We start from the raw sequence: 131,769 nt of genomic DNA on the forward strand, positions 1-131,769 counted from the left end.
AGAATGTTCACTTATACATCTGAGAGAAGAAGCTCATGAGGGAGTGTTTATAACTTGAGTGTTGTCCTTTTAGAAGCGTCCAAGAGCTTGAGTTTTTAGTATGTATACAAATGGCACATTTGGATGCTAAGCGTTTGAAAGACTGCAGTCAAAGTGCAAACAGTGCTTTCAAGGCCGAGAATCTAATTTCAGACAGAAAAAATGCTAGAAGTAGGGAGGTCTCACACTATGAAAACACACTTTTCAGTTAGTATAAAATATCTGGAAATGTGTCTGCATCCTAGGAAACGCTGAAAAATGGGTAAAAGACAGGAATGAAAGCTGGTTAGTAACAAAGCACCCGGTGCCCATGGGGCACAGTACTTCCAGGAACCAGAGCTCAGTGCTCCACGCCGAGATCCTCACCTGTGTGCACAGCTGAGACCAATCCACTCTTCATCTTCTTTGCTGTCACCTTCCTGACTTTAGCCCCCATGAGGTAGACGTAAATAGAGTGGTAAGATTCCGTCCATTCACCCTCCAGATTTTCAAATCAGAAGGTGAAGAGCCGTGCACTTCCATCTTTTCTTGTCCTTATCACACGTGAGAGCTTTGCTGCAGCTCCATCCCTTACCTGCAGTGTGATGGCACATGGCCAGCTTCAGCTCCACGTGGTGCCACTGCCAGGACCTGGCCCCACTCACATGAAAGAGCTGGAAAGATTCCCACTAACTTCTGGAAGAGTTGGACTCTGCTCCTCAAAGAGACATCAGGAATCAATCTTTTTTTTTCCTTTACCCCCTTCTCTGCCTCTACATTTTCCCAGCTCATATTCTCTGTAGCACAGTATAATCCTCAGCTTCTCAGTATGCAGGGTTTCCCCTCCCCCTCAATAATGGTTGTTCTGGAGCATCTCTTCAGGATTTGTCAGGGGGCAAAAAAAAAAAAAGCACCCATTAAAATGAACATTATGCACCAATTCTCTGATCTCAGTGCTTCACTAAAGCAGCTCCACAACAGAAGCCAAGGAACCCATTGAAAGAAAGTAAAGAGAAGAAGTGTTTCTCTCCACCATGGTGTCCCAGATTGCTTCCTATGCACAGTACTACTTGAGAGTGAAAGCACCACAAAGAGACGACTGAAGCTGCTTTTAGGCCACCTATCACAGATCTGTGACAGCAGGGACTGGTTGGTGGCACACCTGTGTCACTGCATCTCTGCAGCAGGAGAAGCGCTGTGCATGGATGTCTGCAGCTGACGTGGGATGGCTTTTGGCAGCTTCAGCTGGTGAAGTTCTGCTTTCTGCTGCAGCCTGCCTACATCAAGGGTCTGCTCTGTGCTTGTGGTTGTGCTTCTGTTTCTCTTAACACACACAGAGCCTGATCTGAACTGGAAAATTCTGAGCTGCTTATTTCCATTCTTACTGCTCTGGAGAGAAGTCAGGGAACGGGAGCTGAGCCCAGCAGGAGCCTGCCAAAGAGCTCTTCCAATGTTCTGGATGTAACGTGAAGAAACAAGCTAAGATTCAACATTTTCAACTATAAAGCAGTTGGCAAAGAATGGATGTTCTATTGATAGCTCAGTTCATTGGTACAGAGCGTTAGAGAAACGACACCGGTAACAGAAATCTCAGCATATTTGGGACTAATTAGTGGAAACAGAAAATGGAAATACATTTCTTTAACAATGTCTTCATTAATTCTCCTTAATGAGAGAAATGGAGGAAAGAGTGAAGGCCACAACTACACCATAATATTGCCAGTAGTTAACTCATGTTGTTAGTAAGATCACCTTCATCCTAAAGAGATGTTTAGAATATTATAGTGGGCAGAGGCAGAACAAGACAAAATCAGATGCATTTAAAGAAAAATGAAAGAGAAATAAAAAGATGTTTTTAACACAGGAGAAGCCTGAATGAAAGAGGGAAGTTGTAAATGGGAAAAAGCAGGCACAGAGAAAGATGGGTCTGTATTGTGCACAGACAGAAGATAGCAGACAGTGCTTTAATGAATGAGCAGAGTCCTCTCATGAGGACAAGTATCTTGGCAGCTCTGCCAGCGATGGGACTCCAAAATCAGATCATCACAGAAAAGTTCCCAGCAGTGTCTTTGGTATTCGGCCAAGAAACCAAACCTTGAGACTCCTTGTTGAACATCTGCATCACAAATTGGGCACTGAAACCCCACAGCAAGTGAGCGGGGCACAAAGTGCTTAGGAAATGTCCCTGTGAATGAGACAGCAGCCCTGGCACAGTGAGGGCAGCTCTTCTGGTACAGCTGCAGCTCATGCCCAGCCTGTCAGCAGCACTAACATTCAAGCCTTACGCTGCACGTTACGTTTCATCAGGTATAAACTGGCGTGGAGTAACACGAATCTGTGTGTGGGGGGGGAGTGAGATGCTTTAAAAACACTTCCTCTTTGAAAAGAGGTTTTCACTTTTTTTGTGACTCAGTAGTAGAAATACTACAACTGCAGATCTGGATATCAAATGTAAGGAGTACAGCTTCTCCAAAATAATCATAACAACGCTGATTTCCATTAGCTCTGTGGCCTCACTGTTTAAATTGCGAAGAACACATAATGGCCAGTGGAAAGAATGCACTGTTGAGGTTACAGTCGTAAAGCCAAGCGAGACAATGCAAGCCCACGTCAGGGCTCCCTTACATCGTGCTACATCCAAGCGCTGAGCCTCTCTGCTTCTTTTGGAGAACTGTTTTGTGGCGCCAGCGGGGCTGCTGCCATTAAAAGACAACTGATTTTCCACTGTAAACCCCAATTTTTGTCATTCAATATCTCTGCCGATTCAAAGTGCATCACGTCTAACTTTCTGTTTGCTTTATTTACAGCAGCAATTGGCATTTCAGTTGGCAGGTAGCAGATGAAGGAATCACAGCCTGAACCACAGGGACAACCTGCACTTCATGCCTTCCAGCTACCGACACGGGTAAGCACCTGTGTGTAACTGATATTTCCTGGGACAGAAAGGAAAACAGCAATCCTTACTCAAGATTTCTCTGTGATTGTTTTCTAAACTTGAACGTTCTTTTTATGACAGTTGTGGCATTTAATGCGGTTCAGTATTTTCCAGGAACTCAGTTGCTGCTGGTCTGAGTTCCAAGTTCATTCAGAACTTGAAAAGCAACATTTAACACGAGGAATGGAATTCTGTAATGACCCAGCAACTGGCAAAACCAAACTCTTGGTTCCCAGGGGAATGAAAGAGCCAAACCCAGAAATTTCTGCTAATTAGAGGTGAAAACATTACTAAATACCTTAAAAATTGAAAGCATATGCAACTGCTATAAGGTGGTTTTTTACTGGAAAATAACTGGTGGCCGTGCCAAATTTCACTGTGTTCTCATGTAAGAATTCAGTAGGAGATTAAGAACACATTTTTCTAGGAGACATGCAGAAATGTTAACGTTCACATGGGCTGTAAATAAGCCTCTGCAGGTAGGGTCAGAAGAAAGCTCAGAAGAAAGCTGCCAAATCGGCAGCCCTCAGAAAAAGGACTTTTGAAATTACAAAATGATTTTCACTCTTATGAAAAAATGTTCATGTGTTCTCTCATCTCTTCTGCTCACTTCTACACACATACTGTAAGTGGATCTGCTGACATGTGGAAACGACAGTTTGAGCTGAGTTTTGAAAAGATCTCTGAACTTGAAAGAAGCCTCACTGAGGATTAGATTCAATTATTTTACTGCTGTCTTTGTTTCTCCACCCTGAATAGGATCCCACCTGCAGGCTCAGAACGGAGCCTATATTGGACATTTCTATTGCTATGCACAGATAGAAGCTAATTTCAGTGCGATGTCATGGCATCGCATTGCCCAAAGTGCATCTCAGTGGCTCACATAAGCAGTTTTCTCTTTCACCTGGTATTTAGCATGGTATGTTTAGCAGTCCACCAAGAAAGAAAGATGGCAGTCACTTACAGATACTCAACTTCTAAAAAGCAAGGCTTGTCACGTGCTGCAGGGACTTAGCATCAGTAAAACTGTGGGGTATTTCTCACTCAGAAGAGTTTTGGCAGAACTAATCTGGCTCAGTCTGCTTAGGCCTCGTGACGCATCCAGAAAGATCATATACATAAATCATTTCTGTGCTGCTAATACAGCAGTGTGGCACCATTTGGCTTCCTTCCTACATTAGTCACAGTAGTTTGGTGCAGCACAAAGCTTTCACGACCAGACCAAAGAAGTGCAAGTTTCACGTGTCACCATGCACACCAGGGAGGAATTTGATCTGTTCAAGCCATTTATTAGCTTGGATCAACTGGATAAATTCCTGGTCACAAAATGATTTCTTCACTTCATTGCAACATTCAGTTATCTAAAAATTAGTAAAATGCAAATAGAAATGAACAGAAAAATACTTCTTAAAAAGCAAAATAAATAAACTTAAAACTAACAGGCTTGCTTAGTGTTAATCCTTTGTTGTTATTATCCCAGAATTCAACCAACTCAGTTCTCCCATATCTGCCAAGAGTATTCAAGGGAGGAAATCACACTAGAATGGCATCTGGCAAATCTTCTTATTCAGATTCTGATCTGGAAATGTATTAAAGGAGACTTAAATTACAATGACAAACCCCATTTCATTCACTTCAGTGGGTAGCGTGCATTGCTAGAAGCAACCTGCAATTCACTTCTGGAGACAAGTTTGACTGTCGTGTGCCATTGTGCCAATAAATGGATGTCAGAACAAGCCTGTGTGCCAGCAGCCCTTGTTGTCCTGCCAGAACCGACAGACCCAAGGCCGGTTGTCTCTCTTCTGAGAGAAGCAAGGGAGGCAATTTGGACTGAAGCAATGGTCCTTGGACAAGTGCATTAATGTGTAGACAGTCTGGTAATCCCACAGAAGCCAGCCTGAGGATAAAATACAGAAATATAGAATTTGAATGCTTATTTCTCTGGAACCACTAAAGCTATAAGCCTATGATTCAGAGCCTGGAACATTTGGAGACTCGCACACCATGTACACAAACAACCAAGGAACAAAAAAACTGCACAGTTCAGATTAAATGCCCTTTCTAATATCCAGAATCCCCGGTAAGTATATAAGTACAGAATGTGTCTTGTAGTAATTCCCATTTTATAATACAGATGAGTCATCTAAACGGGGATTTTTCCAGGAATTTCTGTTCTTTTCTGAGATTAATTGAGTACCTCGGGCCTATATGGCTAGAAATCACTAAGGTAAGCATGGCAGAATGTTCTAAACTCACCCCTATGCTACTTCCATTTTTCTCCTGTCTTACTGACTAGGAGATACGGAAGCCTGCCAACATAATTCACATGTGTCAAGTGGACAAAGATATACCCGTTTTATACAATGATATCACTGCACTTGAATCAAATCAACGAGTTCTACCTCAGCCACGGCAGCTGAGGCAGCATCTCTGTATTGAGAAACAAGAAATGTTTCCCAGAAGGTGTGTTGTTCTTGGAGATAATAGGGTTTCATAAAACACAGTTACCTTCACTACAATGTCATGCAGTTCGGAAGTTGGTTTACAGGTCGACTGCCCAGGCAACCTCACCCAAGATTTTAAGCATGTTTCACTCTGCAGTTTCAGTTTATACCTAATCAGTATTAGATACAGTGGTATCTTCTCATGCTTCCTAGAGAAGTACAGAAGATCCAAAAAAAGTACTCACAGAACCAACATTGAAATCAGCCGTGACTGTCTTCTTTCCAGATATTGAACAGTCTGGATGGAGGGGATTCCTATGAGAGAGAAAACAGGGAATTTAAGGCTCTTGGACATGAGGCTTTTGGGTAGCTAGTCAATAAAAATGAACATGTGCAACTGCACTTTCTATCAAACTGTTTTGAGTTTTACTAGGAATCAACCTGGCCAGCAGCTGTGAGAGTGAAAATTGTCCCTTTATCTGCTACTTTCCTGGAGGCAAGGCAAGAGTTCTAGTGGTCAAATTCAGTTATCAAGTGCCAAAGCAAAATTTGTTGTAAATGATTCAGTCTACTGTGCCTTAAAGTGCAAATGAATGGCACAAATATTTTTTTCAGACTTGTTTTATTTTTTAAACAAGAATTCAGAGCATAGAATTAAGTTTGTGTCAAGAAAGTGCAATAGAATACCTACAGAAGTTCAGAAAAGAGTCCAAAAGGAAAAGCTAGGGAATAAAATAATTTATGTCATAGACAGTAAATGAACTGCCTCCTGTTCAGTACAAAATGTTTTAACTTGTAGCTTAAGCCCCAGGACCATTACCGTGTGCACATACTTGCCAGTGCCCAGGTTAGTGCAGGAGCATGGACACTGTCAGGCTGAATTCTGAATTTCCTTCTTTCTGTGGTTTTAAATTAGACTAGATTCTTTCTAAAAGGCAGGAAGCAGCACCAGTGCACATTTCCTATTCCAGGTTCTCAAATACCACATGTCTTTTGGGGGAGAAATGAAGTAGCTCTGTTAAACTCCATAAAGCAAGTGAGCTGAGCGATCGGCCCCACTGCTGCCTGCAGCCACTCCGTGCTCAGAGCTCTGATCAGGAGCGGCTCTGCATCCCCTGCCCAGGCGTTGTCCCACAGCCCCAATTGTAATGCTGGCAAATCCAGAATGTGCCCAGCAATCCCAGAGATCACAGCTCCTGTCCCGTGGTGGATTTGTTGACAAAGATCTCTGCAGAGGTGAAAGTGGTTTTTCCTGCTGACACAAAATCAACTTCAGAGCTCTATACAGTAAAGTACGTGTGTTCTTCATCCACTAGGAAATGAGTGGAGCATTTTCAGTAGTTGGACATTGAAACTTCTCTGTTACAGTTCTTTTTTTCAGGGAGTGAGGCAGTAAAGCACTAACGTTTATAGGACCTGCACAAAAACTGTGTTCTTGCACTCCCTCTACTGTTCCTATCACAGTGGCAAACTGGGAATGCTTCAAAAGCTGAGTGTATTCCTTTGTTTAAGATACATGGATGCCTAAATAAAAAGGGGAGTAATGTTTCCTAGCAAAAGGACTTTCAAAACTAAAGCAGCATGGTGAAAAACCTAAGGATAAACAGCTGTATCTACTTGGAAAACAAGATATTATGCATGATTCATGGGCATAGCTGGGCAGTCTTTAAATTAACACAGAGCTCTGCTTTGTTATAAAATTCCACAGGAGTTTTACATATTACTGTAATAGAAACTATAGTGTTGTTACTTCTTATCATAATTGTTCAAACAATCTTTTAACCAAGATTGCAGGGTTAATATCCAAAATTTGGTCTTCATAAAATAGAAGCTGTGAGAAATACAGTACAAGTTTTAAAATGCTCTTTTTTTCTCTACATACTAACAATATCAGGAAAAAAAACAAGCCATCACATACAAGAACATTCAAAGTTGGTTCTAATATCTCATGTAACAACCTCTCTGGAGAGGACTTACCAAACCAGGTGATGACTGAAATTCTTAGCTCAGCAGCAGCAAGGGGAACCCCTCGATCCAAGCTCTCTCAGAGTGAGATTCCCCTGTAACACATGCTGTACTTTTCATTGTAACAGCATGACTGGTCTCTTTTTAGCCTTAATTTAACACTGCCATTTTTCAGTCACTAGACTAACACAGTTTGCATTATTTTAAGGGGATTTTCTCGTATTACAGCAAAATAATTTGCAAGTAACTATCTTCAGTTCTTCAGTGCAAGCAATTATAAGTTCATAACTGAAACATTGCAGCTATACTGAAGGTCATATTGACTGTTTTTCAGCATGATAAATTCAGTTTGTTTAGTTACAAAATGTGAAGTTTCTGCCTATTGAATATGAACTGTAGGTTTCCAAAATGGCTTCTTTCTGCTGCAGGGAGTGGGAGCTGTTTGTCTGAAATACACTGCAGTGTTTCAATGCATTGTTAAGATAAATGGACTAGAACAATCTGTAATTTCTTAACTTAGTAAACCTTCAGCATTGTTTAATTTAAACATCTGTTACTCTGTCCAAATGTTGAATGAAAAATGTTAAGTGCCTGGATACAACCAAAGGTTAAAAAAAAGCAAGATTCTGTCATCTGCAGGTCTAAGAAACTGAAAATTAAAGCTTTAGCAAAATTATTTAATAAGCCATTTTATTTTTCCTTCTGTAGTGTGTGTGCTGAAGGCAGGGTTGTTTTTACAAGACTTTGGATTTCAGTGTTCTGAGGCATTTTTGCTACTGGCAAAAGACAGTCTTTTCCATGTTATTTTTACAATCATTCCTTTTCAGTTCATCTGACTTCAAATGTCTTTGAAGTCTTCTGCATTATTCTCCCATCCAAGCTCAAAAAACATACTTTGAAAATTATCAGGTAATAAAAAAATGGCTATGAAATACAAGCCAAGAGTTTTTTCCAAGGTAATAATCATGACAGTTAAGTTCTAGAATTACTAAACCACTGAGGATTTCTTAAATGAGATGTGATCTGTGTTTTTAATTTAAAAATTCTCCACGTAGATCAACAGCCACTGATGATGAGATCTTCAACAAAATCTTCCATTCTGTTTAAAAACTCCTGACAAAATGTACATGCTGTATTTGAAGGCCACCATTCAATCCAAGTGCTGGAGTCCAAAGGATACTGGAATCTAAAAAATAAAAAAAAATTTAAAAAAGGATCAACAATGCTCATATTTTAAAGTAAGATTTGGGGAGAAAACCATCAGATAGAAAAAGAAATACAATAAGAAATAGCTTGCTTTCTGTTCATAGCCCTATTTTAAATTTACACGGCTGAAAACACATTGGTTGACTGACTGATGGTTGAACTGATGCTTAAAAAAAACACATCAGACACTATGTGAGATTTATGGCATACAGGAACTTGCCACCTGGCAGCACAGCACATTCTGATGGAAGATTCTTACCTGAAACTGTAACCGACGTTTATCTTTAAGGCTTCTTTTCCCATGATCAAATATTGCATTCCAGGGCTCAGCTCAACATCAGTACAGGTCTTCTTTTTAACAAAGGTGATTTCGTTATTTTTTTGAGCAAAAGCCTGTCCTGAAGTAGAATTGAAAAATTGAGAAGTACATAAGAAGAATTTCTCATCACATTTGTATTAGGAAACACTAACGTGTCCGATGGTGTGGGACAGTGAGCTATTTGCCACTTACTGCATAACAGGAAAATTGGCTGATGTAAACATGTTTCCTGCAAATTATTGCTAAATGAAATAGAATGGTAAATAAACCTTGTACAGATTAAATAATTTTCTATTAATTAAAACCATTTACCAGTTGATTAAACTCAAACAAAAAATGGGTGAAAAACAGCAGGAATATGTCCATCTTGTTTTATCTCTTAAGAGATGATGAACTGATTACGGTTTAGGACTGTTAACAGCTATAATACAGAAAAACTTTCTAAAAACATCGTGCAAACACTGCCCTTCTTTGGACAAGAATGTTCAAAGTCTGTATTTGAGACTAGGGTTTTTTACTCTCCTGAAATGAGTAGGTTTGACTCTTGATTTTTGTCATCTGCTTCAGCAGAATCAACCAAACAGCACTTGCTCTAAGCAAAGTAGTTACATGCAGTAGAAATGGGACACTCACCTCTTTTATACAAATCCAGAATAGTTGCAGAATACTTTACAAAGTAACCTTCCTCACTGCGAGATAAGATGTTCACTTTGTAAACTGCGAAACAACACAAAACAAAGGTTTTTTATTCCTTTTTCCTGCAGTACGTTCCAAATGTCATACAGATGCTCAGGCAGAAAATACAGCATCCCTTTGCGTTAAATTCTGATAAAATTATGACTGCAGCTGTACACTGCTTGGCTCTTATCTGATGATCCACAACTGCTCCTAACCCCTAAGTCACACAGAATCATCTAGATTGGAAAAGACCTTCAAGATCATTAATTCCAACCATCAACCTCACCCACCGAGTCCTATCACTAACCCGTGTCTCTCAGAGTCATGTCCATGTCTCTTAAATATCTTAAATTTTAGCAAAAGCATGAGAAATAAGTAATACAATTCAAATATTACCATATGCAATATCATTCTGGCATGCAGCTTCTCTCCTGGTATCAGCAGTTATTGACTGATCTAGTCTTTCTTGTACTTTGCTACACTCAGCTACATGGAGAGAGAAAATACAAACAAACGGTTAAGGCAGTGTCATCAAGCATCCTCCCAAAAAACATCATGAGCTTCTACCTGATCCAGATAATCTACTGTAACCAAGCAACACCATAATGATGGCAGTGCATGGTGTAACAATAATATTTTGCTGTTGTTTATTTGTTTGGTTGGTTTTTTTAATGCAATTAAGGTGTATCTTTACAGGACAGAGGATTTTCCTTTGTGGTTTAAAATGATTTTGTCCAAAGCATTAAACTGCACTTTCACACCAAATGAAATAGAAGAACATCTTTTAAAAAGTTTACCTTCCATGCATCTGCATTCATCTCCTTCGCACAACCTCACAAGTTTTTCATTTCCATATGGGTTATAAAATACAGTGCATCTTTTATCTACAAAATCCAAAAGGATACAATAAATAAATATAGAGAAACCAGGAAAATAGCACTGAAATTCTGTGAGTCGGAAATTACCTGTGCTTAAAATAACAAGGATGAGAAAGCTGTGGAAGAAGGGAAAAATGTAGCCTTCAAAAAAGGTATAAAGAGCTAAAAAGCACAAGGTTGGAGACATGGAATACATACCAGGTGCATGATACTCATATACAGTGAATGTGCCAGGATTTAGCATTCCAACATGGAAAAGCTGACTTATTCGGAACCCAACACAGAGGAACTGATCAGCTGGCACCTATTTGAAAGACACATGAATGAAGAAGCTGTGAAAAGGAAATATAGAAGGAGTTAAAGTTGTTCTTGCAGTTATGATAGAGGTAACATACAGAGTCTATCTGCAGAATAACATGCCCATCTTTTATCTCATAATCAGCTACCAACTGGTCGACTCCACTTGCAAGCTGTAGGGAAGAAAAACAGAAAAAAAATTGATAAAGTTTTCTAGATGACCTTGAAAATTTTTCAGTCAGTAGCTTTGATACAATTTTGAGACCTAAAAAGCTATTTTCCAATTGCTCTTATGATGTTTATACTCTCACTTTTTTGCTTTTTTTTTTTTTTTTTAAAGGAAACTTTCCTTTTACACATTGCATGAAGACAATGAAGAGTTACAATGCTAACTGTCTTTAAAGGGATACTTGTGTCCATTTCTAGCACCCCATTTAAATCCCATAACTCGGAGTGCCTTCATCTTGCAGTAAAGGTGGACTGATGCTGCAGTGGAGATTCATCTCACAGATTTCAGGCACCTAACAGGTGTGAACACTAAGAGAATCCTCTCTACACTTAGCAGATAAAACCCCTCCAGAGGTGGATTAACATCATCCTAACACAAATGGCAGCCAGTCTCTATTCACTTCCCTCTTTCCACTGATCACAGAGGGAGCCTGTATTACAAGCTTTAGTTAGATGTCTGGCTTCTGATCAGTTAAAGGAAGGTGATCTGAATCTACAGATTCTACACTTAGGTAGACTATTCTCATCAGCATTAGAAGTACTTTGCAGCAACGAAAATAGAATGAATATAATAGAATCTGCACTACTAGTTTAACAGAGAGAGATGAAGAACAGTAAGTATCACAGTTGTCAGAAAAATCTCCAGCAGAAGGAAGATGTTCTTTGATACTTACAGTAGATAAGTCTTCTCTATTTGCTTCCAATCCACTAACCAAACTTATGTCCATCACTGCATGAGCAGATCCTGACTGTGGCTCCCTTGTGCTGGGCCTGTACCTAAAATATATTAAAAGTAAAATTATTTAAACACAACTGAAACTAAAAATAATCTTCAGCGTGCCACCTCAGAAATCTCAAGGAAAATTCTATCAACATTCATAACACCATCACAAAGAAATATATTCAGGATGAATCATTTCAGATTTATGAAAGGTCTCATACTTAAAGGAGTTTTTCTTAATACTTATTTTCCTGGAGCACTCAGATATGAATCAATGAAAACTATTTCCCAAAAGAATAATGACCTTTGTCTTGATTATTGCTTACACAAATGCATAGAGAAAAATGAAGAAAACAAGATCAGAAGACCAGATGTTATTATTAACAAGGGAGGATTAGCAGACAAATCATTTTAATCTCTCTTGGAAAAAAAAAAAAAAAAAAGATTTGAATATAAATGTCACTTAATGCAATATGAAAACAATAACTAAGAAATAATATAAGAGCAGAAAGTCCTTATAACATTCTTAGAGAAATTTCATTATGTATACGTACAGCCACAATATATTTCCTTGCACAACTCAAATCCCCTAAGAGATGGGAATTACTCCTTTGCAAATAGGAGTGCTGAATGTTCAGCAATCCAGGATGTTTGGAACCAGCACTGAGTTTAAATGACACGTTCAAAAACAAAGCTTTGGCTCAATCACTGCAGAAATAATAGCAAACTACCCAACTAACCCCCACCAGCTGTACTTACTTTGCACAAGCCTCCAAGCGCCCAAGTGGCTCACCATCTTCCCCTCTGTAACCTTTTAAATCAAGAAGAGTCAAAGAAGTGATTTGAAAACACTTCAGAAATAGCAACCCCAAATTCTTGTCAACTGTTCTCATAATTGAAAGAGAGTTTTAAAAACTGCTTTGGTAGCTACTTCTCATGTGAACCCATTGTCCAGTCACAAACAAACAACACCAAAGTATTTTATACTGTGGGAAAAATGTCAGCTTTAATGCTTAATATGATTTATCATGTACTACGGTTGTTAAAAGTGCTTCATAGCAAAAGCTCAGAATGCATTTGTACACCCTGCTGTACAAGTCTCAGTACCTCGCAGAATTTACCACAAACCACTCTCCTATTATATTTCAGTCTTCTGCTAGAATTTTATATTTCTCAGTGCCTCAGTTGTAATAGCACTTCTACAAATGAGTAAAAATGCAACAACATAAACACACTAAAAATATTTCCATTCACAAAAAGACAATAGATTCAAAAAGGGCAAAAAAAGCTTCTAGCAATTTGTTTTCCAGTGGAAGAATTCATTAATATCATTCCTAATAAAAAGCACACTGACAAACAAAACAAGCTTCCCCCACCTAAGCACTGACCCGATCAGCAATATTCAAAACCACATTAACTCTTTACCATCATCTCTCCTTGGAACAATCTTCAATTCAAAGTCACATGACTCTTCAGAAGTGCCCATTACATTATACACTGTCCTCACCTACAAACAAACAGCACAGTACAGGAACAGCAAACAATGCTCAAATATGGCATACAAATGCTAACATTGACACGACAGAGTTGGAGACAACTCTGAAACAACTCTGGCTTGGTGGTGTTTAGAAGACTAAAAGTACTGCATGAACAAGTCCTGATTGTTTTGTGAATGTAAATACTAGCCCACATACTGTCCTACATCAGCTCAGTACAAAACGGCCAAAATGACATCCATCCCTTCAGTGTAAAAGTAAGGGCAACAAGAGGAATAGCTTATGAAAAGCTGCATGTTCTTTCTCAGCAGTCATGTTAACAAACAGGAGATACCAATAAGAAACTGGTTGCATGCTTACATTTATTGTAGCTATGCCAGTGCTGCTGCCTGTGCTTATGTATATGTCATCATCCAAAGGTACCTAAGGGATTGGTGTTAAACATAAATAGTTTTAATAGTAAAGAAGATAACTGAAGCCAGATGAACTGCTTGTCTTTTCTATATTCAGATACAAATTAAGGCCACAAACAGCTTCTACAAAAAAAAAAAAAACAAAAAAAACAAACAAAACCACCACCAAAAAACACAACAACACAACTTGAGAGGAACAAGCAGAGATGAGTTATACAGTAAAAAAACCACACTAAATGATTAAATGTAGCAGATAAGCAAATTCCTTGAACACTTTCTATGTCATATTAATGCCAGTTTACCAATAGATTAAGCTAATTTGGTAGTGCTCTTAAAGTTCATAGAACTACTTAAATTAAACAGAATTCTGCTTTGGCTTTTCAGAAGAGATGCCATTCACTCACTGTCATGGTTCTTCCCACAAAATTATCTTCTGTCAGTTTAAATAGATGCAGGTCTCCATGATTTTTGTATGCAACCTTAACGCCCATGTCCAGATGAAGCCGTTTGACAAGAAGGGAATATTCAGTCAAGGCCTCAAGAGCATTAACAGTATCCTGTCAGCAAATGATTTTAAAGATTTACTTACAAAAATATAAAACTAAAAAAAAATTGTTACAAAGCAATTCATTTTCTGCAACTTAAACAGGATGACACTTGCTGGTAACCATTACCTGCTGCAGAGCTCATGCAGCGTGGCAGCACACTCCAGACAGAGCTAAGCTATCTCACAGCTATTCTCACAGGCATAATCGTGCAACTTAAAGAAACAAATGCAAGCACTAAAGAAAAGACAAGCAAACAGTAAATAGCAAACACCTGTCATTTTCTCTCTGCAATTTGTTCTTTCTCCCTTATAATTTGAAAAGATCAGGAGCCTTGTATGAACTGGAATGTTCCACATAGTATGATCACTACAGGCTTCCTGGAGAGGTGGTTGATGGCCCGTATCTGTCAGTGTTCAAGAGGCATTCAGCACCTGAAGTTCTCTGGCAGCTGGACTCAAAGGTCTGTATGAGTCCTTTCCAACTGAACTATTCCACTCTATTCTAATACAGTTTTTGCATAGAAAACAGAACCGCAAACCCTCCTACATTGCATACCTCATTTTGGGGGGAAAAAAGAACAAACATGTCACAAAATGAAATATTCTGTTTTATAACTGGCTCTGATTTATAACAGCCTTCTGGTATGACTCCTTTCGTTCAGCTTATCTCAAGTCAGTGGAATCAGCTTGCAAATTTCTGTTTATAATGAACTTCACAAAAATATGTATTTCCAAGAGACAAAGAAAACCATGGCATGAGAGCTGATCAATGCTTGTGCCATGTACAGGACCTTGTCAAGCTGGGTCATCTAATGATAGCATCCTCTTAAGGTTTCTCAGATTTTGGCACTTGAGGAATGGGAACAACGTATTTACAAGCTCACCTGAGTTGAGTAAAATCCTCCACCGTATCTTTGTTCTTCAGACAACCACTTGATGATGGGATTAGCATAGCTCTTGTCTCCTCTTAACAAAGCAGTAAGCAATGCATACGCTGTAGTTTCAACCATTTGTGCAGTAACAGAACTGGGAGCATGTAGGTCTGGTGTTTTAAAACCATCTTTCCAAAAGCGATAGATAGGAGGGTCACCTACACAAGTACAGAAAAAGGTTTCAAGTTGTCTATGCAGCTCAAGAAGAAAAGGAGGCACCCTCCCTGCATATGTAAGAGATGATGATAAATGACATTTATTCTAGAAGCTGATGATCAGAACAATCTACTTGGGGATCAAGCCTGATACACAGTTTGAGAGAATTTAATAAGCAATACCTATGACAGATGCTTCCCTCTTCAGAGCAGAAAACAATGATCTTGCAGCCTGATGATTCAAATCCACAAGAGCTAAAGCATATGAAATTATTGCCATCGTAAAGGGGCTTTGAGCAGCCTGTGTGTTTTTCAACAAATAATCTCCTGCCTTGTTTTTAGCATCATGGATTTTCTGAAAAAATAAACAGACTGCAGCTTACACGTATAAGACATTTATGTATGTGTGTGTATATGTGTATACTTTACATATACAATGCATATTTAGATACACCTATTACACACATCTATCAAGACAATATAGGATTGCATAGTATCTTCTACAATTTACCATAAAGTGATCTAGAATTTCATTGTTGTTCTTTAACCAATTTTGAAAGCAATTAAATCTTAACCTCTGTCACTGTAAAAAATCCTGCTGATTTCTTTGAACAAATGTTAAAGAAAATAGAGAAATCAGAATCCCAGAACGTGACTGCAGGCAGAAATAAAAATGTTATTTACCTGAGTAGGGCACATTTTAATTGATTTTTCAATTCCAATAACAGAAAATGCTGTGAGATACAAAGATTTTTCTTTAGCTTCTCTGGGTAACGTACCCTAGAAAATAAAATATCTAAATATAATTAAATAGAAGTATCAGTTAATTTCAATAATCACAACTTTTTATGTTTTAAGAAAGGAAAGAAATAGGAATTCCTGTAGGAAATATCAATTTGATTTTACCTGAAAATATGTGGAGTCTTTTGTAGGTAAGAGCACATTAGTAAAAGAGACAAAAACATATTTATCCTCAAGCCAGGTCTATAATTTTGTAAAATCAAGCTACACATTTATTTTTTCTAAACATTAAGAATTGTCACACAGCTACTTTTAGTGGGAGGACAGGAAAACTTGTAATGTTGTGCTGTTCTTTAAATTAGTTACAAAGAGGTAAAATTGGCAAAATTCTCCCAGCTAGATTCCTGGTGAAATGCAGCCTGGAAAATCTTGCACTTTCTGTAACTTCAGTTCTTGCTCTGCACACACAGTAAACATGCAGTTTTCATACCTGTAGTTTCACTGGTTGATAATCTGAAAATTCACTGAATGAACCATCTGGCATTTGGCAGTTGTCAATGAACCACAGAAGTGTATTACAAACAGAAATTTGATCAAGATTTACATATTGATTCACTTGTCCAAGAATCCTTAAAGCAAAAGCTGTCAACCTGACAAAGAAATCAAATACATTATTTTTGTTTTCATTTGCAGATGCTCTCAAATTGCTGGAGATTAGACAGATTTGCACTGTTTATGATTTAGGTATGTAATGCACTCCCACAGTTCAAAGAGATATTGGAGATTAATTTTAAATTTGATAAGTGGGCCATAATTAGTGGTAAATAATGTTATAATAGGGATCAAATACCATGCTTCAGGATACAAACTCACTATAATGCTACATATCCTACTTGTAAATATCACCCTTTAAAAAATGAGCTATAGTATGAAAGCAAAGGACTGACTCAAACCTCTTCCATTCATGCAAATCCAAAGACTTCCAACTCACCATGTGCTAGCTTGCCCATTCTTCCACATGCTGTATGAGAAGTCAGAATTTCTGAATGATAAGATGCTTACAATTCCTAAGGGATGTATTAGGCAGAAAGAAAGTTACAAAAAGAGACATTAAGGTTACATCTGCTCACTCAGATACATTACCTTTCTTATTCAGCAAAGTCCATGAAGATCTACAAATCTGAAGCAAGAGAAGTTACATTTTTCTACCTTCTTTCATCTTCCTCCTCATTTGAGTTCTTGAAGTTAAGGTTTCAGGACCCAGTACATGCCAGTTGTCTGATGCTTCCAAGTAGTGAAACACATAAAATATTGGGGCAATACTCATGAGCTCTGCCTCTGCACTGCCCTTCGGCAGAGTCGTAAGAATACTGAGACCTTCAGGACTGAGGACTGTGGCAATTACTTCACCCAAAAGATGTCCTGTGGAAAGAATAATAACAAAACTGACTTAAATGAATGATCAGGAAAGTGAATCCAAGGACAGAATCTGACTGACTTATAAGCAATCGTTTTTTATTGAGAGATCTGCAAAGCCTTTTCTAGAAAGGTAAAAAAAGCAAAAAACTAAAAATAAATGCAGGCAAATTTAAAGGGAGATTAAGTTTATGGAGTATTAGTACAACAAAAGCTTCAATACAATTTACCTTTTACACTGACACTTCTATCAATTTTTGTTTTAGGGACCAGGTTTAGTGGAATTTTATAACGAAATTCTTGTCGTCTCTTGATTGAGCCTACAAAGGAAGATGCACATATAGCACAGCAAAATCTAAATCAGTAGAGAATTAAGATAAAACAGTTGGATTTAAATGTTTCAACTGTCTAAGATGGCAGCAAAAATAAACAACATGAAAAGTAGAAATATGCATGCATACAATATCATCTGTTGAAAAAGAACAGATGCAAACACTGTAATTGTACTTTTGTCTTTACTGTTAAGAGGAAATACCTATGAGTTCATAAGTCAGCTGTGATCAAACGAGTACTTTCCATCTTCAGTACTAACATACCTGTTGATCAGCTTTCAAGCACACAAAGAAAAAAGTATCATTACATCATATTTTTAAAAATACATAATGGTTTATTTCTAAAGAATGTATTTTTTCAAAGGCTAGATATTTAGAGCTGGATTTGTTAGCCAATGGGAGGACAAGACATCCTTGGACTCGTCCCACAAAGAATATGTCAGAACAGAGAAGTGCCAATCTTTTCATATCACAAAAAACTTGAGCACCGTGTGCATGAATCCAGAAAATGAAAAAGTCAAGAAAATATGTACAGATGCATAGAATCAATTTTCATACCATAAACACCTTGTGGATCCAAAGTGACACCCGCATGAAGTTCTTTTTTAATGCCTTCTGGCTGTAAGCATTAGGAGGAAAGAAGCAGAGAACAGTAACACTGTTACACACAAATACATTAATTGCCTTCTGCATCCTTCTGTAGAGCTGAGTTCTACTTGACTGTTCCACAATGTATTTAAGTTAGTCATCTGTTTCCCAAAAGTATTTGAGAAGGTTTAACAAAAGATTTAAATGAAAGCTCAGGAAAGTGTAAGATCCCCCTCCAAAAAATATCTTTCAGTGAAATAGGATTAAGCATTTGAAAACCTGAACCAAGTAGCTTAGAATTTCACACTCTCCTGGCTTATGCAATTGGATACACATGTATATTTCTGACAGTCTTCATGTGCAAGGTATAAAATGCACACACTCAAATACCCTGCTACGCATTTTTCCACTGCGTACCCCTCAATTAATTCTATGATATCACATGATATTTGGGAGTAAAATAACATCAACATAAAGCAATATTCATATATTGATTTCATATATTTTGTTCTTTTTGTAATCGAATCAATATGAAAATCAGAAATAATCATTTTTCCTTCACCTTTACACGCAATGTTTTAACCACAGTTTCACTGCTCCCAGTTGTCAGCAGTGTGAAGTTGATGGTGTGAAGCCCTAATTCCAAAGGAAGAATCCTGAACATAATTGGTGATGAGGAACCAGCACCCAGATTCTTCAAATCACAATTGTGCATCCTTGTTCCAGTAGTTGCAGAATCTCCAGAAGAACAGATTCCATCTCCAGCTGCTATTTTAACACAGAACTGAAACATTGAAAGATTTTAAATGTTCATCTTCACAACAGGAAACTACCAGAGAAATACTGAAGTCACTGAACTACCATACTGAGCATTCTATTACTGTAATACTCTATTTCTGTCTACAATGAACAAATATTACTGGTATTAATTGCAGAATTGCTGCTTTTTGCACTAGAGACACATTAACAAATGTTCCTTAGCAATGTCTGGGGATCACAGACATCTTTACATACTTTTCAATAATCTTGCATCTCACTTCAAATGCACTTCATTAAAAGAAGCTCTTTTGCATCAAGTCCCTGGACAAAACAACCTGCTAGCTCTGGAGCACATTATTCCAAAAATCCCATCACTGACTTGATATCTTATCCCAACATTTGGAGTAGAAAGACTGTATTTTAACTTTTATGGGACAAATTTGCTACACAAATCCATGACAACATCATAGTCAGTGGAATGGCTGGAAATGAACTGATTAACTTATGTTACTGTTACATAGTATAGCAGAGCATACTTAACTCTTCCTGAAGGACTACAGAAACCTGATCAAGAGATCTGTTTATAATAGGTACTCATAGAGGAAGTGCTTTTTTTTCAGTTTATTTGTTAATATTTCAATAAAATTCAGGAAGACAAATTACCTTAATTTCAGAAGCTCTGTGATTATAAACAGATCCTTTTAATTCAATTTGTTCTCCTCGCACCACAGAATAAGGAACATGAATGCTAAGGAAGATGTCTTTCACAACTTGCACTTCCAGTGGTGCAGCAACACATATACCTGACAAAATGAAACACATAAAATCACGCTACTTGTCTTCCCTTCTGATAAACCATTCTTGCCACCTTTACTGATGATTTATCATTTTTAAAAATACACTTTGAAATAGCCCTTTTTTTTTTTTTTTCCAAAGCTGTTGCTTCCTGTTCTTCACATATACTTTCTTTTACATACTCACTTTCAAGTGCATTTCTTTCATATGCTTGCTGACATCGTAGTCCTTTTGCTCCTTCTATTCATTCCCAAAACTAAAAGAAACTCTTCTGTTTAATCTACCATATCTAATGGAAAATCCGCCTCTTTCTCTCCTCAGGTTCCCAAGATATTGATAGCAGGTCACAGCACAGGTGTGCTATGGAGGAGTCACTCATTTTTTGTGATGTTTTACTATTCTTTCTTAATTCTTTATTATGGGCCTCCATCAAATACAAGTCATTAGGCTGGACCACCTTTCTCTTGCACTGCCATTTTTACCCTCATAGCAGGAAATGAAGTAATTTCCTTTCCCTAAAATATGTACTTTTATGTTGTCTTTTCCTCTTTTATAACCAGAAAATGAACGTTTGAGAATATGCATGGGAACTAAAGTGAGAGGTTTTACAAAATCCAGACTGAAAAATCACCTAATTCTTTGGCTACAACTGAATTGGGTTGCAATACCTACCTTTATCAGAAATGCCAACACCTTGCACCTCCCAGGTAGTCAGCGAATCAGGCAGAGTGACAGACAAAGTCTTTGACCTGTGTTTGGAAGTGTTTTTCTTTTACAGTCAGCACATTCATACATTAACTATTCGCTAACACCAACAGCTGATCAACATAAAAACAGCAGGTGCACAGAAGAACTGCAGTAAGGCAAGATGAGAGCACTGGGAACTGAAAGTCTGGGTTTTGTTTGAATAAGCTTGTTTTTAGCTGACTTCATGGAAGCTGGTGTTTAGCAAGGTAAAAAGTGAACAGAAAAGGGACTCAATCTGGGTGCCAGACAGCACCTCCTGCATGTAGAACATGACAGGAAGAGTGTGCCTACACAATACTGCATCCTAGCACACATTGTGACTGTGTGTAAAGTTACACAGGTTATCTCAAGTTAGCATTTACTTTATAGAAAGTAACCTGATGGTGTTAGTAATTTCCTTGAGAAAAGAAGTACCGTGGAGAAACTTGATGAACTTCCCATAACCAGCTTTCAGGAAAATAGCTTCGAACTTCTGTCTCATCTAGTTCCAAGAGAGCTTCAAATTCTGTAGAAGATGAGTAAATCAAGTGAAAAGTAAACAACCAAAAAATGCTTGACAAAGGCCTTCCACTAAAGGCATGAAAATCATTATATCTTCCTTTTGTGATACTGTATTCTATAAGCCTATTTGCCTCAGGTTAGTCCTGATACAAAAAAAAAGTACCTGAATACCCAAATCAAGAGCCTGTTTATTCCAGTTCATCTATTTATACATATGGACAGCCATTCAGTATCTGGACAGATTAACCTGTTAACAAGCAATTATAGGGAGAGAACAGGAGACAAGACATTTCACATTCCCACTGATCATTCCTGAGATGTTATCCACTGGCTGTTTTAGGCCTAGGCAAAGGATTCCAAGTTCAGCATTCAAACTAACATTCTCTTCACATGATCAACACATTTTTGCTTGTTCTAAACATGGATGAATAGAATATAGCTCTCCAGCAGTCCTATCAGAACAAAGAACTGCTCTCTCACCCCTCTTTAGGGGTAACAAATCAAAGTCTATGGAGACTGGCACAATTCCTTCTGAAAAAAGGAGGTAATCAGAGAGGGTGAACAGGTTAACTAAGTTGTCACCTCTACATTTATTCACACTCTGGTAGAGTCTAGAGTGTCTCTACATGTCCACACAAGAGTCAAAGCTCTTCTACTTACGTTTTCTTGCTAATATTAGGAGTTTATTAGGCTCTTCTTCCCGCAGTCTGTTTGCAAATTCACAGCAATTTATGAATGCTGAAATGCACTTTGGATGACTCTGAATTCGCCGGGCTCTGTCACTGCAAGTCTCACTTACTGGATATACTTTTACTCCATGCATACAGCATTTTCGAATTTCTAGATGTTTATATTTGGATGCTGAAATAGCAATAAAACAATTCCCTTCCTTAATATAAAGTTTTAATTTTCACATGCATTTTAATTAGCCACGCAACTCTTATTTCTAAAATTTGCTGAGTCTCTCTGGAGGTACAGATCTGAGGAGGAACACGAACATGTATTTTTTAAAATGCACTTAGTCACAATTCTGAATTAGAGGAGTTTTAGTACAGTAAGATTTAAAAGACAAAAGCTGTTCTATCGGCCTTGGTCACTGGCAGGAGGTGGCTGCTGTGTGGTACAACTGTGTGTTTCCAAGATCTGCCTTTCCAGAAAATAAAAAAATCCAACCCTACACATATGCTACATTCTCAGTGTGTACCAAATTCTGCTGATTTCAAACCGAGCAGATGTTTAAGAGGCTTTATAAATGGGGTCCTATTAAATGCCATCTTCCACCTTTGTCAGTCTCTCCATTACATTACACAAATAGCAGTAATTTAAACTATTACACAAACACTCATTTTCTTGATGTGTAATGGGCATGGCCCTTTTGTCAAAAAATATCTTTTAAAGAACTTTGTGAACACCTTCTTTAAGTACTCGCTCCTCAAAGTCAGACCGTTTGGTTCTTACAACTTCATTGCACTTTTCACCTGTTAAAAAAAAAAAAAAAATCAAGTAAGTACAAAACACAGGACCTCTTTGATAATAACACAGACCACTTAGAAAGATACCCATAAAGTCACATTCCAGATTTGGGAGACATTTTAAATTTATTGCATTTTCTTAAAAATAAGCCAATTGCAATAACCAACCCACAAACCACAGTGCTTTTCTGCCTGAAAACTCCATTTTTTATTACATACATTCCTATGAAGTATTTTTTAAGTTCCAGTGTACTCTGAGTCTCAAGAGAATATTTCAGGAAAGAAAATCCATAATTTCACATTTAAAACCAGGGAATATACCTGCTTCATTCGAATCATCAGCATTTGCATTAGTTAAAAATGTAAGGCCAGCCATTCGGAATACATCAACATTGTTTTGTCCTCCTCCAGCACCACATCCAAGGTCACTCTTTTCCAATTTCAGCATTATCTGAGGAATAAATACATTAGCATCTAACTAAAATGTGGAACAGATTATATATTTCAAATGATAAATGAGAGAATTAGACATGCAGAAAGGCAACCTTAGTCTGGAAAATGTCTTCACAACACCCTGAAGCTTACCATTTAAAAAGGTTGAACTAATTCAACCACCAGAACCAACAGTCATGCTTCTGTGGCACACATCTGAGCTAATAAGTCATTAGAATCAAGGCAGAAGTGCGTCTGTAACAGTTCTGATACTCAATCTAGCTTGTTTAAAACTTTTAGAAATATTCTCCTATTAAACTCCCTTGTATTTTGTATCTGACTGTTCCAAGGTGTCAAAGAACTGCTATATTGTACAACAGGAATGGAATTTTTTTCAGTGATATGTATGTTTTCTTAACATATACAAGTATTGAAAACTCTACTAGGACTGAAAACCTCTATAATCCAATGAACATGATAGCAACTGCCATGACATTTTAAAAGTATGCCATAAAAAAATTAACCTGAAAAGATTATAGGAAGAAATAAAAAAGCAAATATAGACTTTGTGCCTCTTTGAGCACAGGGCTCTCAGACACCACAGCCTATTTTTGACCAAGTCCGAAGGTTTCTGATGAGACCTTTCAGATCTGGTTTCAAAATCACAATTGACTTTTACTGGAAATCAAGACATTGTAAACTAATTATTTTTATAATTCGGAACCATCAGAATTTAACCCACAGATTTTATTCTGGATTTCTCTTCTATTTTTAGGCTTATAGAAGGCATAAAATGTAACAGTGATTTGAATAGGAACCTAAAACAAACAGCATTTTATCTTTCTTTTTTTGGCTGCTACTTAACTTTTTCCATTGCTCTCTTTCCTCTTCCTGTTACTCCATATATTGCCTTGTCAACAGATGACAAAGCAACATAGGAATGGAGTTGTGTTTTCATGCTAAGTGATACAACTTCTGCTGGCTTATGTGTCTCTTTGCTCGATAGCAACTTAATCTATAAACAAGAAACAAATGTCAGTAATCTTCAAAATACATTGTTCAAAATCAATGCATCCACAAGTTGACATTTCAACACATCAAGGAAGTGTTAAAGAAGTTGTGTAACACCAAGTTAAAATCTGATCATAAAATGAATGCAAACCCACAAATTTCAGTGCCTATTTTACTACTCACGTCAAGACTACTCCCACACTTCTGTTCCACATTTAGCCAAACAGAATCAGCTACTAACTCAGCAGGTTCTTCTCCCACAATATAGTAAACAATAAGACGTGCTGAAGGAACCATTTCTTGAGTTATCTGTAAAGACAGATGCTCGTATTCCAAATCTTTAATTCTCTTCTGAGTTCCGAAGCTGACTATCTTCCCTTTTGATGTGATCTGTAATAGAAAGATGATGGAGAACAAAAAAAGACAAATTTGAAGTTGAATGTCTCTCATGCATAATAGTTATTTTCATTTAGGTATAATCCAGCACACACAAAAATGCACTTAGCACTAGTGTGTCTAGTTGAAGGGAAGGCAGCTCTCCCTCGTTCCATAACAACAGCTGCTGTCTCTATGCATCTTTGTCTTCCTTTCCTTAGGTGATTCAGCTCATGAAATAGCTCTTGAGATTAGCACTACTACTTCTTAATTCCAGCCTACGTCAGACAAGAATTCATAATAATATAGCTTTAACATATAATTTAAACACAAATCTGGTAACAAGTTATTACCACAGGTCTGGCATTTTTACAGAAGGCAGTATGCATAATCTGAACAGCTGTGTGAGCAGCATGCATCCTCTGGTGATGGTAGATCCTGACTGCTAAAGTCCTTCACTTAGGATGATACATCCAGTCACAATTCAATATTTCATGTGGAAACACCACTGACTTACCAAATAGCTGTAGTGATGTATGTTATGAATGTATCGACTTCGTGGGTATATGTTAATACTTATGAAATCCCCTACATTCAGTATTTTGTGGTTTGAAGCCCAGTCGATATAAAGATAACTTTGACTTAATGATGAATAAACTCTTGCTTCATAGGTTTTGGTTGCTTGGTTTTCGTCTGAAAGGTGTGGATCAGCAGTTCTTACCTGAAAAGATAATTAAAAGTCCACAAAATTTTGTAGCAGAGAAGGAAATAAGACCTGCTTGTCCTGACTTTTGAATAGTTTAAGTAGCAAGCTACGCTTCAGAAAATAAGCACAATATTAAAAGCATTTTGTAATATACTGTTCAGAGAGACTAATAAAATAAGCCATCTAAAGGCTTTCATATCTTAATAAAAATATTTATAAACACAAAATCAAATAGAAATTGCAGTATAGAAGCACATACATAAGTAGAGCAGAAAATGTCAATAATACACCTCTCCATAACAAAAGCAGCACTCAGAGATTAGTTCGCATAATTCAGTTATTAAATAAAACATCTGAGTACTATGAAATAACTACGTGATTAACTGGGATGTTTTGCTTCAGAATTATTTCAAACACAATTAAATATAGAAGTAATGGTTTATTATGGCATTTAGGTTTCATAACTGACTATTGGGAACAATGTCTAAGTTTGTAAACTACCTGTTGAGAGCAAAATCTTACCACGTGCTGAACACTGGAAAAAACACAATTTTACAGTCTAAGAAACAAATTAATGAAAGAACTTAACTCACTTGAAACTCCAGTAGGTTACTATCTGGTGGGATGTTAACAACAAACAGAGCAGTTCCATCATTTATGCTTGTTTCTCTTCTCCCATCTGAACCCTCTGAAATCAACTCTGTCTCATCCATCTGTTGACTAAAGGATTTTGCAGTGATAATTAGAGGGATGTTTCCAACAAAGTGATCCACTGTATCCTTCACCTGCACCTGTTTATCAGAAAATATTTCTTTCAAGAATGACATTTTTCAAGCAGAAAACAAGGGGTTAACCTTCTACAACAGCAAATTTAAAAAGTGTCAACAGGCAATGGAAATCAGAAGCGTGTTAAGATCTACAGTAATATTCACAAAAAATAGTAAGACTGTAACACGATGGGTTTTATGTTGTAATGAGCAGTAATACTTCCTTTAACCAACCTTAATGAAGAATGGAAGTCCAGGCTTTATGAAGAGTGGAGTAGCAATCAAACTCAGTGTGTAAGGAGACACAGCATATTTGACTCCAGAAAATTCCACTTCACCGCTGAGGCCACCTAACAAAATGTTATGCCTGTCTTAATAATTGCATCCTAGGGCCACTAATTTCAATTGAAACCAGTCAGAAAGCAACTCACCCATAGACTCTGCTACTGATGCTGCAATGTATAAATATGACCCATCCAATTCTTCCAGGCTTTGAAATCCTAAAGAACTCACTGCTTTCTTACTGTTAAAATTGATCTCGGCAACTCCATTTCTAATCTTGAAATAAAATGAAAATTATTCATTTACAGTGAATAACTTAAAATAATAGATAGGAAAATTATACCTAAATTCTATTTTCAGCATGTTTCTGTTCACTATTTTCAAAGAAAATCAAAGGTGGACATTTTTAAAGAAGAAATCAACAAGAAAGAATTCTTTCTTCCTTACAATTATAAATGATTAAAGAATCAATAGCAAATGTTCCAAAATCTGCATGCAAGCCAAACACAGATTTCTCTCTCCTCATTTAGAAAAGACAATGTCATTTCTTCAATGACTAAATCAAAAAGACCAAACTAATTGAGAAAGGGAGAAACAGTCTCTGATTGTGAATTGCTATTACTGCATTGGTCCTATGTTTGATTTCTTTTGTTCTGTAGTAGACAGCAAAAAATGTACTTCACAGCAATTGCAACTCAAGTGAACAAATGAACCAGACTGCAGCTACACTGTTTGAGATGCTGCTTCTGACTTCTATTGCAAAGTATGTTTCTAAGTAGCTGCTGAAGGATTAGAAAGGAAAATTTGACACTGAATAGCTGTCAGTGCAAACTAAGAGTTGGGACACGTTCTTCCCAGCCTCAGTAGAATTGGATCAGTACTGAATTAAGCAGGTGAAGTCTACACAATTTAGGCTTCCTTTTTCTTACCTTAGTTACAAGCATTGCACGAGGCATCATTCTTTTTTCAGTTCCTTCAATTATTCCAAAACGTAGAAAAACATCAGCCTTTGCAAGTCTTTTATTATAAAAGTAGCTGAGAATAAAAACCAATACATACATGTTTTTAAGACTTCCATCCCAATGACTGCAATAAAGCATGATTTTTAAGAAGAACGATTTTTTAAGCAAGGAATGGAAAAGAAATGTCTACACTGAAAAATAATCACTTCCTAAGAATTTTTAAATGGTTCACTTAATTCTGTAGCAGAGCTCAAAGGATTGTAATGATATGATTTCTAGGGAAAGAGGAAGCTTCTCAACACAAGAAAATTGTTCTTGAAGTAAAGAAGAAAAACACACCTTTTAGAAATCAAAGGCAAATTTCCTTACCTAGCTTTCACAGCAATCCTGAAGTTCTCAAACTTATCAGAACTAATGAAGTTATTTTCTGGCTCTATGACAATGGAAAAGCTTGGCATAGCTGAAAAAAGGAGTAGAAAATAAAGGCACTTTGAGCGTTTTTAAACAATGACCAGAAGGTACTCAGAAAGATACCACTACACACACTGACAGCTGTCAGCTTCTCCACAGTGCAATGCAAGTTATAAAGCCTAAAGTTATTGGTTTCTGCCCTCTCCACATTTCGTATCAATGCAACCATGCCAAAACTACCAGCACACAGAAGAATAACTATTAATAGGGAAGTTGTATTCATACAATCTTGAGCTGATATTGCCACTTGGCACTATATTGCATCCTATAGCTGTTCAAGTAGGCTGTGCTACCTTAAGCATTTGTGAGTTTTGTTACTCTATACTGCATGGCTGCCATATTTAAATGTCATGGAGAAGGCACATAAAAATGAAGATTCACATTTCAGGCATTCCTTACCATATTCTTTTACTTCAAACTTTGCAACAGCTGAAGTTATGAAATTCTTCTTGTACTTTGCTTCAATCTTCCAAATTCCATACCTACAAAAAAATCAACAATCAGGCTGTATTTTTAAAATTAAAAAATAGATACTGAAAATGAAAGAATTGCTACTTAACAAGAACTCATGTTAACAACCACGTAGAAGAACTTGGCACTGACTTTTTGCATGTGTACAATGCTTTTTTGAGAAGATTCTACTATTTATTTGAAACACAGTAATTGAGAAATATGCTCCAAAGGGTCACGCAGGCTTCTGCTAGGGTCCTTCTCTCTCCAACTACAGCACTGAAGCACAAATATAATTTACATTAAATAACTTATAGGAAACCAGTTCCTGTAATCTTCTGGGTTAATAACAGCAAAATAAGAACTATTCCATCTACTGTTAGCAGATACTCAGTTTCAAAGGGGATTCAAAATTATTTTGTATATGGGTTCAGATTATTGCTGACTTCCCAATGAATAATAAATTGGTCAGAAAACATTCTTTCCAAGCTAGCATGCCTCTGCCAACTCAGTGTGTCTTCAGCACCCTCTCAAGACCAAAGGCAGAACTGTAAAGGCATGTATTTTGTGTGCTGCTCTTACTGGAAAAATGCTGGTTATTTGAATGTATGAAATGGCAGACAAAAATTCATGTGAAAGTCAACTAAAAAGGAGAATGCTTTGTCATAAGTTCTCTGTCTACACCATTATAACACATGCTGTGAAATGTCACAAGTTACCCAGTTGCAAGTTACACACACTCTGTGTATCAGCAGAGAACACTCTGACAGCCTCTAAGAAAAGGAATAATTATGCTAAAGGTTCTCAAAGAACATTAAATATATTTACTTGGGATTAGGAGGAATCTTGAAGTCAGGAAAAGAAACTATTCCAGTAAAGTCATTTTCTTCTATGATATCCACTTTTACACCATCTGGATCCTTGAAATCACAACAGAAGAGAATGAGCAGAAATCATTCTGAGCAAAAGGAAAAATCTTAATTCAGTGACCTCAGAGAAAACCTGTGCATGACATCATGTTCTAGAAAGTTACTATCAGAACAATACCTATTTAGCTAAAAAATACAGTACAGGAGCTGCTGATAAGTTTTCTATCTTAAATGAAATAAACAATTGTGTAAAAATCATGTTATCAAAATTCTCTCACAAACTGTCTCCCCAGATATTAAGGATAATTTGTGCTTTTTCTTTCCTCTGTTCTGTAACAGTTTTACATCACAAAACTGAAAAAAATCTAAGAGTGCAAAGTCCTCTTTAGATCTTCTAAAAGATACCTGCAAAAACATTTATCTAACAGTTTTCTTGTATGCCCATAGCACCAATTTCCTATGTAACTAGGATTCTTATTCTTGTGAGCTATGACATATTGAAATTAAATGCAGTTACAACATACCACAACAGTCAGGACAGTCTCTCGCCGAGCTGGCTGCAGTTCTTCATTCAGAGAGTAAACCCTGACTTTCACTGTAAGATTCGTTATAACAGATCTCAAAGTCATACCACTGTTGATATTAAAACAAAATAAAACAACAACAACAACCCAACAAAACAAGCCCATCCAAACCTAAAACTTTTAACTTATTTCTTCATTAGAGTTGTTTATTAATAGAGTTATTTATAGAGTTTATCTTTATTAGAGGTTATTAGAGTTTTGTCTTTAGTACTTATGGAATGCACTTGATCTTTGGTCAGCACGCTGCCCAGACAATATTTGTTCGTGCTAGCAATGAAAGATCCTGCACCAATACTTTTCCATATTGAATCATCACAGTCAAAATAATTTTTACCATTGAAATCCTAGCATATCATTTCTGCAATAAAACCAAGGATTCATGCATCACTATTTCTACATAAACGTGTGTATTTTCAGTATGTTCTCAGGACAATTGAGAGGTGAGGACCCAGAGGAGAGGATATGGTGAGAAATTATTAATTTTTACCATATGATCAAATATTTCAAAGTATTATTCCGCTGATTAAAAAATTAAACAGTAGCTGATGGCAATACAACAACTCTTGATCACATGAGATCATATGAGCCAAGAGTTTAAGGACATTTATATCTGAATTCCTTGGCAATCTGTAAATGGCTTATAAAATACAAATAATAATAGCAGCCAGGAGAAATGAGCATTATTTACCTGACTGATCTGGAGTATAAATTGGTTTATCTGTGTGAATAAAAAGGAATCCATTCTCATAGGAAACAGGGATTTTTTTTAAACCGGTAAAATGCGGAGAAACAGCTTCCAAATACACATACTTGACTGAGTCCTCTGGGCCTGCTAGATCTGTTGGCTGAAGCTGGGAGAGAACAGTTAAAGAATATTATTATATTCTTCAGGTAGATTTTCTGCACTATTTCTTGTCAAGAAGTGGGATGAATTTGGATGAACAGGGAAGCAGAGTGAGAAGCAGCTCCTGGGAGGCGTCACCTCGAGTTACACCTCCCTGGTGATCACAGTTCAGCAAAAATCTCTTGTCAGCTTTCAGTAAAACCTGCTGAGCTTCCTGCTCCCTTGGCCTCAGGTCATCAAGGTTTATGGTTACATCTCAGTTTCTTTAGAGCTTATCAGTGCCAAACAAGATGAAACTTTGTTATATTTTGGTTTACTCTGAATGCTCAGATGAGGCATCTTGTCCGTACCAAACACGTCTCCATTCCTTCCTCTTTATATTTTTAATGTTATTGAATCTGATAATGTTTCTGAAATAATTTGATTAAATTATTTAACTTTGATTTCATTCCTCTGCACTAACTTTATCCAATATAATTTCAATTTCAGACAAACTAAAATAAAAGAAAGCACACAAAGCAATTTGAGGAATGAGGGCCGTAGGCTTCCCCTCTCATTTTAAGCAACCGTAAACTCAGTACAGTCTTTTCTTAAGACTTCCAACTAAATGCAACAATAAAAACATGCCAAGAAAAGTCAGAATTCCTTACTGTTACAGTTACAGAATTTTGGAAGTTGTTGTCTGGGTTTAAATAAATGTGGCCAGAAGAATAAGCAACAAGCTTATCTGGAAAGCTTCTTAAGGCAAGATTGACTGCAAATTCATTTTCATAGCCAAAAGCTTGAACTACAACTTTCTCAGATGTCCCAACTCGAAAGACTCTTGGTGCTGTAAGGACGTATCTGTATATGAAATGTAAAAAAAAAATAAAAGGGTAATGGAGCTATACTTTCATGTTTCTTATTTTCATTTGCAATTCACTTACACAGACACTGCCAAAACCAACCCAAATGAACCCTTAAAATGTTAATGCTCCAAACAGTACACTTGTATAGTTTTCCCACCAGCACAGCTCTTACTGGAATAAATGGGGCAATTTACAGTAAAGGCAAATGTGAGCAAACTTCTGTAGGATTACTCTAATTTCTTCAGTGCTTTATAAATTGAAGTATGCATTACTCCACAAACCAGGCTTTAATACATGAATACACAGTCTATCTCAAATATATATGAAGTGCTGCTGAACAATAAACATTCATCTTTTTCTGAAACACCGAGAGCACTATGATTGATTCCCTTCTTACACACCACTGTTAACAGAAGAACCAAAAGCACTGCTGAATACAACCACAAAACAGACATTTAAATAAGAGCTTTCCTCCAACCTGCAGCATAATATCTGTCTTCAGGCACTACAGAGAATCCAGTGAGCACAGGCTTCACTTTTTTCCATATTTATCTTGTCATCATGTTAAGAATTCATTGCAGGTAAGGAGTTGACTCTACGTCTTTTGCTGACAGCAAATAGAGCAATTAGAGATGCATCAGCCCTTTTTCTAGTGTTAGCATAAATCAGTGAGCTTTGCTGTGAGAACATGTTTATTTGGATAGCCTCTGTTGTAGTGCCTCTACTGAAGTTCTGCACCTATTCACCTAATACAGCTGACAGCAAACAAGTAACATTTCCAGTAAACACTGCATTTGTTTTACTTACGTTTTTTCTTGGCTAAAAGCTGTTCCAGAAAATACTAAAAGAAAAAAATATATTAAAATAGCCATAGTGCCTCAATCAGCACACCTACAGTGACAACAAGTCGGGATTAAACTGTGCTTCACTGCTGCTGCAGATGAACACAAATACCACTGACAGTGGTGATACATGCCACTCACCATTAATAATTAACTGCAGGTCTTGCTTTTACTGAAATGTCATTGCCCTTCCAAATTCATTAACTCTCACAGAATTCTGACCAGCTAACGTCAGGATTTTCATTTTTTTTTAGTTTAGGATTTAAAATATTTAATATATACAGAGCAATTCTGTATCAACCCTAACATTCTCCCACTAGATAAGTGCCTAGAAATTCCTTTTCAGAGGTAGCAAAAAACAGTCTGATTCTGTTTGCTGTTCAGAAAAGCAATCTCTATTTAAACACAACCAATACGATTTTAAACTTTCTTCTGAAGAAAAATCATTTGAATTATATTGACCACACTACCCTGATATTTCTCAATCAGAAGCTTTCCTTTTTTTTTTTTTTTTTATATACTTTTTTTCTTTCTTTCTTTCTTTTTTTTTTTAATAACTTTTCACTTGCAAATGTCTCTTAGCTACTGGTATTCCTGTAGCTGGCATTCCTTTTAGCTACTGGTATTCCTGACTGACAACTTTCTGAGTACATACATTGCAATGTGAAAAAATTAGGGGGTGGTATATCTACAACACCTACAGCCATAAAATGTATCTGCAAAAAAAAAGAAGGAAAACAAAAAAAAAAACCACCAAAATTCAAACCTTTGGTGTAAAGCCTTTCCACACTTCATATGTAAACATAGGACCTAAGGAAAAAAAAAAAATAACCTGAAACATTAAGTTGAAGTTGTGCAACACAGCCCAAGCTTAAACAAACACTGGGTGAGCTCTTACGGGAAAGATTGGCACAAAGCTATTTCTGGTCAATATGAAAACAAAGCAGGAGGCAGCCAACGTGGGCTTCACAACTACCCAAAGTTATCAACAAGAAGGAGGACATCATGGTATGGAATATAAGCTTATGAAATGTTAAGGTGGTGATTTCATTAAATCAATGGCTTTAGTACCTATTGCTAATTAATGAACTAGGAGAATGCTTGTGAGAGTGAAAAGTAAAAAAATAATAATAATAATAATAATAAATAATGCTGTAAGACTTTAAGTTCCAAAAACATTTTAAAATAGCATTTTTAAACCTGTGTTAGTTACTAACTCCGTGGTAGATTTTCCCACACTCCTCTTCAGGTTCGTTTCACAGTTCTGTTTCACAGCTGCACACACACCCTCAGCTCACACACAGGCCAGGACCGTCAGGAGACCTTTATTTCAGCACTTGCGTGAAAACGATGTGTTTTTAGCTGTTTCCCATTCATCGTGACCAGAGTATTGTAGATTCTACTCACGAGGCTCCTCACCGAAGTCCACCTAAAGCAATTTTAGAGGCTAAAACGCGATACGCGCATATCGCACATATAAAACAAAAGCAGTATTAATAGCAAATACTTCGTTCTGTATGCAGTAAGCCAGGCTCTAATGAAAACAAAACACCTAAAGGTGAGCAGCGTGCAAGCGCTCAGATTCCCTCAGCGCGCGCTGACGCGGACATGCCGGCGGGAAAGCGCTGAGGGGCGTGGCCTCACGAAGCCCCGCCCCCGATCCCGTTCACCCATCGCCGGCCAACAACCAAACAAAATGGCGGCTGCTGGGCTCCTCACGCCGGGCTCTTAAAGGAGCCGCGTCGCCTCGGGCCTGGCGGTCGGCGAAGGCGCCAGCTGTTCGAAGGAGGAAGGGAGGCGGTAGAGGTGGTAGAGGTGGGCCGCTGAGAGCCGGAGTCTTCGCACGGGGGTCACTAGGAGGCCACCTCGTCCTCCGACGCCGAGCGGGAAGCGGCAAAGCGGCGTTGCCATGTCAACCCAGGTAATCAGCACGAGGCCTGAGAGCGGCCGCTCTCGGCGGGAACCGCCATCCCCTCAGCGAGCGCCACCGCGTCACCGTGGGCTGAGGGAGCGGTCCTGCCGCAAACGGGGCTGGGGGTAGCACCGCGGTCGCTCTCCCGTCAGTTGTGGGCGGGCTGTGGGCTGTGGGGCCCTTGGGCTGCCTGCGAGGTGCGCCCCGGGGTCGCGGCCACGGCCCGGTTGTACCCGTGCATGACTGCCGTCCTTTAACGGGGAGTTCTGCTGGCCTTTGCATCACTGGAGTGCAGTACTTTCTGAGAAATCCCATTAAAATACCTGACTGCTTTTCCTTAAAACACGAAGGCATTTCCCGTAGGTGCTTTTCACTTGGTCTTACCATCTTCCATCTCCTCTGGCCCGGATGAGCAGTGTCCCCGCACAGTAAGACTGAACAGAGTGGCTTTTACTTCCGTTCTTTTCTTATTTATAAAGGTTCAGTGAAACAATTCATTTAAATGACAGAAAATCTTATCAGCTTTCTGTAGTATGAGTGCTTATACATTGTGTCGAAGTTCCCACAATAGCATATGCTTCTGAAAGGATGTTTGAGAGTGTGCTTTCTGCTTGTCCTGGTGAAACTCCGTCCCTGGGAGATGGTCGCTATGAGGAAGGACTCAGAGCAGAGCGTGGCTCTTTCTGTGCTTGTCCCTGGGGAAACCACATTCTTCTTTGGTGGAAGCTTCTACTGACAGTTCTCTGGAACTCCCACACAGTCACAGGACAGCTTGTTGGTAGGAAAGGAAACACTGGGTCAGTGCTAGACTTCTTTTTAATTTTATTTTTTTCTCTTTTACTTGTAGCTGCTTTTTTTAGCTGCAGTTTGGTGATTTCTAGCCTTAGTAAAAGCAGTTGGGATCCTAATTGTCTCCTGTTCTCTACCAGTTATGTTACTCTGAGCTGAGTGTCTCCAGGCGCTGTAAGCCATAAATTGCAATACAGTTACCCAGATGAAGGTTGTGCTTTGGGATAGCAGAAGTAAACAGCTATAGCATTCCTCTAGATACATGTTAGCCCCTGAAGAATGGAAGCTGTCACCCACTGGAGAACTAGTTTGAATGTGTTTTTTGGCAGCCTATTATTGCTAGAAATATTTCTTATCCTAAAAAGACAACTTTTCAAATATCACCTCTGCGTTGTCTCAAACTGTCAACAAGCACCTAAAATTCTTAAACAACGTACTTCTGTTGGCAAGCAAACACTAAGAGTTCAGCTGATGCAGGTAATTATGTTTATTTCTTTCCTTACAGATACTGATCCGATGATATTCTGTATTTTTGGCAATGAAGAAAAGCTACTTAAAAAAAGAACTATGTGGAAAATCACAGATGTCAGCTTTTCGGACACCTACTCCGATGTCTTCTGTTGGTTCAGGCACCAGATCATCATCTCCCCTAAGCCAACAGGCTTCTCCACCTGCTCACAAAAGTAGGGCATGGCAGAATCAACAGCTTGATACTACAGCAAATGTAGAAGCTGCTTTTGAATCTAAGTTTTATGAAGGTAAAAGTATGCACTAAAACCACAAAAAGCCCATGTTCTGTGAACTTTGTGATAATGGTTTAAAGATAAATGATTTGTTGGAAAGAAACATGAGAATTTGCTTTGCTGTTTTAATGCGCAAATGTGTAAACAAAAATAATAGTGGATCTGTATAGGAAAACAAGATTTTCACTCCTTGAAGTCTGCTCCAGGGGGAGAAGAACACTGAAGATGGGCAATATGTACTGCGTCATTTTCGGAAGAATACACCCGCATACTCTAACATGTCATTTCCTGTAAAAGCTTCAGGTGTGCTGTTTCTTCTCATGTGGGGGAGAATAATTTTCAGTGCTTTTCCTGTATTCAGTGTGAGGTACAAGATGAATATAACAGTCACCAGTTCTTTTACCGCTGAAGGTAGTTTCTCTGTTTAATTTCAGATGAAAATGGTGTCAGTCCAGGTGTTCGGTACATTACAGAACCCCTTATAAAAAGTCTGTCAAAACAGGAAAATTTGGCATATATAAGCTCACTGAATCTTTCTTCTCCAAAGGATGGGGACAAGAAATTCAAGGTAAGTTACTGAACGTAACTGGTAATAAAACAAAGTGTGTATATATGTGTGTGTATATAGCATATTCAAATAAAGATGTGTTTGTAAGTGGATATAAATAGTTATGCTCTGTTGGCCTCCTTCTATAATCAGCTTCTGTCAAAATAAAAATGATAGAATGTCAGTGGAGACTTCTGTGCAAAAGAAGGTACCATGAATCAATTACAATGAAGTTTACAGCATTAATTTTTTAGGGTTTGAATTGTGGTGGTTTTTGTTTTTTTTTTTTAATAGCAAATTCCCTTTAATATAAGTGAAACTGATTCAGTGCAAACTTAAAATCTAGTTTTCTTTCTCCAGTATTACAGAACATTGAATTTAAGACTTTTTGAATTCAACAATGAAACTGATTAATGTTAGAATAATGCACTTTTTTAATGAATGTGTTTGTTAAAAATATAAATCTGCCTCATTTAAAGAAAAAGCTAAAGCTGCAGTTCTAAGGGGTGAATCTTCTGTTCTTCAGTACATAGAAAATTTGGAAAGATGCTCTAAACTAGAGAGACTGAATCTAAGTAACAATCAAATAGAGAAGATTGAAAAGCTGGATAAGCTGTTGAAGTTGCGTGAACTCAATTTGTCTTACAACAAGATCAGGTAAGCAGAGATGCTGCTTAAAGCTTTGAAAACTCCAGATATGACAGAGCTGACACTGTTATTGTTTGAGTGGGAGCTGAGAAGTATGGACAGCTAAATAGCATTTCCCATCAGTTACATGTCAAGACTATAAAGCTTCAGTGAACTCTTCATTTCATAGAAGCTTGTGGCTTTTAATATCTTCAAAACGTATCTGAAGGAGAAGGAGTTTTGAGAAGTGCTGTATTTTCTGTTATCGAAAGTTGAAGAGAAATGGTTGAAGCAATAGTAAAATTTTGTTTCCTTTACTATCTTTAGTTACTAAGTTTGATCTTTACATGGGATCAACTTTGTAGAGAAGTTGCAGTGTTGGTTGAGAAATTAACAGTAGGAAGTAAACAAGCATTTCTACACATTTACATTCATACAACTTCCTCATTTAACAGGAATTGAAAAGGTCAGAGTAGTGTTTAGCTATTGCTGCATGTTTTCAGACTTTCATTGTAGACAACTGGTTTTTACTTCAAGAAGAGTAAGGCAATGAGCATTTTCTACCCCATTTTATGATACTCATCTCTTTAGATTAGTGCCCAGGGAAACTTCAACCCAGCATTTTCCTCACTAAGCAGTTCAGTATTTTAATGAATATACTTAAAAAGCAGTTCTTTACAGCATCAGTTTAAGTTGATTCTTGCTTTTATATGGAAAAAATGTTTATTTTGGTTCAGCTGTGTCACGTAAATGTGCAACTACATTTGGAGGATAAGAAGAGCAAAATGGGTATATTAAAATGGCATAATCACTTATGTAAATAAGTTTTTAGTGGAGAGGTGTAAAAAAGAGACTTTGGTCACTGTAATAGAACATTGCTGTAAAATTGTTGGGTTTATTTGTTCATAGCCTTACCATAATATGTGAAAGCAAGATATTCTAATTTCATTTGAACTGTGAATCCATTGTTCATTACAATGTTTGTTGCAGTGCTGTTGTTTGCTGTTTCTTGAATGGTAATTAGTTGAAATAGATTTTCCATATCTTAACCATAATGCCTCAATTGCACTGTGAATTTTTATATGCTTCACAATGAGTTTTGTGTTCTTATTTTCAGTAAGATTGAGGGCATGGAACATTTACGTAACCTACAAAAGATGAACCTTGCAGGGAACGAGATTGAGCACATTCCTGTGTGGGTAGGGAAGAAACTGAGATCCCTGCGCATCCTTAACTTGAAACAGAATAAAGTATCATCAGTAAGTGATCACACTTAAGGAAGAGTCTTTTGATGAACTGGTAAATTTATGTTGTTTGACCTACTCTGAATCACTCAGTGTCTCTTAGTACAGTTGTTGTGAGCCTACCAAAGCTGGTTCTTAAGGATAAACTCTCCTGTTTTTCTAGTTATTTCAAGTGTAAACATGCTTTGTTTTTCAAAATCTTACAGCTTCCTGAAGAAGTGGGAAAAGTTTGCAGATGTGATGCCTTTTTCATGTGGTGGTGTCCCTTAATAAGTTGATTTCAAGTTTTGGGAGACCTGCAGATAATATACTTGTTTTTGTATTTAGGGCATGACTAAATTTACTTCTGTGGTCCAGGTTAATTTCCATGTTCTATATAAACAGAATGTCTATGAAATTAAGTCAGTAGTACAGTTTCTGAAATAGCCATCGTATTTAAGAAGAAAGATAAACCAGCTTTGAGTACTTTCTTCAGTTAATAAAATCTCCTTTCTCATGAACTAGTCTGGAGGAATGGAAGGAATGGAAGTTGGGTGTATCCACAGGCTCTGTGATCTTGGATTTCCCAAAGTCAATCTTGATGAAATTTGCTCTTTTTGCTTTTTTTTTTTTTTTTTTTTTAATGGTAGAAACAGGTTGATTTTTAGGCAGTTATTTTAGTCTTGCTATGGCTCTACCTTGTAATATCTTATACAATCAAATTCAGTGATGTGTGGGTTAGTTGTTGTTGAAGGATGTCTAATCACTGTACCATTTGCCTTTCATTTAGCTTCATGAAGTAGCTAAACTGAAGCCTCTACAAGATCTGACTTCTCTGTTCCTTGCTGGTAATCCAGTTGCCAGCCTGCCTCACTACCGCCTGTACGTCATATTCCACTTGCGAGCACTGGAAAACTTGGATGGGCAGCCAGTGACAAACCGTGACAGACAGGAAGCTCTACAGAGGTTTGATTTAGGTAATAATGTTGTATTAGAACTACAGTAAGTGACACCAAATGAATTTAGCTGGAAAAGAGTTCTGTTTGAATGGGTTTTTTTACTTTGTTTTTCAGAAGAGATAGAAAAATTAGAGAGGGAGTTAGAGAATGCAATACAAGAGATGGAGAACCTTAAACTTAACCAGTCTAAAGTACTTGAGCAGCTTCACCATCAAGATGAGGTCAACAAATCGTTAAAAGAAAAAACCTTGCAGCAGAAACAAAGCTGTGAAGATCTACAAAGGGATGTGGATACCAAAAATGAACTGGTAAGATAATCATTTATTTGGAACAGTTTTGTTATCAGAAACAGATGCCAGTGGGAGAACTCAAATGGCTGTAGGATTATGCTAAGAATTAAGACGAGTATTTTGGAAGACGTAAGTTAAGGCACTAAAGAGTGTTCTCAATATTCCTTCTGTGGAAAAAGTAAGTATACTGAACCAGCAATCAGTACCAGTCTCACAATTTATAGTTTATAGAAACTTTCTGTCTGTAGTAATAGGCTTTTTTACTTGATAAAAGATTAAGCTGCTCTAAATTATCTGTGTACTGAATCTCCTTTGTTCAGAGCTTTAAATGCTGCTGTATTGAGGGGGGGAAAAGGTTCACTATTTTTATAGTAACAAGCTATGCATACAAGTTCTACTCTAGTAATGCTTCTTTTTCCAGGCCAAGTGTATTCGTTTTCTTGTATTTTCTTTACATCATCCTAAAACTTGCATCTGACAGTTGTCTTTCATTGGTAGCTCTAAAAACTCCTGTTGACTGGAGAACACTCAGTTGCGAATGACTTTCTGGGAGTGCAGCGTTTGGCTTTTAATCTTTCTTGTTAGCCTTGTCGTTTATCCTTCAGATTCTCTACTGCTAATATTTATGTAGCTCTTTCTTGTGTTGAACATACTTGCTAACCAGCGGCCTATTCCTAAAAGGCAGTTTTCAGTATAGTGAGATTTGGCAGCAGATATTTTGCAGCGTAGCCCCCTCTTATCCTCTGGATGACAAACTCTGCTTGCTTCTCTCTCCCTGTAGCTGTGCACTGGTTTGTCACAGTCCCTTTCCGCAGAGCCTTTATTCCTCACTGAAGGTAGCCCGCTGTGCTCCTGGGCTGCATGCTTATTTTGATTTCAAGGCTTTCTTTGCATGTTTAATAAAGTAGAAATGTTGTATAGAGGTCTGGTGAGACTGTATTCACTGTGTGGTTTTTTGGTTGTTGTTTTGTTTTTGCATGACATGTTTCTTTAAAATCTTTCTTTAAGCCTTCTCTCCTTTATTCCAGTCTTACCTATTTCTTTTTCTCCAGTAGTTTTGCTTTCCACTGTCTATTGGAGTATTACTGCATGTTCTCCCTCAGGTATTCAGCACAGAAAGTTGATTTAAAAGGGAATCACATGATAGACCTCTTTAAAAAAAAATAATAATAATAAAAAATTCCTAACTAGCCCAAAGTTAAACTAAAATGAAATGCTTAGGCTTTATACACGTGACAATGGAGATAATACTTCTTTTTTTTTATACAGCTTAAGACTGTTAGAAATAAGATCTCATTTCTCATTAATAACAGTAAATATATTCAGTATAGATTTTGCTAAAGGTCTGTACCCAAATTACTCCTTGGAGTTAGAGACATTTTCTTTCAAACCTCTCATGCTTGTAAACTTAAGAGACCTTTCATGTGATCATTTGTGTTGTACTGTGGAATTTGTCTGCTCTTAGTTGTCATGTTGCACCTTGTAATGAAGTGGCACTTTGTGATATCCTCGACCCAAAATACACCATCTTTCTTCTAATGTGAACTTTGTTTTGAAATCAGTGTTCTGAATTGAATGGTGTGTGATAACAATGAGAATTCAGTGAATGCATCTTCCTTTGCTTACTGATTCATTAGCTAAAGCAGAAAACAATGGAGCTGACACGAGCTTGCCAGAAGCAATATGAGTTGGAGCAGGAACTGGCATTTTATAAGATTGATGCAAAATTTGAGCCATTAAACTATTTTCCATCAGAGGTAATAATTTTAAAATTATGGATCTTTTTGATTTCTTTTTCTCTTTCTTTTCAGTTGCTTGGAAAATACCAAACTTCCATAGTTTTTCTTTTGTTCTAATAGACAGAGGTCTACAAGGAGTTCTAAAACACAAAAATCTCATTCTAAAATCATGGGTTACATGATTTGATCTAAAGTGAATCCTGAGTGACCTTTAACTTGCTGAAAATTAGTACATGTACATTTTAGCTGAACAGAGTCAGTGAACAATAATTTCATTCTTATTAATGGTTAAGTAAATGATTGCTTTCATTTCTGCCTTAATTTTGGAGGCCCTCTCAGTCTGAAAAACTGTACAAGCCAGAATGATCTTCAGTTAAACAACATCTTAGAATTTCTCCCTTTTTCCCCCCTTTTTCCCACCCAATTAATGAAGCTAACCTCTGTGATACTTGCAAAATTAAAATGATTGGTGAGAGAGTCTGCACAAGAAACAAAGCCCACTGAAACATAGCTAAAAAAAATTCATCATTCACGATTAGCGAAGTTGAAATATTTAAGTGTAACAGTGTAATGGACTGAGTATGGTCTATGTTACTTCTACATCTAAAACATTAAGTTCTCCAAAAGTGAAATACCCTCTTGCATTATTGACCACTGGCAACAAACTGAGCACATCCCAAATACAAATGTATCTGCTAATAGTCTGTTCATTTCTAATGGCACTGTAAGAGTGTTTAAATGCATTTTGTGAGCTGACAGCAACCCTGTTTCTGAGGCAGATGTGTAGCTGACATAACAGCTGTATTGCTTTAACACTGCAGGATGTTGAGCTTGACAGCGTACCTGGTGAAAGCCCATACATTGGTAAGGCCAGGTACAAAAGAAACATGTTTATAACAGAAGGCTACATTGCTAGTAAAGCTCAGCAAATGGGAACTGGAAAAATGCAGTCAGACAAAAATGATCTGTGTATGAAATCACAGCTGGAACCTCAGTTTCAAACTCTAGATGAGCAATTGGAGAGTAAAGAAAAAAAGATTCATTCAGGTAAGCCTTTTTTTTTTTTTTTAAATATTAAAAAAAGTACATATAGCAGTACTTATTCTACTGTTGGAACTGTTGACATGTATTTGACAAGAGAATGGCAACAGTGTGTCAAAGGCTGTAACTGCTGTTGCTTCTCAACCCTGTAATTGATGATATCGTGGGGTCAAAAGTGTTTCATACTGAATTATCTTAAAATAATAGCAAAAAATCTTGTAATAATTACAGTTGATGATATAAAAGAATGCCAGGGGAGTCTCCCATCTGATCTGTCAGTTGGTGTCATTCACATTAAAAACTGGGTCTACTCTGTGAGTAATGGGGATTAGCTTTGATTATCACCACTTAAAGAAAACGCATTCTGATTTTGCTGATTAGTGAAAAATGAGTCAATGTTGTATGGCACATTAAAACATACGTGTGGCTTTTTTTTTTTCTGCAGCACAGAGGAGATTAGAAGAGCTGCAAAGTGCAATAGGAAAAGCAGAGCAACAAGTTTTGGAAGTAACAGGGGAACTGCAACAACTGGAGGGTGCTCTGGCTCAGAAAAAAGTACGCAAAGGAGTTACTATGTGGATAGGAGGGAAAAGTGTCTGAAACAGTTTTTCTCTCCCCATCCTTTTTTAAGGGGCCATTGTACATATGTGCAATGAAGAACCAAATAATTGGATCATATTCAGACAACCTGTTGGGCTAAGCTGGTTTAATAGCTTCTTGATCAGCTTCTTGTTTCCAGTATAACTGTTTCAGCCAACCTCCTGCTGCCATCCCCAGGTCTCACAGGCCAACAGGGAGGATTTGGAGCAGCAGCTAAGTAAGAAGATACAAATACTGCATCAGCTACGAGAGGAAGCCTTAGCACTGGAGAAACAAATGGAGAATCAGAAAAGAGAAATAGGGAAGAAGCAGAAAGAGCTTGAAGACTTGAAGAGTTCTCTTGCTGCTGTAAATTCTAAAGATCCAAGACATGTGAGTAAAACCAAAATCTTCAGTTTTCATTTGCTATCTGTATTCACAGACTGAGAAATGTAGTTAAGTGGATTATACATTATTTAGCTACTTAGCAATGTCTGTGGCAGTTAGGAGAACTTGCTTCAGCTGTTACTCAGAATACATACAACTCCTCAAACCTAAAACCAAGTAATTGTACAACAACTGAGCAACGTGCAATTTCAGTGCATGTCACACATGGAAGCTGCTCACGCTTTAAGAACTGGGTCTTTATGATTTGTACAGACGTGCTGTGAGCCTTGGAAGCAGAAGTTTTCTGCTTTCAGTAAAATCTTTTCTAATTCTGAAAAGATCTCTAATAGCACTTTGGTAGGGACTAATAACCTCCTGTGCTGCCCGTGTCCTCCTGCTGTTCCTGGAAGGCTGCTCGGTGTCTTGGAGGCCACTTGTTGCAGTTAGGGAGCAAAGCTGGCACCAGGCATTGCCATAGCTTTACAGCCACCTTCTTTTGTGCTGCACAGAAGCAAAACTAATGATATCTGAGCTACTTACTGTGTTCAGCAACGGCAAATGTTTACACAACTACGAAATTGAAATTTTTTCTTTATAAATACTGTGTTTTTCGTTTTTTAAAACAACACACTTTTTAAAACAGGGAGTTTTTCAGGCCGGCTTCACACCCTGACGCACACAAAGTCAAAACGACTTTCAGCTCCGTTCCCGTTTCGAGCCGAGCCGCGCAGCCACTTTCAAAAAATGCGTTAAGGCCGGCAGGGCTGGGCGCGCTCGGCACGGAGCCCAGGCCCGGCCCGGCCCCTCTCGCCCCCGCCGCCGCGCTCCGAATCACGGCGCAGGAAGCCCGGCCCGGCCAATCGCCGCGCTGGTGCCGGAGGGCCGCTCCCGGCTCCCGGCTCCCGGCTCCCCGCTCCCTCCCGGTTCCCCTCGGCCCCCCGCTACCTCCTGCTGTTGGGGCGGCCGAGGAGCGGGAGGCGATGCCGGGTATCGTGCTGGAGGCGGCGGGGCGATCGGACTGACTTTAGAGCGGGGGTGGGGCGGCCCTGCACGTGATCCCGAAGGAAGAGGAGACAAAGGCAAAGCTGTAAGTGTTTGTTGTTTTTAAACAGGGCTCCTGTGACATCCAGCAGCTGCGGCAAAATGACTCAGCAGCAGCAGCACCTCGGCTTGCTTTCTGCTTGTTGAAATTTCACTTCTGAGAGCTGAAGGGTAGTTTGTTATTAACAGGTGGCAAGTTGAATTGTGCTGATGGAAGGGTTAAAAGTAGCTTTCAGTGCATTAAAATAGAGAAATCTACTTTTTTTCCCTTGAACAATTGCTTTGTTATAGGAGGAACTTTACAAGCAAACATTTTGAGAATGCACGCTTCTGTTAGCTTGATTTCTTTTTCAAGAAGAAAGAAGAAAAGTGCTGTTTTTTATGACAGTATAAATGTACTTTCCTGAATTCTGTGGTATTTAAACTGCTTGTAATTTTGTCTGATGGGAAGCATGTAGCACCATATTGCATTGATAACATGGTTTTGTACACAGTTGAAATGATGGGTTAAGTTCATACAAAATACATGTGCTGTCCTGATGAAATCAGTGTGAACTATGGAATCGCTGTGGAACAGGGGCATTTCTCAGAAATACAGAAGTGGTTCAGCTTGAAGTAGAACTTGGCTGTTAAGTTAGACTGACTTGCTGCATGTTCATGGTATTTTCCTTTGGGTGGTGACCTGACACGTTGTGCTGGGAAGGCAATGCACGATGATAGGATAAGGCTTCTGGGGGAAATCATGTTTGTTCTTGACTGAAAGAGGAAATAGTACAGCAGGAAGAAAGGTAGTAGTTACAAATCCTGATTTATAAGCTCACACCTTATACAACGTGTCTTAGCAAGGGGGCAGGACTGCCTAATGCTGCTGCTTTCCTATCTGGGATTCTTTTTGAAGTAGCAAAGAGGAAAACAATCAGAACCAAGTGCCACAAGATGGGTTGCACTGGTCACTTCTATGAGTATCAGTGAGATACTGCAGAACTGAGCTAAAATGTGAGCTGACTTTTTCAAATCTGTGCTGACATAGTTCTGCTTGGCCTTTCCAACTGTCATTTACAGGCTCACATGAGAGCTCAAAAAGCAAGTAAAGAACAGCAGATTGAGGTGATGAACAAACAGTATAAACAGCTCGAGATTCGCCTGGATGAAATGCTTTCTAGGATTGCTAAGGAAACTGAGGAAATCAAGGACTTGGAGCAGCAGCTCACTGATGGTAATTTTTTGTTCATGTCTTACAGTGTTTTTGTATCTAGAATAATGTAATTGAGCTGATAAAAATGCTGAGGTACCAAGGCCCTTGATCAAGTGTGAGCTGAGTGGTTGTTTTCTGAACACATTCTTGTCATCTGCAATTTAGTTGTTACATCAGGAAGAATTATTCTGCTTTTAATTGAACAAGTGAAGTACTGATATTTCAATACCCTTAGGGAGCTGCTTTTTCATTTAGACTTGAGATAATGTCAAAATATGCTAATTTCAGAAACATTAAAGCAGTTTCTTATCTAGTTCTTGAGCTAGCTGAGATTCACTTGGATCATTGTAGCCTTCACGGAAGTGTCTTTTCTGTGAGTCACTTTCTTCCTCTGTATTTTAAACTGATTTAAGTGAGGTACTTCATTAATGTTAATATGTATTTATTCACTATGCACCTCGTCTGTGTGAGAGTTGATGCCCCAGAAAAGCATATGATTTTTAAAGATGATTTAGGCAGAAAAGTAGCAAGTGCCATCATGGAAGTATGTGTGTATGGAGGGAGGTATTTAAAGAACTGCAGGTTCTGCTCAACTTTTCCAGTAGTCAGGAATAGCGATGTTGAAAATCCTAGCCTTTAAAACACAGCACAAGCACTTCCTGCTTGAGTTCAAGTTGCTTGTTTTCATTGTGTGTTCACCTACTTAGTTGAAGATTAGTAGTGGCAGTTCTGTATGTTTTGTAAGTAAACATGGTTTCTTCAGTACCTTCAATTCACTTTGCATTTCTGCAGGTCAAATAGCAACAAATGAAGCACTGAAAAGGGATTTAGAAAGCATTATAATTGGATTACAGGAATACCTGGAAGGCGTTAAGCATCAAGCAAAACAGGCCAATGATGAATGTAAGGAGTTGCAGAAGGATAAAGAATCTTTGCTTCAGAGATTGGCAGATCTAGAGGATGAAAGAAATAGCTTGAAAATAGTTACGATGGATGCCGAAAATATGAGAAAGGTAAGATTTAATGCTGTGTTTCTTCCCAAATTGAGATACCTAAGGATTAACTTAAAATTAAGTGAACAGTCAAACTTGGGAATGGCAAAACACAGCTCTCTGGACAAAATTACTTTCTGACATGGTAACATCTACCAGATGTGTTCATGCGCAGTAGCAGAGGCATCGGGCCTTCAAAATGTATCATCCAGTTCCTTAAGAGGCTGTCTTAGTATCCTCGAGTCTTCTGTAAATGTTACTACCTTAGACTAATGCATATTGCTTTAGGCTGCACCTTTGGAACTTGTGCAGACTTCAGGTGAGGTCTGAACACAGCACCAGTGACTTGGCCTGCATTTGTAATAATGCTACCTGTCTTGTTTGAAATATTTGGAGGTTAGGTTTAGCATCTCTGTTTTGATATACCAGCTTTCAAGTTAATAGTGAACTGAAGACTAGGGGAAGAGTGGCAACGTAATCTAAGAAATCCTGTTTCTCCTGTGTACGTATTTCTGAACGAATGTAAAACTCCAGGAAATAGCAGTGCTTGAAGGCCTGCTTCAAGAGCAGCAAGAAATAAATGAATCGCTCAGAGGAGGCCAAGGGCAGCTCAGTGCCTACGAGGCTGAACTGGAAGCCCAGCTGAGAGACAGAGACACCGAAACCAATCGGCAAAAGGAAGAATTGGAAAGACTGAAACAACTCAGCCAGGTGAGAACACAGCTGTAATGTTACCAAAGTGGCAATCAGCCTGGGCTGGCAGCATACCTTACCATCTGCCTGTGCAGTGATTTGCAAGGAATTGTTCTTCTAGGGATGTCCCAGAACAGAGGGAAGTATCAGTTCATTAGGATGTGTAACCTTGCACTGCAGCAAGACAGAAGAATTTGTGGCCTCTTTGTAGAGGCCTTTGTATGTTTGTGAGTATAGCAGATGAAAACAAGGTTGGCCTTTGCTGTTGTTTCAAGTAGAAATCTGGCTTCCTAGCTTTTTTGTTTGTTTTTCTATATTCTAGCTTTTTGCTGGGTAAGAACAATGTGTGCTTTAAGTTACACATTCCTATTTTACCTTAACCTGCTGTTGGGGATCCTCTCTTGGATTCAGATGCAGTGATATGCAGTGACTGGCATCTTGGCTCAGTTTCCATTAATCAGAAATGAACGTGGTGTTGGTGGGGTGGTTTTTTTGGCTTTGTTTTTTTTGTTGTTGTTGTTGCTGATTTTTCAGTTTTCTTTGAATGACTTATTCCACCATCAGGAATATATAATAATGCATAACAAAGTGCTTTTGTCCCCAGCCCCTCCAGGTCTTTTGGGTGTAGTGTTTCAGGCAAAACTTGGAAATTCTCTGTAGAACTCTGATAAAATGTAAATCTGTTGGTTTCCCAGTGAGAAAGACATGTTTGTGCCAGGTCTAGATTGAACATCATCATCGTGACTGGTGCTGCAAATGCTAAAGAAATACTAGCTGTTGTATGTTGATGGGCTACCTTGGGATGCTTGTTTTCTTAGGGGGTGTTGTTGTTATTCTCTAAAGAAATACAGCTGTTGCACATTTGGGTGATGAGGTGGGATTATTAATCTGAAGGTTGTTTGTGTTTATAGATGGAACTGTCAGCCCTGCAAGCTGAACTTGAGAAGGAAAGGCAAGCATTAGAAAATGCTCTGAGCAAAGCACAATTAGCAGAAGAGAAGGAGCAAGAAAATTATAAGCTGCTTTCTCAGTTCAAACAACTGCAGGTGAAGTACTTGTTGCCATAGCAAGTTCCTGATAAGCTGTGTGCTTTTTCATTGCCAGTGGGGGAAAGTTGGAAGAATTTTTGTTCTGAAGTTCAGTGGTGCCTGGCAAATTTCTCGTCTGGAAACCCTGCACCACAGATTTTTATCTGACTCTTTTGGATGTTTAGATTGACCTTTGAAATAATGTCAGGGCTGCTCTCCTATATTGCAGTGGGATTGATAAATTGTGTAAATCTTAATTTCCCACAAGCCTCATTCAGTACAGTGTCAGTAAGAGAACAATTTGTGTGCAACTGGGGGTGGGGGGGGAAGCCTGACTTGATTGCATCTGTTTTTCTCATTGTGGCAAGTCTGGGTTCAGTCCTTTGCCTTCACCAAATCCCTTTGTCCCATCTCATGCACCTCAGAGGGTAAAATGGCCACCAGCTTATGAAAGATCCTCACCAGATATTAGAACTATAATTTTTGCCTCAGCTTGCCAATGTGCAGAGCAGACTTCAAGTCTTGGTCCTGTTGGCCAAGCGTGGATTCTTGGTCTGGTGTCTGTGACAGAGGTGGCACAACTGCAAACGCTGTAGCATATGGATATTGTGATTTCACTGTGCTTTGCTTGTATAAACACAATAGTTTCATTAAGGAAAATGTAAGATCATTCTGAATTGTTGTTGGAATATTTTTCGACGTGTAAATGTATTTATCTATTAGGGAGACAACAATCTCCTGAAACAACAGCTTAAAGATCTTCAGAATCAGCTCAGCCATGCAGTGGGTAACTTGATGCACCCTGAGGAAGTCCTGGCTCGTATAAATGAGCTCAAGCAAAAGCTTCGGACAGGAGCAGGAGAGATTAAGTGAGTAAAATAGAAACAGTTTTAGATTTATGCACATGTTCTTGCTCCATAGATGAGAGCAACGAGGTACATCTGCTGCATCCTGTGTATTGTGATGTGGGGCAGTTCAAACGTGACCTTTAGCACCTTCCTTGTGTTTGAGAGAACATTGCCTGAGCTCAGGCACCTCTATTACTGAGGGTTGTATTACACATTCCTCTTGGGTTTCACTACTAGAAATAAAGAATTTTTCTTTTCTTCCTCTGTCCCCAGCTACAAAAAATGGAAATAAAGACAGAGCAGAGTAACACTGGCACTGTAACCTATTCAGCACTGCACCTGAATTCATTTCCATTGAATGTTTTAAACTAGCACTTCTGAACTGGGCTGTGTTGCCTTTATGCCTAGTATTGTGATTTAAAGTTACTGTGTTCCATAATGGAGCTTTCTCTTTCAGATGTCACAATTCAGCTGATGTTTTGGGGAAAAGCCTTGCAAATCTGCAGAAAGAGTTCAATAGCATCCTTGCTGATACACAGAGGGAAAAAGAGAAAGCATGGGAAAGACAGAGGCAATTGCAAGAGGAAATGGTATCTCAGCAGGAAAAGCTGGAAGATATACAGGAGAAATATAGACAGGCATGTATCAAAGCTGTGAAAGCAAGACTGAGACAGTTTCAGCTTTGTCTAAAATATGCATGTTGCAGCTGAAGGATCAAGGTTTATGACAAATGTAGATTTGTTTCCCTCCATCTTTCAAATAAGTGTAATTTTACTAAGAGCAGATAAATTGCTCATGGTTGCTTGCCAGGAGCAAGTTCAACAACTCAAGTTGGTGTAGGGCACTGTTGATTGTGATTAGAATAGCTTTGCTATTCTTTAGGTATAAGATATACTACTAGTGGTTCTTTCAAAAAGTTGGTCTGAAAATCATTAAAATAGGGTGGGTTTTAATTGAAACTTTGTTTTGGTTGCTCATTCTTGCATACTTCATGTACAGGTGAAATCTGAAAACAGGCAGAATAAGAACAAGGTCCATCAGTTAGAGAATGAAATTCAACTTTTACGTGAAAAAATAAGGAGTATGGAAGAAATCCAGGGCCTGGCTGATCAACAGCTCCAAGAGGCAGATGAAGAAAAAGAGGCTATTCTTGCTCAACTAGAAGACCTGGAGAAAAGGGTAGGAATAGACATGAGTGTGTGCTCTGTGTTGGGCTGCTCAGGAAAAGAGTATCTAAAGAACTTGTGAATTATTTTGCTTCTTAAGATGAAGCTCAAAGCAAGAAGGAACACAAAGGTGAAATACAGCCCTTTTCTTAAGTGCAACTGGACACCTTGATTCTTGTACTATTGTGATAGTTCTGTGTATACAGTACCACGTGGGATGTGTGGAAAGGCCTTTATTCTGTGCTGCTTTTCTTTTAAAATTACTGTGAAACCTGTTGCTTTCCTGGTTTCAGAAAAAAATAGAAGATGCCAGGGCACAAATGCAATTTGCTGATCTGGATAAAGAGCTGAAGGAGTTGAAGAGAGCAATCATCACTTCAGATAAACTGGCGGCTGCTGAGCTGTGCATTGCTAAAAACCAGCTGCAGGCTCTTCATGGGACTGTTCTCAAAATTAATCAGGAACGAGCTGAGGTAAATCAACGTTGGTAATTAATTGTTAGTTATAATTAAGCAGTGCTTTCTAATGCCATAATAATCAAGACCGTCTTTGTTGCTTTCAAATTCAGCTTCAAGTCTTTGTTTTTAATTATCCTGCCAGATGAGCTGTTGCTTTAGTCAGCCTCATCTTGAAATATTGTAAATCAGTGTCTGACCTAACTTGGATTAACAGGCTGCCTTGCTGCAAGTTAGAAGGTGGGAGAGAGGTAGGTTTTATCTTCTGTAGCAATTGAAAGTTGATCAATTAACAATATATTGTTATGTAAGACTAAAAAGCAAAAGAAAATACAGAATTTAGTTCATAAATTTAAACCTTTAAAAATTGATTTTTTTTTTTTTTTGGCTTCATATGAACACGTGTTGAAATTTACTCTGCAGAAAGGCTGTAAGGTTAAAGGAGAAATAGTTTATGCAGACTGCTGTTTTTGTCATTTTCTTGAATTCCAACACAGACAAGCAGTGATGTCTCCTGTTACTCTGCAATTCATAAAGCTTTGTGAGACACCTGCAAGCCTGTGAGATGTTCTTGTAAACTAAACTTAAGGTAAAATGTCAATTTCAGGAATTTGAGGAAGCTGAAGAGTTCTGTGTTGAGGCAGCTCGTGCAACTCGGGATCTTGCCCGAGCAGAAGCAGAAATAGAATTGTTACAACAGCTTCTGAAACAGAAGGAAGAACAAGTGAGTTGAAGCAATGTTTCCTCTGTTATACGAGGAGGGTGAACTATGTGGAGAGCAGTTCATTGGTGTTCTGAAATGGCCGTGTTTACTTGCCTGCTGTGGCCTTTTTCTTCAAGTTTTCCCAAGTCACTGTTCTTCCCTGCCCTACACCTCCCTCCGTGGTTTGAATTTGAAGAAAGCCTGTTTGTTTGCATGTCTTCATGTGGCTGCACATGTAAGCCTCAGTCATATGAGGAGATGGAAGAACAGTTCTGTTGCATCAAAGTGGTGCAAGTGTTTTGCTGAGTGAGCATTTCTGTAGGAAAATGTACGATTGTTTGAAAATGTTCTACTGTAATTTATATTGAAATGCTTTGATTTAAACTTAAAACAGCTTCAACACGAAACGGGGAAAGCTGGTGAGAAGACTGCACTGAGCTCTCAGAAGTTAGAAATTGATGAACTGAATGACACAGTGGAGCAACAGAAAGCAGAAATTGAGCGTTTAAGATGGTTGCTGGATGACACTGGGGCAGGTAATCTCTTATCTCTGTCTCCTGCAGGTAGGGAAGCAAGCTGTTCTGCAGCAGTGCATATTCCTCACTAACGTGAGAAGCTTTTAGAGCTCTGGGATTTTGTTCTAGGAGAACAAGCAGGAAACCATTCTGTGCAGTTCTTAGACTAGGATATGTTCAGTATCATTAGTTATTTGTCTTATATGCTTATAAAACTGTGTGATTGATTATCAGGTAACAAGGATGAAATTGACAACTTACAAGATGAAATTGCAGCACTCAGAAATGCACTCTCATGCCAGAAGGGTTACGTCACCAGTATAGCAGATCCAGTAAAAAGAAGAGGATACTGGTATTATGTGCCACCATCACAGGTCAGAAATTCAAATCCTGTTATGTAGAGAGGCATTTCTTATGGGGAAATTCCTTATGTATGAATTTGAGTAATACTGTTATATTTGGTTCTCTCTTTAAAGCAGCAAAATGCTTAAAAATGAGAGAAGGCAGGATGTGTAGAGCCTGGAAAAAATCAATGCTTTAGAAAGTCTACAATTATTAAATTATTAAATTCCTTTATTTGTTATTTCTAAAATAAAGTATCTTATAGGAACAAATCCTTTTTCTTTTTTTCCTTAGGCCTCAACTCCTGCCTCTCACAGCACAAAAGACTCTGGAGTTGGTTTACAGTGCCCTGGCACATCCCCACCCAGAAAAGGGTGTAGTCAGGTCAGGAAGGAAGACTTGCCCAGATCAAGAGGGTGCTGGGTTTATTCACCAGTCAGAAACAGGTGGTACAAAACAAATCCTAATAAAGGTGAGTCTCGTGGTCTCACAGTGTGCAGGAGTGAAATGAATGTGGGTGTGCTTAGAGTTCCTAGTGAGTATTTCTGATACGTATTAGTGGATATTTAATATTAATTTCTGGTGAATTTGTTCAACAGTGCTGAAAGTAAATGTTTGTATTGTAATTCAAGAACTCTTTCTGTTAAAACTTATTTAAAAAAAAAAAAAGAAAACCTCCTTTTTGCTGTGTTTAAAGCTGGAAGAGCGGAAGAAGACGGCGAAGGAAACGTGGAAGCTCATGCTCACAAAGACCTGCCCTTTGTCCCACCGCCTGGTGCAGCCATCTATACTCTTCTCCCAGCTGGTGCTCCTCCACCCCAAGGAGCTGTGGCTTCCAGCCCTCCTCCTGCAGCTGCAGATGGAGGCTCCACTGCTCCTGGCTCTGTTCCCTATGGCCTGCCTCCTGTGGGAGCCCAGGTTGTTTATGGCATTCTTCCTCCAAACTTTACTGTCCCGCTCGTTCCTTTTGGAGGTCTTCACTGCAATGTACCCAAGCATCACGACTTGGTAAGACACAGGGTGGCAGGGTTGTGAACAGATTAAAAGCATCCTGTAATGTCTGCTTTTTCAAAGGAAAGAAGAAAAAGAAATCTCACTTCTACAGATTAAAATTTAAGAACTCAAAGCAGTCTTGTGGCAAGACTGTAAATCTCAGAGAGCTTGCTGATAAGAATGCCCTGTCTCCAGTGTTAGTGGTCTGGTCGCTGCTATCTGTAACTGCTTATGTGTTTTGGAGCACTGAAATAGAAAAACAGGACAATCAGTCTTAATTTTGCTGTCCTGTGTAGGAGAGTGAAGTCTCAAGGTTAGAAGACACTGTGCGTCATTTGAGGTCTCGGAAATACAGAGATAAATGGTCAGAGGCAGCTGGGCACAAATGCAAGAACGAAATGGAAGAATTACGTCAGAACATGGAAGATCTTCTGCATGAGAGAGAAGAGCTGGAACGCGAAGTGGCAGAGCTGCACAGAGCAGCTCAAACACGTAACAAGCGCAAGTAAGAATAGCACACTGCTTCTGGTCAAGCAAGTGGAAATGGCCAAAACTTTGTCCAGTGACAGCAGATTTGGACACGTTTATAACTAACATTCTTGTTGATCTGTTACATGTTTTACACGAACTGCGGGAGGCTGCTGAGCCTCTGACGTTTTGTAGCTTAATTCGTTGTTTTTCTTCTTGGGCTTTCAGGGACTTTGTTGAAGGCTATACTGAAAGCTTAATGGCAGAACTACAGTTAGAAAAATCTCTTAAACACCATGAAGATATTGCAGAAGAAATTGAATGTATAGAGAAGACTCTTCTCAAACGCCGAGCGGAGCTTAGAGAGGCAGACAGGCTTCTCACAGAAGCTGAAATGGAACTTGAGAGCACACGGGGAAAGGCGAGTAAAGCCTGTAACGAAGTGCAGAAGGATTTCTGTGTTATGTTGGTTGTTTTAGGCAGAAGGTGTTTACTTTTATTTTTGTCTAAGCAGTTTATTTTTACATGGATAACCTGCAGCCTTTAAAAATGCTTCTGTTTGAAAATAAGCCCTGGGATAACCTGTGCTAAAAGAAACTGTTTTGGTCCTTGTCAAAGGGGAGGAAGCTTTTCTCTTCTGGGGCAAGAGAATAATATTCAAGTAAGGTGGAGGTCATTTTTGGACAGCTGACTTGTAGGTTATAGGTGTTGAAAGGGTAAGGAGGGTTGTGTCATCTCAATGATGTTCAATTTTTGCTCTAGACTAAAGACACCATTCAGAAGTACAATCGTGCCAAACAGCATTTGCTCCATACTGAAACAGAAGCAGAGGAGCTAGAGCGAAGGGCTCAGGAAATGGCTACTGAACTTGTGAAAGCAGATCAGCAATTAAGGTACCCTGTTGTTGTGAATTAGCATCAGATGGGGAAGAGGAGAACAAGACTGTTTCAAATATCAGGGGACTGCTTTTGGAGCGGGGAGCTGTTAAAACGGAAATATGTAAGGGCATAAATGCTTTTGTAGATCATTGCAGGCAGATACACAGGATTTAGAACAGCGTAAGAAGGAACAGGAAGGTGTTTTGAAGGAGATCAACAAAGTGGTGTCTGCAAGAGACTCTGAGTTCCAGTCGTTAAACCAGAAAATAGAAATGCTGACTGGAAGGTAAATCTATCTTAAGTTTACCTTAAACTGATGTCCTTCTCTAATAAGTGTGCCCAGTGTACTCAGCTGTGCATGTCCCTGCTCACTGCAGAGGGGTTGGACTGGATGACCTTTAAGGGTCTCTTCCAACTCTAAGGATTCTATGTATTTTTGTTTCTTCTGAACCATGCCTTTTGTCTTCTCTGTAAGCCTTCAGAAGCTTCAAGGAGATATTCAAGTTGCAGAAGGTAACGAAGAGCATCACCTCCAAATGCTCAGAGAAGCAGAGAACATTCTTCAGGTCAAGAAAACAGAACTGGAAAGACTGAAAAATCAGGTGAGGTGCATCTGGTCAACTCGGGAGTATCAGTTTCATTGTTGTCACTGGGGGCTGTGAAGTGTCTTTGGCTCCAACCTGCCTTATCTGAATAAGTTCTAATTCTTAATTATGTGATTTATTTTTTTTGTCACTGTTGATCATTTGAATTACTGTTTGGGGTTTTTTTTTGGTGAGGGGGATATTTTCTGTTTTGGGGTTTGTGTTTGGTTTGACCCCAATCCTGTCTGCATTTCTGGGTGATAAATGTTAGTGCAGAGTTCTGTGTGTTCTTAAGCTTCTTATTCTCAAGTGCAATAAGTACCTCCGAGGTCCAGGGCTGCACTGTGCAGATCAAAGCTTAATTGTCAGTGCTGGCCCTTCCACAGCAGTCCAGCAAATGGAGCTCATTGCTCTGATGGGATTTTCCTGTGATTTGCAACTCGAGTAAATCTGTGAACTGGTAACAGGATTGCATTGATTTATTTCTTGTATGTGTGTGGCCATAAAGCTGTAAGTGTTCAGATGTGGTGGTGCTGAACCTCTGTGTCGTAGGTTACTGCTCAGCAACAAGAGCTGCTGTTTGTGGAGCAGCAGCTCAGGCAAAGGAAGGAGCAGCTCCGTGTCCTTCAGGACTGTATTTCTCAAAAGAAAGGTGACCTCAAGGAAGCTCTTCGAGACGGGGAGACTGAAGCAAAGGAGAAACAGCGCCAAATAAAAGTAACTTTTCCAAATTAGCTTTCAGTTAATTACATCTGTGGAGAGCAGCAAAAGAATGGAAACATGAAAACATCACAGTACTTCAACAAAAATGGTTTTGCTTTCTATGTCCTCCCCAAATCTGAAAAGCAGAACAAGTGAGCTTATGACTACATGTCTCATGGGTTGGACAAGGTGCACAAATAAGGAAGAGAACTTTTCTAGTTTCTGGGTAATACAGAATTGGTTCCTGGGGAACAAAAGCACATGAAATAAGTCTCCAAAGGCAGCTTCTAAAGCAGATCAGTCTGATCAGCGTGCTTAAAATGCAACAGCACTGATGTAAGTCAGCTGTCTGTCTCCATTCCTGTGTTCATGTTTGCTTGCTTAGAAAGGAATCCGTGCTTCTTTGTGAAAGGAAGACTGGCTAGAGCCATGCACCCAGCACTGAAGTAAAAGGATCAAGATTAACAACATTGTTTTTGTTGTTTTCTTCCTCTGGTGATGCTTTTTCTGGCTCTCTGCTGTAAGGCTTCCTGTTCACTTGCCTGATGCTGTGGATCAAAGCCTCCATGGAAATTACTTTAAATTGCCTACAAGCAAGGCTTTCCCCTAAATGTTACATAATTTTTTGTTTCTTTCCACCATTAACTATATTCTAGACAGTTTAATTCTGGAGTTTATAGTTGACAATAGATTTGTTACATTTTAATAAGTATTTTTAAATTATTAAAGGAAAAATAAATGGCAAATAATGACATTCATTTTAACACTGTTATTTCCAAAGGAAATAAGGCTTCTTCTGGAAGATCTTAATGCTGAGAGGAGAGAACTGGGTGTCCAAATTGAAGAGAAGAGAGCACAGCTTTCGGTCATAAGGAAGGATATTGGAAAAGAGGAAGAAAATCTTCAAATAATACTTGGACAAATCAACAAGCATAAGATAGGTAGATATTATTTTGTGCAGACTGAAAATAAATACGCTCTAATATTCCAGTTGTACATCTGTGCCAGTGTATTTTCTGCAGTCTCTTTAAGTACTGTGAATGGCTGCAGAGAAAGCTTTCCTAGTTAGAGACTCAGACTCCAACGCAGAGCTGACTGGTTGCCCTCTGCTGGAGTTGAGGCAGTGCTTTGTGTTGCTTTGCTCTTGGGATTTGAGTTTCTCACTTCAGTGAGGAAAAACAAATCTCCCATGGGGGCTAAAGCTTCTGTGCTAGTGCTGTGTGATGGAGCTGGCTGCTTGTGGCACAGCCACAGAAGGCACCTGGAGTGGAGGAGGAACAGAGGATCGCCCTTCAGGCAGTTGGGTCCTCTCAGATGGTGGGAAGTGTAACCAGCAGCAGCCTGCAAACCTCTGAAAAAAACTGACTTCATTGTCTGCCAGTCAGATGTCCTGCAGTAACAGCTCAGCAAAAAGGGGAAGAGGAGACACAGGAGCCTGCAACTTTCTAGTAGAGGAACGTGGTTAGGTGTAACAAGTGGTGTGTCTGACACGCCAAGTGAAGATGAGTGTGCTGCCCAGGGGTTGCATCGATGTCTTTCACCCGCCCCGCTCCCCTCTTCCAATGTCTTTTTAGAGAACAGAATGCAGTTAATGTGCTTTGCAATAAGCCTTGATTTCTTTCATCATATTAGAACTGAAACACGTTCTGGAAATGTTGGAGATTGAAAATAATGAGCTTCAGGGTTTGAAGCTACAACATGATCAGAAGGTCAATGAACTGGAGAAGACTCAGGTTGCAGTTCTAGAAGTAAGTATTTAATTTAGAAAGAAGAGAGATGCACATTCTGTGATTCTGTTAGGGTCTGGGCAACGTTCTCTGTACTCCTAAGTTGGAGCAGTGTAGCCTGCAAGTGATCTGTGGATGAAAGGTTTTAACCTGCTGCAGGTAAATACATTCACTCAATCTTTTTCACCACGTGTGTTGCTCACAATTTTTCTTTGCCAGGAGAAGCTAAAATTGGAGAATATTCAGAGATTATTCCAGTGTCAGCAAGGGGAAGTGGATTGGCAGCAACAACAGCTTCAGAAGGACCGTCAGGAAAGTGAACACCTGGTTTCTCAGATGCGCGCTCTGCAAAGTAATATTGAGTCTCTGAATAAAGAGAAGCAAAAGCTTGAAGAGGACTGTCAGAGTTTGGAAAGGAAGCTGTCGCAAACCAGAAGGTGGGAGCAGGAGACATTGTCTGCAGATGTGATCAGTGATGAAAAATGTCCCGAATTATAACTTATCGTAATTAGAAACACAGCTGTAGCTCTGATACTACAGAACTCATTTCTTACTCTGCGGAGGCTTTGATTTAGGCATGTCTACAGTATGTCTATAGCAGAATTAGAGAAAATATGCAGCACTGAATGCAGCAGTGTTTCTCATGGCAATGCAGTGAGAAATGTTATGAAAAGCAAAATGTTCAGCCTTGGAACGAGACAGCTGTTGTTCGTCTGGCTGCTGGGCAGCATCTCCCTGAGCTGAGAACAAACTGCTGAGTGCAGCTGCTTTGGGTGCATGATGGACCTCCAACAAACCACCAGCATGCCTTCACATTTTGCAGAGACCTGAGTGCTGCTGAAGGTGGCATTGGAGCCGCATCGTCCAAGGTAGAGAGAATGGAACTGGAGATTGAAAGCCTGCAGCAGGAGGCAGATGTACTGAATGAACAGAAAAAGTCACTGCGTGGAGAGATGGCTGCTGTACAAAAAGATCTTCAAGGTAAAGATGAAACTGCAGTTTCTAAGCTGTAGCGTAGTTTAAACTACATCTTTTAATGTAATTTCTTTTACGTAACAGCTGTGATGTTATCAGCATGCTCAAATGCCTACCAGCAGAAAGTACCTAATGTAAGATGGAAACTTTTCTGTTTATTCATTCACAAGAAATTTTAGCTGCAAAGTTATTTCATTGATTGCTGATTGTATGGGAACTGTTGAGTGCCAGACTGAAGCACTGAGCACCTGGGGAAAGGCCAGGTCAGCCCTGGGAGCACAGGTGGAGGAAGGGGGCGTCCTGGGCTGACCCAGAGGCTGCCCCTCTGTTAGGCCTCATTTAAGGGCTGACTGCTGCTGGGGAAGGATCTTTCTGGAGATCCCTCCTTGGTGAAGCTTTCTCTGCAAACATCTTCTGATGTGGGTGAGCAATCTTCTTCCCTTCCTTTATAGCACCTTTCTATTGTGCCAGTCCTGTCACCACATCTCTGTAAGCTTTTCCCATCGTATTGATCTGTTCCACTGCTACACTGATTGAAAATGTCTTTCACCAACTGTTTTTCTAGAAAAAAAGAACGAACTGGAGATGCTGAAAGGAGAATTAAGTGAGTCCAGGCAGCAGCTTCAGCTGGCAGAACAGGTTGGTTTGGGTCAAATACAGGAGGTTGTGATGCAGTGAGTAAACTGATGGCAGAAACAAGGGGCAGCTTTTATCACATTGCCAGTCCATTTCTCCATTAAGCACACTGTCTCAAATGCAGATCCGTTGCAGAGCTAATAAACAATGGCTGGTTGATGACTTTGTTCTTGCTGGGTTTGGAGTGATCAGGACTACAGTAGGCACCTCAACAGAGAATTTGTTTTCCTCTTCTGACTGTGAAGGGGGGTGGCAGCTGTCATGTTGATCCTAGTCAGGTTGTCGTTGCCAAAAGCACCCGATGGGATGTCGGAGAGCATCCTTAGGTGGGGTTTGGTGGTGGGGTGAGGTGGTGGTCAGTGCTGAGTGTTGCCACTCATTTTATGTCCTTGCTTACGTGCACCTTCTAGTGCTTCATCTGGTGATTACTATTCTGTTAATTCACTTGAGCTGGGTTAGGAAGGAGACAGTCTGCAGTGTGGGTAGGGATGATGAGTTAGTTTCATGTGGAAGCCTTTTTAGTCAGAGCCTGTTACTTTTACCAGCTAGTTATGTTGATTAATCTTCTGTTCTGTCTTTTAGAATTTGAAAGATAATACAAAGCACCAGGAAGAGCTGCTGAAAGAGCAGGCAACCCTAAAAGAAGATATTCTAAAATGTGTAAGGAAATGTAAGGATTGCCAAGAGAGACAGAAAAAGAGAGAGAACCATTTGCAGCAGCTCCAGAAAGAGATTGAAGAGAAAGAAACAATACTGGCCAAACAAGAAGCGGTAAATAACCTGAGACTTACTGAGCCTGGCCTCTGAAATAATGCAGGTGGAAAAGCTTTGGCTGCAGGTTTACAAATAACATTTAGAGACAGAAAGTGTGACTTCATGAGGAGTAGCAGTAAGAGAAGCTTCAGCATCCTGTTGTGCCTGACTGAAATCCAGCCTCCCAGCAAAGGACTCTTCCTTCTTGGTGGGATCTTTGTGTGCAGAGCTGCGTGCGAGAAGGGCTGATGTAGTGGAGGCACAGTGCAGTGCTGTGTGCCTGCTGCTGGTGTGCTGCTGGGTTGGGTGAGGACAGGGGCTGGCAGAGGCAGTTCTCTGTAACTTCTCGTTTGTCAGCTGACAAACAGGAGCAGCTGGATACAGCTTGGAGAACTCCTTCATAGTGTGTGTGCTGGGGGAGACAAGCGGCCGGTGGGGGTATCTGAAATGATAACGTGGATTTCAAATAAAACTGACCAAAACAAAATGCATCTGTGTTCCAGAACTCAAAAACCAAGCAGCAGGAGATCCAGAACTCTTATTTTGAAGTTTATTTCTGGTATCTCAAAGCTTATTTTAAGTGGTTTACTATTTTAGCTACTTCTTGCTCTTGTACCTCACTTCTGTGCGAGACCATCAATTAATTGTTTGTGGAAATTACCTTATTTGGCTTCAATAAAGCACTAGGCAAAAGAAAAACTGAGGGAAATTAAGGAGGGAAAATGACCAACACTTCTGTTTGGACCGAGTACCAGACCGTATTTCTTCTTTCAGATTGCTGCTGCTTTAACTTGTGCAGTGTTGTTTGGTGATGGTATTTGTTCTTACTGAGTTGCCACGAGTGAAACTGTACCGATTTAAAGTTGTGTTTGTTTTTGGCAGATCCTTTATAAGCTCAAGCAAAATTCAGAACACGAAGGGAAAAAACTGGAAGAAAATACTGCTAAACTCAAAGAACAGAAACAACTTCTGGAAAAGGAACTCAGAGATCAGCGAGAGAAACTGGAAGAGGCAGTAGCAAAAGTAAGGCTGACAGAAGAAAACAACAGGAAGCTGGAAAAAGAAGCATCTCAACTTGCAGCGCTTGAAGAAACTGTCAGAAAAAGCAGTAAGATCTGTCACACAAGTTTATCATTGCAGTGTGTGGGTGCTAAGTCTAGTGAAACCAACCAATAGTTCTGTTAATCTTGCTTGAATTTTAATTCAGCACTTTATTTGACTCTTGATCCTTAAATTCGTTTGCTCGGAGAGCTGAAATTCTGAAGGCAGCTTTGTCCCCTCTCACCTGGTGCCAATGTTTATCTAAACGTCACTCAGCAGAGTGGTTTGAAAATATCTGATGTCTGAAATATGCCAAGGTATTTACATTTCTGCTAATCAGTGTCAGTTTAAATATTGTTTACAGAACATCAGGTATCAGAAAAAGAACTACAGGTACAACAGAAAAATAGAGAAATTCAGTCTCTCCAAAAAGAATTGAAAGTCTCCAAGTCTGAGGTGAACCATCTGCAGGGGCAGCTAGCAGCAGAAAGGAAAAGAGCAGAAAAACGAATCTGCAGTCTGAAGGAAGCAATGAAAATGCAGAGGACACAGTTTGAAAGAAAACTGCATGTAAGTCCTGACTGGAGGAACGGGGAACGTTAGAGGCTTCTGGATATTTTGTAAACAGCAAAATGATAGAATACCCCTCTTATTGCTGAGGAGCAGAAGTTGTGTGTTAACTTTGATGAGATGGATTTTGAAGCAGCCAAACTCTGGTATTTCTAGGCTGTGCTGCAGAGTACCTTGGGTTACTGTTATTAATGCTGTTCCTGCATTTAACTTGAAGAAATTGTCTCTCATAGGCTCTCGATTCATTTTCTCAAGTGGGTGCTCACAGAAAGGCAATCTTTTCTGCATTTTCCTAGGAACAAAAGCATGCAAATAACTGCCTGCAGAGTGATATAGCAGCTGCTGAACAAGTGGCACAGAGCAACCATGAGCGAACCAAGCACCTGATGAAAGAGCTTGGCCAGATCCAGCAGAACTACGTGGATCTCCAAAATCAGGTATAACTGAGTACCCAAATAAAGGCTGTCTGGGGAAAAGCAGCGTCTTCCAGCCTGGTGCCTCGTAGGCAAATAAAGTGAATTTCATAATTAGGGCTGCATCTGTTCAGAGAGCTTACAATTTGTGATTTCAGTGGTCAAAATGTAAATGTTTCAGAAAGATTTGTTGGGTTACATGGGAAATTCCTCTGGGTTGATGTGTTTGTGGTATCTCAGCAAAGTAGTGAGACTATTTTATGTTGCAGGTTAAGACTCAAGAAGACCTGGAAAAGAGACAAAGGGAAATAGAGGACACAGCAACATTGCTTAAATCAGAGGTTGAAGACAGTATTAAAACAAGGTTTAAATCTTCAAGCCCATCTCCTCCAGAACTGCTGGAAGATTTGGAAGCGTTTTCTGCAGTAAATAGAAGCATGCAGTGTGAATCTGATGATTTAGAGGAGATGTTTTCGTTTGCTGATGCTGACAAAAGATTGTTCTCACTGGAAAGGAAGTTGGATTTTTCTCAGATCTTCATAATGGTAAAAAGCTCTCAGGCAGTGGCTGCTGCTCACACTGCTGCTGAGCGTGTCCGTGTCGTCGTGCTCAGCTGCTGGATGTGTTGTGTTGCCAACAGGATGAACAGTGGCGTGGAGAGGCTCTCCGAGAGAAACTGCAGCATCATGAGGACCGGCTGAAGGTGGCCCATCTCTTACCTTTGCACAGATCTGTCTGCAGGTCCCTTCCAAAAAGAGTCTGAACAAAATGGGTGTGTGGGAGATCCTTGTCCAGCTGTCACAGTCACCCCGTATATAATGGCCAGCACCAGATTATCTTTGGGTGCTGTTAGGTGGGAATAGTAGAAAACAGGCAGCAGTGACACATTCTATCAAGAGGAACAATGTTAAATAATTAGAGTTGGCTTTTGGAGTATGCCAGCATCATCCCATCACTTATGTTGCACTGTTGTATGTTAGTCACAAAAGAATCAGCAGTTCACAGGCACTTGTGGCCGTTTAAAGAGGAGATGAGGGCACAGTTCAGTTAGAGCATATCTGTTCCTTTCCAGCAGTTAATGATGAGGTGCCACAGAAACACAACTTGTTTCTGACTTAAGGAGGTGAACTATTTAGTAGTCAGTTGAATTGCAAACCTGTTGCCAGCTGCTTGTGATTTGGGAGATTTTAATGGTACGTCCTTTATGGCGTGGCCTCAGACTTCTTAAATGTAGTCTTGAAAATTACCCTGACTGGATACAAACAGAATTAACCATTTGTTCAGGCTCAGCTCTGGCACTGCATGTCCAAGCAGGTGGATGTATTGATCAGAGGAAAGCAACAAACACAAGGCACCCTTCACAGCCTGAAGCGACAGGTTGACGCGCTGGATGACCTGGTCAGCAGCACCTCCTCAGACTCGCTGTTCCTAGCTGAAAGTTCATCAGGTCTGCTGTCTCTTCGTGATGCTCTGAATGTAACAAAAACACAGGTAATCCTCTAGTGCAATGATTCTGGTAACTTTAAGGATTTTTAGCTCGCTCGTAGTCTGTTAGGGCTGTGTGCCTTGCAGCTGGAGGCACTGCAGGGTTTCTGAAGGTGGGACGATCCTTCTGTACTTCTTTGCCAGCAGCAACTTGTGTGAGGCAGGCAGGCTTTCTTGTAAGATTAGTTTTCATCCATTTTTTCCTTCATGACCTTAGCTCTGAGACAACGACTCATTACTCAGACTTCTGCTTTTTTCTAGGCTGCCCTGACAGGACACACACACTTCCCCAGCAGCTCAGCAGGCGTTCCAGCAGGGGCACAGACGTGGCATTCCTGCTCATGAGAAATTCCTCAGTGAAGTGCCAGAGGTAAGAGATGACTCCAGCTGAGTTGGAGTGACCAAGGGAAGAGGTGGGCCCAGCGCTGCTCCCAGACCATTGCTGTGGGACAAATGAAAGCATTCCTGTGCTTGGTGTCCAGTCAGTCAGTGCTGTTTTGGCTCTTAGATGTGTATTTTCAGACAAATTGCTCGTAAACTTCCAAATGATGCATAGAAATCACAGCTGTGACTGACAGAGCTGCTTCTCTCCATAATCTTAAAGTAAAACACTGCATTTATTAAAGTCAGGTAGGTGACACTCAGAACTCAGTTCCACCTAGTTACATGCGGGCCTGTTAATTAATTTCAAAAATTAATACTGCAAGAGCTATCACTCATCAGTGCTCAGCAGAGAGAAGCATCACCCCCACCTACAGCTCTCGGGACACGTGGAGCATGCATGCAACTGTTGATGCTGCATGCCTGGAACAAGTGAGGGCTGTGCCCCAGGCAGAGCAGGTCACACCGTGCCAGCTTCTCTCCTTCATGTGCAGTCACTCCTGTCCCTCTCTTTTAGACAGCAGCTGATCTGCATGTGCTCTTGTGCTCCCTGAGGCTGTGCCATCATCTTCCACTCCTGAAGCCTTCTACCTCACTGCTCTACAAGCCTTTTTAAAAAGGTATTTACCAGCAATAACAGCTCAGTACTGTGAAGTTTCTGTATGTCTATAAGGGAGTTTTCTGTATATATGTTATTCCAAAAAATAAGGATTTAGGAGTGTCTACAACTACTGTTCCCATTGAAATGGGGATATTTCTCAGTTTACCTTTTGAGTTGTCACATTTTCAAATGCATGAATGTTAAATAAAACTATTTTTGAATACTTTCTTACAAGAAGTTTGTGACTACAGCTTACCTTCACCCTTGTTTCTTCTCCCCAAGTATTGTTTCTAATACGCATCCTGGAACACCTTAATGGTGGCAGTAGGAGCAGCTCCAAGCACCTCTGTGCTCCTGCACACCTGAGGGGACACAGTGACTTTCCAGAGCTTCTCCCCCTTTTACTAGAGGCAGATTTCAGTGCTTTTCCACCTTGCCCTCTCATCTACATGGTCATCATCACCTGCCACCTCTGGCAGCAATATTCACGCCCCCCACTTCCCCCAGGCCTGTTACAGCCCTAGGAAGGCTTTAGGGAAGTAGAAAAGCAAAAGCAGCCTATCGCTTTTTACCCCTAAGGCCCCTCTTAAAAGTTAACAAAAGCAGTTAAAGTACAACTGCCTCCCCTAGAAGGGAATCTTGTGTAACTTCTCTCTTCTAACAGCTTTCCCCAGCACCCAAAGCAGAAGTGCCCACACAGCAGCATTTGCAAGGCAGTGCACTGGGGCAGGTAGAAAACAGCCCAGGAAGGCAGGAGTGAAGAACTGCAGCCGTAAGGCACAGCACGAGTAGAGGAGGGCAGAGCAAGAAACACAAGGCACTGCAATTTATCTAGATACAGGTACTTTATTTACAAATATTTAGATTAATAGCATTGTTACATCAAATGAGGAGTACAGCAGTCCAAACAAATCCTTTCTGTGACAGAAACAATAAGGCCTACTGTAACTTTTTCTGGGAATACAGGTATTGCACCTCAACAAGCTGTAGTCATTAGAACATTTACTTCCACACTTCATGGCAGCAGCAGGTCCTGGTCCCTGGGCAAACCCCGCTGTGGTGCAACCTTGGTTTAAGCAGGACGCATCAGCTGTAGAGCTCAAACACCATCTACTAGAGAGTACTAGTTAAAAAAAACTAACCAGACAAAACAAAGGGACAGCGCACAAACAAGTTACCCAAATCCTATTGTCTGCACATTCCAGTTTTTTTGGCTTTTATTTAACATTGACTGTACAATACTCTGGTACCACTGTTGACTTACATGTCCGAACAGTTTATAGTTTTAGTGTCTAGAAAAGGAATTTAAGACTACTTTGTATTTTCAACACTGCAGTAAGACTAGAAGTTGGACACCTGATGGTGGTTAAACACTTACCCTTTCCTTTTTGAAGCTGTACTCAGCGTATTCTTACATGAAGCTACACGTGACATACAGTGCTGCATAGTGACACGTTCTAATCCTGACAACACAGTAAATCCCACTCAGTTGTTGTGTACACGTGTGGGTTTTGCTGTCTCCCCTTTACAGAAGTAGCACATTGCTACACAGGAGGGTGGCACTCTTCAAGAAGAAACCTGCCCCAGAAGCAGCCCTCAGCTGTAGTGTTAAAATACAACAGTAGCTACAACTCCCTAGAGAGCACAAGTTGTTCTGACTGTCCAGTTTGGTATCTGACCATTCAAAAGTTAAAGGTATAAAAGCATAAGATGTGCAAGAGAACCGGCCTTGGTACACAAAGCAAGGCAGGTCATGAAGCCCAATAATGCGAAATGCTTACAGAAGAAAAAAGCAGGTTAGCACACTGCTGATTGCACAGAACAGGATTAATAACATGGCATAGATATACCACAGTGCAAAGATGAAGGACAGATTCCACTAGTGTTAATTTCGGCACTGGGGTTGGAGTTCCCCAGCACAATGTCCACTGTCAACACCAAGGCGTGAAGCTGCTGGTAGTGAACTGCAGTTACACCATGTCTGTACTGATGGGCAGCGTGGTCACATACAGGTCATACTGTACAACTGATATTTTCTTATATACTGTTCTAATGCCAGTAATCATTTTCTTCATTAAAATCATATACACAGGATGTATTTCACTGTTAGCTCAGTTCCTTCAAATTTTATACATATTTACGTTCTGTTAGCAAATGGATAAAAGTGGCAAAAAATGATGTAAAGCTATGAGCACAAGAGTGAATGTTTGCTTCCCTGTGCAAGGTGTGCACTCCTGCGCCACCCCCTGCCCCCAACATGCACACATGGGGAATTCTTCCAACAAAGCACATTGGTACGGAGCCCCTTTCTACCATCAGAAGTCATTTCACAGCAAAAAAAGAAAAACAAAACCAAAAACTTATCCTTTACTATGGACAGCTCTACACAGTTAAGAGGTGGGGAAGAAAGGCTGAAGAACCATAAAATTAAACCGTACGAGACAAAGCCCTGCAAAAGTGTAAAATCATGAGTCCAGCATCAGTGCTCAGTTTAAATTATGTATCTGTGACACTATCACAAGGACAATCAAGGAAAAAAAACTTCTAGATTCACCATGCAGGAGAGGTTTTATTACTCTACTTGCCTTTGATAACCTGATTACATCTAAAGTTGTTTAGCAGTTTAGTACTGTGTTAAACTTGTTTCAGTTTTAATTAAACCCAATAAGATGTACAGAAGACAGGGAAGCAATCAAAAGCACTGCTCCCAACAGACAGAGGTGAAAGGTCAGAAATGAAGCCATGAAAGAGGTCACTAGCAGCCACAGCCTTCTCTCTGGGGCTGGGGTTCGCTGGTTAGCCGCCCCCCCTGCGGAGCTGATGGTTTGTGCTGTACACCCGACTCTGCAGCGTTCAGATCCAGGCTTCCATCTTGGATATTCTGGTAGATTTTCTTGGCAGCCTCCAGGAATGCATCCTCAACATTCTCTCCACTACAAGAAGAGCAGCAGGAGTTACTTAGGTTACACTTCAGCAAAGCAACACAGGCGGTACAGGCAGTTGGCTGGATGTCCTCACTGCTTCTGTCTCAAGCAACAGAACTCACAGTATTTAAAAGCAGACAGGCCGTGAGGTCTAACAGTAACTCAGTCTCTAGCCGTTAGAGCCATTAGGAGGAGCCCTGAACACCACTCTGTACCTGAACACTGAGTGTCAGCAATAAGCTGAGGCACGGAGCTGCACGTCCAGAACAGCTCTGAAAGGTCAAAAGACAGCGGAGCGTTTGTTAGTCCAAACCACTTTGTTAGGAAGCTCTGTTAGAACAGGTGCCAGCTGGAACATCCTGCATCATGGAGATCCGCTCCCTTGCATTCTGTCAGGCTCTCCAACCATCAGAGCCCACAAGAGCACCGCGTGGTGCCTCCTTTGTGAGATGGAGAGCTGAGCGCTCCCTTGGAGAGCTGGAAAGGCCTGAGGGAAGTCACGGCTTCTTGGACCCCCATTGGCCACACGCTCATCCATCTGAGGCTGAAACAAGCTCTAGCTAAAACACACTGATTTTTTTTTGCTTGTAAAACAGTGCTACACTTGAACCTTGTGGCTGTATTCACCCATAACCAATACATTCTTTTTAAACATAACATCTGACACATTACTCTGGGAAGAAGTAACTTACGTTTTTGCACTTGCTTCAAGGAACAATAAACCTGTTTAGAAACAGAAATTTAACTGTCAGTCAATGCATAATATGCTTAATAGAGTCCCAAATAGTCACGTTATGGCGTTCAGTTCTGTGCAAATGGCTACTTTAGTACTCCACGACATTTTATGACAAAGCTGGGGCATCATCAGTACACAAGCTGACTTCCAAAGCTAAGCAGATGGAGTTACACTGAGGCACCACAGGAGTTTGCACATATAACAACATAACTTTGTAAGCTGTTCACTTTAATGTCACTATCACATAGGAAACAATGGCTCGAGAGGAAAAAGAAAAACACACCATTTTCTTCAGCAAATTGTTTGGCTTCTTCATATGTGACATCTCTCTGTGCTTCCAGATCTGCTTTATTTCCTATGAGGATTATCACCTAGGGCAGAAGAGAGAAAATCAGCCTGAGAAAAAGCTCATTAGCTTCATCACTACTACCCTCTTTACTACAAAAGATGAAAAATAAAAAGGAAACGTGAAATAGCATAACTGCAGAACTCATGTATGCTCAGGGCAGTGCTGCTCCAGCAGTGCCCCTCTATGGTCAGAACAGCTGCTACCTTCAACTCTTTCAGCCTTCTCATGAGATGAGCTCCTGGAAAGCAGCAGCCCTACTGCTCACTCCTGAAATTGGACATCTCGCGTTCGGTCGCCTGCTGACCCAACCAGAATCTTTACAAGTCCTCTTTCACTGCAGCAGGGAGTCTTCCCAAAAGCTTGGTTCTAAAGCATTTCAGTCATTCACGAGAAGACTGAAGGACAACAGGTTTGTTGCTTAGCCAGAAAGATGCAGAACAGCCCTCCTTCCTACTCCTCCAAAAAGCAGGACAGCTTCTGCTCAGGATTCAGTTTATGCCCAATTCACCTCGTTACCACAAGGCACTGAGCAGCAGGAACAGAAGTTAAGCTCTTTTCAGAGGTTACCATAATTTTGGTCTCCAACAGTTGGAAAAAGGCCCCCAAGAAGTAAAGCACAGTAAGATTTCTGAAACAAGCCATTGTTCTCCTGCACAAAAACCTGCATTTCTGCACCAACTGCAGTAAGGGAAGAGCTTCTGATCTGCTGGAAAGCGAGGGCATTCGGAACAAAGTAGCTGAGAAACAGAGGCAGCTCCTTCTAAAGAGCACTGCTATGACTGCAGATGCTTGGCCTAAGCCTTCCATCTCTTGCTTTCAAGCTAACTAGAGTCCAACTTACAGTATTTGGATTGGTGAGATTCCTTGCATCTGTCAGCCAGCTGCTTAAGTGATTATACGTACTTCTTCTGCAAAGAATCAAGTGAGTACAGGTTTTAGCCACAGTATTTTTTAACTGAGTGCCATCAGCATAGTTAGCATCCATTAAGCACATTCACACATCATACCTGTTCCTCTCCCGGTTCAAGAAATAGGGAGCAGCAGCATCTTGTTTGGACATGTACCAAGGCTTCAACAAACTCACTTTCAAAGCACAGAGCAACACAAACAAGGTGGAAGGACAGAGACCAACTCACTGGTGTCACTGTCTCCACAAGGACAACGTTCATGTTGTGTTATATAGAACAATTAAAGGATTTCCTGTCAGATACTGTTAGAGAGCTGGGTACAGCAGTACAGCTCTGTACAGAACCTTGGCAACAAACAGCACATCACATCATTTGCTCTGTAGTTAAGCAAACAGGTGATACATTTATGTGTACAAAAGATAAGTGCACAAAGAACATCAAGAACAGCCATGGAAGATGCGGGGGGAGATACAGGAAGGCAGAAGTATTTCATGTTGCACATCTGATTAATTGTTCTCCCAGCAGCATCTTTAATTTTCATTTGCAAATGGAGAACAGAACAGCTTCTGCGCCATCTCCTTTCATCAGAGAAGTCTCACTTCTGAGCCTCTTCATGGGCTACTCCTCCAATTCTCTCACGTACAAACACATTTGCACAGCCCATTGCAATAGGAGCAATATTCTGTTCTGTGCCTACTCACAATATTTTCGCTAGGTAAGCAGCAGCATTCACTGCCTCCCTCATCACTAGCAAGTGAGCAGCTCGTGTACTGCAGACAAGTTCTAAGAGTAAAGCCAATTTTCCAGCCAACTTCAACACAGGCAGCCAAGATCTGGAACTGCAGCATCCTTTGGTTTGTCACCAGTGGCATTTTCCAGAAGCACTCAGTTCCCTACGTTTCATTTTCAGCTCTTAAGCACTTCAAGTGTTCAGGAAAAGAAGGGTGGTAACCTTCACACAGCGCGACATCGAGTCTTCTGGTGAAGGCAAGGGGACAGAGCAGCACAGAGAAGGCTGCAGACCCAAAGAGCTTCAGAGAACACAGTGACGACAGACAGCCAGCAGCACCTTACCTGGTAATGTCATAGACCATGAGAGCTCCTGCTGCTCCTCTGTAATAGCTTCGTGTGACAGCCCTGAATCTCTCTTGTCCTGCTGTATCCCAGATCTGTAGTTTAATTTTTTGGCCGCTAACTTCAATTATTCTTGTGCCAAATTCAACACCGATTGTGTGGGGACAGTCCGCCATAACTGTCATGAAAAATAAGAGGGGAGATCAGATCTCTGCAGTGCTGTGTCCCTGCCACAGAGATCTCACTACCATCGCCTTCCTGACATCTTGAGCACATCTTCCTTCTAAGGCCTTTTTACAGCTACAGTAACTGAACTGTGTCACTTAATGAATTACCTCCTGAACTGCTGCTTGAAGAATAAAAGGATTCTTCATCTCCCCCAGGGCATTTATAACTGACACCGTGCATATCAGAAAGTGTTGAGTCAGCTGATCTCAGCCCTGCCCTCGCAGAAATTAACTATTTTAACACAGTCGGATAAAGAAACTTTAAGGAATTACCAAGACGGGGTTAAAAGCCTGAAACAGTTGAGAAACGAATATTCAGGTTCAGACTGAGCAAAGTCTGTGACCATCCATGAAAAGTCAATTTCATGAACAGTTTTCATACAGCAAATCAAATACTAAAAGGCTTCTGATTATTACAATAAATCCATCTTAAGGTGCTCATCTTTACGAGCAGTGAAGAAAATAGAGAAAGGTTGAATGCCACCTTTATTCAAGAGTCCCATAGCAGAGACGTTTGATAAATCAGCTTGTCTGACTGCAGCCCTTCTGCTCAGCACACCTAAGAACAAGTCACTGCCTGTTCATAAATGGAACCGTATGCGAAGTAGCACTGAAACAAGTGGGTTATCTGGGGTTTGGATTCAAAGCAGCAGTTAAAAATTCACTTCCTACACAAAACAGGAACATTCAGTCAGCAGCGTGCACACAGCTATTGCACACCCAGAGGAGTGCAAGATAAAGACCAACTTTGTGGCAACAAAAAACTACAGACGTGTCCATCGAGCGTGAGCTACACGGGAAGTCACAGGAGTTCATAGCAGCCACTGCAAACTCCAGACAATGCAGATTAGTAGGAAGAGCTGAAGCTAATTCTTAATTAGCTAGGATAGCATACATGAAGGAATATTACAGTTGAGACGGAATGCTGAAAGCCTTGAACACCATCACGCAGGAGCAGTCCTAGTGCCATGAGTCACAGCAGCTACAGAGAATGACAATGCTTGAATCTGCAGCCTATGAAAAGTGAATCCTCCCACCCCTTTAAAGTACTTAATTTTTAAAACTCCAGCTGTGTTTAAGCCATACCAATATTAAATACATGCAAACTTTAGACAATGTATCTCACTATTTCATACCACAGTTCCCTGGAAAAGCTGTAGAAATGCATACATTCTTCCCACTCTCAGACAGAACTGACATCATTCTTGCTATTACTACATCGGCATTTTGTGTCTGTAATTGCAAATGTCAAAAGAAAAGCCTGACCAAGCACAGTACAAACCTACCCACGTTAAGATACACATCAAGCTCACCTATGACAGAAGCAGAAAGGCAGGAAAGAGAGATGAAGTGCACCAGTTTCAATGAACATTGTGTTGAAATACTCACATTTCTTTTCCGTGAATTGGTGAAGCAAACAGGACTTTCCTACACCCATGTCCCCTGTTACAGAAAGAGCAGTTAAGGCAGACACCAAATCCTCACAACAAGCACATTCTGTCATCCCACACCACGCAGGGTCAGGCGCCGTTCCCTTCTCAGGTCTAACATGCAACTTCCTGCACCTGGCTGCGGCCTTCAAGATTTACCAGCATTGCAGCCACGCTGTAATTTGGGTTACAGGTACAGAGCTGCAAGCAAGGGCAGAGCAGAAATACACAAATGTGATAACTGCATTACTGACTTCACGTTTGTGTTTCACAAGGGCAAAATAAGCTGACCTGCAAGAAACTGAAGCACACTACACTGAGCGCTCGCCCCCTGCTGCATTACTTGCCATTTTGAGTCTGTCAGAAACATGGAGAAGCAACCAGCCTCATCCCCAGCCCTCCTGGCAGCCGTCACAGCAGCACACAAAGCATTTGTGTTCACCTCTACCAGCTGCCAAAGCTTTAGGGCAAACATGGTGATCTATGAGGGACTGAAGTGGGATGAGGAACTGCTCAGAGCTAATGCTATTCCATAAGAACCCTGCAGAAATCACAGCAGTTTGGAGGCACGCCGCTACGCAGACATTGGCAGTACTTACCAATAATGATGTACTTAAAGATGTAGGAGTAGTTGTAAGGTGCAGTTGCCATTGTGGCACTGAAATACAAACAAAAAGAAAGCAGAACATATCAGAACTGCTGCTTATTTGAACTGAACCCATTTCAGCCATCTGAGCCCCACACAAGCCAAGAAAAAATGACCTTCTCTCCTCCTCTCCCTCCCCCAACCATCTTCTCATTCACAGTTGAAGTGTTCTGCTGAATGCTGGGAAGTGCAAAAACTCCCAGCCCATTTGCTCTGAACTCCCATCAGCAAGAATCTGAGCAGAAAAATGTTGTTAGTACTGACACCCATTCAGTGTCTTGGTTTAAATGGTCACCAAGCAGACCAGCACTCAGTAGCCCCATAGCTGATGGGAGCTGAAAATAAAAAAGTTATCTGAAGTTTAATAAAACCATTGGTTTGGAATGATGACTGCTTTGGGGACTTGCAACAGAAACACAAAAAGCAGCAGTTTGCACTTAACAGTTCAAATGACTTGATACAGCACAGGAATGCTGCAGCAGCATTAAGTGCAGCCTGGACTTCTGCATGTCCACATCAGTGGAGGAGCCCAAGTCAGAGAGGAGGCGCTCAGCAGATCAGTCATCACACCCGTGCCTCTGCCAGCAGAGCAGAATCACCCCAAAGCTTGGCAACCCTTTGGTTTCTTTGTTTCAAACAGCACAGCTCACTGATCTTGTAAGATTTACTCGCTTACCTTTGCTCTACAGAGGATTTAAGTGATAGTGGTAGAATTTGTTTGGGATAAATACTTTCAACATTGCAGTTTTCCTACATGTAGGAGGAATTAAAAGTGGCCTCAGCTGTGTAAACTACTTATCACTACCATACCACATAAGCAGGATTACAAGTCTACACTGCTCAGATTTATTATCATCCGGGAGCAAAATGACTGCTTTTGTCCCAGACTTTAATTTAACCAAGATGTAAGTGCCCTCATTTAAGCAAATAGGAAGTTTCTATTAGGAATTCAGCATTTCCTTTCCTGCTCCTGCGTGGCAGATAGCCAGCCACGAGCAACACAGCACTCTTAATAGACAACATGGCCTCAGCCTAGGAAGGTAACTCCATGCAGCCACATGTCATCCACATGACAAACCACAGCAGCAAAGAAATGAAAACAAGGAAACTTACGAGCCTGAACCTTTTTGAAAAGCAAATGTTTCCTCAGCCAACATTAATGCATAGCTGTGAATTGTTGTCTTAAGGTGACTGACTACAAACCTCACTCCCAGGACACAAGCTGACAGCCACCGCTTCACACAGCAGAGGTTTAAAGCAAACACTCATATCTAGACCTTGGAGGAGAACAGCTCCAAGGGGAAGGTGAGAAACATTTATGGGCCAGCTGTGGATCTGCACCTTTCCATCATGCTTTCCTCAAGATACAGGAGTTCCTTCTAGCCCAAGCAGTAAACGAAGTACCTCCATTAAGTCCTATACAGATACACACAGTGTTTCATCAATCCAACTTTAATGCAATATAGTAAACAAAGCTTTTTTTTTTTTTTTCCTCATTCTTGCCCATGTTGGCAAAAAACAAGATTCCAGACTAGGTGCTGCGTGGTTCCAAGAACTGTCCTTTCCATAAGGTGATTTACATCAAGTTCTTCCACAGCTGCAGAGGAAATGGCACACGGCTGCCCCACACCGCCGTCACCCCAGGCCCCACTCTGGCACAGCTGCTCACTGCTTTCCAGCACTGCAGCACAGCTCACACTCCTGGTTTCAGATGTGCCGCCCCAACCTGCTATCCAACAAGCCAACAACTTCAGCCCATGTTTCCTACAAGTGATCAGCACCACAGCTACAGTGCCAGCTTCAGTACACCCGCTGGTTGTTTCCAAAACTGGCAAAGACAGACAAATAACTACATTTGAGATTTTAATGCATAGGAGTTACTGCAGAAGTATACTTCAGAACATCCAAACACATCTTCCTGTCCCTCCTCTCCACCAGCCCCAGTTACACCTCCTGACCCAATGCACTACTTCTACCATTCATGCTGCAGTTCATCTGATGGCAGACAAGGCTAAAGCAGAGTATTATGAGGTATGGAAGAGAAATAAAAAGAACCTGAATAGGCCAACTTATATTTGCAAATCCTTTGGGAAGAAAGCAGAAATGCAATATATCCCCCCTTGCCCCCCCCCCCCAAAAAACCCCACATCCTACAGCCACAACATGAAGCTGAAGAGGCAGCACCAATACACAGCCTGCACAGCAGCCCCGCGCTCTGTTAAGGGCATCTGTCAGCCCACATGGGTTTTCTGAAGGGAAAAGGGAGCCACCCACACAGCTGTGAGATCTGCCCTGAGGAAACCCCGCTGCCCATCTCTCTTCTCCCAACACCAGTTGGCTAAGGACTGCTATAAGCACTCAGAAATACTCGATGTTAGCGCTTCTGAACACCTCACCTTCCAGTACTGAAGTACACAAGGAAGAGGTTGCACTGCCTAAGCTTTGAAGGAGCACTGCTGGAAGGTGAGGAAGCCTTTTTATTAAAAGCACGGACAGACTGGGAGCTCAGTGCAGGCTGTGTCATAAAATCTGGAAAGTCTTTACTGCTAAATATACAGCTCTGTTTTCTTGACACCATTTTTACTTGCTGAGCTATGCCAACTCTCATTGCACTCCTTACTTAAAGAGGTCTGCAACTGCACTATTCCGATATGAAAGAAACTGTCACTGCTTTGTAACATATGCATCAAAATCAGTTCCCACTTCAAAGCAAGAGTTAGAAAACCACATCCTGCACTTGGTAACAAAGTCTGTTAAGAAATGGGTTGGAAGGGCTAACTACTTCAAGCCATGTCTCACTGTGACAACACCACCCTCGCTCTCAGTGCGATAGCACAGAGCTCACTGTGTGCAGCCAGAGCCAGCGAGCCCCTTCCCCAGCTCAAAGAAAGAGGATGTTGGTAAAAATGCTGAGAAATGCACTGATCTGATGAGCACAGACCTCTCAAGCCTGACACAGCTGCTGGAGAGGTTCTGACAGCGTATGGCAGATGTTTATTGAAAGCTCAAGGAGACACAGAGTCCAGCTTTAAGCAGATACAGAAAGAAAAGAAATGCATCAGCGCAAAGCCTGTTCCAAGGGTCTGCTACAGACAATTCTGAAACATCCCAGATTACATCTTGGCATTACATTGACATCTCAGCTTTTTGTTTTACCCTAATATAGATAAATCACACAGCCAAAATGAACACATTAAAGGAGATGATGTCCTTACTGTCTGTAACTCTAGGATTAAACTATTAACAGCATATTAACCTCCTTAGCAGAACAGAACCTTGCTAGTAATGACATTCCCAACTTTTCACAACTTCGCACCATTCCTTCATTTCACTAAATGGACAGACAGAACAACCCCTGCTGTAAGACAACCAAGCTCTAAAAATAAAGCTGGATCAGAAATGCTCTGCAACGTACAGGAAGAAAAAAATCATGACAACACAGAAGACACTGAGAATTCAGCCTTCAGAAACCTCCAAGCTCAGCATTCACTACAGACAAAGGCAGGAAGTCCAGACAGAACTCAGTAACCACAAAAATACCAGCTCTGTTACTGCAGAGGTTCACGTGTTGTCAATAGAATCTGTAGAAAATGGTGTTTTACATCCCTTCATAGCCCTCTGCTCCCTCTCCCAATACAGGGGTTCAGTTTTCCTCCTTGGTGAGCCAGAGTGGTGGCAGAAGGAACTGCAGGACTGAAGAAGTCACATCCAAGCCTGCATAACTTACCTTCAGCCACAGCTGCATTATACAACACGCCAAAGTTAACCAGCCATACGTTTACTGGTAACAGAAAGCAGAAGTAGTTCTGCCTGGGAGCGTGGTCTGCCTGCCATCTTTCTTCCAGGAAAATCTGCCAACTCAGAACAACTCCAGCTCCCTTTGCCGAGGTAATGCTTCCCCAGAGCTTAGAGCATTATTTCAGGATGGCAGCTAGCCAGAGGATCATGCTTCACTGTACACAGATCTTTGCTAGCTTCAAAACCTGTACAATTAATTTCTGTGTCACAATTAGGATGGGAATTTTTACCACGTTTCACTGTCATCCATTTTCCATACATCGTCTCCACTTCCCTATTATAAGAGAAGGCAACCTTAACAAGATATTGGTGACATTGCCATTTCTTCCTCTACACAAGAGGCACCGTGCCACTATTTTCACATCTCTCCAATGCCCTGTTTCAAACACCAGCCTCTACCTGTATAAACTGAGATAAGGCAGTTTGCTCTTATTACAAGTTTTATAGCAGTGCACCTAGAACTGTTCACATCATACCTGCCCCAGCAGCTCCTCCTAGCCCAGCTCAGGGACGCAGCCCATTAGGCATCCTATGGGTGTTGTTTGCACAGAGAATCTGCACAGCTTTATGCTAAGTAAGAAACTGCATGTTATTAGGAGGGACTGGAACCTGTCATCACTGCATGTGCTGAATACCATTACCTGGTCAGCCCACACAGAGATGATACCTCTTAAAAAACACACCACTGCAGCCAGACAGCCACTTCAGTTAGTCTGGAGCCAGAGATGTGTGTATTTTATCTAGCCAGCCAGGTGGTTTGGGGTATTCCTCAGAGATGTACTTCAGCAGAGAAACCTCAGAGGTCAAGTTCAGTCCTACCTCTACAGAAGGGAATACCACCACATCACTTTCAGAAACTGCAACTCTTTAAGAGCTATTAGTACTTTCACTTGTGGGGGAAAAAAAAAGATTAGTTACAAGTGGAATTGTATGCAATCAGTAACTATCATTTAGAATAAGTTCTAAATCCTCACATAAAATGAATGGGTTGCTACGCTCTTTCCCATCACATAACCTTTCTTCTCTGCATACTTTCTTAAGCATCAATTTGCACTGAACACCAAGAAGAGAACAATAGGGGAGGGAGGACAGGAAGGAGAGAAATCCAGGGAGACAATTGTTTCAACTGATATTATTCCTCTGATGAAGACTTTTGTCAAGCACACAAAGCAGGGCAGTGTAACTCAGATCCTCCTTTAGTGGGCTGCTGGAAGCACAGTCTGTAACTGCAGCACTTGTGGTCTTCTGTAAAGTCATATGACACTGGATGGCAGTAACAGTTTTATCATCAATTAATACACTCAAGGTAAACTCCCATCAGTCAGCTGTCTATAGCAAGCTACAGGTACCACTAAATTCCACTGATGTTGCATTATCTTCATGCACCAAGGACATTCAGATGTTCATACATTTAGGAACATCTCAGCCCTCATAAACAGAATGGCCTAACAGCCACCATCGATTCCCCTCAGTTATTATTTTTGGTATGTTTGTCTGTAAAAAGCCCTATGTATAAGACTGATCCCAGAGGAGTGCCCTTAGCAACCTGCTAGCAGCTCGTGCTTTCATAACATCACTTCTTGCTGCCCAGTTCCTTACTCATTCCTCAGTTCTGGACTCATCCTCTCTAGTGCCCCTGATTGGGCTTCTCTAAAGCATCTGATAAAGCACAAGACACTAGATCTGGCTGAAGTGGTCTTCAATCAGAGCTAGCAGTCAGGCAAGCCTTTCATGATCAGCTTTTGAAGATCATTCTGCAGCTCCTCATTTCCCACATTCTCTCTAGAAATGCACTAGAATTCCCAGCTATTCTCTCTAGAAATGCACAAGGCCAGCAAGCTGCTGGGCTGAGACTGGTGAGCTTGCAGCTGAGCAGGACCTTCTTTCAGCTGCTTTTGAAGGAACGCATTTGTTCTGTTGTTTCATGATCACATAAAATACACTTACTAGGCCTCAGTCCGAGTCAGGATTCTGGAAGAACCCACAATCCAAGCACTCTTGATTTAAAATAAAGAGAACGTATCACGCCACCACCACTTTCTGATTTGCCTCAACAGCTGTCCAGCTGCACACACTGTGGTGGTGAAACCCTTCAACAAGTTCACTCCACCAAGCTCTACCATCTTGTTTCCTAAGCTTCCTGCATTTAGGTGCAGACCTCACTTCTGTATGCACACAGCCTCGCTTACCCCATTCTCCTCTTTCTATAAGAGACTCCCACCTGCACCACACACCTACATTGGAGGCAGAGGAGCGAAGTTCCGGAGATCTCAGATGAGCTTAGGGTCAGTATATACAAAAACCAGAAGATACTGTCAGCATCATCCATCAGAGCAACATGCAACTGTTGAGAGTCATTACCTTGGGGAGGAGGGGGGGGGAACAGCCTCAGAGAAACACTGAGGTCCACCTCCTTTGTTCCACAAACATACAGCAAAGAGAAACAATCGTGAGTTCCATTTGATGCACATGAGCGAGCAAGCAGCTTCAGAAGTTCAATTTACATTCTGAATCCCAGCACCGCCTGTATAACAGGTTTGTTTTCAAACTGCTGTCCTTCAAAAATACCCACCTTTTTTTTTTTTACAATTCTTAAAAGAGAAGGAAAAAAAAAAAAAAAAAAAAAAAAAAATCACTTCTTCCTCTTCTTCCTTCAACTCAGATTTATGACTTCTTCAAATCCCCACAGGAAACTACCAAATTCCTTGTTAAGTCATCTTAGGCTACATGATAATTATTTTCTAAGCCCCTCAGGACTGGGATTTCCTTCCCATTCGCAAGCAATGCCCAAGCACAGGCAGCCCCCAGCCCTAACCACGACAGAAAGATCCCAAAGCACACATCCCACACCACAACTCAGAGTAACCACGAGCGCTACATTTCTGACATTCGAGGTTCAAAGTGATTTAGGATCTGGGCAATCTCAGCCTCCTGCACACATGCATCCTTCCTTCTACACCTGCAAGAACCACAGCAACACAGCACTCAAAAGAGTTCTCATCAAGGAGCTCCAGAGCAACGCAGCCACAAGAAACCCCAACACGGACACATTTTTCTTGGCGTTACCGCAAGGACAAAGCAGCATAATTTCAATTCCAGTCAAAGCTATGTAATGCAAATAGGTGAAAGCAAGTAACCGCCGCTTTGGCAGCAGCAGCTTTGACAAAAGGAAGCCGAGCACAGAACGCTTCCACCGCCTCCTCAAATAGGAAGCGGCACAGATTCACTCCACCCGCACCCCGAAAGTTGTTTTTCTACCAAAGTTCACGACAACAGCGCGGGCCGGGATGAGAACAAGTAGAGATAACACCGCAAACCAGCCCCATTGTGTAACAGCACACGGCAGCACACTGCAGCAGTCCCCGAGCCCGCACACACCCTCGCACACCGACGTGCTCCAGCGATGGCGGTGCACAGGAGGGAGGCGGCCGGCAGCGCACAGCGGCCCAGCCCCTCTCCCGGCTCCGGCCCGCCCGCCTCACCGCCCCGCGGCCCTCCGCCCCGCGCCGCCCGGCCGAACGGCGGCCCGCAGCGTCCTGATCGACGGCGCCCCGAGCAGCGCCGCCCGGACAGAACCGCAGCGGGAGGACGCGGAGCCGCGCAGGGCCGCGCTGCCGCCCAGCAGTACCGCGGGGCCCGGTGCTCCGCGCCGCCCGTCCCCGGCTCCTCCTTACCTGGGCTCGGGAAACGCGTCGCCGTGCGGCGTGGCTCTGCAGCCCGGTCGCCCTGTGGGCACTGGAGCGCTCTGCTCGCGCTGGGCAGCGGCCGGGCCGGGTCCCCACCTCGCTCCGGCGCTCCCTCAGGCTGTGCTCCGCTGGCTCCACTGCGCCCCCATCACCCCCCCTTATCCAAGATGGCGGCGCCCCTCGCACGGGGTTTCCCCTCCCACTCTCGACGGGCTGCGGGGCTGCACAAAGGTGGGCGCGAGAGGCCGCCACGGAGCCAATCGCGAGAAAAGCTCCGCCTCCCGCCGGCGTCGCGGGGCGGGAAGGGAAGGGCGCGAGGCGGCCGCGCGCACGCACGCAGGTCTCGCCCTGCGCCTGGCGCGCGCAGAGGGGTGGGCGGGAACGCGGTGGGCGGGGCGGGGCGGCCGCGTCTCCTCAGGCGGTGTAATCGCCGCCTCAGGTGGGCGCGGAGCGGGGCGGGCAGCCCGAGTGCTCCGAATTCATGAGCAATAGGGGAAAAACACGCCGGGCGCGGAACGCTGAGCGTGAGATCTGAGCCCACGAGGCTGTGGCGACAGGGCGACGTCGCTCTGCAGAGGCCGAGTGGGTGTGGCGGGAATGAGGGGGCGCTGAGGTGAATCTCATCCCCACTGGGAGCCCTCGGGCAGCCGCAGGGAATGGCGCTGCCCTATGCCGCCGCCCCGCCTCAGAGCCCAGCGCCACAGCCAACAACCACTAGCAGTCAATTCTCAATTTCTGCTTTTAGATAACACGGCAGTGCCATATTCCATCACGTTTACCTGGCTGTGTAACGGCCCGTGGGACAGGCTGCGCCATAGACAGGAACACCCGAGGTGCTGTGTGAACCTCACAGCATGTGGGATTAAATAAAGATTAAATCTGTGGATGAGGGATGAAATAGGCAATAAAAATACCACTAGGGCAGATTCTGTTTATCTCCAATTCCATAAACTTCTTCAGATTCTAACAGAGAAATCACAGGGGTCTTTAATATTAAATAGCTTTAGATATTCCAAATTAAGACCAGCAGTGTTCCAGGAGGATTGCCTGCTCTTCTCTACCTGGTATTTCCTACAGCAAACTCTAAGTGATCGCTTTCCATGAATCCCATTCCCTAAAGGTACCCAGCCCCTGCTGTGGATCCATGGGATGCTCAGCTCCGCATCAGCCGGGCTGCAGGCTGTCACCACGATGGAAAACACACAGAAAAAACAACTAACATTGTGGTTTTGGTGGTGTTTTTTTCTCAAATCCACACTTAAAATACGTAATAGTCAAAATAATAAATGTATCAGTAGGAAGATATAAAATCTATCAGCAATATGCTACAGATGTATTATTACTGCCAGTTCACCTTTTTCCACAGCTGTTCGTGTCAGGTCTTGCCTTTTAAATAGGTAACACTGTGCTACAGAAGTGTTCAAAGTTTAGCAGTACCATATATGGAGTGATTTCTATGAGAAAAATAGGTCAAAACAAGTCAGTAAAAATGATTTCCACAAGAGGGAGTCTTTAAACGCAAAATGATCTGACTATTTTGACCCAGTTACAGCCTACTTTTCTGTCTCTAAAAAGCCAGGCTGTCTTTACGCACTTGGCATTCCTCCAGATATTACCAACACGGAATAGAAAGTTTTTACATAAAAGATGATTTTCAAAGGTCTTAAAATTATGAATTGTTATAACGCCACACAAACATCTGCTGATTATGTCTTTATTTAATGCTCAGCCTTGGTAGTGTAGCTGTACAATGTGAGCTTTTGTGTCTCTATGCGATGCTCTCTGTGCTGCCCAGGAAGGAGCGCAGCCTGCAGAGGCCGTGAGGAGCTGTTTGGCCGCATATCTTCTTTCCCAGCCACAATTCCGAGCAGTCCTGGCCATTTCACTGCACGCTGAGCTGTCACTGAACGCTCTTGGCCTCCATTGGGCCTGAGCGATGCCACCGCCCGGATCTGAGCTGCTCCCCTAACGCAGGACAAGCACAGGACAAGCGCTGCTCCCTCCTGTGGCCACAGACATCTTCAGGATTACTCAGCAGCTCTCCAGATCGCTTTAATCTGAGGGCCGGGTTGAGGAGGACGTACTTTAATCCTGAACACAGTGAAAAGTAGCTTTAGAATAGATGAGTAATGATTGTTATTTCTTATTTGCAACAAACAAAGTTGGAAGCCATTCTCTGACTACAACAGAGATGATCTTTTTCATTTGAAAATCAAATTTATGTGACATATTTCATATCCAACTGTCAGCATCTGTCAGGTGAGCTAAAAGGCAATGCAGATTTGCCTTGAAGGGTCTGGTTTTGAATCATTTTGTATATTTTTATCAAATCTTCGTGTAAAGTTTAAAGGACACCAAAGATGGCAGCAAGGCAGAAGACTGGATAACGGCATCTTTACTTCTTTGGTTCTCGTGTTCTTGTGAGTGCATGAAAGCTTGCAGCAGTTTCTTAACAGCAGTTATTGAGAAAAGGCTGACTGCAGCTTATTCCTTCTGAACATCTGAGCAGAACCTAACAACAGTAATTAAATCCCACTAAATTGGTAACAATACCAAACTGCTGGAGATGAAATACCATGCATCGTCCCACCCTTCTTTGTGGATTTCTGCTGGGTCAATGCAGCCTGCTCTTGGAATTCATTTCTACGTGTCTCTTTCTGAAGTCTCTGTCAAAAAAGAACAGCACCCAGATTTCCTGCTCACAAAAGTACTGCCTTTGAATTTATTATTTTTTTTTAACCGCAAATCCCAGGGAAAAACAAAGCCTCAGAGTTAACACAGCTGATAGAAGGTCTGCATGTTCTGCTCCTCTCAGGGCAGTGTACAAACTACATTCAGTGACATGTGGGGACCAGTGGGTAATGAACAATGAAGAGCATGCTCCCACTTTGGTGGGACAGCTGCTTTAAATAGATATACACTGCTGCATCTCTGACAATGGGTCGCTTGATGCTCAACTAGATGCTCATAAATAAATCAGGGGAAAAAAAGGGAAAAAATCTACAATCAAGATCTTTCAACGCAGCACCTCACAGTTATGGCAAGAAAACTTATGAAAGAAGTGATACATAAAGCACAATTGAAGGAAAAAACCCACTGCTGGCATTTATATGATGACATGAAAGCAGCAATTCACAATGGTTAGGAAAATCTAAGCCACCCAGCAGCAGTAACAGCAGATTGGGAGAATCACAAAGGCAGCCAATGAAAGAGCAGCTGAAGTAATGTATGTTTGCTTAGATGTGGTTCCTCTGCCTTTTTTGTTCCCCCAGCTTCTTTTTGTGGCTGCGTTCAAGTTTCTGTAGGCAATTACAGAAAGCAGAAACATGGGATATTTCAGGAACTGTTTTGAAATGCCGCACTTCTGCGTGAGAGTGGGTCATGTAGCGCTGGGCTGCTCTGAAATGACTAATTGCTCTCTGATTGGATTTTAAGATGCCAGCTTCTTCTTTCATCTCTTCCCATTTCAGTTTTGTGGTGTCTGTAGAAATGTCTGTGGTCTTTTTGTTGATCAAATTTCTTTATCTTTTTTTTTTAGTTCCTTAATCTCCTGGAAAATAGACAGACCCGAACCATTTGCATGTACGCAACCTCAAACCTTCGCATTAAACTTGATAACGGTATGAGAATGTCTGTGACAACAGCAGTAGTTCTGCTGTAAGCAGATGCAAATCAGCCGATCCTCCCTTATGGCAGCCAAGGCAGTGAATTGAGTCCAGGCTGGAAGCAAATCCCATGCCCACTTTACCAGCAGTGCCATTCCAGCATGGCTCTCAGCACTGCAGAAGGCAATGGCTCCAGCTGAGAGCGCTGTGCCCAGTGTGGCTCCTTTCATCCCAACTACAGACAAAGCTGAGCAGCACTGGTTTCTCTGACTTATCTGGGAGACCACACTTAAACGCAGACACACTTCTTTAGCTTAACACTGTGCTGTGTTTGAGCCTTTTTGAGAGCAAGCAGTCTGTGCCTTGGCACAACCCCACATCATTACAGCAATAGAGCTGTACCAGCAGCACCCTCTCACAGATGCAGCAGCTCCCCAGATCATCCAGATGGTGACACGATGACACAGTTACCCTCCACAAATCAAGATCAGCGCCACGCAGAGCTTCCCATGGGCCTAAAGCAACGACAGGAGCTAGCAGCAGGCAGCTTCACGTAGCTGCGCTCACTTTGCCTTGTCTCCATTGTCTCCCAGCAGCTGTCGGTGCAGAACGAACCCTTCCAGCACCGCTGCCGTGCCGCAGGGCGCTGCGGGGCCGGGATGAAGGGCCGCGCTGTTCGGCGGGCTCAATGACGCCTTGTTACCGCGGGTGTGAGAGGGGCACGGGGCGGCCGGCCTGCGGGGGCGCGCGGCTCGGGACGTGGGAGCGCCTGGCCTCCCGGGTTTGGTTGGTGACCACGCCGCAGAGCCGCGCTGCCCTCGCCTCGTGCTGGAACACGAGGAACTGCTCGCCGTGTGACACGGAACGAAGGAGCGGCCCTTCCCTCCGCCACACGGCCTGGGGACGGCCCGGACGTGCTGCAGCAGGCCGAGCTGAGCGAGGTAAGCGAGGAACAAAATGGTGGCCGAGAGGCTGGGCTGGGCGCGGATGGGGAGCGGGGGGAATCACGTCTGCTCTCGGGCTTGTCCCGGTCCCGCCGCCGCAGGGCAGGGCTGAGCCGAGCCGAGCCTAGCCGAGCCACCGGGCCATGGCCGGGGCGGTGCCGGGCTGGGGCGGGGTGCGCTCTGTGCCCGCCCCCGGGGCTGCCCGGCTGTGCCCAGCACCGCGTCCCGCAGCTGCGTCCCTCCCGCCCCGAGCGCCAGCAGCAGGTAGGGCCGGCAGCGCGGCGAGGACGGCGCGGAACCCTCCGGCCCGGGGTGCGGGGCGGCTCCTGGGGGCGGCGGGGCCGGGGGGGCGGTGGCGGCTCCGAGCTTGGGGCTGCCGGGGGGAGGTGGAGAGGGGCGTGGGCGAGCGGCGGCGGTTCGCGTCCGTTCGAGGCTCGGCGTGGGTCGCACGGCTGCTCCCAAGCCGGTGTCTCTACGTAACGCCGCTCCGCGGAGTGTGACTCGGTGTTACGCCGCGCCCTGAGACCGGCACGCCGTTAGCGCAGCCCGGGGCGGAACGCCGGCCGCCTGCTGAGCATCTGCGCCCTGTGTTGAGCGCTTCTGTGCCCGGGGAAAGGGTGTTTGAACAGAAATTCCACGAATGTAGATACTTAAAGTTATTTGAAATGTTTCCTAGGAAAAGTGTTTAAAAAAAAAAAGTTATGGGGATGACTTGTTTCAAGGAGGCCTCATTAGTAAGTAGATCCTCATTGAATAAAACTGCTTTGAATGTTATTTGCTTTTGGATGTGAAAAAAATTTGACTTTGCTAACAAGGATGACTCTAGCATCAATTTCTCCTAAGACTCCTTTTTTTTCTTACTGATCATTGCAATTCTTTCAGTTTTCCACTACCAACTTTGCATGATGCAAATTTCTCAGTGAAAAAAACATTTCCTTTGCTGAATTTATGGCATGGCTCAGCTTAGGGTACTTCTGCACTGGAGCAGAACGTGGTTCTCAAGTACCTCTCATCCTCTAGGTTTCCCCAGCTCCCCTGCAGTGTGCTGTGTAACATCTGCCCAGCAAATGAATTGTTATCCAAGTACTCAGGATCAGGTCTTGGCTATTGCAGATGGTTTCCCTCATCTTGTCCATGAGGTAGTTTATTCCACACTCCGTACTACGCAGTGCAGAGAGCTCCAACTTTAACCCATAGCAGGAAGAAGCAGAACCCAGCACTGCTTGATGTCCGCTCTGTGGGCTGGCTGTGCCGTGCCATTCTGCAAGGTGTGCCTGCATTCTGTGCATTGTACTCTGCTGTTCTTCTCCAGCACAGATAGTGGGAATGCTGTCCTCTGCACTGATGCTCCAGTCCTGGGCGTCAGTATTCATTTATCTGTGCCATCAATGGGCCCCACCACAGAGCTTTCTTGCTGGAGCAGGGTGGAGTTGAGTGTCAAGGATTTCACTAAAATTCAACACAATAGGGTGGGAATTGAAGTTATGCCTTGTAGGTGTGCGTGGATGGTGGACTTCTTAAATGCTGTGTTTAAATATGTGGGGGGATTTTCCAGTGGTTGCCTGAGAGTTCAGATACTGATGTGTTTTTGTGAGAACTGGGCACATGCCGTAGGTGGAGGAATGTCTCCTGCCCTCAGAAGAATGGACGCTTTCTTCAGCTTGGTGAAATCCTAATACTAGAGGGAAAATACACGGAAACTGAATCTGCAAACAATCTTTGGCTACTTTTGAGTGTCTGAAGTGTGACAAAGCAAAAATGCTACTGTTAGTTTCAACTTTGATTTTACAGGCACAAATCCAACCTGTCTGTGAATTTGCTCCTTTCATCACCAAAGCAGGGATGTGAGATAGCATTCCACAGTTTGGTTTCATGGTTCTGATAATGTTACTGAGGGCGGTTGCTGCCAGCTCCAGCTGAGGGGCTGGCAGCATGGCTCGTTCCATTACTGGGCTGTTTTTGTGGATACTGTATGTATTTTAGTGATACAGCCTCAGCCAAATCTCCTGAGTTAGCATTGGGGCCAACAGTGTCACTGCTGGGAGATGCTGCTTCAGGGGAGAAGAGAAGGTAAGAGCCTTCCTAGGGCGCACAGAGCAGCAATTAGCTGTTTTCAAAGACCTGTGCTGAGTCAATGTTTCCCCAGGTTCACATAAAGTAACTTTTTGTATGCTGGGTGCTGTACGGTGTGCTGGTGGGAATGAAACCATTCTTAAAATAGCCCTCTGACTTATTTGGTGCTCAGGATTTGTATCTGCTTTTAGCTTGCTTTAGGAATGCAAGCTTTGCAGCTTAATTCCAGACTCAGTACTGCTACTGATGTATTACTCATGTTTATGAAAGAAGATGTTGGATAGGAATCTGGAGCTCCACAAACCATCTATTTCCCCCTTCTGCTTTGAAAACCTAACAGAAGGAATATTTTAGTGGTTGGTTTTTCTTCTTCTTTTTTATCTTTATTTTAAATATGAGCTGAAGTGATGAAGTTGCAGATTGATTGCAGTGAAACAGAACATGGTTAAACATATGAAGTAGCTTGCTCACAATGAGTAACTACTGTATGGAGGGAAGCAGCTGTTCTTGTTTACTGTTCACTTTCACAGCACTTAGGAATTGCTGTATGAATAATCTATTTCAGAATACGTCTCTGCCTGATCACTTTCTGTACCTCTGTCATGTAGTTTATTCTGCTTCTCAGCATTAGTTAAAGTTCTTATTTTGTCAGTTTCATCAATTAATCATCATTTAATCACTTCAGATGCTCAGAAGACTAAAGGAATTTGAAAGAAATGCTCTGGATGATTAATTCTGTTCCGTAGAAGGAAAAGTGATGTCAGGGTTCTCAGCTACAGGCTACATGCTGGAGCTGTTTTGCCAGTATCAGGCAATCTCCCTAGGTGGGGGTAGTGCACAGCTACGGAGCCTGCCGTGCTCAGTTCATCTGCAAAGTATGTTTCTGCAGGAGGCGATGTGAGGAGGCAGTGCAGTGTGATACAGCCCTCGGGGCAGGAGCACAGTTGTCTCACCAGCTTGTCGGTGTCTCAGCAGTGACAGGAGCTCGCAGCAGATGTTTAGGCAAAGGAGAGAACTGAGTTTGTACGACAGATTTCCTTAGGTCTATCATTGTGGCTTTTGGCACAGAGAACTGCCACGATCAGGGATTTTCAGAACTGAAGGTTGCATTCAGATGATCGTGTTTAGGAGTCAATAGTCATCCCATCCCTTGTGAATTTCTCATATCTTTTTGTAGTTTCGTTTCCTGAGCAATAATTTCAATTTTGTGCCTGCAGAGAAGCACTTTTTTTTCCTTTAAAACTGCTACATAGCAATTAAGTTGTACTGCCCACATAGAAATAATGCCTTAATGCAAATACAAAAAATCGTAGTTTATTTTTTATGATTATTATTACTGCCTTTGTCATTTTCATGCCCAAGATTAATTCCAGAGTTGGATTTTCTTCAGAGCCCAGTCTATCAAGAATCTGTCTTGTAGGAGCAACTGTGGGGATCTACCAGGAAGAGCACTGTTACCACAGGAATAAGTCACAGCTCATTATCTCCAGCCCCGTATCCAAACAGGAGTAACTGCAATACTGCTGAGCCATGAGGCAGACTACAAAACCTTCGCAGGTTTCTGTTGCTGAAGAACTGTCTTCCCATGAGTTTGGCTTTCAGTAAGAACAGAAGTAAGTGAACTGGTGGTAGAAGTGTCTGAGCAGACTGCATGCACACAGGTCTGGAATCCATGGTGTGTGTGTGGTTGTTTCCCAAGAAGTCCAGGATGTTGGCAGATTTCCCATATTTACATTGCATCCTGCAGTCTGCTGGTTTGTACAGCAAAAGTACCCCGATTGCCAAAGTGGGTTCATCGTGCCTTTTATGCCTCTTTGGCGGTGGGTGTTGGGTGATTGGCTTTTTTGTACATGTGCCAGTCTGCCCACACCCTCCAGGTACAGCTGTGCTGCCAGTTCTTGCCCGATCACAGCAGTGGATGCTTTCTTGCAGCATCACGAGTCCATCAGCGTGCAGACACTCAGCGTATGCAGTCTGCTGATCCGGATGTGTATCTGGGGTGCTGGCAGAGAGCTGGTTTGGTGATATGGCTCTGATACATCCTGTCATAGGTGGATTCAGATAGGCAGTGTTCATAGCTGTCAGCTTCCAGTTCTTCACAGCTGCTCAGTGAAGGAAAACGTGAGCAGAAAAACCAGGAAAGGAAGTAGGAGGCTGTCACGGTAAGGGCTTGAACGAGTGGCAGGGTTTATCCCTGATTATCCACTGATGATGCATCTGCAAGGTTAGAGCTTGGACACTTGTGGAGCTGAACAGAGCTGTGGCAGCTTTTCCTGGGGTGCTGTCAGTGCTTGGCTCAGGAGAGCTGCATGAGGTGACACAAAGATGCCAGACTGGGACAGCCAGGCTGCACCAGGGCTGCTCCACCTGGTGCTGCAGTAATTTGCTGTGGTGCTCTGCGTGGTTCCATCATACTTCCCTTTGGATCATTATTTTATTATTATTATTTTAGTTTTTCTGTTTATTTTTTCCCCTCTTTGAGGTGAACTGAGATGTAGATAGTAACTGCATTCTCAGTCAGGATATTCAAACCAATCTGCCAAGGTTTTTTGATCAAAGTTTGGGATATGATGGTGACTGGATAGAAGGATTAGTTGGTTTGGACTTAGATTTTTTGTGTGTTCTTACTTTTACCCATTTCAGAGTGTTCTTTTCTCACTACAGGCTGTGGTTTTGGTCCTTTCCCTCTTCTTCTCTTTTGCCCCTTATCCATTTCCCAGTAAGAATCTGGAACTGCGCTCAGCTGGTGTCCCAGCACAACTGGGAGAGGGAGAAACAGCCATGTGTCTGTGCTAGAAACAAGTCAGGCAGTGGGATGCTGTCCAAAAACAAAGTTTAAACATATGTTATTTACTGAATGTTTCCACATGCAGTAAAAATAAAGCTACAATTCAAAACAGTGCCTTTAAAACACTGGAGGAAATGAATCATCCCAGAATCTCTCGGGTTGGATGGGGCTGCCGTGCTGAGAGCAGTCTCCATCAGGGCTTTCCCGACTTCCAGGCTGCCTGCCTTGAGAGCACTTGTGGTTCCTCAGCCATGAAAGCCTGAATCTCATTAAAAAGAAAATTTAAAAACACTGTTAATCACCAAAGGAAGACCAACACTTTCCAATGAGGAAGAAGGGAGTTTTTGACATGGCTGTCAGCAGCATTGCCTTCTCATGGCTGCAGGCCTGGTGCTCACAAGGGCTGTGGCAGCACTGGGACAAAAAGGCCTTTGAGAGAAGTTATCTCTTTGAGCCAGTGTGACCACATCTGCATGTATTCAGAGAACTGACAGAGGAACTGCAATAGCTCTTATGTCGGTTTACTCAGAAAGGGATGTTTGGGAGGAAAACCGCTGCCTCTGCAATGGGGCGGCCCTGTCTTGGATGTCCCAAGAGGAGGAGGAGGATGGTGGGGAAGTGCTGGGCTGCTTGTGCAGGGCTGCAGAAGCTCCTGGCCGTAGCAGTAACTCTGTCTCTTGTGTCCACCAGGGCTGGCACCACAAACCTGCAGCATCTATATGGCTCAGGCACGTCTGATGTTCTGATCGATGCCCCTGAATTTGAAGAAGCTTTTTGATTTTGAATGTGTCTGTGAGGTGAGGTAACTGCTGCTAGCTCAGGATGCTGCCCATCTGTGCAGCGCTCCTGTGCAGTGCCCCAGGCTCTGCTGCAGCACCATGAGGCCAGGCCTGGGGTGGGCTGCTCAGCCATGCTGCATCTGTGGGGCAGACAGGATTTCCTCTGTGTTCTTTTTAAGCACAACTGTTTTGTACTCAGCCCCAGTATTTGCACAGTCTTCTCCTGTCCTTGCTGTAGGTGTAGCAGTGGCTTTTTGTAAGCCCTCTCACCTAAGTCACCCGTGCCTGCAGCTTCACATGGAGCACTTCATGCTTCCCTTCTGGACTCCTTTTAGGTTGTCTCTTCTGGTTTCCATTCCATCTTCTCCAGTAATAATGTATTAGTCTGTGCTTCCTTGGGTTAATGATAATGAATTGAGCAGACTTTTGTGCTGCTGAGGAATGCACTGGCTAGCTCACACGGGGAGAACGGTTTGCATCAAGTTGCAGCTCATTTCCCTTCCACGCAGCCAGGACGTGGTGGCTGGAGGGACAACATCTGTGTCATTTCCCCACAGCTGACCACAAGCACATCCTCACTGCCTCCATGAGAGTGCTTTGGCTGTCACCACCAGATCTGTCTATGGGACTTGACAGGGAGTTGTAACCATATTTTAATGTACTGGGTTATGTCTTCTGGATTATATAACGCTCCTTTAAGACAGGTTTTGGGCACTGAACAGTGATTTGTGTCCAACTACAATTCGCAATTCATTTTTGTTTGAAACTGTAGGAGAGCTGCTGGTAGTTTCCACAGATCCATACTTATCTTTGCTGTGTGTGTAAGTGCATGATTCAGCTCTCACGTATGCTAAGGTAGGGCTTTTAAACAGTTGATTGTATCAGCAGATTTTCTCAGGGTGTGTTTCGATCAGATGGGAGACGTGTATATTCTCCAAGAGTTTCTCCCATGTAAGTAATATTCCTCCTGATTTCTATCATGCACCTGAGAAGAAACTCAGGCTTTTGTGTTTTTCCGTGCGCCAGGTTTTCAGCCTCTGAGACTGAACCTTCTGTTTTCTCTGAGCAGATCATATTCAAAAGGTAGAGAGACCAGAATAGAGCTGACATGACTCATAATGCAAACAAACAGCTGGAAAAAGGGAACAATACACAAATCATCTGGGTGTTCTAGTTTGCAAAAGTGGTTTAGTAGGAATTTTAACTTCTAAATGCAAAAACCTACTTGCCAGTTGTACAGATAATGCTGTACTTTGTGTCCTGGACTGTTGATGTGAATTCCTGTTGGAATCCAATGGGTATTTTAAATGAAGGAGGAAGCTGTTAAAGGAACAATGCTAGTTTGACCTTTCAGGATGTGTGAGTGGCTGCATCTGTTCAGATGTAACTGCTAGGAGTACTGCTGCCTCTCCTATAGGGGACTGAAATAGTTTGTGGATCTGCCATGGTTAGAGTAGGAGGAGGCTCTTCCATGCCAACTTTTCTATTCCCACAGAAGCCTTGTTTACTAGCTTCTTCGGGAGGTGGGATGAAAGGGGTTGTTCTTAGTACTATCTGTATATGACCTTAAGGCTGTCAGGAGACTGAAAACTGAACTCATCTCTCATTTTAGATATTTTGCAATGCCTGTCACCTTGGCAACAAAGCTGAAGTCAGATTTGTTTTCGGTGACTTACTGAAAAGTTAGTCACATTATATACTATTTTGTCAAGAAGGCAATAAAGAAAAGTATTCTCTTGTTCAATATGTACCATAATCAGTACACCGTGCTGAACTGTCTTCCCTTCTCTGTTAAATGCAACACCATGTCTTGAATTTCTTATTGTCAGAACTTGAATGTTTCTGTAATATTCAATCTGACAATCTTTGTAAATTCATCAGAGTTTTTACAGATTTGCAAAGGATCAGAGAAAAGAAATGGTTGTGTGGGTAGTCAGGAAGTGTAGATTATCTTCAAAGTGTAGGAGCAGCTAAACCTGAGACAACAATTTGATATTTGATCTGTTCAGTGACATTATCTCAGAGTCTGGAGTACGCAGCTCTTGCTCTGGCAGTGTTCTGTCACACGTACAACCTGCAACCTGCGGATTCTGTTGGGATTGATCATGCCAGTAGTACTTTGCTCCTTACAAAATGCCAGGACCCCCTGTTCTTCTTTTGTTGCAGCAGAAACGCAGTGATTTACTTCACCTCTCTGATACGGGTGGTGTAGAATGAGACAAGGGAGCCCTTCTGTTCCTGAGGAGACATGTTATTTCTGTGGAGCAATCTGTCTCTGGGCAACTGTTGACCACTAAGTAGAGGAAAAGAAAGGATTGCCTGGGTGGAAATGCAACTGTTTGCCTCCAAAGTCCAGTGAAGATTGAGGCACAAGAGCCATTTTTGAAGCACGAATGCTGTGTGGTTGCAGACTTCTGCTCAGATTTACTGTTCTCCCCATGCTTTAGAAATTCGAAGTGTACTTGGCAGTTATTTTGGTGCCCCGTATTATCATCAAAATGAAAAATAGTGCCTTTGCCATCTAAAAATGCAGAAATTGCTCCAGAATCATGCAGCAGGTGTTTTAGATGCTCAGTGGTGCAATGTTATGTTGGCTGCAGACCTTCCTTTCTGGGCCTTGTTTGTACAACACGTTTAGACAAATTAACTGAACCTATCGTGAACTAGGAGTGCAGCTGTAAATGAGAACAACCATTTGGTGATCTGGCCCACATTTAACTCAGCTCAGCTTCCCTGAGCAGCCCTGTGTGGGTAAGTCCTTTTCCTGTTGCTGGGTACACGTGTGGGAATGGCCACAATTTCTCTGTAGCTCGAACAAACAAAAAGTTACTCTGAAAGAAAGTGTGTGTTTGTTTTTCTCTTGTAAGTTACTGGCAGAATGAGCTATGGAAGAGTGTTTGCTCTGAAGGTAAGCCTGAGTTCTCCCTGGACAAACAAAGCCAAGCACCCTCAGGAGTGCTATTTCTGTTAAAGCAGGGTGCTGATAACATAGCAGTTAGATCTCTGAGTCTCTGCTTCATGTAAATACTTGGAATGTCTCTTTCCTTTGCAGCACGTACGGCTGAAGCTATTTAAACAAATCTTTGCACTTCTTTTGTCACCCACTGTTCTACCAGCGATTTTCCATCTATCTATCTATATATATTTGCAGTTGCTCATATTCAGTGAAAATACTGGGGAAAAAAAGCCTCCAGGAGCTTCACTGAATGGCTTAAAAATATACATGCTGTTCACTGTCTTAGAAACATTGAAGTACGCAGCTTTGTGAGGAAAGCCCTGCGTGCCAATATTTGCTTTGTCATGCAGAGGAGCTGCCTACTAAGTACTTAAGCACGTTCCTGTGCATTTAATCTTGCTTTAGTAAATTTTTACTTTAAAAATCCCCTTTAAGAAGCATTACCATTACTACCTTGCACATTTTGTGGTCTGAAATATCCTGGCAATACCGGAAGTCAGAGAATGTTTTGTTTGAGTGTGTGCATTCCTTCAGATCGGGTAAGCTGCTCTGGGTGTTTGAGGTTGAATAGGAATCAGGCTGGAGCTCACGAGAATGAAGTGTTGTCTCCTCTTTTTGATTCTGTGAGACTGGATGATACTGTGTCCCAGAAGGATATTTTAGGCAACATTATATAGCTGAGAGGGCTGTAGGTGTGAAGATCTGACAGTAGATTTGATTTGGACGGACTAGTCATTAATTGTTCCCACTAATTGGCACTGCCACGTGATGAGATGGAAGGAATAAGAGATTCTAGAGTCTGTCTTCACAGGTATGCCTTGCAGTGGAACAGGATGTTCCTTTCTGTGCAGTGCTGGGCTGGGTCTGAGCGTGGCAGAATGGGGCTCCTTGTCAGGAGCAAACTCGGAGGAGAGTGAAAACAAATGGTGAAAGTGCTGATAGCACAACTTACAGGAGCACAGGGCCTCTCTGGGACGGAGGAGTGGGAGCACAGCCACAGGGATGAGTGTGAGGAACATAAATGGGAGTATCTGGGGGGGGAGGCAAAGGGAACTGTCTCTTATAAATAGAAGTAAGCAAAGAAGAATACTGAGTCCCAGGTGGAGGTGGTGGAAGCACAGCTTGACAGTGCTGTAATGGAGAAGATGCACACCAGGACGTTTGCTGGGCAGAGAAACAAGACGGTCTCCCTGTTTTTTCTGGCCTTTCTATTGAAACAGGTATTTCCCAGCCTTGGGAAAATCATTTCTAACTGTACTGAAGAAGCAGACTCCAGATTCTGCCACTGGTCTGTGAGATACACACAGACTTTTGCACAAATTCAGCTTCCACAACACACCAAGTCCATGTGCTGTGTGCGGTAAATCAGGATGCTATCTCTGTAATTATTTCTGTAGAAATATTTGTCTCTGTGATATAGAAATACTAGAAATACTAGTCTCTGTGATAAGGCATTCTCAGACAGACCTGGCACGGTTGTGTTAACTGCACATCTGGACACCATAATGAATTGTGTTCCAGTTTGCTCAGAGCATTGGATTTTTCTTAAGTTCTTGTTTTTATTGCTGTGCAGCCAAGTGTCATTTAGATGATCCATCTGCACTGAAATCCCGTATTTCAAGCCCTTTCCTTGTTTTCCTTAAGTAACTTCTCTTTGCATAAGATGCTGACCCTGAGCAGCACCATTTCTATGACTAAGCTGGACAGTTTTATTAACATCAGCCTGAGGTTTGCTTTCTTTCCCATGTCTCCAACAAGACATCCTTTTGGGTACGGTCCTGGCAACCTTATCTGGCATTTACCAGCAATAACACATCCAGAGCACAGCTTTCTGTGGCTTGACTCAACAATGCAACATTAGCACAGCAGTAATAAGCTGTACCAGCTGCTGGCGTGTGTTAATGTTGCACTTACTGTTTTCTGACATGCTTCAGATGAATCCTTACCAAAGATTATTACAACACACAATTTATTTACCACCACTCTCGTTCCTCTGCAGCTAATTGACAACACAAGCTTGGATTCGGGACAGGACTTACAAAATGCCATGTTAATTAATGGACCAAATCTAGGTGTTTGTTTCCTTCCACTTCTCACCTTCTCCCTTCTCCCCCCCAGCCCTGAAAAAAAAAAAAAAAGTCTAGGGGATTTGAGCTTACCCTGAAATGGGATGCTAGCAGTGAACATTATCCTAGGTCTCTTTGCGTTCCGTCTGTTAAGTTTGGCAGTGTCTCACTGTACGGACTTTTATTAATAAGAAGTCCAAAGTATTTTTCCATTTGGAAGGGACTCAGCTCTTTCTAATGTTGTGCAATCCAGTCGTCCTGGTTTGGGTGTGCTGCAGCTGCAGAAGCCATTCACAGCTGGTTTTCTCGGAGCATCAGAGCTGTCCCAGTACACAGTTAGGCTTCCAAAATTTTGTCACCAGATTCAGACCCTTTGACACTCTGAAGTTCCTTCATGGAAATCAGAAATGTCAGCAGGATTAAGGCATTGTTTTCATAATCTATTTCAGTTTGAGAACTTGCACTGAAATTTTCAGAAGCGCATTAACTAAAGCAGTGCTTGCCAACTTGACATTTAAAAACAAAATGCGTTAGCTTGGACAAGAGAGAAACTGTTCTAGGAAGAGAGAGAAAGTATCCTCATGGAGAGAGGAGAAGGCACATGCACTGTGGGTCTGATCTTTCCATACGGGAGTCTTGTGGATGCAGCCAGGTGGAGCGTTTGGCTTCCTGTTGAAGCACCTGCTGAAAACTTGAGAAAGCATGAACACTGTCAGTAATTCTTCTCAGGGCGCATTAAAATCACCAGCAATATGACCACACGTAGGCACTGGGTATGTTCCTCCTAGTGTACCTGTTTGACCTCCCAGGATGTGCGTGGCACACATGCAGCATGTCTGCAGCAGTCTGTGCAGCCGTCGGCAGCGTGTGGCAGTGCCGGACCTCAGACGTGGCTGCTCCACCTCCAGGAGCAGCTGCACCAGCTGGAGGAGTGTGGGGCTGCTCTGCACCTGGGCTGGAAGTGCAGTGTGAGCCTTCCTGTGCAGCCTGTGTGCTGCGGGCACCTGGGAGGTGTGATGGGCTGATGGAAGGATGAGCTCTTGGCTGCCTCTGTGATGGTGATCCATCAACGTGCCTGTTGCGATTCCATTGGCCCGAATGGGACTGATGGCTGCTGTGTTTCTGTCACAGGGCTCTTACTACACCCTCGGTGGTATTTGGTTGTGGAATTACTGAGTTAGTGTTGCTCTCTCACCTGCCAGCCCGCTAATGCCCTTTTGCTAACACTAGAGCTGAAGTGCACTTGTCTATCTCGAACTCCTCTGGCTTGTGTTACTCTGATGGAGGTTTGTGCAACATTGAATTCAGGTGCAAGGCTCATGATGAATTTTGCTTCCTGCTCCTCTGACAAGTTCAGAGAGATGAAGGTGTATTCCCTCCATCCTCAGGTTGTTGGGATGTGCACCATTAGTGCTCCTCTGTTCTGACATCTTCCAAACCTCTTTCTCTGCAGCCCTTGCCATCTGGAGCAAGTTTGCTGTTCGTTCCTCTGCGTCTCATCAACTTTCTATTTAGGTGCAGTCATCAGCAGACAAAATATTGCCTTTGTTGTTGATGTCTTTTAATTTCTTCCTATCCCCTTGGCCTTATGACTGGGTATTTGGCTTGTTTTGAACACATTTGCTCTGTCATTTGTAATGGATAGCATATTGTCTTGAGCTATTGCTGGCTGGGATGAAATATCTGTAAGTGGCTGTAGGAGTCTGAGGCTCCCTGAGGAGTGTGTGCACAAACAAGTTCCGCCCCTGCATTGCTGAGGGGGTGGGCGTGTTTGTCCCTGATAAAAGATGCCTGCTGCAGCGCTCTTCGATATCGGCGGGAGGAGAAGGAGGGAGCTGGGACTCCCTGCAGCTTCTGCAGGAGGAGGGAGAAGCCCATCTGCTGTTAGAAATGGGAAAACAGGGCTTTGGTTATATTTTTCTTACCGTTTTTTGCACAATGGCTCTGAAGCTGAACTGTGTGAGCTCCATGTCTGTTGCAGGGCTTGGCTATGTTGTTACAGCAGCTGTGGTGCTTTCAGCTGTGGTAAGTGACCAGCACCACAATTAAACATGGGCAAACTTTTACTCTTCAATTACTTGTAAGAGTCACCCTGTTTTCTAACTTCGTAAGGAGTTTGTGCAATTTTATAGTGGGATCTGGGGAGGAATGAAGTCGGGCTGACTGCAATCAGAGCAGTCAAAACTCACTGTTTTCCATCTTTATCTGTTTGATATCAGCTTAGGAATCACTTTGGTAACCTGCAGTTTTGCTCTCCAGTTTGTAACATTCTTTGTTTCTGCCTTGGGAGCTGAGCAGGTGACTCCTGTGTCGTACTCACACTCCTGTCCATCAGCTGCTGTGAACTCTTTTCTTTACCGATTTATTGGATGCTTCTAATATAACATTTTAATTTTTTCTTTCCTGTTGTCTGCTATCACTTACAGGCATGCTATAATATACAGACAAACGTCTTTTGCCAATACTACAAAAATGTTCTGTTTACTTTCAGTGTTACCAAAGTGAATTATTTTCATGTGTAGCTAAATGAAACTGTTCATTATGTTTTTGTAAAATAATGGATTGTATGTTGTAAATAGACTGCATTTGTGTGACAGTACATGTGTTAAAGCAGAATTGCAACATCCCTAGGACAGGATTTTATGGATAGCACTTTACTTCCTAAAATAGAGCAGTGGCACAGAAATACTGAAGTAATGTGTCTCTTGATTATCAATAGGAGAATTTAAGAATATAAGGAACTTTTTAATTATCTCTTTGATATTCACAATATTTTCCAGTGAGAGCAGGGTTAGATTACACAATAATGATAATAATATCTAGATAATACACAATATGTAAATAATGATTAGTAATTGTGCAAGCTGTACAACATATAGTTAAAAGTGATATGTCCATTTCCTGCAATAATTAGCAAGGAAACTTGTATTTCACTTCTGCGTCATATTGATAAGCTATAAATTGCTTGGAAAATACGTAAAGTAAAATGAAGAAATTAGGGGGAAAAAGAACCCCAAAACAACGCTAGATAAAAGAGAGCCTGCAAAGGAATGTGCCAGGGATGAGGCATGGAATAGAGTTGTTTGGAATGTAGAAGTAACAATCATCAATTGAGAAAGATTTCGTTTATTTATTCACAAAATTCAATGCAGGAGAAAAGAAAGGAAACTCCGCTTGTTGCTTGGGACAATAGCTAAGAGATCAGAAGCAAAGTCATTTAAACAAGAGTTTCCTTGTACTGTGTGGATTGAATAACATCCTCTGTCCTGCCCGTAGCCTGTCAGCATGGTGGAGCACGCTGAGTTTTCGAAGGCTGGGAAGGAGCCTGGCCTTCAGATTTGGAGGATTGAGAAATTTGATTTGGTACCAGTGCCAAAAAATCTGTACGGCGACTTCTTCACAGGAGATTCTTATCTGGTGCTGAACACCATCAAACAGCGCAGTGGGAACCTCCAGTACGACTTGCACTTCTGGTTAGGTAAGGCTGTGGGAGTGCCCCTGCTGAAGTGAATTCTGTTCCCCTCGCTACTCTGACATTCTCCAGTAGGTGTTACCCAAGGAAATAAGGAACAGAACTTTGGGCATCCTGGGAATGCAGTTTTGGTGCAGATATTGCTACTCGCCTTAAATATTTGGAATAGTTTCTGCAATAGAGAGTACAGCCACCTCTGTACCTGGAAATAGAACTGTGGTATCAAAATAATGGCTTTTCTGATCAAGGTGATGTGATTCCTGGTTCTCCAGAGTAAGTTGTCAGACCCACAGAAAAGACAGGAACTCAGATGAAGGAGTCTGCTGAAATCTTTTCTATTTCAAGGGGTAGAGGTCAGTTCAGACCTCCAAACTGGCCTTCTGCAATAAACATCACTGAGTGACATGGCAAGGCTTTCTCCACATTCTATAAAACTCACTGGCAATATCATAGTTAAATCTGTGTAGGATGCTTGCATGGTGGTTTGCCCTGTTTGTCATCTGTCAATAGCTTTTCTACCCTAAAGAGATTCTGAGAGGCAAACTGCTGAGGAACTGGTGCCCTGCTAGTCTCTACAGCCTTAATGAGCTGATGATGTCTTCCTGCAGATTCATCTGCTTGTGAATTTGGTCCATGAGAAGCTTCCTTCCAGGGCAGGGTGAAATAGCAAAGGGAGAATGTGTGATGCTTAGCAAAACCACAGCTGTGAAGCAGTGGGGCTGCAGCAGTTATGGTGGTATTGTAACCCTTACAGAAAAATAACTTTTTCTTATGCTGTGCAGGGTCATTATTAGAAAATATTGCAAACTGCTACTCTGCAGATCCGTGTGGAAGCTGAACTTCCAGGAATTTCCTTTCTCCCTTGTGCTTATGCTGAGGCAGAAGCCTTGCATTCTCTCCGCATTTTTGCCTTTTCATTTCTTAGGAGATGAAAGCTCTCAAGATGAGCGAGGGGCAGCTGCCATATTCACTGTTCAGATGGATGACTACCTTCAGGGGAAGGCTGTTCAGCACCGTGAAGTGCAAGGCCATGAATCCTCAACATTCCTGGGGTATTTCAAGTCTGGCATCAAGTACAAGGTAGGTTATGGCTGGATCTTGATCCTGCCAGTCTGAATCAAATCTGCAAGAAATGACGTCCTGCCCACTTCTCAGAAAAATAAGAGTTGCCCTTTTGCCAGTTGTTTAAAAAGCATTCTCAACCAGATGTTTTCAATGAGGTGGAACTGACAGGGTGGAGAACAGCAGATCCCAGTGGGAGAGCTTTGGCTCAATTAATAATGCACAAGGAAAGCCCCAGGAAATTTCAGGGATTGGGATTTTGTTTTTCTTTGGAAGACAGAGGGAAAAAAACAGTCTCAAGATGTCTGGAATGAGTTTAAGAGCAATCCAAGTGAATGGGAAACGCCTACACAGTAGGCTTAATTTCTCCCAGTTACTTAACTGAGGTTGGCCTTGCCTGTCTCTTTTTCTGTGCTCAGTCCAACTCCTTACCATCCATAATGTTGGCGGAAAGCAGATGAATAGTAGTACTGTATTTTCTTGTAATAGAAGTAGAAACATACAGTCTAGAATTGCTATCCTTAGTCAGGACTATGGTAGTAGAAGGAAAGGGATATCAGGTCAAATGCTTGCCAACTACTTGTATTTCCTTGTGTTCAACTCTCTTAATCTTTCTGTTTTGCTTATTTCCTGCTCATTTGTTACTATTTTCTATTCATTCCAATTTGGTAGTACTTTTTTGGACAATACATTGTAGGGGTAGGGAATCCTAGGGCTGGGATAATTTTTGGTAGGCAGGAAGTGCAATATACATGGAAATACACCCTTCACTCCACCAACCAAAATCCTCTGAGAATGTCAGCTGATCTCATGTTTCTAGCAGTGTCCCACAGACAACAGAGGAATGGATAGCTGGGATGCATCGCTGGATAGATGGACATACAGAAGTCCAGCCTGCACATATTAGCTCCCTCTGCAACTTTCTGATGACCCTCTGTCCTGTGACACATAAAAACTTCTCATGTATAGCAAATCAATGTATTTTTTTCTTCCCTTTTAATTTTTGTCTTAGGCTGGTGGCGTGGCTTCTGGCTTCAGGCATGTGGTTCCCAATGAAGTAACTGTGCAGAGGCTTCTCCAGGTCAAGGGCAGGAGAACAGTCCGAGCAACAGAGGTCCCTGTGACCTGGGAGAGCTTCAACACGGGGGATTGTTTCATCCTTGACCTTGGCAGTGTAAGTACAGCATAAAAGATGAGTTATCAGACTTTGGGAGGCAGGAAAATTCTGATTAATTAATTTATTTTTTTCCTTCATGCTGTGTTCAGTTATCTCAGGTGTTCAGCATTCTGAAACATCACGTAGCTGATTCTGTAACATCTTTCAGTCCTGGACATGCTGCTCCAGAAAACGTCATGTTAGGGTCTGACAAGTGGCAGCTGCATAACTTCTCTTTCTCCCCAGAACATCTACCAGTGGTGTGGCTCCAACAGCAACCGTCAGGAGCGTCTGAAGGCCACCGTGCTAGCCAAGGGGATTCGGGACAACGAGAGGAACGGTCGCGCCAAAGTCTTTGTTTCAGAGGAAGGAGCAGAGCGGGAGGAAATGCTTCAGGTTGTTCACTTCATCCGTTTCTCTATGCTGGAAAGGGAAGGGCAGTATGTGAAAGAACAGGTGCAATGGATAGGTAGGCTCAGTTATGTTTGTGTGTACACAGGAAGTGCCAGCGGTAGAAACACTCGCGCTTCAATGCAGACTTGGTCTTCTTCATTGTTGGGACAGCAGGATATTTTTGCTGATTTTGATCTAGAAGTTTCTTCTCCTTGTTCCTTGTGGCTGGAGCATCTGCAAACAGAGATTTTTTTGGATTGGCTAGTAATATTTTCTTTCCTCTCTCTCTCTCAGGTCCTAGGACCAAAGCCCAGTTTGCCACAAGGAGCTTCTGATGATACTAAAACTGATACAGCCAATAGAAAGCTCGCTAAGCTCTATAAGGTAACAAGAAACAGATGAACCCTCACGATTGTAGAGAGTGAAGTAATCTTTCCACAAATAGATGGAGCTGCAATAGCGTAGAAGAGCTGATCTGATCTGACTCAGAGTCTTTTAGGAACCTTTTTAAATTTAAGCATATGAACCTTGATTGCTTACACTGCATACCCACATGCTTTTTACTGTCTTTATCAGAGACCAGAGTCAGCAGTGGGGATTCAGCTGGAGCTTTTCAGGAATTTATGAGAGAAAGGCAGAGTGTGAAATGAGTGGGGAGAACGCTGTTAAAAACATGAGAAGAATGGACTAGAAACTGGCTTTATCTCTTCCAGTATGCAGTGAGCATGATGAAGTAATGATTTGGAAGGTAATGCTTACCATCAGTTAGTATGAGTGCAGAAGACTGTTCAAGACTGTCTGGGAGGAATTCTTCTCTGCAGTTGTCTCCACTAATGACTTGGTGAATATCTGCCCAGATGGTTTGTAATGTAGACCTTTAGTTATTAGGAGGTACGAGGACTCAGACCTTTAAACACTCTCGACACACGGAGGCCTACTCACAGTTACCAAGACAGCCCAATTCAGTTCTGAGATGCAGTTATTTTGCTTTAGAAGAATTTTAATGGCTGCTTTTGCATCCAGTACGTTTAGCAGTTTGGACTAGTCTTTGATTCTAGTGATTTCTGCTTTGCTAGACATATCTGAAATCTTCAGATTAAGTGCTAGGTTCTGTCCTTCCATTGCTGTGTCAAAGGTTCCGTGTTTGAATGATAATAGTGCCTGAAGCAGCCATTGCATTCAGGTTGATTTCGCTTCCACTCCATGAGTTTTGGATTACTGCCATGAAGCTGAAGGCAAACAGACAGTGCCTTATCTAATCTCTGCACTGTTACCACAGGTCTCGAATGGGGCTGGGAACATGGCAGTTTCCCTTGTGGCAGATGAGAACCCCTTCTCCCAGGCAGCACTGAACACAGAAGACTGCTTCATTCTGGATCATGGCACAGATGGAAAGATCTTTGTTTGGAAAGGTACTGGAGAGATGCAGGTGAAGCTGGTTATGTATGCATAGGATTTTCATCCTGATTCCTGTTTCTTTTGAGCCAGGTAGGAGAGTGTTCACTTGATGGAGGTGGTGCTTTTCAGGGCATTAGATAATGCTATCAGATAGCATTAACAATCCTGGGAAAGCAAAATGGCAGGTGCTGAGATACTGGGTTTTGGTTAAATGAAGGTTTCTGGGAACCAGAAAGAAAAAATGAATTAACATCATAAGCAAAAAGGAAATTGTTCTCTCAATCATCCTAGAAAAGCACAAAAGAAATAAAAATTTCATTTAGTACTCAGCACCATCTTCTAGCTGGAATTCTGTGCCCTTCAGCTGTTGCAAAAGGTTGAATTGCTATGGACCGTTTTTCTCTGGGTAGATAAAACTTGTTAAAAGTTGCTATCTTTCCTGTCTCTTTTCATTAAAGGCAGGAGTGCCAATTCTGATGAGAGAAAGGCAGCCCTGAAAACAGCTACTGATTTCATTGATAAGATGGGTTATCCAAAACATACCCAGGTAAGGATGTGCAGCCCACCCAGATGCCACTGTGAATAGTTCTCTACCACATAGGCACTGACTCCAGAGCACAGCTCACGTGAAGTGTAGCAGTCTTTCAGGTAGCTGCTGTTTGGGTGGACATGCTCTTCAGCAGAGAGACCCTGCAGTCTATCTCCAAGGCTAAAATGGCCACTGTCCTTAAATTGGCATTTACTGCTTTTCAACTAGCATGTAACATGTAACTAGCATGTAACTGGCTCTTCTGTTTCAGGTCCAAGTCCTCCCTGAGAGTGGTGAAACACCCTTGTTTAAGCAATTCTTCAAGAACTGGAGGGACAAGGACCAGACAGAAGGACTGGGAGAGGCTTACATTTCTGGTCATGTTGCCAAAATCGAGAAAGTACCTTTTGATGCTGCCACTCTGCACACCTCCAGGGCCATGGCTGCCCAGCACGGCATGGAGGATGATGGCTCTGGCAAGAAACAGGTAAGCTGGGTCAGAATCCTTTTGAAGAGTTTCCAGAATTGTCTTTACTACTTGATGCCTTGCTGTAAGAAGAGATGGAGCTTGAGACTCATCAACACTGCACTTTCATAAATGCTGGGGTAATCTTTAACATGTAAGATACCAGGAAGGTCTTGAGAGCCCTACAACCACGTGGTGTAGATGAGCTGTCATTTTCACTCCCAGATTGCCCTGGGGTCAATGCTTCACCCAACACCATTGACCCAGACTTCTTTCTCATTCCTCCTCATCCTATTATTCTAGCTCTTGCCATCATGCATGTGATGAACAGTTGTCCCAGAACACCTATCTGACACATCTGGATGTTTGTGTTTGTGCATAGAAGCAATGGTCAATGTGGGCTTGAAAGAGCTGAGCCAAGAGTCCCAGCCAGCCTTGTACTTTTCCAGAATCTCCAGTAAACTAAAATCTCTGTTCATCATAACTGAGAGAAATCAAAATCATCATGTCATGTACAAAATGGGCATCAGTGCTGGCAGTGCTGGTAGTCTGACTGACATTTCTCCTGTGTTTCTCACCATTCGGAAGGCCTGATCAAGACTGGGAGTTCACAATTGGATAAACTGAACGTTCCTTGCTTCCAGGCCTGGCTGCAGGCTGTGGAAATCTGTAGTGGATGGGAATGGCAGACTTTTAATGGCTTTCCCCAGCAGGTGGGGCTGCAGGACTGCGAGTTTTGGGAAGCTGGATGAAGAAAACAGCTCGGTCTCTGCTGAGGAACATCTGCTTACTTGTATTTCACTAAGAAAATTTCTGGTCCTCTCCCTTTGTGCTCTTTTCTAGATTTGGAGAATAGAAGGCTCAGAGAAAGTGCCAGTGAATCCTGCGACATACGGCCAGTTCTATGGAGGGGATAGCTACATTATCTTGTACGACTACCAGCATGCTGGAAAGCAGGGGCAGATCATCTACACTTGGTGAGAAAGACTGGGCCTTTGTAGAAGCTGTGAAGTCTACTTCTTTGAGAATGGGTCACTGCTGGTTCCCATTTATGGAGGATCCTCAGGGAATATGATTTCACCTATGATAGTATTCTCTCCCAGAGCATTACTAGAGGTCTGGAAAGTTTTGAAGTTTGAATGGAAGGAATTACTGTGATAGCAAACAAATGAAAAAAGATGCTTGCTTGCCTGTTTGTTTGTTTGCATTTCTAGCAGTACTTAATCCTTTGGATCAAGCTCTGGACTTCTTGCAGTTTCTACATCTGAGACCACTGTAACTAACTTTTCTTACTTTGACACTTTGACTGGTGGATTGGGACTGTTACATGTCCCAGGCCATGCCTTTAAGGAGGAGCTTTTTAATGGTCTCCCAGTCATGTTCTTGCTCCTCAGCAAGCAGAGAGGGCACAGGCAAGCTGTGTAACTAAAACCAAAAGGAGTGCAGTCTGTATAAGTACTGCACATATAGTTCATGCTAGTCATGTGAACAGGCATGTTTTTAAGATGGCTGCTGAAAGGATCTTTGGAGATAGGCATGGAGATACTAAAGAATGTCTGCTGATTATCTAGAAAACATCCATATTTCCCTCTGAAATCAATCAGTCTTACAATCTAAGACAGTGAACTTCTTTTTCATGCTGAATGAAGTGCTACTGAGGTTTGGTAGCTTTGACATTTTTCTTACATCTTGATCTCTGTAAGGTGCATGTGTTGGGGAGCAGGCTAAAAATGAAACTCAAATTTTGCCTTCTCTTTCAGGCAGGGTGCTCATTCTACTCAAGATGAAATTGCGACTTCGGCATTCCTCACAGTGCAACTGGATGAGGAGCTGGGAGGCAGCCCTGTGCAGGTGAAAAACAAAAAACCAACAAACAAAAACAAATTAAAAAAAAAACCAACACAAAAACGGACTGAAAATAAATAGGATATAATTGGTTTTCTCATACCTTGCAAGTGGCAGTGAGCCATTTGCTTTCTAGTGTTAATAATTCTCAGAAATTAACAACCTGTATTTCATACAAATTAATGCAACATGTTGGCAGCCAGCAGAATTTGCTAGGAAAAGCAGAAAATGCCCTGTGTATATTTAATTACATTTTTTGCTGCTGGATTGGTGAAGACTGCAAACTCTGTGAGTTGTGTAAGAAGATTCCAGCCAGAAAATGGCAGCCAAATCCATTTCCAGCATACCTTACGCTTCTCTTCATCAGTGCCTTAAAACTGACAGCAGGTCATCTATTTCTCTAGAAACGAGTAGTGCAAGGAAAAGAGCCACCTCATCTGATGAGCATGTTTGGTGGGAAGCCTTTGATTGTTTACAAGGGTGGAACATCTCGGGAAGGAGGCCAGACCACACCAGCACAAACACGGCTGTTCCAGGTCCGGTCCAGCACCTCGGGAGCTACCAGAGCTGTAGAGGTATGTGGAGAGAGAGCCAGCTGCTGTGTGGGGCACATAAACTGCAGTGGGGATGCAACCTCTTCGAGAAGAATGAAGGCCAGATTGAGCTTTCTGATGTCAACTGTAACAAACTTTTAAACCTGCAGAAACTGTTTAAAGATGTCTCTTTTCTGGTGAATAAGTGGTGATAATCATTATGTTCATTTTGGTTTATAAATATAATCTCAAACAGGTTAAACCATTCTGTCTTAAGTCCGCAGTAGATGTTACACCCTGCATAAAACAATGGTTGCCAAATACTGTTTGGTGCTGGATACTGTGACTTGTTCTAAGATTGTGTGACCACACTCCTACCAGTGGAAGACTGCAAGTGCTGAAGACTCTGAATAAAAATAGAGCCTGTGCCAGCATACAGGCTGAGAGCCCTTTCTGTTTGAAAGAAAATACACACATACAAATAAACATTATGCTAATGAGTCAGCAGCAGCAGGATGGTGCTCTGATACTTTCCTCAGCAAGTTCTTATATCTCCTGACAGAACCATAAAGACTGGCAAAATGACAGCCCCAAGCATCTGAGCAGAAAGTTGTGTGTATCTGTAGGTTGTATTCAGAAACACACGTTTGTTTACTCTTCTTGTACGGCTAAGCTTCACTCATTACCCAGACAGAGGCAAATATACAACATATACTGTAACCCTACATGCTTACAAGGAATATCTTGTTTGAAGTTTAAGAATAGATACTAACTTTTATTTTGAAATTACGGGCTCTACATAGAGGATGATTGCACCTCACATGTGCAACTTTCTTTTTTTCAGCTGGATCCTGCTGCCAGTCAGCTGAACTCCAATGATGCTTTTGTCCTGAAAACTCCCTCTGCTGCTTACCTCTGGGTTGGCCGTGGCTCCAACAGTGCAGAGCTGTCAGGAGCACAAGAGCTGCTGAAGGTTCTGGGAGCTCGTCCAGTACAGGTTTCTGAGGGTAGAGAGCCAGGTGAGGGACATACATGAAGTCTGATGTCATTTCTGTGTAGCTGCACTTTCTCAATAATTATTTCCTGGATATTTTCTTTTTGTCTCTCAGAGAAAGGAAATGTTAATGTGACAGAGGGGGCTTCTCCAACCTAGTGTCTTCATAATGTTTAACAGCACACCCGCGTTTGTAGACCTCTAGAACTTTCTGACTTAGAGAGAAGAATGCTTGAAGTCCTACCCAACCATACTGCTTTCCAGCAATAGCTGGAGCAACAGCGTATCTATTTCTTTATCAGATAACTTCTGGGCGGCCTTGGGTGGAAAAGCTCCGTACCGTACGTCTCCTCGGCTGAAGGACAAGAAGATGGATGCTCACCCCCCTCGTCTTTTTGCGTGCTCCAACAAGAGTGGACGCTTCACTGTGAGTGTCTGGAAAGATTGTCAATTAATTCAGCATTCACCTGACAAAGCTGAGAGAAATTTAGTCTGAGTATGCCTGAGTCAACTAATGAGCTGTTACACCCAATTTTCCTTTGTGGCGCTGCCTCCAGAGGGGAAAGTATTAGCACCAGTTATCTTTTTCTGCAGAGACAGCAGCTACCTCTATAGCAACTTCCTATAGCAACCAGCATTCCGATTCCTAAGATTTTAACTCACGAATCTTTCAAGCAGCAAGAGGGAGCCATAGAAGCCTTGTGCATGAATGAAAGGGCTGACAAGAGGTGAAACGAGAGCCCTGGTGAACTGCATTTCTCTCACTAAGGTAAAGTGACACTTGCAGAATGTCGTCATATTTTGATCTTATGTTTTTCAGATTGAAGAAGTCCCTGGAGACCTGACTCAGGATGACCTTGCTACAGATGATGTTATGATCCTTGACACATGGGATCAGGTATGTCATGTTCACCTGCTAAGGAGAGAAGCAAAGAATATACACCATGTGGCTCTAGATTGAGAGATCCAAATTAAAATCACTAGCAGAATTATTAAAATTGTAGAGTTTTTTTGCTTTGAAGCCTGAGAACAAAACGCCTCACCTGTGACACTGAAGAGAACTTACGCCCAGAACCTGTGCTAGTTGCTGTGCATGACTCAGCCAAAAGTGAACTTAGAGATGAATTCTGTGTCTGTTTTATGTAAAGATGTTCAAACATCAGTTATTTTTTTCTGTTGTTAAGCTGGTGTACAGCTTGTTCTCGTAATTAGAATTTACAGCAGATAAACTGCAGCCACATGCTTCCTGTCATCTGCCAGAAACTTTATTCAGGTGGGTCAGTGTTCCAGGCACACCAGGAGGAATCTGTTTCTGTTCAGTGTTGTACTCAGTTCAATCCTTATCTTCTCTTTCATAGGCACGTTGGCTGTTGCTGAAACAATTCATGTGATTTATTTTTTTTAATCTATAGGTGTTTGTATGGATTGGAAAAGATGCCCAGGAGGAAGAAAAGACTGAGGCTTTGAAATCTGGTAATGACATTTTTCCTTCTGAAATAAATGCTTCTTATTTTCCCACCATCTGATTCTAAGTCAGACAATTTAATATACTGACGAATATATCTTAATCATAACATTCAATGTTGTGATCAAAATGATCACACAGATTGAGAAGAGAGACTTCCAAAGGATTCCAAAGAAAGGTCTGGTGTTTAGACACTGTGCTCAGGCCCTAACAGTAGAAAAGTATCCCTTTGTGGGGAGTACAGACTGTCCTTATATTGGAGCATTTTATAATCCTAACGTGTTTTCTACCTAAAAATGCCAGTCTTCTAACAGGTCTAGATAAAACCACAGAGTAAAAGCTTATTTGTTTTAATGAAAAATCTGAAATTGTATCTCTGGCATCCATCTGCTGCTCCCTAAGATTTGTACCTTATGAGATTTTCTTCTACTTGTGCCTTTACAGCTAAACGATACATTGAAACTGATCCAGCCAGCCGTGATAAGAGAACTCCAGTCACACTCGTTAAGCAAGGCCTGGAGCCTCCAACCTTCTCTGGCTGGTTCCTGGGCTGGGATGATGACTACTGGTCTGTTGATCCTCTGCAGAGAGCAATGGCAGATGTGGATGTCTAAGTAACAGGTTTTTCCTCTTTTTAATAGAGCAAGTTTAGTTCCTTCAGTGCCTTCAAGAGCTGCTTCCTCCTGCTGGATGGATGCTAGCATGGCAATGATGTTAATAGCCAATTAGCTGTGCAATAAGTACCAAAACCAATCACAATACTGCTCTACTCCTTGCTTTGATTGTATTTAATGTGGTAAAGCTTGTTTGGAATAGGAGAAGAATGGGTGAGCTTTGTTACTAAGATGAAAACGTTGAACAGAACCTGTAGATCCCACCTTTGAACTTACTTGAAACAAATACACACCTTAAGAAAACGAAACCTTCTCTGTGCTGTTCTTTTGTGAGAGCGTTAAATGTTTACAGAAAGGATTTTGTGGTGGCTTGGGATGTTTTGTTTTCCTCTCCATAGAGCTTCTAACATAAGCTCTATGTTTAATACTGTGGTAAATTCACTGTATTCTCTTTCAGAAAGTCAAGCAATAGTAAATAGTGTTTTAAACTCAGGATCAGAGGAGGAAGCATTGCTGATTTTAACAAGAATTCATAGAGGTGACCAGTACATAGCAGCAGGTACAGATGCACTCATCTTCCCCAAGGATTAATGGCAAGCTGTGCCATAGCTTTGTTTCCTACTGCAACTGTGTGCACACAGTGATGCTAATTAGTACTTCCTTGTTAATCATGTTTACACCCCAACAAAAGCTTAGCTCTGCTTGCGTTAACTAAAATACTGGCCAACATCTACAGATTGGTGTATTGATTTTATAATGCAGAGGTAATAATAGCTGTAAATACAGAACTGACCCTACCCAGAAAGGTGATAAAATAACCAACCTTGTGCTGGCCAGTCTCAGAACAAGGACACTGCACTCACTGATCCGGGCTTTTGTTTTCATTCCCATCTCCCAGTAATTAAGGACTAGATGCCAAACAGGGTAACAGTAGTAGCCTAAAGAACCTCCCTCTCATGCAAACTTTTAATTCTGCTCCCTTTTTAATCTTTAATAACATTCACTAAACAGGTGCAAAATATGAATAGAGTTTATCTGACTTGTTCCTCAAGACTACATGCGCTGAAGATTGTGCCTTTGGTATTAAGTGTAAACCTCTGCATCACAACTGATGGCACAAGTCTGTTCAGAAGCAGCACTGACACGTGAATCATTAATTTGTTAGGTATATAAACAGTACAAAACCTCCTGCTAAACACCCCCCCACTAATTACAGTTAGGGAAGCATTTACTGGACCTGGATAAAATGCAGTGTTTCAAGCATGTTTAAAATTAGAACAAGAAAGGAAGTCTATTTACAAACAGGAATTGGGGTTTATGGCTTTTTTTTTCCTTTTAATTGTTTTTTGAGAAGATGTACAGATAAAAGCAAACCCAATGACTTTTCAGTGCTTTAAGAGTCGTAAATCTACATGGGCCTAGCAAGAAGCAGCATATTGTACCATTAACTACAGCAAGCCTGTATAATTCCTGTGTGGCAGAACAGAGGTGGAAAGTTTCATTTCAGTAACATTGGCTAATCATTTTTCCTCATGAACAGGGAACTGTTACAGAAAGTAGGAGCCTGCTTTTCAGAAGTACCCAATGTTCTCACTCCTACATCAGCTTCCATTGTTTCTCCTGGTCTAAACTAGAGAACAAATGCATACAGCCATCAGATGACTTCATCACATGCAGGTACTCTAAAAGAACACAGGTAGGGCTGCTCCACTTCCCTTACAGGACCACAGACTCTTTTAATAAAAGGAATAGTTTTATATACTTTCTGAAAACGCGAGGTTACAGATAATTGGTTTCTCATCTGGTACTGCTCCTAATTTGGATCAATTTTCAATTTCAAGTATTTTGATTGTCTGTGTTCACAAATATTACATCTATATCTTACCACACATTCAGTATAAAAAAACCAAAAATGTTCCTCAGCATTTCCACTTTGCTCATGTTGCTTTAAGCTATAGTATGCAAGCAATTTGGTGCTGCAGGTGTTTACTGGTGGCAAAAGAAAAAAAACCACCTTTCCCCCTCCCACTGCAGCTAGCGTTTTGCAGCTAAGATGCCCTGCATCAAGTCTATGGGCAACGGAAAGATGATGGTGGAGTTCTTTTCTGCAGCAATGGTGTTCAGAGTCTGCAAGTAACGAAGCTGAAGAGCAGCAGGGGACTCTGTGATAACCATAGATGCCTCTTTCAGGGCCCTGGAAGCATTCATTTCACCCTCAGCTGCAATTACCTGGAAAAGCAAAATGAGAAATGGAAATCTGATGCAATAATAAGCTAGAATTATGTAGATAACTTCAGCCTTAACTCATACGGCAAAGATGTTGCTTATGGTTTTCATCAAGTGCCCTCTCCTACTGCCTTTTTTCACTGGTTCTGCCTTTCTCACTTAGATATAAGGAACTCTGATTTCCCTTCAAGGTTCTTCATGCCTGTTTTCTATTCAGTATCAGGATGCTGGTGTATAAAAACTGGCACTGAAAGTCTTGAAATACAACAGGTGGATTCATTCAAATTTTCAAAAAGTTTCTGCTTTTGTACTTCTTTCAGCACTGCCTCCTAAAAGCAGAAGGTATTCCTACATATCTAAAAAGAGCTTGACAGACGAATGACATTTCTCCCTGGGAAAACACCTTTTTATTCTTCATTCTTTTTAAATGTCTGCTCATTAGGGACAAAGTTGTAGTCATGCATTTTGATTTACAAGCAGAACTTTTCTGCAGTGGCATAATATATTCTGGGCATTTCTAAATATTCCTTTAAACACCAAAATAAATAATAAAATCAGGGAGTAATTAAACTTCAGAAAATAATCTAAAAGCTAATGCTTGAATCACCAAAGATCTTCTCCTGCAGTTCAGCTGAAGGGTGACAACACAAAGTTTTACAGCTGTTTCATTTCTCCTATGAAGAAACAAAACAGAATGCAAAGAACTTCCCATAAATCAGGGCTGCTCAGAAAAAAAGCTGGAAGGAAGTTTGGCTCCTAAGTGACTGCAGTCTGCAGCTAATAGCCTCAAAGTTGTTCTGTTCATGATTTGTTCTCGTAGTAGAAACTTGGGATTCCACATTTTCAAATGAAATCTCAGCTGCATAGTTCAGGATGAGATATAACAAGTGGCTGGACCCAAATCCACAAAAAATCCTACCCTGCCTTCCTATTTGCCACAACCCAATATAGAAAAGAATCTTCATCCTCCAAACCACCGCATGAACTTCTTCATGAAGGGAAAAAACAAACACAAAGTCCACGCACTGATGCCATTACCTTAGCTCTTGCCTCCCGTGCAGCTTCAGCTTCTGCAGCCATTGCTCTCTGCAGCTGTATGGGTAGTTTCACATCCTTGATCTCCACACGTTCCACCTTAATGCCCCAGTTATCTGTTGCATCATCAAGTGTAGCCTATGTAAAGCAGGACAGTTAATTGCAGCCATATATTTGGCTGCAAGCAAGTATCCAAATTTGAAGAAAGGCTATCAAGCCAACGAATTACCATAGAATTTTTGCACTTCCTATTTAATGGCTTTTAGTACTTATGGTATGCTGTGATGATCATAAAAGCACAGCTGTTGTAAGCAAAGACTTAAAGCTTGATCAGTATATGAAAGGAATTCTGTGGTGTCATTTCCTTGAGCAGCAGCATATTGACATAACGATGCAGAATACGCCTCCTCGCACAAATCCCCCTTCCTTACTTACAACAGCCCCCCTTGTCTATTACTGTTTTACTCACTGTTTTTTATTAGACTGAGTACCATTCCAACAGCCCTTGGCAGGGTTTTGCCTAAAGCTCCAAATCAAAACTTGGCTTGCCACTTGTAAAATTAAGTCCTGGCCTCCGATTTATCAGCAGGATCAGTGCACAACTGATTGTTCAGTGCACTGCCTCATGCTTGCACGTTGCTCATACCTGCATGTTGTGTGCAATCTCCTCACGATCAGAGAGAATCTCAGAAAGGTTTTTGGTTCCCAGAACATTCCTCAAAGTTGTCTGTGCTAAAAGACGTGTGGCTGAGTCAGCATTTGTGATATTTGCCACAGCAAGGGTAGCATTCTGAACTCTGTAGTAAACCACTCCATCGACGTTAACCGTCACAGAGTCCTTGGTCAAGATCTAGAAAGCAATGGGAGAAACATACAATAATTGCATATAACTAAACACATATTTGTTTATATAATGATAATTACGTACTTGTTTTACTGGACTAGTGCCTAGTTTTTCCCCAGGAAAAGCAACTGTCATGACAGCCATGTTTTATACCTGCATGCTGCATATCAACACGTCTACATAAGGATGCACAAACCTTTCAGCCTTGCTCTGTCAAGCTAAGATTAAATACAATAACAGAATGCTCCTCAGTGAACAATCAGTTCCACTAGCTTTGCCATGGTGTTATTTCTAATTCACTTCTTTGCACTCACAGAGGGATTTGCAATTCATAGGTGACAAAAAAGTATTCAGAAATAATTTACATCAAAATACATATGATTTCAGCTGGGAAACTTTAGTCTTCAGTGAGGCTTACAATATCACATGTATGACAGCAGCAGATTGACTGTACAGGAACACGAGAGCTGTACATAGAGAAGGACCAAGCCAACGGGAAAGACTCCAAGGACACTAGCAGTGCAGGGGTAAGTATATGAGACCAGTCCATTCAAAATATGTTAAAGTACTCTAGTTCAGAATACAAACTGGAAATATAAATGAGAGGGACTTATTTTGTGTTTCTGTACAGGGAAAAAAGGGTAGTAGTAAGTATCACAGCAAATACAGGACACAAGTGATTTTCACTTGTGTTTAACTTCAGTCACAAGACTATTGAGTTAGCAAGACAGCTGTGCAGGTGTGTCAGTTTATAAAGCAAGGGCAAAGCAGGCAAGCTATTCAGAAAGCAGGTGAGGAGAGAAGTATTTCAGCTGCACTTTCTAACAAACATCACAGATGGTTTCCCATATCCCAAGTGTGGATGTAGCTGAAGGCACTTCTAAAACACTGATTGTTCCATAGGAACCTTGGAATGGCCAATGCTTGAGACTTTAGCACAGCACTGGCTGTGTTAAATTAATTGACTGAATTGCAAAAACTTTGTACTTAAAGGATGTCAGTGTATAACGAAGCCCAGAGAAACAAAGGGCCCGTGAGATATTTTAGATAATGCTAACTCTGTTTGGCTACTAACAAAATTGCTTTTGTCTGCCTGAAGGCAATACATATCAGCTGCTTGACTGTCAGCCCTACTTCTACATCTCACAGAAAGAGGGCTCTTGTTATCTGGCAGTTCATCGTCCTTCCCCAAAGTTCGATCGAATGCCACCTTGTGTTTCTGAAGGACGTCTCTGTCCTTCCGTCCTGGACAAACTGCACAGGAAATCAAACTGGCAAACATTCTCATAGCGAGATGCAAGTGATTTACTTTACCTTTAACAAAAGGTGTACTTGCAAAGATAAGGACAGATATTCTTGGTGGTTTAAAAGAGCGTACATCAGAAAGCTATCATTAATATTAATTATGTTTTAAATGTTAGTTATAAGGAGAGTGAAACAATGCTCATGACCATGCAAAGATGGTCTACTCCTGTGTTAGAAGATGAGGATTGTGTTACCTGACAAGAGAGTGGTACGTGTGAGATCTACCTACTTTCTGCTCCCAGTCTACTTATTTTAGTGGGCTTTTTGTAATAGCCTCAAGAAAGAATGAATAGCATGCACAGAAGTCCTGCTCTACAAATAAAAACATGTTTCTGCTTCTTCCTATTAGAAACAAGGAAACAAGCATAATTTAATCGAGTCAAAAGAAAAAAATGTAGGACTTCACTAATAGCACATCAGCAGCTGCAACCACATTGTGCCTGCCATTGATTAGGTTTCTACCAATTACCCTTCAGAGCATGCTATGACAGCTGCCATCTGTCTAAATCTACAACTAATGACGAGCAATAAACTGACTGGCAAACATGACAGAAAACAGGAGCACCAGGCAGGTTGCTTCAAATATCTGTCTTGAAAAATACACCAGATACACAGCAGACACAGTTAATATCAGCGACATAGCATTGCTCATTTTAACATTTGTAGAAGGCTCATTTTGTCTTCTGCTGTCTGTTGGCATCACTTAGTTCAGTTAGATGGACTGTTGAGAGATTCTGCTAAGAAATTAAGATGTTCGGGTAAAATGGGACAAGAAATTAAATACGTTTTTGTACTTTAGAGCCTCCAAACGGAAAGATATCAGATGACATGAGGCACAGGATGTCCTTGTATGTTCCTGCACACAGTAGGACACAAAGCCTTCATATGAGAGTAGACCACCGAATTTCTAGTATTAGCATGTGGTGATGCTTTTGTGCCATTATTTTAGCTACTTCATACATCCAGATTAGTTGGCACAGAAAAGATCACTGATTCTTCTGGAAATCTTTTGAATTTCACAGAAACAACTGAAGGATGTTGTGTGTGCTCTGGCAGCCCTGAACCCAGACCTCTCCCATTCTAGCTTTTAGGCACTACTAAGTTGTCTTATTTGATCTTTAAAGGATAGCATTATTGGTTATCTTGCAGGGATCTCATTTTACTGACCAATCTCACTAAAAACTATATATTCTTCACAGTATGCTTCACAGGTACGAATAGAAGCAGTAAGTCTACATTAAAATTACATGCTACCCGATTCTGAGAGTGGGAAAGGAAAAATAAAGTGGAAAAATCTGCAAATACTTTAGCAGATACAAAGGCAAGTGCAAGCTCACCTCTTGGGGTGGAATATCAAAAGAGATGGTCCTCATATCAACTTTGATGAAGCTGTCTGTGCAGGGCAGGACAAAAAAGAGACCTGTAGAAAAACATCCATCCAAGAAGATGTGAGAATGGATCATTAGAATAGATGGCACTAGCTGTGGAAATAAGCCTCAATCCAACCACTGTAGCTGCACAGCTCTTTGTATTGAGCTCAGCAGTGTGTTTCCCGGTGGCTTTCATGCTGGAAAAAGATTTGAAGATTTGAAGAAAAGTATGCTGAGAAGCCTCGATTTATTCAGCTCTAAGGAGATCTAGGAAAGGCACACAGACAATTGGTTTACTACCTTCTCCCTCTGAATAACATACCTTGTCAACAGAAGCTACAAAATTACAGAGAAACCCCAGTCTATCATCTGTAGGCAGTGATCATTTTGCCAGCAACTCAATTAGAACAAAAATTAAGACTGTTCTCCAGGACGTACCTGGTCCCTTTGCTCCTCCCTTTAAGATGCGCCCAAGTCTGAAGATGATGGCTCTCTCGTATTCCTTGACAATCTGCAACAAATAGCTGAAATCAGCTGCGGGTTTCCGGAGGCATATCATGGACTACAGACTACACACACTAGACTCAACACAGTCTAAAGCCTCATACCTAATATGCATTACATTTTATTCCTCTATTGGCTGCTTTTGAGCATTTTAGACTAAACTTTATTCTTAAAAAGCAAACAGCAAAAGGAACAGTAAGAAAAACATTCCAGAAGAAATATTCTTCAGACTACAGCACTGTCTGTCAACAGCAGAAGCAACACTGCGGGGCAAGACCAAGCAGGGACTGAAAGCTGCCAGCAGGAATATCTTGGCAACAAGAAAACACAGCATAGTGGGAGTGACACAGCAGAGATTTTCCACCTGTAGTTCTGATGGGGTGAATTAATAAAAACAAAGCAGGAGTTGTATCTGCATTGCTGGAAACTGGAAACATCGAGCTCGATGTGATCACAAATGGCACATTCTCTGTGAATCTGTCATGTATGCAAACATGTACCTACATATTTTCATGTTGATATTTACACATACAGAGATCTCCTTAAAAATTCATTTTGTTTTTAAAGAAATCAATCCTTAGAATTATTCCGATATTCCAAACTAGCTCATATACCAACAATGACTGGGCAGACACTGTGAAGATGTCAGTGCAAAAATTCCTTTCTGATTTGAAGATCAACAAAGTGAAATGTTGGGGTTTGCCGCAGTCCAGGAGAAAATGGGCTTCTTTGTTCTTAAAATGAATAATGTAATACTGAACTGGGAAGCACTGCATCACCTAAAGCTCTAATCCAACTTAGCAGTGAAAAGTTTTACCTTTATGCACATCCAGATTGATACAGGAAATGTAAGAACGGTGAAGAAGAAAGAAAATATCACCAGGATCCATCCACACACCCCAAGACCGGTGTCAGCATTGCCTGAAAGAAAAGAGCAGAAACGTTCTGATTTCCAAAATAAAGAGCACCTGTCCAGGAGAACACTGCAATGGGATTTTTCTTTTGCATAAGCCGCTGTTCCTGTTACTCCTCCAGCCAAACTCATCGGGTTCAGAACAAGTCAAATTAAGAGCCCGGTTCTGCTTTCTTCTGCACTATCCCTAAGTTGCACAAGATGGCTGAGGGCAGGATGTGGTTCACAGCACTGGTACAGAACAAAGCACGCACATCTCTGCCACCCCTTTAGCTAACAGGTACAAACACAGACTCTCAAATCCTCCTTCTTCCCCAGGCCCTCTAGCACAGTTATCGATAGGCAGCAACAGAAATCCTGTTCCTTCACTGAGGACAGAAGTCAGAACCACGCTTGCTTCAAAAGGAGTGGGATGGAAATACCCCAAAGACCTGCTGGCAACAGGACACTGAAAATTTGATTTGTGTTCCAATTGTCAGAGATGCAGATCTGAGAAAAGTACAACAAAAGTGGCGAAGTATAAGAAATAAGTTTCCAAGTCTCCACTCAACAATTATTCTAAGTAGAACTGATTTCATTATAAAACAAAACACTGATTCTGAAAGACAGTCATTGATTTTAACAACTGTGGGCACACACATTGTGTCAGGTGTCCACGACTGCATGCAGCATTAGCAACAAATGCACTGATAGAGAGGGAAGCGAAACAGATGAGTCATTAGAAATCAGTAATTTGGAAAGCAAATAACTATGCTTTATGAACTGAGATCCACAGTATATTTGACTAAAGTAAAAGTCATTGATAGAGCTAGGAACCAGAATCAAAGTTTCCATTCCTCGTTTACACAGTTGGCTAAAATCTGTGCCACAGAGCTGCTGCAGTAATGCTGAATACAGAGGTGCTGGAGAATAACTTCTGTCCATGAGGCAGCAGGAACTTGACAGTTACTGAAAACTTCCAAAGGCCATCAGCATCTTCTCTGTTAGCTCACATGCCACTGCCACAACCCTCAGTGAGGCACCTAACATCACGTGCCATTTTCAAGTGCCTCTGTGGAAAGTTACCTACACGTACTGCCCACAGTTTACAAGTGACTTCCAGGTATTCTGCAAAAGTCAAGGAAAGGTGTTATGTGTGTGATATGTGCTGGCATTCAGCATTAAGCAATGCCACTGAACAAAGAGCAAACACCTCCCATTTTGCAACAGGGTATTAGCTAACTTAAACACTGAAAGAAAGACACTACAGCAGAGACAACGCCTGGAAACTACAATAATGAAAGGAAACGACAATCAGCGATGGTTTACTGTTAATCTTAGGGATAATTTATACTAAGAAGAAAATACTAATGATAAAAACAATTCATTTGTACTGTTCTATCATGGTCACGGAAAGCCCAGCTTACACCAGAAGAAGCCCAACCCCATCACCCTGACACTCCTATGAACTTGTAGCCATTTTTCAGCTCGCAGTCCCTCTACCTTCTCCACGTGAGCTCTCTCTTGCTTGATTTTCTAAACTATTCTATACCCCCATAGCTTCAGTTCAAACACTCCTCACCTCCTGCACACTAGCAACAGCCTTGCTCTTTTATTATCAATATATCCAAAACTCACACTTGGAATTCAATCAATCTTATTTTTGGGCAGTCTGCAAGAAATTACGCGCATCTTTCAGGAAATAAACCCCAAGGAGAAAGAAAATTAAACCCATTTTAATCAAATTAGCCTCGGACCCCCTTGAAGCTGATGGGAAGAATTCCTGCTGCTTTAGCAAGGAGTAACGCCTTGGCTCATCAAACAGGATGCCAATTCGTGCCAGGAGGTGAAAGGGGCAGCTCTCCCATGAGTGCTCCTGGTGTGGCACAGCCTTCATGGGAGAAGTATTTTCTTCCATAAAGCCTACACAACGTGAACAAATACACAGCGGTGAGGCAGCAAGAATGCGAATGAGTGCCAGGCACAGCAATAGGAAAGGCTCTTCCCATCTTCCCTATTCTTGAGCACACAGAAGCCCAGCAGATCAGAGCACAACACTATAGGCATTAAGTGCATGTAAGGCTCTGTACCACTACCCCACCACATAGGAGTCTGCATGCTGCTACCAGAAATGCAGGACAGCGTGAGAACGACTGTGCGGGTTATCGTATGACAGTTATTCAACTAATCAGCAAACAGTGACTAACGCTTTTTATGGGAAATCTTTTTGTTGTTGTTGTTTGCTTCAGAGCATCTCAAAGCATTTCCTGGGGGAAACAGCTAAAAACAGTTTTGCCTAATTAATCAGAGTTACATCCAAAGCCTACCGAGTCCGTAGATACTTCACTGCGACAACTCTGTTTTGGCCTCCGAAACAACGCACGGAAGAACCAGCAGCACATGAGGGGAAAGGGCTGCAGGGCACGGCGGGATCAGAGCAACCCGTCAGATATTAATAACAAGCACAGAATGGAACGCAGCTCGTGCCCAAGGATACCAGAGCCATGCGTGTCCCATCGGGGCCCACACGGACCCGCAGTTATTTATACCACAACTCGGATTACCGGCCGCAGCCGTTGCGGATGGTGGTCTTAGAACTCACTTCCTTCTCGGGTTGCAGCGGGCGCGGAAAGCTCCGGCTGCGTTATTTCAGGGCATCCCTCGCCACCGCCCGAGCCGGGGAAACCACCGCCGCCTCCTCCCGTCCCGCTACAAAAAAAAAAAACCTCAGCAGGGAAAACGAGCGCCCCGCAACTCCTCCTGCCCGCGGACAGCATGGGGAATTCGCTCCGGGATCTGCAGGACCGGGGCTGCAGGCGGCGATGCGGTGCCGCCGTGCCCGCGGGGCGAACTTTGGAATAGAAAGCAGCAAACTTTGCTGAGCGACCGATCAGCGATACTGAAAGCAATCGGTATAAAGCCAAAGCGAAACTGAAAACCGGAGGGTGTCTCTCCGGGCACCGACAACCAACTCGGGGACCGGACCGCGGACCGCGGACCGCCCCGCTCCCGTCCCGTTACCGTGCAGCCGCTGCTGCGCCTTCGCCGCTCCCCCCGCCTCGCAGTCCGCCATGGCCGCTCCTCGTGCCCTCTGCCCGCCCCGCCCCGCCAACCCTCGGATCTCAGCCCTCGAGGGTGGGGCCGCGCGGCCGGCGCGTGCGGGGCGGACCGTTGTTGGGCCGCGCGCCGTTACCTCAGCGGTACGGGCGGGAAGGGCTGAGGGGGATGCGGGGGAGGAGATAACGGTCCGGTGACCCCGCCGTGCGGTGCGGTGCCGTCCGCGTGAGCCGATGGCTCCACGTGGCCTCACGGTGCGGAGTGGCTTCCAAAGAGATCCTTTTCACCGCTCCGTTTGAGCGGTAATGCCTTGGGGCGTTCTGTATTCCTGCTAAAGTGAGGGCAGAATTACAGCAAAAAAAAAACCAAACAAACACCAAACAACCCAAAACAACCCCTAACTTTGAGAAATCCGCCCATAAAGCAACGTGGGAGGTTGCACTGTGCTGTAACAGCACATCGTCCTCCTGAAAGCAAAACCGGACACACGAGAAGCGCACGGCGAGCAGTCAGACAAGGAGCTGCTCCAGCAGGGAATGGTGGGCACAGGTGGGTGCATGCAGCTCCAGGTGGGCACGGAGCACGAGCAGGGAAATGGAACTGCTGCGATGTGCTGTTAGAGCACAGTGCGGGGGAAAGGAGATCCCATGCCTTTTTTTTCTCTTTGCTGAGCGAAGGTCTTCTGGCAAGCAGAGTGCTGAGAACGTCTCCGTGATGAGGGACAAAGGATGTGCTTGAAATGGGAGGAATGTGTTCTGTGCAACCACTGAGCAAAGGAGCTGTGGAGATCTGCTGCCATCAGTGCCCACTTTGGTACTGGAAAGCCTAAGCCAGTGCCAGTAATGAGGTAAGGTAATTTCAATACAAATTGAGCGTTGCTGAATGTATCATAACTGATTTACATTTAAATCGTGGGTCCCTTCCAACTCGCACCGTCCTTTTATTCTGTGGTTCTGTGACCATTTCAGTGCCTGTAAATTTGCCTTATCTCTAAACCAAAAAGTCCACAACCAAAACCTTGTATTCCACACAGAGCTGGTGTCACTTACAGCTCAGATAGCAACTTTTCACACTCGCATACAAACGTTCGTGACCGTTTGCTCGAGGAGGAGAGAGCCTTCTCTATCAGATGCCCATTCCGCACCCTTCTGCCGCTTCATGACGTTTGCCAACAAGGTTGGAGAGGTGCTGGAAGGTTGGAGGTCGCGGTGCTGCTGTGCGGTTTGTTGCTGCCATCTGCTGAGCCGTGAGCGCTCGTACAGCTCCGGAGCTCGGATGGGCGAGAGGGGCTGCGGGGACTGAGAGGGGAGAGCTCAAGGTGAGGAAATGCAACCCTTATATAAGGGTTATAACCTTATAACGCAGCTTATGGCAGCATTGGAAAGTCTTCTCATTGAGTTTTTTTTTTGTTTCAATAAACAAAGGAATGAAAGGATTTGATTTTTGGCTCGCCAGAGGACAACCGCGGGCTTGAAACTGGATTTGTTAATCCTTAACAGCACGTGTGGAGCGGTGTGAGCCCCTGTGCTCCCGCCATCCTGCAGGGGAGCAGCTGCAGCTGCTGTGGTTGCTCACCTGTGTGTGTCCGTACGCGATTTCTGCCCTCTGAAAAATCTGAAAGCGGAGCGCACAGCGACCACGAGGTGTCAGCCGGGTCCCAAGCACGGCTCTGCCCGTGGCAGCCTCGGAAACGGTGTTTTTAAGGTACAGATTCGTGTCATCCCGGTCCTGATAATGAAGTTGTAGTCTGCGGTGACTGTCGGGGGCTGTTCCTTTAAATGCTGTTTCTGACCACCCAGACATGCTGGATCTGAGATGCTGTGCTCGCAAATCCTCTCCGAGCTGCAGGTGCTGTGCAGGGCTCCGCCTGGCAGTTCTGCCGTACCCGAGCTCCCAAGAGCCGTGCGTTGGCTGCGTCCCACACTGAGCACGTGGAGCACGTTGGTAACGAGGAGCATTGCTGTGCTTTGTCACTGCTGTTTCTTTTCCCCCAGTTAGCAATAGGTTCTGAGGGACTCTCACAGACTTTTCCCATTGCTGTTCACCATTCATCTTTAGGGGTGAAGTTAACTCCACGTAAGTTAGGACGCTTACTATCTTCTTATCTGCATATGTGCTTAAATATTCTGTTGACTTTTGAGCTGGAGTCATAGCTCTGGAGAACCATCACTTTCCATCACGTGAGGAATTGCAGTGTTTGCACACACCTCGGTTTTCTCCTGAAGAACATCGGTTCATCTCAGTGCCTCCCAAAGCAGCTACAACTGAACAAAAGCAGACTCAGCCAACGCTTCCCACGTCCTACAAATCTGCACTTCATTTAGGAGCCCCTTTCTGCACCATGGGATTCTTTCTTTGCGGTGGAAACAGAGCATGTATCTTTTGGAGTCAAGAACCCCAAAATAGAAGCGTGTTAAATTCAGTTATTTTAAACAGAATCATTTCTCCCACAGTAAAGGGTGCATTGTTTATAATATCTTTGAGGCTGGGAGGTTAATTGTTAGGAGGTTGTTTACATTTACGGATATACATAGCAGCCCAGCCAGCAGGACTCATCCCCAGGGATCCCTGCACTGCATTATTATTATTATTATTATTTTATTTTATTTTCTGGAGTATTTCTTGTGGCTCGGAGCAGAGGACTGGTGTGCCCTTGGTGAGGCACTGAGCTGCTCCTCTGTCAGCAGGAAAAATAAAAGAAGGAAAAAAAGAAAAAGTGCTGTAATGTTGTGTTAGCAACATTTAACAAAATCCAGCTCTGTATTTTAGGGCTATGCTGAGTGAATATATTCTAAGCTAAAGTGAGTAAGAGACACTGGAATTTCCCAGTGCTCTCCAATAAGTTTCCTGAGAACCCTTCTTCTATTCCCTCTGCCGTTCCGTATGCTAGTCGTGTGTGCAGAAGGTTTTGCTTGTCATTTCTGGGCTTACCCAGAATTCAGCTGGCTGCTTTTTGATTCCTCAGAATAATGATTTCTTTGCTTCTGTAGACTTGGTGAAGGAGAAAATTTGTGTTTAACAAAACAGAAAAAGCCTCAGGTGATAGAGAAAAAAAAATGGAGAGCAGCAGGACAAGTGGAAGCCATCGAGGTGCCCTTAAAGCAGCAGAGCAATGGCACACGAGGCTTCCAGGAGCCCGGCCTCAGAAGAAGTGCCCCATAGGCTGTCACTGAGTTGAACTTAGGTACTGATTTTACATCTCTTTCAAAAGCAGCAACGTTATTTAAAAAAAAAAAGCTATAATGCTTTTATACGGAAGAAATTTGTATTGGAACGTCTGTGGAATGGCGCTGAGCTGCTGAATTCATCACCGCCTGGCATGGTTTCCCATAGGCGGGGTTCTCATGAGGCTTGAGTGCCCATAGCAAACTTTGATGTGAAACTGGGATGTGATCAACACCCAGAGATATCAGCAGAGGACAGAACCTGTTGGTTTTCCTGGTGCTCCCCATTCCCCAGCAGCTGCTGTTCTTGAGTTTGCCTGTTTCATTCAGTGATGCAGATCTGTGCCTCACATCCACTCTGCAGTTAGAAATAGTTACACAGGTTGCCATGAATAAAAGCTTATCTTGCCAGGACGGGGATGACACAGTTCTGATACTGTGGTTAAACTTGGAGGAGCATTAATTCCAGTGTGTCAGCCTGTGTGGGTGAAGTGCTGGCCCTTATTCCTGTCCTGTGCTCCTTTCCCACCGTAGGGATGCACTGCCATGACTGAGCGCAGTGCTGACACGGCCCAGCTGTGTCTGTCTGTCCTTCCTTCACTTAAAGCAAGCTCAAAGGACTACGAGAGAGTTGAATAGCAGAAGAACTAATTGGTATTTTTGAAAATGTAACATTAAGTAAAGCTCAAAGTTTATGAACAGGTTTGATAGAGAACTAAAAGACCCATGATGTGTTTCTATGGAAACTACAGCTTAAGGTTTTTATCTGATGAGATTCTAAAAGGAGAACAATCTGTCTCTTTTCTGATTTCAGTAGACAGAGAATAAATACAGCCAAATCAATTGCTAAGTGGTCTTTGAAAAGATAGCTAATGAAGTGCTTCAGGATGAAAACTGCTGCAAAAATGGAAGGTGACACTTCTGTCTTAATCACTGCCACTAATTATGAGATTTTCAGGACAGATTGCTGGTGAGAAGCTGCAGCTCAGCAGTCAAAATATTTGTGCATGTTTCCATGCAGCTGCTGTCCCTGCTTTGTTTGTTTATTTATGTATTTGCGCTCCGTCTGATGACGAGAGCTTCTGTCACACAGCGCGCTGCTCACGGACGGTCCTGGGCCGCGTGTGGGAATCTGCTGTGTGCTTCTCTGCCCACCTCCAGTGCTGACCCCACATCCCGCTTCCAGCACCCAACGTGGCCCTGGGGCTGCCTGGGAGCTGCTGGCCCTGAGTGTGCTGTGCTGTGCTGGGTCGGGCTGAGCGCTGCTGCTGTGTGCTGTGCGATGGCTGGGCTGCACCATTGGCTCGTTGTAGCACACGTGCAGTGTGCTGGTCAGAAGTGAAAGTTGGGATTCACGAAGCCATTGTGCTATTCCTGTCCATGCTTTCATGCACTTTGATGTCACTTGCTTGATCTGCACAGATTGCTCCCAGCCTTACGATTCGTGGCGCACAGTCTATTCATCCTCACTTTCCTCCAGACCTTTCAGTATTTGATGGCAGAGACTCACGTCACCAAGCCTTCACCCAGAGCCAGAGCACCTTGTGCCGGCTGTGATGAGTTCCTCCCCACTTCCCCAGGCCACACAATTAACTTCATTTTGAAAAGAACATATGGCCGTGTTTAGAACTGGCAGAGGCTGAGATGTTTCCACTTTTGATTCTCTTCTAATTTTGACGGTCACAGAAAATGGAATAACATATGTACTTGTGTCTTCATTCTGATGAAGAAAAATACCAAACTGAGGTTATCTGAATACTAATATACACAGCCTCTTTTCTCTGACACAAAAGAAATCATACCCTTCTGCACGGTGATGGCTTCTTACAAAGCAACAGATGGCTCCAGCAGGCAAGAACAAAAGCCCTGGGACTTGGCTCTTACCTTCAGTGTGTGCTGCTCCTTCTGCACGTATTGTAAACTCTGAGTACTGCTAAGGTGTCTGTAGAGATTAGATGAGTGGAATAAATAACTTTGGAATACAGTGTAGGTAGGCACAAAATACCCTCTTTTACTGCATCATATTAACTGTGAATAAATAATCAAACAACCTGGCCCCAAATGTAAGGGAAAGCCTTTTAAAAAAGTGTAAATGAGCGTACAGCGTTCTTCAATCTCACAAGAGAAAACAACGTATTGTACAAAAAGGCCAACCCAACAACCAAGAAGCCTTTGCTATAAGCAAATGGAATACTTGGAGTTTTAGAGGAACCCTCCTCGAGATTTGAAGACTGTTACCAACCTGGCATTATGTGAATAGCTTTGGAAGGGACTTTGAATGCCTTTGCAGCTGTGATTTGTCATGCATTGCATTTACTGAGATAACTGCAGCCACCAGCATGCTCGCACTTCGGCTCAGGGGCTGCTCAGCCTTGGGGATGAGTGCAGATTCTCTCCTGGGCTGGTGCTGTATGCAGAACCATAGGAAGAGGCTGCCAGGCTGTCAGGCTTCTCTTTTTTCCCCCTCCTCGGAGGTCTCAGAGGTGCCTGTGTTCTCTCTCCTCTCTCTTTGGCTCTTTATCTGCTATTGAACCACATCTCACCTTTGTGCTATTTTCCTGTGGGTGATACATGCAGTACTGTATCACAGCTACGTGGGAAATGATGCACAGTTTGCTGCAGCAGCTACCAGGCAACCCCAGAGTGCTGCATTTCTTATGGTGACACAACTTCCAGATGTTGCAACTGAAATGTTCATGCTTTCAGTGCTCTGACTTCCTGCTTTAATGAGTAGAATACACTGTGTGTTTGGGGCTGTAGAACAAACGAAACTAATGGATGAAGTGGACTTTAGATAATTGTAATGATAGTGGCAGTGGTTTAGTGGGGTAACAAAACCTAACAGAAACAGTCTGGTGCCAACTGTATCCTAAGGCATCCTGTATGGCCGCCTTCTCTGCACACTGCTGCTCCCTGTGAGCCACTGGTAGCTGCATTCAAATCCATTTATTTTTCCTCCTGGTCAGGATTTCTTAGCTTGCCATCTAAAATATAGAGCAGATCATTTTTAACTGAAAGATCTAAAAGCTACTGAGACCATGGAAGTGGGAAATGGAGGTGGCAATATGTCAGATTTCTAATTACTTGGATCTTACTGATGTGCCTGGTGTTCTTGTTGTGTTTCCATGCCCCATATCTAGGGAATGGACGTTTGTTCACATGTCTTTTCGTACTGCAGCTGAACGTGGATTTCCCCCCAAGCCTGCCATCTATTTCCTAAATGACTGTTTTTGTTCATGGAGACAATTTGCAAAGAACTGTAGGTCTTGTTCTGTGTTAAGCTGCTGGGAAAACCCCCTCTGACTTTGGTTAGAATGGATTCAGCACTGACAATGGCTGAAGTCCCACTGCTTGCCTCCCCTTTCATCTGGGGACTGTGGCTTTTAATGGGTTGCAAGCTTTCTCAGTGGAAATTGTCTTCCATTTGGAAGGGATTTATGTTCCCATTTCTTGTTGCATACATTTCTTATTTGACTTTTTCATGTAGGTTAAAAATACGCTGCAACTCTGTCCACAGAGATGCCTGTTATGCCGAAGTAATTAGAGTTGTGCCACAGTTTCCACTATAAACTGCATTTCTGGAGGTTTTATTACTTGGCTTTGGTAGTTCCTTCTTGTAAACACGACGTACACTCAGGCACAAATTGTTTCAAAATGTGTTTTAAATGTCCATTTCCACTTTTTTGGAGCCATAAAAGAAATGAGGAGAGACCGGAGCAATCAGCTGATTCTGGTCTCCATAAATCGCAGGGAAAGGTGCAGTGGTGCAGCTCATAGCCAACGAGCCCCACTGCTAATGGGGCCATTCAGCCTGGGGTTTGTTCTGCTGTCACTGCAGAGAAGCATAATGAGAGATGTTTCTGATGGCTTTTGTGTCTCTTCTGGCAATGTGCACCCTGGGATGTACTTTAACCCACATCTTTCTGTCTCCCAGCAGCCTCAGAATCTGCATGTATCTTCCAGTTCCAATTTGAAAACTGATGTTCTTTGCTTTGCTGATAGCAGTGATGCATAATCAAATTTTCAGGCTGATGTCAGCAACCTGCAGGAAATTTAATGATCCTCACTTGGGGTTACATCTACCAAATTCTAGACAGTATAGTGCTTACAAGCAACGTGTTCCTGCTGCTGTGAGCAGCTCTCTGTGCTCTGGACTTTTGTGCTGAGAGCTGCTCTCCCCAGCTCTGGATGCCTGGGAGTGCTGATGCCTCTGTGCAGGTTTGTGCCCACAGCCCCAAATTCTATAGTTTACAGCCTCCTTAATTTGAAGGTCTGCCATCCCTTTTTACTTGTGATGTTTCTGATGTACTTGGTGATTCAAGATGGGAGCAACGATCAATTAGAGCTTGTCAGAAACTGGAGGGGTAACTGTTTGCATAGGCCACATCACTGAAATGATGCAGTAGAAAACATCTGTTAAAATGCAGTGCTTTCAGATGGCTCCTTTCCACACTCCAGGTCCTGACAACCCATGAGCAAGTGTGCTGGCACAGGGAGAGGAGGGAGAGCCCTGCCATGGAAACTGCTCTGCAATGAAGAACTCGAGCTGATGGCACCTGCAGCAATGGTAAGCCCTCACTGTGCTCCGAAGGTAGCACAGGCCTGCACTGGAATTTCCATATTGCTGTAGAACAAAAGGCATTATTTGTTGTGGTCCATGGGAATTGCTTCTTCGGGCTCATGTGAAGCACAGTCTATCAATTCTCCTCTGATAGATTCTTTTTATTGTAGTCAGTACTACCAGGAAGGGACACAAACCGCCATCTCTATTTTAATTACTCAAATTTCCTTTCCTGAAGGGTAATTATCAACTTCAGATAAGAAGAAAATCTAATGCAGGCACCTCAAAGTAGAACCGTATGAATAATGCAATTTGCATTCAAACTGAAGTATGTCCAAAAATGCCAACTTCTTCTTTATGGTTTGATAGAAATACACATTGCCTGGTTTTGGTTGTCTGATACTAAATTGAGCATTTCTCTGTTTTTTTCTTTATTCTAAAATCTTGTACAGTGTACTGAAATTTAGACTACAGACATTATTTAATGTGTAGGTGAAAAGAAGTTTCATCTGGAAAGGAAGTTCTTTTCCCCTGCGTTCCCATTCTGTGGGCAGTTTGGTTGTCCCAGCACAGACCTGTGAGTCAGCAGAGAAATTCCCCTTTCTTTTCACTGCACAACCTGTATGGGAACGATGTGGGGAGGGAGCACGGGAAAAACATGGAGAAAGAAAAGGGAGAGATTCATTGCTTGCATACTCTTCAGTGGTCTTTCTCTTACAAAAAGAAACTTCTGTTGTCCACAAGAGGGAGTTTAAGCTTTTTCTATGTAGAAGCTTAAGGTCGTTCTAAGGTGTGCTCCCAAGAGTTGGTGCCAAAACTGATTTCTTCAGATATCCCTGTCAGCAGAGCTTAATGCATTGGTGCTTGTTAGCAGGAATCATAAGCTGAGGGGTTGCAGGTGTCTGCATTTCTGTTGTGTATGAACCACAGGGTCATTTCAGAAAAGCTGTTTGCTGTGTTCCGTCGCATAGCATCTCTCGAGGCTCTCTTGTCACGTATTAGCTGTCACTGCTAAGCTGCACATTAAGGAAGTGCTTTATGAGAGGTACTTTTGGTGCTGGAGTGCTGGTCCACAAAGGCTAAGACAGAAGGCTGACAGCGGAGGGAGACTGCACACACCATCTGTTGCTCAGGTGTGTTTTTCATCCTCTGAGCAGAGGGAATTCATCTGGAGGCTCTGCTTCGCTGCAGGGAGGTACAGGGATGGGTGGCAGACGGGTCCTGGCCTTGCACTGATGGCCTGAGCAAAGGAAGCTGATGGATGCTGGAAGGCCGGGCTGCGGGGTGGCTGGGGATGCTCTCACATCTCCCTGTGTCACCACAGCCATTCTTACTACTGTGTGCTTCCAGAGCTCCTTGAGCTTGGGAAGGCAAACAGGGTGGGAGCAGACTTTGGAAGTTACTATGTGTGACTGCACATGTAAACAGGGATGCTATTCTCCTCGCTGAAATTATCTTTACAGACAGCAACACGGCGTCGTTATATCATAACAGCTGTCCTCTCCAGTTCTGAGCTGCAAATTGTTAAAAATAAAGAAAATAAAGAGCTTTGAAGTTCATTGGATTTGAAAGAAGCTTTCCTTAGGGCTAAAGAGAGACATGAAGGAAGAAGTCTTGTCTGTACAGGACATCACTGGAGCACTAGATCCAAACAGGGGCTTCCATTAGTAAAAGCTAGCTGCTTTTATGCCATTGTGAGTCTGCACTGCTATGAAAAACCTTCTGGCTGAATAATACACTCACTTATGTTTAAGCAGAAAATCCATTAGAGGCATAGAGGCCACGGAATAGATCTTAATTTCAGATCAGATAAAAGGAAGCCAAGGCTGATAAACCAGGAATTTGTGGCAAAAGCTAAAAAACTAAATTAGGGGAATCAAATTGAAGAATTCAAAGATATGAGGAATGATTTAAAGGCCAAAGGAAGGCTGCCATGAAAACACTGTATTTCTGATGGCGTGGTAGAGGTGACCCAGGTACTGTTCTGCATTTACTAGTTTAAATTATCAGGTAGATTATTGCCATGTAACAAGTATGATTTGGGGAAAACAGCGCAGCGATTGGTTCTGATCTGCAGAAGCTGTTCTGCCCTCTATCCCAGACAGAAAGCAGTGCTCTCCTGGCCTTCCTACCCCAGTAGCAGCCCCTATGTGGGCCTTTCCCAGCCTGCTCCCTGCAGAGCTCCCACATCACCAAGGAGGATTTCTGCACCACAAATACCTGTCTGCTGTTATGGAAGGTCTCCACACCAAACGCTGCCACTGCCACACGGAGACAAAAACAGCCACCTTCAGACAAATGCCTTGAAACAACTCTCTGGATTTGGAGAATGGCTGCTACAGATCAGATGCGTGCTCCTTGAGATCAAAGCCGTACTCCTCGGGGCTGAAGAATGAGGCTAAGTGCTGTTGCACAGGGTGACTCTGAGCACTGCAACTGTTTGTATGAGACTCTGCTCTTTGGAAAGGAATCGGGCCCTCTGAAGAACAGCATGCATCACATACACACTGACTGTGGGCAAGCTGAAAGGGTCTGCACCACCTGGGACCTGTGCTTCTGCCATGTGCTCAATTTCAACAGAGTTATAACGTTGAATTGTACCTTTCAGTATTTCGATATGGGAAAATAATTTCCCATGTTTGTTGGTTTGCACACACCAAGAAAAATAAATATTTCTAAACAAATGGAAGAATTTTCATTCTGAAATGAGGCATCAGTGAGCTTAGAATCAGAACTGGCACGGATCCTGTGGTAAATCAGTTTATCTGATTTGTCCAAAGCATTCAGCAGCCCTGCAGTCAGTGTAAGTCAACATCTTCCCTCTTTGTTGAAGAGAATGCTCAGATCCATTAGTTAATCCAAGCTGAATAAACTCTGTGGTGGTTTCCTGCCAAATACTATAGAAGGGAATATTGAATTGTTCTTTGGAAATGCCCCTAGGATCTGTCTCATCAATTCAGTATTTGTTACTGAGATGCAGATCTGCTCCTGTGTCCTTATGAACCATCAGGAGCTGAGGCTTATTGCATGTGATGAAGTACGAACGTGAGCCTTGTGCTTCCTCACATTACACAGATTAGTTAGTGTGGTGAATCCAGTGCTTATAAACTGCAGAGCTCTGCAGCCTCTTGAGATTCAGTCTGTTGGGGATGGGTTGCTTGCGTACAAGTTCAGTTCTGTGCATGTTCTCTTTGCACTGCTCACATCTAGCACGTATTCCTGGTACTTACTGAGAGGGGAAGTGATGGAGAAAGTGTTACAGAATGATGTTGGTGGATGAGCTGTGATAAAACTGTGCTCCACTGACATGCAGCAAGCAAATGCTTGCTCTGCTTCGGCAGTCATCTCTGGCAAGAGAGGCATAACAAGACCTGCCCTCTTCTGGAGAGACCTCCTGTTGCTGCAGATCAGAGGATTTCATTGCCATTTGAGTTATTAATGACACTGTCACACTGCCTCATCCTTGTGTCACTTGGAAACTGCACAGTGCTTTCGTCAGGGAAAGGTGAGCATGTGAGAAATTGTGCAGGTGAAAAGAGAGCATCACTGACCATGCTGGAGCTTCAGAGAGCTGCAGTGCTAAGCAGTGAAGCAGCGCTTCTGTATGGTTTGATACATGGGTCCCAGCATCTGCTGTGAATGTCAGAAAACAGATCAGCCTATCCATTTTTTGTAGCCAGTTACAACATTGTGAATGGCTAGAAGATGGGCCAAAAGCATTTCAGAATGTGCATGAGGGCAAATCTTGGCAGTGGCTGTTACACTGAGGCTGTCAAAATGATCAAGCAAGAGCAGATTGACACTGCAAAAGGCACCAGAGAAAAAGCAAGCACAGTGAATGCAGCAGA

General features: G+C 42.2%; 5 protein-coding genes across 12 annotated transcripts; 2 read left to right on the plus strand and 3 right to left on the minus strand.

Moving 5' to 3' along the window:
- Positions 1-8,035: 8,035 nt before the first annotated feature.
- On the minus strand, positions 8,036-32,143 carry C5 (complement C5). Its single transcript, XM_042830583.1, has 41 exons — positions 31,992-32,143; positions 30,987-31,179; positions 30,181-30,343; positions 29,433-29,503; positions 28,868-28,959; positions 27,989-28,071; positions 27,488-27,578; positions 27,086-27,191; positions 26,306-26,432; positions 26,109-26,224; positions 25,701-25,898; positions 24,919-25,122; positions 24,210-24,416; positions 23,881-24,030; positions 22,905-23,034; positions 22,524-22,589; positions 21,772-21,972; positions 21,025-21,115; positions 20,536-20,612; positions 19,732-19,871; positions 18,872-19,093; positions 18,280-18,340; positions 17,620-17,709; positions 17,183-17,395; positions 16,965-17,040; positions 16,464-16,623; positions 15,917-16,012; positions 15,416-15,587; positions 15,030-15,235; positions 14,003-14,155; positions 13,546-13,608; positions 13,115-13,196; positions 12,449-12,500; positions 11,643-11,745; positions 10,839-10,913; positions 10,642-10,747; positions 10,363-10,449; positions 9,962-10,051; positions 9,521-9,604; positions 8,828-8,966; positions 8,036-8,548 (listed from the first exon to the last, which is right to left on the minus strand). The coding sequence occupies exons 1-41, from the start codon at positions 32,054-32,056 to the stop codon at positions 8,419-8,421; spliced, it is 5,031 nt and encodes a 1,676-aa protein (XP_042686517.1). The 5' UTR covers positions 32,057-32,143; the 3' UTR covers positions 8,036-8,418.
- A 1,785-nt stretch (positions 32,144-33,928) lies between these two features.
- CNTRL (centriolin) lies at positions 33,929-64,284 on the plus strand. 6 transcript variants are annotated; one of them, XM_042830659.1, is made up of 43 exons: positions 35,233-35,485; positions 35,905-36,038; positions 36,544-36,674; positions 37,762-37,903; positions 38,658-38,844; positions 38,941-39,134; positions 40,754-40,873; positions 41,677-41,902; positions 42,342-42,451; positions 42,674-42,868; positions 44,966-45,119; positions 45,891-46,111; positions 46,625-46,801; positions 47,695-47,829; positions 48,535-48,680; positions 49,117-49,297; positions 49,659-49,838; positions 50,119-50,298; positions 50,888-51,004; positions 51,378-51,519; positions 51,733-51,872; positions 52,135-52,312; positions 52,538-52,848; positions 53,130-53,338; positions 53,530-53,722; positions 54,064-54,194; positions 54,325-54,465; positions 54,655-54,781; positions 55,316-55,480; positions 56,247-56,406; positions 57,098-57,213; positions 57,412-57,629; positions 58,016-58,173; positions 58,733-58,806; positions 59,386-59,574; positions 60,439-60,664; positions 60,962-61,167; positions 61,464-61,604; positions 61,850-62,125; positions 62,221-62,283; positions 62,865-63,071; positions 63,327-63,435; positions 63,964-64,284. In XM_042830659.1, exons 1-42 carry the CDS (start codon positions 35,266-35,268, stop codon positions 63,408-63,410), a joined length of 7,005 nt encoding a protein of 2,334 aa, XP_042686593.1. In that variant the 5' UTR covers positions 35,233-35,265; the 3' UTR covers positions 63,411-63,435; positions 63,964-64,284. The 6 variants fall into 6 exon arrangements, with proteins under 6 accessions (XP_042686598.1, XP_042686593.1, XP_042686594.1 ...); XM_042830660.1 differs by having other exon boundaries at positions 62,895-63,071; XM_042830661.1 differs by lacking the exons at positions 63,327-63,435; positions 63,964-64,284 and having other exon boundaries at positions 62,221-62,352; positions 62,865-62,952.
- A 589-nt stretch (positions 64,285-64,873) lies between these two features.
- On the minus strand, positions 64,874-79,921 carry RAB14 (RAB14, member RAS oncogene family). Its single transcript, XM_042830718.1, has 8 exons — positions 79,814-79,921; positions 72,295-72,353; positions 71,655-71,708; positions 70,039-70,216; positions 68,898-68,964; positions 67,991-68,078; positions 67,664-67,694; positions 64,874-66,980 (listed from the first exon to the last, which is right to left on the minus strand). Exons 2-8 carry the CDS (start codon positions 72,344-72,346, stop codon positions 66,803-66,805), a joined length of 648 nt encoding a protein of 215 aa, XP_042686652.1. The 5' UTR covers positions 72,347-72,353; positions 79,814-79,921; the 3' UTR covers positions 64,874-66,802.
- Positions 79,922-84,566: 4,645 nt separating this feature from the next.
- On the plus strand, positions 84,567-109,271 carry GSN (gelsolin). Of its 3 annotated transcripts, none has more exons than XM_042830645.1 (17): positions 84,567-84,638; positions 98,313-98,514; positions 99,434-99,588; positions 100,583-100,744; positions 100,973-101,122; positions 101,414-101,503; positions 102,399-102,531; positions 102,976-103,064; positions 103,318-103,533; positions 104,356-104,489; positions 105,273-105,363; positions 105,762-105,932; positions 106,735-106,909; positions 107,187-107,311; positions 107,705-107,782; positions 108,297-108,357; positions 108,794-109,271. In XM_042830645.1, exons 2-17 carry the CDS (start codon positions 98,322-98,324, stop codon positions 108,961-108,963), a joined length of 2,193 nt encoding a protein of 730 aa, XP_042686579.1. In that variant the 5' UTR covers positions 84,567-84,638; positions 98,313-98,321; the 3' UTR covers positions 108,964-109,271. The 3 variants fall into 3 exon arrangements, with proteins under 3 accessions (XP_042686579.1, XP_042686578.1, XP_042686577.1); XM_042830644.1 differs by lacking the exon at positions 84,567-84,638 and adding an exon at positions 85,067-85,108; XM_042830643.1 differs by lacking the exon at positions 84,567-84,638 and adding an exon at positions 96,837-97,061.
- A 1,000-nt stretch (positions 109,272-110,271) lies between these two features.
- On the minus strand, positions 110,272-120,229 carry STOM (stomatin). Its single transcript, XM_042830646.1, has 7 exons — positions 120,161-120,229; positions 117,065-117,168; positions 116,182-116,254; positions 115,711-115,793; positions 112,871-113,074; positions 112,228-112,362; positions 110,272-111,192 (listed from the first exon to the last, which is right to left on the minus strand). Exons 1-7 carry the CDS (start codon positions 120,210-120,212, stop codon positions 110,998-111,000), a joined length of 846 nt encoding a protein of 281 aa, XP_042686580.1. The 5' UTR covers positions 120,213-120,229; the 3' UTR covers positions 110,272-110,997.
- Positions 120,230-131,769: the final 11,540 nt, after the last annotated feature.

Source organism: Centrocercus urophasianus, unplaced genomic scaffold, assembly GCF_019232065.1.
Source record: "Centrocercus urophasianus isolate 14NV4802_14NV808 unplaced genomic scaffold, USGS_Curo_1.0 seq_34, whole genome shotgun sequence".
Lineage (NCBI taxonomy): Eukaryota > Metazoa > Chordata > Aves > Galliformes > Phasianidae > Centrocercus > Centrocercus urophasianus.

What these genes read in the sequence shown, in the direction of transcription:
- STOM (XM_042830646.1), bottom strand. Translation starts at nt 120,212, where the DNA reads ATGGCGGACTGCGAGGCGGGGGGAGCGGCGAAGGCGCAGCAGCGGCTG. An exon ending in TTGATATTCCACCCCAAGAG is followed by an intron (nt 113,075 to 115,710) that starts GTGAGCTTGCAC and finishes ATTGCTTTCTAG; the next exon opens with ATCTTGACCAAGGACTCTGT. An exon ending in CACGGGAGGCAAGAGCTAAG is followed by an intron (nt 111,193 to 112,227) that starts GTAATGGCATCA and finishes TTGCTTTTCCAG; the next exon opens with GTAATTGCAGCTGAGGGTGA.
- RAB14 (XM_042830718.1), bottom strand. Translation starts at nt 72,346, where the DNA reads ATGGCAACTGCACCTTACAACTACTCCTACATCTTTAAGTACATCATT. An exon ending in CTTTAAGTACATCATTATTG is followed by an intron (nt 71,709 to 72,294) that starts GTAAGTACTGCC and finishes TTTCTGTAACAG; the next exon opens with GGGACATGGGTGTAGGAAAG. An exon ending in CCAATTCACGGAAAAGAAAT is followed by an intron (nt 70,217 to 71,654) that starts GTGAGTATTTCA and finishes TTTTCATGACAG; the next exon opens with TTATGGCGGACTGTCCCCAC.
- CNTRL (XM_042830659.1), top strand. Translation starts at nt 35,266, where the DNA reads ATGAAGAAAAGCTACTTAAAAAAAGAACTATGTGGAAAATCACAGATG. An exon ending in AACAGAATAAAGTATCATCA is followed by an intron (nt 37,904 to 38,657) that starts GTAAGTGATCAC and finishes CCTTTCATTTAG; the next exon opens with CTTCATGAAGTAGCTAAACT. An exon ending in TACCCAAGCATCACGACTTG is followed by an intron (nt 52,849 to 53,129) that starts GTAAGACACAGG and finishes TGTCCTGTGTAG; the next exon opens with GAGAGTGAAGTCTCAAGGTT.
- GSN (XM_042830643.1), top strand. Translation starts at nt 96,927, where the DNA reads ATGGGAAAACAGGGCTTTGGTTATATTTTTCTTACCGTTTTTTGCACA. An exon ending in AGCTCGCTAAGCTCTATAAG is followed by an intron (nt 101,504 to 102,398) that starts GTAACAAGAAAC and finishes CTGTTACCACAG; the next exon opens with GTCTCGAATGGGGCTGGGAA. An exon ending in ACAAGAGTGGACGCTTCACT is followed by an intron (nt 107,312 to 107,704) that starts GTGAGTGTCTGG and finishes TATGTTTTTCAG; the next exon opens with ATTGAAGAAGTCCCTGGAGA.
- C5 (XM_042830583.1), bottom strand. Translation starts at nt 32,056, where the DNA reads ATGGCTATTTTAATATATTTTTTTCTTTTAGTATTTTCTGGAACAGCT. An exon ending in GAGGGAAGCATCTGTCATAG is followed by an intron (nt 15,236 to 15,415) that starts GTATTGCTTATT and finishes GTACTTGTGTAG; the next exon opens with GTGACCCTCCTATCTATCGC. An exon ending in AACGTCGGTTACAGTTTCAG is followed by an intron (nt 8,549 to 8,827) that starts GTAAGAATCTTC and finishes TTTATTTTTTAG; the next exon opens with ATTCCAGTATCCTTTGGACT.